Here is a 144,179-nt window from a genome sequence, read left to right on the forward strand (position 1 = left end):
CTGAAAACCACACTGAGTGTTTCCATCTCAAACTTACTAATAAATGGATCAGCAAACAGTCTACATATTGTCCTATGGGGAAGAATTGTAGAGACCAACCACTTTGGTCATCTTCTGTGGTGCGTAGTATCATCAAGACAGGAGAACACCGATCACAGACTGCATACCATGACAGGGCTAGCCACTCAGTGCCTTAAAATATAGCTCTAGGTGATTCAGTCGGGTTGATTAATGTCGCCAAATGGACATAGGTGTTTGCCAGTGATAAGTGGGTTGAGGACCTGTTCTACCCTAACCTATGCTAATGGTGGGAGGGGTGTATGTGCCCCTGTTGGCCAGTGCGTGCCTGCCAAAAAGCCTAGCAGCCCTGGGTCAATAAGCTACTGGCTGGCTGGTGTCCAGTTGCCCAGCCTGGGTAACCTGCGATAGCTCCGTTGAGCGAAAGCTGAATGCAAAACCTGTCAACCTGACAAACATGAACTAAGAATTGCTACACTCAGTTTAGGTTCACTGACAGGCCAGAGCTTGGAAATGGATGACATGATGATATGGAGGAGGCTGGACATCCTATGTATCCAAGGGACAAGGTGGAAGGGCAGAGCAGCAAAGCCACTTGGCTTGGGATCCAGAGTCTACTACTTGGGAGGAAGACAGGTTAGAAATGATGTCAGAATTGTGTTGAGAGAGGCTTCAGAAATCAGTAAGGTATGTTCTCAGAATTAGTGACAAGACTCATGACAATCAGATTCCCCTGTAATGATAGGGCAGTATTGATAATCTCAGTGTTAGTGAGGAAAAGAGTGCATTCATACAACATTTGCAGGACCTACTAGATAAAGCAGGACAACATGAATTGGTGTTGATCATGGGTGACTTGACTGTACATACCAGGACAGACAGAACAATATATGAAGACTGCCTGGATCCTCATGGGTGGGGCAACAGGAATAAAGAGGGAAAGGATATTCTAGACTTCTGTCAGATGGCTTGGTAGTAGCTCAGACATGGTTCAGAAAGAGAAATGGTCACAAGATCACATACAAGAGTGGCCAAGATGCAACTCAGGTGGACTTCCCCCGTAAGAAAAGGACACTGACATAGAATGTGATCGCAGAATAATCCCCAGTGAAACAGTTGGCCCACAGCATAAACCACTGGCTGTCACAATCGGCTGCAAGCAATGGTCAGAGAAGGCTCTAAGGTTAACAGAGACCAAGCTGAAGACCTGGAAGTTGACTGGAGAGAAAGTATAACAGTTTAAGGAATTACTCAGGGCTGTAGCACCCCAAGAAGAGGAGGAAATAGGTGGAGTTGAAAAAGAATGGCAGTGACTCAAAACAGCATGTGCGAGGACTACATAACAGATACATAGCCGAGCCAGGTATGGAAATAAAGCACGTAATGAAAGCTGGTGATGGAATGCAGAAGTCCAGGAAGTCATCACAAGAAAGAGTGCAGGAAAAAAAGTGGGAGATAGAAAAGACTGACCAGGCTAGGAAGGAATAGGATATCAAAGGTAGATGGAAGGAGTACTTCCAGCAGCTTCTGAATGAAGAAAACACCACAGAAGCTGTCCTGCCCCAGACACAGTCTTCAATGAAAGAGGAGGAGTCCACCCTAGAAGAAGTAAGAATAGCACTTAGGAAAATGAAGTTAGGGAAATCAGCAGCAGGCTCAGATGACGTCACAGCAGATATGATAAAGATGCTGGGTGAGATAGGGGAGAAATGGCTCCTGAGGGTACTGATAGCAGTGTGGAGTTAAAGGTGTATTCCAGATGACCAGAGAATAAGCATACTCATACCAGTGTACAAGAACAAAGGGGGCATCCACAACTGTTGGCAGTACAAAGGTATCAGACTTCTGTCACTTTGCATAAAAGTTGTGGAGAGGGTGATTGATAAACAGATATTCAGAGTAGCAGAGTAGTAGAAAGTAAAATGGGAAATGAGCAGTTCAGACTCTGATCAGGATTCAGCACAAATGACCCGATGTTTGCAGTGAGACAGATAGCTAAGAGAAAGCTAGAGATGATGAAAGAGTGCAGCTGGGCATTGCTAGACTTGGATAAAGCAGATGACAAGGTCCCAAGAAAGCCAATTTGGGCAGTCTGAGAAACAATGTTAGAATTACTGCAGGCTATGTACAAGGACCCAGTGACTCAAGTACGAACAGTGTTCGGTCTCACGGAGGGGTTCACAGTGGGAGTGGGTGTGCACCAGGGTTCATCTTTGATCCCACTGCTGTTCATACTGGTGATGGACTACATTAGCAAACTGGTTGGAGGGGACAGGTCAGTAACGTTGCTGTATGCAGATGATGTGGCAGTACAGGCAGACTCTGAGCTAGAACTTCAGCAAAGGATAGGAGAATGAAATGCAAAACTGAACACACATGGGATGAAACTAATTACAAATAAGACAGTGGTAATGGCAGCAAGTTGGAGAAATCAGAAGAAGCTGAGAATTGAGGTAGAAGGGAAGATAGTGGAACAGGTCAATAGTTTCAATTATCTGGGGGAGGGGTGGATGACAAGAAGGGATATCTGAATAAAAATGTCAATGGCAGAATCGGAGGAGCTGCAGCCAACTAGCATAGTGTCAGGTGTAGTGTATGACATAATGGAAGAATGTGGAACACGAGTGAATTTTTTGGATGTTACTTTACGTTTGGAATGATGAGTTAAAAGAATTTGAAAGTAGCATCCATAGGAAGAAGACATTTACAAACAGTAACTTACATCATAGAAGCAATCACCCACCATTTATAAAGAAGAATCTGCCTAGGGGACAATATATTAGAGCTAGCAGGATGACCAGTATTGATTTACAATTAAGGGAAGAGTTATTTTGTAGCAGATGTTATGATGAGGCTTATTAAAAATAAATATTCAATAAAAGAAGTACTTCATATCCACCTATATTGAAGCATCCGTTTGTTGGCCAGAAAAATGTTACAGCCATAAATGATGTAAAAAAAAAAAAGTAATTTGATGTGAAATTTGGATATTACTGACAGCCTAGGCATACGGTCCATTATGCAAAATAATTGGAAGATTTTGCAACGTAATAAAAATTTGTATAAAGTGGTGGGGGGCATGCCTTGGTTTATTTATAAAAATAATGTTAATTTAACAACTTTATTACAAAAAGATAGCATGAAAGTAATACCCCCTAGTTCTCTTACTGAGAATCCTAAGGGGATGTTTAAATGTGGGGAATGCAGTATGTATCATTATATTTTAGAAGGTCCATTTGTGCTTCTTGACAATTCTTCCTGTACTCTGACAGCTCCTGGCAGATTTAATTGTAAAACTAGTGGAGTAGTTTATATTAGTTTATGTTATGGGTGTCCTGGATTTTATATAGGTATGATCATGAGGGTACATCATTAGGGAACATTTGTATAGTATAAAAAAGAAAGATATTAAAAGTGCACTTTTTAATCACAATTTGGAGTGCAATAACACAAAGTTCATTTTTTCCATTATAGAACAAGGTCAGATTATAGGGGAGGTGACTTTAATAATTATTTGGATTAAAAAGAAGCCATATGGAAACTGAAGTTAGATGCAGATAAGATTCCTAGGCTTAATGACATGGAATTTATTTATTTTTTTTTTAAAGAGAGGAGGTTCTGAATAAACAAGAATCGGTTTTAAAAGGTTTAGATGCTTGTGTATATGTTTTGTATATATTTTATATAATGCATGTTAACTGAATGTTTTAATCAGTATTAGTTTATTCATTTGATTGGTTGACTATTTTTATCAAATGGGGTGAGTTTTTGAGTGACTTTATTCTGAAGAAGCCTTAACGATGAAAACGGTGAATAAAGATTGTTGTATGCTAATTTTTGTGGTGGTATTTCTTGCTGATTGGTTGAGTATGTGTTTTTTTCTTGGTGTATGACAGAAGAATTCCAAAGAAGCTGGAGACTAAGGTGTAGAAAACATTGGTGCGACCAGTACTACTGTATGATATGCAAACCTGGGCAGTTAAGACAGAGCAGATGAGAAAGTTAGAGGTGAAGGAAATGAAGTGCCTGAGAAGGGTGGTAGGATGCACTCTGTGGGACAGATGAAGAAATGAGGACAGAAGCCAAAGTAGCTCCACTTTCAGAAAAGATCAAAAAGAATACATCACAGTGGTCTGGGCACATGTGCAGGAAAGCAGAAGACAATCAGGTGAAGATTTAGGACAGACAGGAAGGAGGTAAGATGAAACGAGAGCGTTCAGCAAAGAGGTGGATGGATTGTGTGGGAGATTGTGACAGTCAGGCAGAAGTGTGGCATTCCATCGAGAGAGGTGGCAACATTTAACATGACATCCTGACCCCATGTAGAAAAATGGAGAAAAAGGGGAGTTGATGATGAAGCATTATATGGCATTTAACTGTGAACACATTTTAAATAAAATGACCTAAGAACATACCAATCCTATTTTTAAATACAGTTTGTGCATTAAATTGTAGAAAAAGTGGTTTTGAAGTGCAGAATGCAAAATCCAGTATTGCACGGGACAGGGATTGTAGTTTATTCATCTATTTTCTTGCATAGTCAGAATAGAGAATAAGGTTACAACCAAAGAGTAACAGTAAAATGTATTGGCAGGTAGTGCGGGGATTAAGGCACTTGGCTTTTAATGTGCTGCTTCCAGAAGTTCAAGGCTTGATTCCTTCAGCCTTCATTTGCCAACCAGTGACTCTGACAAGTATTAATTCACTACAAATGAAATCACAATTGCTCTGGGGCAATTGGGGAAACTATGCTAGGATTCCCAGTAGTGGTCTTGACCTCATGCCAAGTAACTAGCTACCTATGAACACACCCCTTGTTTCAGTTGTTAATAGTTTAAAACTTACACACCACTGCTTTTTGTTGTATAGCTAAACATAGCAGGTGTGCACAAATCAAACTTCAGTTTATGATCATATAACACTCTGATAGAAAGCACTACTTGTTCAGTCAATTTCAGTGACATCAAGATGCTGTGATTATTGGATGCCATAATGTACACATCACTTTGATTAGGTGTTTAATTTGCTGTAATCAGTATCCTAGAATAGGGATGGTACCTTGGAGAGATGCTATGAGCTGAGTGTGCCCACATAACTATGGTTTCCATAAAATGGTAAATTTCATAGAGTAGGCTTGAGTTTGTGCCTTTATGGGAAAGGCTAAACAAGGAAAGAGCCAATGGTGGAGCCTTAGAGAATTTAAGTGAGTGATCCTTTTGCATCTGTAGAACGTTTACTGTTGCACACTGTATTTTGAAAGACAAGATGGCTGTGGAACATTGTTTCCTGTTAGATTATTTTCGTGCATTGTTTTGAAGGGTTTGTTGTACTCATTGACAGTTAATAATCTAGTATACCTTTTCTCCAACTTGCCTCTGATATAGTCAATGTATTCTGTATGCAGCTGTGGTACTGTGACCCTGACAGTATTAATACATTTATCAATGGTCTGTTTCTATGCAGTTTTCTTTTTTAATTCTTTTTAGTCTTTCTCTCAACATGACCATGTTGGCCTATTCAGTCCATCTGACCGCTATCATCCTGAGACAGTGGAAAGGAAGGTGAGAGCTGGGGCGCACAAGCATCATTCATCAGGAGTTAGGGGATTTTTGTATGTTCCTGAGCCACCTGTTGGCTAGAAAGCACAGCTCAATACCAGCTATACTGGACCCGGTATGAGTGAATGCTTCTGCACACTTGTAATTCCAACTAGATGTATTGTGCTCCCAGCACCCAAAGTTGCAGATGTAGCCCTCAAAATGAGGAAAACTAACCCTCATAATGTGGAACAAATGGGCAAAATGTGGAAAACATACTAACAGCTTACTAACAACTTCAACTAAGAAGGACATAGGATGGTTAAAACATGCTGGTTTTATTTACAAAAAAGATCTTTTAATGAATTTATGATTCATTTCTATTTACCATGGTTATCAGTTTAAAAATTCTTAACACTGAATGTATGATGGACCCTTTCAATGAGGAACTTTGAGGAGCATGAACTTTTTAAGACACCAAATGAGGTACATTCCTCATAATGAGCTACACTTGAGTGGCATGGCACCAGAAGATGCAGTACCTTTCCTTCATTCAGGTGGCACTCTTGCAGTTGGACTGTGATAACACTCTCCATCAGAAAAGCAAACTGACACTGGCTGCTCACTGCTCTCCCTCAGTGTCTTGCTCCTTCAGCACATGGGTCAGTAAATGAGCTATGACATCTGGTAAACAGCCAGGGATCCATCATGCTGTATCAAGAATACAGGCTGTTTCTGTGCATATTGGTTTCTTTTGTTTTCCCACAGCTGAGCCCCTTGGTGCTCTGTTAGCATTTCATTTTCGAGCTTACCTGGCCTCGTACCCCACATGTCTGTATTTGTTGCTTTGTAAACAAATAACAAGGAAACTTCTTCATGTGGAAGATCTAAGATTCCCTAGAGTTCAGGCACCTAATAAAAGCCATACTGTGAATATCCCACCTAATAACAGGTGGTAGAAATACTTTCTTTAAAAACTTTCCAAAGTATAAACCCAGTAATGAAAGTAGGAAAGCACAAGCTAGTTCAAGTCGAATTTTCTTTATTAAAAAAAGCACACAAGCAACAGAGCCAAATAGTAGTCGAAAAAATGGAATGTGTAGAAATTTGCCATTCCATTTATATACCTGTTTAAAAGCATACTTAAAGCATGGAACTGGTTTACTAGGGTAGCTGTGTTTTAAAAGACAATTAGCATGTTTACTTGCTAAATCAGCGTTGTTGCCTCACAGCAAGAGGTTCTCCCATTCGATTCTCGACTTGGGTTGGGAGTGCCTTCTGTGTGGAGTCTGCATGTCCTCCCTGCGGTGGAGTGGGCGTTGAATTGGCGTGCCTTCGTTGAAGGCTGAGCGTCGGGCTGGCAACTTGACACCATAAAAACTAACTGCCAATCATTAGCGGACTGGAGTTCCGCTGTGGCGACCCCTAACCGTTAAAAGCCGAAAGACAACAACTTGCTAAATACCCCTTCCCCCATACACCAGTGTGATATTTGACACAGCGCTTTCCTATTTCAAGCTCTGTGATTCCAGGATATGCTATACTAAACTAAACGTTAAACTAAAAATTACACAATAATTGCTAAAACTTCCGAAAAGCATTTCATTGTAGTATCAAAAAAGAAAAAGTTAAAATTACACATTAATAATTGCTAAAACTTCCTGAAAGCATTTCATTGTAGTATCAAAAAAGAAAAAGTTAAAATAAGTCTTCAGAATTCCTTAGAAATCTTTTCTACCAACATTCAGAAACATTTTTAGCATAGATCGCTTTTGTCTATTAAAACATCTTCAGGTTTGTGTGTCAAGTGGGAAAAGCACTTGAGAACATATATGTGTACACAAGTCTATTTATCTCAATTGATAAATCAATTAAAGAATTTTAAAGTAAAATATACTCAAAAGCAGTGTCTTTTGGCTTCTCCCGTTAGGGGTTACCACAGTGGATAACCGGTCCGCAGATTGGTTGGCAGTGGAGTTTTAACGGTGTTGAGTTGCCAGCCCAGCACTTAACCTTCACAGAAGGCATATGCACGCACACACACACACACACACACACACACACACACACACACACACACATGCACCTACCTGCATGTCTTTAAAATCTCACTTGACCGCAGGGAGGACATGCATACTCCTTACAGAAGATGCTCCAGCCAAGAATCAAACCGGAGAACCTATTGCTTTGAGACGGCAACACTAAACGCTGCACCACCGTGGCCAAAGTAAAATATCCTCAGAAATGTATATATATATATATATATATATATATATATATATATATATATATATATATATATATATAATATGAAAAATATAGTGGAAAACCAGTTGCTCATCCTCACAACAGTAATATTTGCTTAAGTCTGCAAACCCTAGAAAAAAAATGTGTGAACAGGACCCCGTTTAAAATTTATGAATGTTATGCTACATGTTTATACTAGCTCCAGTACTATATCTGCTACTAATATCCAATATGTGTGTAGTTAAGCTCAAACACTGTGCATTAAATACTTACAGGCTAAACTGTCATGAAAATCATGCATGTGCTATACGGAATCTGGTATTGCTGTTTGTTAACAAAAAAATAAAAGTTAGTGTACCATTTAAAACAGGGCTAGTGTTAGTATTTTGGGGGTCCCAAGCAAATGTCAAGTTGGGAGCCTCCTAGGCACTTTCAGTCAAATCACCCTGTCTGCCACCCCTCCTAAGCAACCTTTTAGTGCATGCTGCAAACTTTTAGGAGTAGTGCACACAGACTAATCTGCAGCTACAATGCTCTTATATTACAACAGACCAAAGGGACATTCACATCTACTGGTAGATGTAAGAATAACCTATTACAACAACTCTATTAACAGGGCTTGACTTGGGTGAAATGGCACCCTAGGCACTGCCCACTGTTTCAGCCCCCCAGTGCTTCCTTCTGTTTCATTCTATTGTGGGCTCATACCATGCACATTATTTTCTTCTTTTTTTTCTCACATTTTGCCTTACTTTTCAGCTTCTTCAAGAAGCCATAATTTTCTGTATGCTCTGAGTTTTTTCCCTTTTTTACACAACCTTTTTATCCAGTGATGGTTTGAACATAAATTATAATTAAGGAAAGAAATTCAGTGTTGCTTTTCAGCTTTAGCTTTCCTTGCATCCTTTCAACACACCTTTCCTAACTAAGGAAGAACAGTAATAAACATTTAGAAAACAAATCAGTTAAGCTGATGCCCCCAGAAGCGATAAGGGTTATGGACACTCTGGGATGCATTTTAGAGCATTTCCACAAGCTTTTAATCCAATGGTGCCCTAAACAAAAATCATGATGATAAGTATGAAAATAATTCCAGTCTTATTTTTTTTTTCAAGGAAGACCTAAATTGTGCCCAAGGCTTAATGTACAAAGCTGACAGAATAGTAGCTCACGAAAAACTAAGACAATTTGTTGTGAGGATACACAGCTCCTATCTTGGAATACTGCTTACTCCACCCCCCCCCCCCACCCAAAGGAAAAAAGAGAGAGACGGTCACTGCCTATGCATCATTCTGGGATTAGGTTCGGATGAAAGCAGTTGAAATAATCATGTATTTCAAGTGACTGCTGCCGTACATAATACATAGCATGCCTCCTATCCCCTAACCCTCCTAGACAGTACACTGTCACTAACCTTCTTTGTACACCTCTGAGGTCTGTGAGAAAAGTTAAAGAAACAATGATCACACTGTACCCAACCCAAACACAATCTATAACGATCAACTGTGCACACCTCTAAGGTTTGACTGTGATAAAAATTAAAATAATAACTACACAATCTCCAGCCACCACCACACACAAATAGCTTGCAGCAACTATGTACTCACACATCTCAGCAGGGCTGGTTTTAGAATTGGTGTCTTTGAGAGAAGAGGCCATTATCCGCTTTATCCTAACAGGGTCATATCACAGCCCTGTTCAAGTTAAAGAGCGTAATCAGACAATTAATGTTTTTTCTCCTCATTTTTCTTCACCCATCAGCAGCTTTTCTGTGGGACCTACACAGTCAACGATGATTAATGGGGCCTCATTGTATTCATTTATACAATCTGGGGATGAGGGTCACCGCACTCCCACAAGATTTAAGTGTCTGAATGTCCTGTGATATATTTTACTTACTTTGGAAATGTAATTACTTGTTACCTGCGTTTTATTTATTTATTTTTTTACAGATACCCGGAAGAATAATGCACGTGTCCCAGCATTATTGGGTGTGTGCAAAGATAAAAAATCTGTGTTGTTTTTACACACACACACACACACACACACACACACACACACACACACACACACACACACACACACACACACACACAAAAGCATGAGCTATAGCAGTACTAGATTTATACTTATTTCAGTAAGTAACAACACCTTGTGCAACACAGGTACTGGCACATCAGTGACCGGCTTTGGATGGGAAAGTCCTGGACACTGTTTACATGCTGTAGATTACTGTGAAATACTAACCATATGGAACTGTTCTGGAATACAGTACAACACAGATCACATAACAGTGCAACTTTATGAACCAAGTATAACAGCTTGTAATAAAAACCTGGGTTATTCAGGCAGATTTGGCTATTTAAAAAGACGTTTTTTTTGACACATTGAGTTCTGTTAGCTATGGTAACTTATTGACCATATGGAAAAGTTAAAGCTCACTTTGAATTCCAGTTTAATATAGTATTACTGATATAACTGTACATACTATTAGACAATAGGAAAATACTACAGGTATTTGTATAAGATGTATGCGTTTATTGAAGAATTACGGAATATTATATAAAAAAATATATGTATTGTAATATAATAGGGCAAGGTTTAGTGTTCATGACTATTTTGAACTTTATATGCAAATGCTAATTTGTTTTTTTAGTACAAAAACAAGTTTTAATGTAGGTTTAAATAAAAGTAAGAGCGGTCTAGAATTATTAGGTTATGTAAGATATGGTGATTAGCACTCAAATGGAAATGTAAGGTTCATCTTCAATCATGATTTGTCAAAGTATTAAATATATGATACTGTATTTAAATTTAATGAAGGAGAATTTCATGAGTGCTTGGAAAAGATAATCTACTAAACTGTTTAATATCTGAAGAACATAGTGAGATATTTTCCATGCTGAAAAGGTAGAATTAAAGAAGAAAATCTCATGTTATGTACCACAAAGTTAAAATTTCCATTAAGATTTAACTATAGCATGTACATGTACATAATGTGAGATATTTGTAGAATATCAGGTGTGTTGTACATTTAAGAAGCATTTCCAAGATCTGTGTGTGCATATAAATACCGAGCATGTGTTCGCTTCAGTGCTATTTTGAAGGTGTAGTCAGAATGTTAACATCCATATGCATGGTAGTTAATCTGCTTATAAATTAAAGTTACTTGACTTCATTTATGATGTCAGCAAACAGAACAATACCGCCAAGCAAAGCACTCTTATAGAATCCAAGTGAACCAAGTGAAATAACAATAAAGAGTGCACCATGTAAGCCAAACCGAATAAAACTCCAAAATCTTCAGGTAAAACCAAAAGTCCATGCTTTATTGAACAACAGATAAACAAACTGCAGTGTGCTTCTCATTCATCAGATATAAATGCAGTATAAAACCCCTCCTTTATACAAAAACAGGTAGTGACATCACAACATTCAATAAAACAATTAAAAGCTTAATTAATGTTAATGCTTTAAAGACCTGGAAGTTAAGAAAGGCTTAATAGATAACTTCTCATTAAGCCCAAACCTATGGGCTTGTAACCTCATTATCCAGTGGCTCTCCCTTTCCTCAATCCTATTTTTTATGTTGCCTAGCCTCTTCCCTGTGTTAACCAGTTCTAACACTTGAAAACTGAAACTATGTGTATTGCCTAGCTCTGATATATGTTTCGCAAGTGCATTGACAATATTGCACTTGCTGATTGCATAAACGTGCTCTCTGATGCGCTCTCGTAATGACCTTGTGGTCATCCCCACATAAAACATCGTGCAAGCTTTAATGAGATACCTGTTTTTTGTATTAAGGGAGGGGAGTTTTATACTGCATTTATATCTGATGAAGCAATAAAAGCGCTTATACCACTGCAGTTTGTTTATCTGTTGTTCAATAAAGCATGGACTTTTGGTTTTACCTGAAGATTTTGGAGTTTTATTCGGTTTGGCTTACATGGTGCACTCTTTATTGTTATTTCACTTCATTTATGATGTGTTTGCATAGAATAAAGCTGCTTGAACAAGAACCCACAATGCTTGCTTGTTTTATCCTGACCTGGCGAGCGACAATATTGATTCTGAGCAAGAGTGAATTGCTTGGAATAAATTTAGTAAAGATGTAAGCAAATAGTATAGCAAATGTGCTTTCATAAATCCATGCAGTAAAGAGATAGTTTAGCAGTAATCACCGTATGCTAATTATGTTCAAGTGACACTTGGGAAGAAATAAAAATTTCTGATATGTGCATGAGAGTTTACACTGAGCTGCTTCAGCTGTATCTAAAATGTGATGGCTGAAAGACAGCTTTAGCTTAGCTAAGTGGCTATTAAAGTATGATATATTTGCTAACTGATTTTAATTATATAATGGTATGTTTCTCAGACATACAGGCTTGTACTAAAGATTGGTGTTCTGACTTGAGTAGGCCTTCATTTTCCTCTTTTTAGCTATAGGCTCATAATTCAAATTTGTTTAGGCTTGGTAGTCCCTTTGCGGTTTGTGCCTTCTGACATTGAGCGGAGTGTGGTACTCTGATTAAGTGAAAAATCTGTACTAATCATTCCAACTAGACTCTTAGCAATCTGTTATGGAATAAGTGTAATCAAAGGGATGAAAACTGACCTCCTTATCTTCTGCTGGTAACATCTGGATAAAGCAAGGGCAGGATTCAGACTAGTGAAGTGTGTTAATTTATAATGTGACATGGTTGTGTAGAAAGCTACTTGGTTTCTGTTCATTGTGACGTTGCACTCTACACTAAGTGATAAAGTACATCCAGAAAATGGATTTAGACACTGGATTAACCAGTGTAGATGCAGTTTCTGCATAGGCAGAGATTATCTTGCACAACAAAGGGAGAAGCAATCTGGGAGGGTTAGTAGAGATTTCAGCAATGCATTTGCTGAGTGTAATGTAATGTACGTAGTTACCTATTTGCCAGTTGAGGATTGCTTGGGAGACAGGCTATAGACTCCCATATTTATGAATAGGGACACAAGGTAAGCAGTAAAAGCAAGACACTTTGAGGAGAAGATTACAGATGACAGATGATAGTGTGTATCCGGGAGTGGTGTGGGACATACAGTATAAAAAGAATAGATACTGAGAAGCAGGGTAGTTTGAGAAATTTTAATAGACAATTAATATATTTGGCTTTTGCCCCAGTAGGACGTGCATATGAATTTAGAAGGCTGTATGTGAGAAGGATGAATGTACTCGTTTGAACACTGAGAGCAACACAGATGTGTGCCCATGAAATTACAGAATAAGTTTGCTAAATGTCAAGAAAACCATATTATTACCATATCATAATGCTAGAAATGGTTATATTGAGGAGGTAAAAATATTTGCAGAAAAAAATGGTAGTTCTGTCTTTTGTCAAATGTGTTATGTATGTAAGAACTGATTGGTAAATTTAATAACAAAAACAAAGAAGATTCTTAAAAAAAGTGAATGTAAGTGCAACTGTGAAGTCACTTGTACTATCCACAATTCTTTTTCTTACCAGCCATTGCTTTAACATAATGTCCCCACAGGCCTAATCATAAACACAGAATACAGCCAGTGAAGCCACTTCTCTGCAACTTCCTATGCAGTCTAAAACGATATGCTGCTATCAGATCTGGAGTTCTCCACAGTACCTTTTTATCTGATACCCCCTCCTCACAGGACAAAAATAACCCATTAAAAAACAGGCTTTCATGAAACGGTTGTTAAGACTGGTGAAAGCCACTATGAAAATTTACCACACTTTCCTTTTCTTTCTTTAATTAAATAACTCATCCATGTACTGCACAGAATAATAGTACCTCCACCTGATAAACATGTTTATTCTCCTCTTTGCAGCACTCTCATGTCCAACATAAACAAAACAGTAAAAGAACAGCTAGTTGTTCACACTTACTCCACCACTAATAATATGCCTCAACTTCTCAGGCGACAGACCAGAATGTTACTTGCTTACATTTTAAGGAATTTACAGAGGACTTTCTGAAAACTTTTTTTTTTTGTTCTTTTTGAATGGAAAAAGAAGACTCCAAAAACAAAACATAGAGATTAGGGTTTTAAAAAAATAAGATGCCCAAAATCATGCAAAAGTATACAGTTCAAGACAGACTGACACAACCAGAATGCTGGAAAAAACGTGCACTGTGTTAAATAGGACAGAAAATAAGAAAACAAAATAAAGTAACCAGAAAGATTCACTGATGCTGTGAAATAATCTAGCGGGCAATATCTACGTAAATGAGCAAGGAACAAGAAAGGGAAACTTAACAACTTGACTGATAAACTTAACTCTCTTGACAGATCTACTCATACCTCTCAAGCTAGAAACATCAAAAATCTGGACAAGGCCTATGAAAAATAGGTACAAATTTGTACTCTGATTAACATCTAATTTGCATACATACTTATGTAACCCCTCCCACTCCAGTAGAATTGTGGGATACCAACTTTCAAACGCAAACTGAAGAACAGACAACCAAAATATGGCACCAGAGTCCCCCTGCAGCCATTCCAATGTCCCATTACCTGGCTATTTCGCCCCATTTGCCATAAACACAAATGTGTGCATACTGCTTTACTTCTACAATGATTATTTGGATTTTAAATTTTACATTTTGCAGCACAACAATGCACAAACGCTAACAGACATCTGCTAAACAAAGCAATACTGTCTCACCATGAAAAATAGACTTGACATTAAAACTTCTCTGCCCTTGAAACTCACATTCATTGAAACACCATTGACACCCACACAACATCCAAAGAAAATGCATCTGGCCAGTGGTGGATAAAGATTACCTTTGGGCTCTTTTCAAATCATTGACCCCTTGCACACAAAACAAGAAACATACATGTGTTCTTTTCTTTGATACACCTTCCTGACTTTATTAAGTTATATTCCTTGTATAATACAGCACACTTGTTAGACAGAGCACATTTTTAAATGTATTGTTTGAACATTTTTCCAGTAGGCTGTAGTGTAGACTGTGTGAATCTGGACAAGAATCTAAAAATTCCAAGAACGGTGTTTAGTTCAGCTTTGTTTTTGGGTGCTTCCATTTACTTAATGACAACCTGATAGCTCAATAGCCTCAGTTTGCATATATTATTCTGGCGAACTTAGAACCAGCCATTTAGGTGTGATATCATTTTATATATCATTCAGTATTACCTGGAAATCTTACAATAAGCGAAACATTCAAGCATCACCATTTTTCTTACTTAGTTTTACATAAAATTGATTATATCAGGTCATATTTTATTCTCTCTCTCTATCTCTCTCCATCTCTCTTTATCTGTGTCAACACACATCTTTGCAGAAAAATTAAAATAAACATTGTTGAAGTACCATCTTTAGATAAAGGCTGGCTACAACATTGGCCTTTAACCATCTTCAGCTAAAAGGTGACTGAAGCTGTTTGTTGCTAAATGTGCATTTATTCAGTAGTTGAAAAACAACATGCAAAATTATACAAACACGAGCTCAGTCTGTTTCTTGGAAGTAGTCTCTTTCTTTCTCTTTCTCTCTCTCTCTCAATTTCCATGCTAAAGATTATTCTTGAAAATGTCCCCAGTTATTTCAGCCCTCTTGAAAACTCCAACAGCAAATAAAACAGAGGGATATCAATTAATGTAAGTCCTTAGTAAAATAATTCATATTACTTGCTGAAAATCCAGCTAGATATCAGAGTGCAGATATTCAACTAACACTTCCTTTTCTGATGAGCAACACCCTTTGTATATGGCTTAGTTGCCCTGAATTCTTCTTCTGCTAGGTCATTTCTCTCTGTGCCATAACTGGAGTGGGATGTGTGGCACAGGTAACACACACACACACACACACACACACACACACACACACACACACACACACACACACACACACACACACACACACTTTCTAACATAAATAATGATGTTTCAGCTTAAGCACAAACTTTTCAGTAGATGTTAAACTTTCAGCTTACTTGAGCGATCCAGCCAGATCGAGCCCTCTAAATAGAAATAAATCCTTGCAGTCCACTGTCCGAGCCTTCATACCTTCCACGCCTTCTAAATAAATCCTTGCAAGCCCTGAGCCATATGAATCCTTGCCAACCATTCTTTCTGGCTGATTCGTTCCCGCTCGCAAAGCATTTGAACCAGCCGGAAACCTGGAAATACGTTCGATGTGAGCTGAATTCCGACAAGCTGGTAGCCCTGCCGAGCTGACGTCAACACGCACTCTGACATCGGCAAAAGCACGAAAAATAAAAAAACAAATAAAAAATAAAGAAAAAAAATTGGAAATGAAGGGGTGCCACTCTGGAATTGTGGCACCCCATTATTTGGACCTCAAAACTCAGTAAAAACGGAGTAATTTGGGACAGTTGGGAGGTATTGATCTACTATGTTAGCTGCCATACACAACCGCATTATCAGGCAAGTTAAAAAAAAAAAAAAAAAAAGAAATTTGCTGTCGCACAGTGACATTACAAGCCAAGCGGATGTCCATTATGTGCTGAGCAACGGATCAATGAATGAAGGAGACAGAGAAACTCACAGCTGCTGTGTGGGGGCTCTCATTTATGGGGAGATAATCGGGGGCTTGCTGCGGGTTCGGCATTAGTCCAATGTTGGCTGTAGTTTAAAATATTCAGAAGTTAATGTGTCTGTGCCAACTAAGTAGCATTAAACCCCGCACTAATATGAGTGTAGCTATTACAGCTGTCCATGTTTGCAAGTGATAAATAAGAATGAATAAAATGTGATGACATCTGCGGCTGTAATGCCCTCTATGGTAATCAAAAGCCCTAGTTATAAAAAATGTGAGAAAGTGTCTTATGAATGTGCCTTGATTCTAATAACAGTACAAAATGAAGATATAATCAGAATAAACATTTACATATTTAAAAATGGTTATTCTGCTAAAACAAAATTAATAAGCCACTACCACACCATGGAGACTGTTTTCTTTTATTTGTTGCTTTCTGCTTTCTAAGGGATCACCACCTTTCAGCAACTGAAGTTAATGATGAAATAGTGGGAGGTGAGATTACATTTTCTGGCTGAAGTAATAGGTTCATAGGTTGTTACTAGGTTTGGAGTCCAGGGGACCATTGAGGAGTGTAGCCCGAATTCCCATTTGCCTCAAACATTGTCTGTTAATTGAACTGCTCAAAGTCGCAGAGTAGGCAAATGAGAGCTGAGGGAATCAAACCTTGTACCACAGAACTACAGCTCACTGAATTAAAATGTCTGCCAGTTGGCACAGAGGGTTATTTCCATCATGTAAAATGTGCAGTGCATTCAAATGATGTACCTATTGATGTATTTGTGTCATTCTTGCTGTCTTACAATTTATTGTCTTCCTGGAGGCTACACCAACATTGGTATGTCCTGGGGTTTAGTAGCCTTTTGAACTTCATCCCAGAATGTTCTTGCAGCAGAATATGCCATTCCTTCCCTCCAAGTTAGGACAGCTGAGCATTACTTGCTCATTTCTACCTGTTCTGGCTCAGTCTTCATGTCAGGACACTTACTTCTTAACATTGCATGTTTAACAGTAGAGCTGCCCCCCACCAACATACTACAACATATCACTGATTTTGAAAGCAGAGGTGAGGTTATAGCCAGGTGCAGGCATAATGAATACTTTTGCAGAAATTAGATGGATTATTGGATTATCACTGCCTTCTCCCCTCCACAATCCCTAGTCTTTCATGATCTTTTTTTTTTCGTATTATTTCATCAATCTATATTTTCTTTATGCTTAATCTTAAATTACTTCTGTCTTTATCCGCAGATGTTCATTTCAGTTGCCTCATAGGTTTGTACTAGGCTAACTGTCCTTATGGAACATTTTAAGCCTAGCCAATTACCCCATGTAAGAATCAAACCCTGCACATTGGGTTTGTAAGGTACAGACCTTAACCATTATGCCAGTCTCCCACCCCCAATTCCTCAGTGGCATTTTGAGTTATCTGCTAAGGTAACACAATAAGAAATGCAAAAATCTTCCAGTGGACCATAGACACCTATGTTCAACTGGAACCAAGTAAACTAACTGTGATGTCAGCAAAAAAACTTTTTTAATAGATTAAGAAAGATCTTGGTGCTTTCATCTTTCAATAACAAAACTTCATCAGCGATAATAAAAATAATGATCAACTCAACATTTTATGCACCACAACCACCAATCAAAACCATCAGTTAATTAAAATGTAAATTCAGTGTTCTATTAGTTAAGTAAAACATACCTACTTAACATAATTTAATATAACAAAAATAATTTATCTAATAATACAACAGTCTTAGCAAAATAATATTCTATTCAATGTAAAATTGCAGCCCTATTTTTTAAAATACTTTTTAAAGACAATCTCGTTCAACCCAGGTTTTACTGTGGCATTTAGATATATTTGCCACCTTAGCTCTTTTTGATCCAATAAAAGCACACTATTACCCCCGTTCAGTGTTATAAATTCTGTCTGTAATAAAAAGCAAAAATCTTTTAATGGAGCAACAATTAAGTCGGTGTTTGTAAAGTGCACTGGTCAATTTAAGTGTCTTGATACCGTATACATGTTCATAAATTCGCTCTTTGAGAGTCCTAGTAGTTGTACCTATATAAAATGCTGTGCATGCATTACAAGCAGGTCTGTCAAATACCTGGACATTTCAGGGTTTTGTCATATCCTTCTACAGTCACATAAGGGCCATCATTTATAACTTTACAGTACTTACAGCAGCCACATTTTTTTTTCATTTTAGAATGATTCAAATAATTACACCTAAGATTGATCCTTTCAATAATATTTTTAAGAATGTCCCCTTTTTTGTATGCATCTTTTGGGTGTAGATCCAGTACCTTTTTTCGGTTCAGTAAAAAACAACAGTATCTTGTGTACTGTAAAGAATATTCTTCATTTGGGACGTTTGACCATTATACTCTATAACCATTGCACCCATCATATCCTGCTCGATAGTGGTTTAAGTTATTTTAACACCACTATTGTTCACTGTAGTATTTTTTTGCACTTAGGATGGGAAAAAAGTATTTCCTCTACCCTTAACAACTTCCTCTTGAACTGCCAGAACTAGTGTTTGAAAGATAATTTCTTTCATAAAACATGCTAAATTCCTCTATTTCAGTACTGAAATTTCATCCATGGAAATAAGCCATGAAAGACAATTCTTCTGATGGGACAAATGACTACTGTCGTAGTATAACAAAGAATTACAGTATGTCTCCTTCCTATAAATATTGGGGACATATCTTTTTTGTTAACATAATCTTTTGAAATAGTTAAATCTACTAAGGTAAGCTAGTACTGGCCAACTTTCAAAACCTCAAAATCTCCGCCTCCGTTCTTCCTGTGACAGCTGATTGGCTGAGCATATCCAGAGAGGGAAGCCTTTAGCTTTCAAAGGAAATGAGTGATGTGAAGTTGTTCTATCTCGCCTTCATTCTCACTGATGGGTTAGATTCTTCAGCATTTATACATTATTTACTATATGTATGACTGCTGTGTGTGTTTTGCAACATTTGGTTGCTATTTTACTGTGAATGAAATTATTTGAAGGTACTGTGGAGATTTTACTCTCTCTGACAAGAAATATAGTTTAAGTTGCTATTAAATGTTATTTTATGGCAGTTTAAAATGGCTAAAATGTGTGGAATTAATTTTTAACACTGGTTTGACACATTGGTTGCTTGGTATTTGGACTTTGAGTACTGGAAATTCTTTAATTTATGTCACTTGTAAAAGAATTCTGAATACATTTCGCACTTTTTTTGTGATAATAGTACAGTTTGGCAGGATTTAGTGGGGCATGCTTATTACTAGAAATTTTAAGTGCTTATTGTGACTAGGTGTGTACAACTGCGGTGGTGGTGCTGCGGTAGCGTTGTCGCCTCACAGTAAGACGTCCTGTTCGATTCTTAGCGAAAGCGTCTTCTGTGTGGAGACATGCATGGGCGTACCTTCATCGAAGGTTGTGCATCAGGGCAGGCAACTTGGCACGTAAAAATCTACTGCCAATCAGTAGCGGACGGGAGTTCCGCTGTGGCGACCCCTAACCGGGAAAAGCCGAAAGACACAACAACATTGTGACTGGGTGTGACAAGGATGGACAGGCTTAGGAATAAGTATATTAGAGGGTCAGCCCAGTTTGGAAGGTTTGGAGACAAAGCTAGAGAGGCAAGATTACGTTTGTTTGGACATGTGCTGAGGAGGGATGCAGAGTATATTGTGAAAAAGATGCTAAGGATGAAGCTGCCAGGTAACAGGAAAAGAGGAAGGCCTAAGATAAGGTTTATGGATGTGGTGAGAGAGGACATGCAGGTGGTTGGTGTGACAGAGCAAGATGCAGAGGACAGGAAGAAATGGAAACAGTTGATCTGCTGTGGCGACCCCTAACGGGAGCAGCCGAAAGAAGAAGAATTGTGATAGATTGTCCAGTACTGTCAGTTTATTATTTTGGCTGGCTGGTGTTCTCTCTCTCTTGACCTGATGGATTATAACTCTGGTACCCTCTCCCATCAAATCTGGTTGCACCTAAAAAAAAAAAAAAAAATATATATATATATATATATATATATATATATATATATATATATATACATGCACACCTCACCCTGTAGCTAATGATTCTACTGCTCAGTCCACAAACTGATTACCTTTTGCCCCATCACTGTCTAGTGTAGCTTTGCTGGTCAATGTGGAATGGGGATTAGATACTTCCTGTGGGGCTGTTCCAGTATTTGAAGCAGGTATGAGAGAATGCAACCCTTTAGGTTCAGGAGTAGTCTGGGGTAAGAGACCCTTTGCCAGACATAATACTTTTGTTCCTGGATACCAATCTTGGAAGATTTTGTTTATAAGGTTGCTTGCAGGACACCAGTATCTATTCCAGCAGTCCCTAAAAAGATTCAGAGAAAATAGATTCTCCATGGCTATGACAGATCTCTTGCCTGATTTGGCTGCTGACCCTGCTTCTGTCTCCCTAGATTTCTGCTCAAATAAAAGTCCCCTCCCCCAATAAAGAGAGAAAATGGTTAGATCTTCTGGGCAAAAGGATGTCTCTTTCTAGTAGTATAGTCTTTAGAATATGAAATTATCAAGTGTATATGTGGAAGGTTATTTTACAGTCTGTGTACAGTTTGGATGATTTTGCTGCACCCTTATCTGTAGAACAAAAGTCTTACATGAAAGAAATTGTTTATAATTTGATTCTGGTTTCTAAGCATGCTTGGAGAGGTGTGCTTGAATGTGCACACAGTCTCGAGAAATGTATATTTGGTTATATAATCAGAGCTTCTCTGATTCAGAAGCTGAAATTTTGAATGCACCCTTAAGTTCTGAATTGGTGTTTGGGCCCTTTCAGATTCTCAAACAGTCAGATGATAGAAGCAAGTTAGTGCATAGGGTATCCAGGATGTTTCATGTACCCAAGTTTTCCCCGAACAAGTCTTCCTTCAAAGAACAGAACAAACAAACAAAAATACCAGCCAAACAAAAGTTAGGGACCCAAAAGGAAATGGTAGGAGGATAATTTTCAAAACCAAATGTGGGGTTCCTTTCTGTCAAAGGATTTACCCTCTGTAAAGAAATGAGCATCCCCTAACCCCCCATTTCTGTCCATCCTTCTCTTCCTGCTTCCCCTTTCCCCAGTCTGTCTGTCAATCCTGCAGCCTAGCCACGAATAGCCTCTGACAGGTGGGTTCCGAAAATAATTCAGAGAGGATACACTTGGTAGTGGATAGAAAATCCTTCCCCCAAACCAGACAGATCTGTTTCCTCTGCTGCTCCATGACATTCGAAGCAGGCACATAGAACCAGTACCTATTAATACAGAAAGGCAAAAGATTTTGCTCTAGAATATTTTTGTTACCAAAAAAGGAGCACTGCTGGAGACTCATCCTAGATTTCTTTTTTAAACAGGTTTGTAAATGTTTCAGAATTCCAAATGCTGTCCTTACAATTGATCCTAGCTTTGCATGCAGACCATTGTTTGTTTCATGGTGACTATTGATCTCAAAGACAATTGTATTCCTTTTGCTCCTAATTCCAGGAAATGAGATTTGTTGTGTCTGGCTTACAGTGTCAGTTTTCCCGCATTACCCATTGTGCTATCTACTGTACCTTGAGTATTTACAAAGTGCCTAGGCACTCACATTTTCCTTTATTGAGACAACTTGCTGATTTGTGCAAATTCTGTATCCAGGTGCTTGGAATCCTTGGTCAAGGTTGTATTCCTCCTTTCCTGCTTGAACTTCAAACTGAACCTTCAAAAGTCCTTCCTCACACACTCCTGGGGAACTGTTTTTTTCCAGAGGTGTTGAATAGACACACTAAAAAGAATGTCCTTCCTGTCAGAAGTCAAAGTTCTGACTTATAAGGGCATTTTCTTGGATTTCTCTCTTCTAGACTTGACCTTAGCAAGAGAGTTCATCAGAATTCTAGGCCTCATGACATTAATGATTCTTATGATACCACTAGCCAGACAAAACATGAGAAAAATTCAGTGGTACTTGAATTATTGGTCATAGCACCTTCATCCCTTGGATTTCCCGGCAATGGTACCTGGATTTGTGAAACAGGAATTGCAGTAGTGGAGGGATCGACTTTCTCTGAATCCATAACTGCCTTTAGACCTCTGTCCAGTCTGTCCTTCATATTTTGTATGGGGAGCAGTGCACATGGGAGTTCAAGTGCAAGTCTTGTGAGGTCCTCAGGATGCACCAAAGGATATAAACAGAGAAGAAGGGTTCAAATGGAGAGATAAGTCAGCAAGCAAAGGAAGATAGTATTGCCTAAATTGAATTCATTCTCCAGTCTTGGTGAGTACCTTCACGAGGTAGACCCTGTTTTTCACAAAATCTCACCAAGGGGACACTGATATATAGACTGTATTTATATAGCATTTATCTTGGACAGAAGTAGGCCAAACATTAAAAAAGATAGCTGGATGCGCAAGACCCAGGATAAAAAAGTGCCCAATCCTGGTAGGTGCACTGGTGCCAGGACTGGAAAAAAATGACAGTGTAGAATCCTCAAAATATGGAAACATTCTTACAATGGAGTTAGACCAGGCCCAGGGTGAGGATGCCCCCCCCCCAACCCAGTTGTAGAAGGAAGTGGTAGTCCAGAAAAATCACAAAAACTGATTGGCCAAAGAAGAGCCATAAAGATGACAGAGTGGACTATTGAGGATAAGAAAGAAATTATGTATTGGTACTATTATGCAAAAAGGCCAAAATTTCCAGACACAAGATATATAAAAAGATTAAGAGAGGCATTAGAGGAAAGAAAAATACTTCCACAAGAAAAACTGTCAGAAGCTTCAAATAAAAAATTGTGTTCATTAATACAACAGATTTGTGAAAAACAGTATAAAGACCAAGAAACTTTGATCTGTTTGGAAAAAGAAGCATCTGAGGAAATGTGAAAATATAAACAACAAAACCTAGAGATTTTTGAAAAGTATAAAAAGGAAATATGGACATGGAAAAGAGAGAGATTTCATATGGTGCAATATTTATGCAAAGGTGCAAGCCAAATTAATCAATATAAAGAAGACAGACCCAAAGATATTCAAAGAGAAATACAGGCAAAGGCATCCAGATATGGAAAATTTCACAATAAAAAAAAAATTACAGTGAGAAAAATAGAAGCTGAATTTATGGTGTTCCTGTAAAGTGAAGGAGTTGGTGTAGAAGGTCTAACAAAGATTACATCTCAGCATGGTAGAACAAGTCCCCAAAGTAAGGAGAAACAGGAAGATCAGGAGACATCTGAAGAAGAAATATGGACACGGAAAAGAAAAAGAGATTTAATATGGTGTAATATCTTTGCAAAGGAGAAAGCAAAACTAATCACTACAAAAAAAGCAGTGCCAAAGATATTTGAAGAAAAATACAGGCAAAGGAATCTGGACATGGAAAACTTTACAATACAAAAAAAGACGACAAAGAGGAAAAAAAGATAAGTAATGGAGAAGGTAATGAAATAGAAACGGAGGTTATGGAGTACCTGTGAAGTGATGGATTCAGTGCAGAAAATCTAATTCAGAAAGCACCACAACAGGACAGATCAGTGACATTTAAATTAAGGGGAAACCAGTGGAATGATAAGCATTTGGTCAGGTGCCATATGAAGATATTTTGGGGCCTTCCACAGGAAACCAGTATAAATGTCCACTTGAAGCTGGACACAAGGAAGGAAGAGTAAACTGGAAACTCTGACACAGTCAATGTTGTGGAGTGATAGGCTAGTGAGTTTCCGTATGACAGAACAACGGATGGCACAGGATGAAATTGAAGAGAGTGTGCCACAGGAAGATGCTATAGAGCTTTCTGTAGAATGCCCGCAGGAAGTGGAAAACAAAAATGTGCCCTCAGTTTAGAAGAAAATGAGCTAAGAGAAGAGTTGCTTGATTTTAATAGAGATAGACTTATTAAGATCAGTGAAAAGAAATGGACTACAGAAGGTCAATAAAACCCAAAAGGTCAGAAGTGTGATAAAACAAATGAACACAGTAATTAGGACTGTCCATAGAGAGCCATGCGATATAACAGAAGTAACAGGATATATTACTGTGCAGCCAAATTAATAACTGATAAAGTTCTATCACAAGAACACAGGGTAGTTGAGGAAAGGAAGGGGAGAAACCAAATACTATCATGGAAGTATCTTGTAGAGAAAACTATAAAGCAGTTAAGACAAGAAGTGTCACTGTTAGAGTATAGAAGAAGGAAAAAATCAACAAAAAATACCTGGAAAAATATATGTGATAAAAGCAATGCACAGTATTAGAACAGATCAGGATCTATCATGCACTATCCCAAATAAACTACAAATCTCAGCACAGGCAGAAAAACTTAGAAGATACGCAGATAAATATAAAGGAAAAGTACAAAATAAGCAATTTGATGAGCCAAAAAAGTTTTATAGAGAATTGAGAAACAAGGTAAAAGGAATTGAAAGAACACCAAAAAAAGAAAACATCGATATATTTTGGAGAACCTATTTATGAAGATTCTGTGGAACACAACACATATGTTAAATGGATAGAAAAAGTAAAAGAAAGAATAAGAAGTTTAAAGGTACAGGATATGAAATAAGGAAGTAACAGCAAGAGAGATTGAAACAAAGTTAAGAACAGCTTCTACTTGGAAAACCCCAGGCCCAGATGCAGTACCTAACTTATGGTTAAAATTATTAAATTCTTTGCATGAAGATTTAGCCATGAGTAAGAACTATTTCTATGTGCACCCCAAATAGAAACCAACCTGGCTAACAACAGGAAAACAGTGGTTTTACTTAAGAGTTAACCTGAAATCTACCCTAAAAATTATAGACCAGTAACTTGCCTTTCAACGACGTATTAACTATAGACTGTAAATGATGATGCCGATTTAGAGTTTATAGTCATTTAAAAGAAAACTCAATTATGGTAATAGAACGAAAGGTCAGTAAAAAAAAGTCATATGGAACAAAGGATCATTTGTTGTTAAACAAAGACATAGTGGAGAACTGTAAAAAGGGGAAGAATCTAAGTATGACATGGATTGACTGCAAAAAAGTATTTGATAGTATCCCACATTGAGTGCTTAAAAATGTATAAGATGCACCCTACACTGATGGACTACATTACAGTGACCATGAAATGGTAGCAGACCGTTTTGCAATTAAGCCATGACAAAGGACAAATTATTAACCCAGGGATAAAAATTCAAAGGGGGATAGTCCATGGTGACTCTGTCACATGTGCTATTCTGTCTTGCCCTTAACCCAGTAAGTTGTCTACAGCTTAGGCCATGGCTATAATTTGGCTCCTAGAAAACAACGAAGTGTAAAGACTTCTCATCTTCTCTTTGTCAATAATTAAAAACTGCATAGCTCATCAGATGAGGAACTGAAAGCACAACTGAAAGTTGTCAAAACTATTTCAGATGATATAAGAATGTCATTTGGTCTTGATAAATGTGCAAAAGCAACCTTTAAAGCAGGAAAACTGCAGCCCCAAGAAAACATCAGTTAGGGACAAAAATGTGATACAAAAGAACTTGAGCAAGAGGGATTGTATAAATATTTGGGAACTGACGATGGGTCAACAATAAAACATGAACAAATGTGGATAAAACATAGTAAGGAATACTTCAGAAGACTTAAATTAATCCTAAAAACAGTGTTGACATCTAGGAGAAAAATTCAAGCTATAAACCAATTTGCTCTTTCTGTCCTAACTTACAGTTTTGGAGTGATTGACTGTCCCCAAAACATCTTAGATAGATTAGACAGGAAAACAAGACGGATGCTCCATGCTCACCAAAGGATTTATAAAAATCAGAACATACCAAGATTATATATTCTCCGTTCTGAAGGCGGGATGTCCCTCCTTGAGATTGATTACATGTATAGATTTGCAGTCGTGGGATTGCACACACATCTGCTGACCTCACAAGACCCAAATGTAGTGAAAGTTTTGAAAAGAGGAGAATAAATCCAAGATGACTTTTCTGCGTAATCTAGCAGAAGCATATTGGTATCAAGCAGGAATGGAAATCAGACCAGAAGTAGATAAAAATTAGGCAGTAACTGAATGTGCCAAAAAAACAAAAGAAAGAATATGAGATGAAGGACCAGATGAGCAGGCAAAAAATGTGGAAAATGCATAAGTATAATTGCAAGTATAAACTTCTGGAAGAATCTCATGTTGATCAGGATCAAATGGAGGAATGGTTAAGGAGAGGCAAATTCAAACCAAGAGATGAAAGCTTAATATTGACGGCCCAAGATAGTGGGCTACATACATGTTGATTTACAAAGTCCATTGAACATGTGGGAGAAACGGACAAATGTAGGTTTTGTAAAATAGAATCGGAAATGGTTGCACATCTTGTTGCTGGTTGTGACATGCTAATGGCAGAAGGGCTGTGTACTGAAATGCATACTGATGTGGCAAGACTGTTGCACTAGGGATTGTGCAAACATTATGGTACTGAAGTGGCTGAAAAACACTGGAAACATGAGCAACAAAGCATCACAGAAAAAAATGGTCTACATCACATGGGATCACCCATTACCAACAGTTGAAAAGATAGATGCTAGAACACCAGATATAGTGGTCCATGAAAAGAAGATAAAAGTAGCATTGATCAGTGAAATCGCCACACCCAGTGACTACAGTGTCTTGCGTACAGAGAGACACAAATTCATAAAATATCAGACAGGAATGAGAACATTGTGGAAGAAATATACCCAGACCGTTCCAATAGTAGTAAGAACAATGGGTCTTATTAAAAAAAAAAAAAAAATCTACAGTCGTATTGAGATAAGTTACCAATACATGTAACCCCATACGAATTGCAGAAGGAGTAATTACTGAACACATTGTGGGTGTCCTACGAAGAGCACTTCTGGCTGACATCAAAGATTGAAACGATGCTAATTTCATAAACTTTAATCGTACTTTGACTTAGGAATGGGGTTCATTCCCATCATGGTATTAGAAACCCAAAAGACTTGGAGAAATTAAAAGCGAGAAAGAATTGTTGGCAGTGATTCATGCCTTAAAAGTTCTTCACCACTTATGGATTCTGGTTCCTCTTCTAGTGGTCACAGACAGCACTGTTGTAATGTGCTACCTGAACAAGCAAGGAGGTACAAGGTCCTGCAGTCTGTCAATTGGCAATGATGGCCTGGGAGCTGGCTCTACAGCATTCTCTGACTCTTCATACATTATGCCAAAGCAAAATGCAGTGGCAGACAGGCTAAGCAGATCTTTGACAAGCCCTCATGAGAGTGCTCTCCACATATAGGTCCTCCAGGGCTTGAGCCAAATGTGAAAAACACTTCAAGTAGATCTGTTAGCCTCCTTTCAAAACAGACAACTGAAAAAAGTTCTGTTCAAGACATCCTTACAGCCATGCTTGGAAGGCAGACCCTCCACCATTCTCATGGATGGAAATATTCCTGTATGTATTTCCACCCTTTCTAGTGATTCCCAACGTACTTCTAAAGATTCAGAAAGAATTTCCAAAGATCATTGTGGTAACCTTTTTGGGACAGATAAAACTGATTCTCCCAGTTAATGGAATTGGCCAAGGGCAATTCTCGCAAGCTTCCTCACAGATTGGATCTGCTCAAACAATATCTGGGGCAAATGATGCAGCCCAACTTTGAGCAATTGCATCTTACGGCCTGGCTGATTACATTTCTATACTTTTTAGGCACTTGTTCCATGAGGATGTGCAGCAGGTATTTAAGGAGGCAAGAAAACCTACAACTAGAAAATCTTATGTTTACAAGTGGAAGAGGTTTTCTAGGTCATACTTAGCCAATAACAGAGATCTTTAAAGAGTTTTGATCCTGTATGGTTTTTAAATATTTGTGTGAGCTACTTTAGAGATGGTTTGTTATATGCTTCTATCCAGCTACATCTTGTAGCCATCTTGCTTTGTTTGCCCATGGATCCCCCTCTTTGTCTCTCTTTGTGTTCAAACAGTTTATGTAAGGAGTGTTGCACATGAGACTCCCCTTAATATTTAATACTTCCTCTCTCTTTTTTCAGCTTTGTTCTTGAAAAAATTGACCTTACCTCCTTTTGAGCCTGCCTCCCAGACTGATTTACATGTCATTATTTGGAAAGCTGTTTTATTCATTGCTCTGACATCTGCAAGTTGAGTCTCTGAGGTGCACGCTGTCATTGTGGGCCAGTCTTATCTGATTTTTCACAAGGACAGAGTTGTGTTATGCACTAATCTTTCATTCATGCCTAAAGTTGTTTCTGGATTTAACTAGAATCAAGCCATCAATATCCCAATTTTCAATCCTGATCCACAAAATAAAGAGGGGGGGACTCTACATACCTTGGATGCACACAATTACAGAACAAAGCCATTTAGGAATACTGAGCAACTGTTTGCTTCCTGTCCAGGGGCTAATAATGGTCAGTCTGTCTCTAAGCAAACTATTGCATCATGGTTGTCCACTGTTGCTGTTTTCTGTTATTCTCACCATGGTAAATCTCTTCCAGGCAAGATTAAGGCTTACTCGACTAGGGCCTTATCCTCTTGTGATTGCATATTGGAAAGGGGTGGATTCTAGAAGCATTCTAGAGGCAGCAACAAGGTTCTCTGTTTATACAAACAAGATTCCTTTTTCAAGGTCCAGGGTAGGCTTTGCTTGGACAATTCCCCGGGGACTGTTTGTGCCTTAACCTTCTGCATTCCAGGTAGGGTAAGTTTTGGGAAACTATCCAAAATGCCACTGAGGCAGTGGGAATGATGATCATAGTACATTAGCATAAGTCCTACTTGCATGTAACAGTAGATGTTCAAATTACTCACTGCCTCATTGGCAATACCCACCCGCCATCCCCCAGGATGTGCAAAGCTAAGATAGGTGTCAACCTGTTTGATTCAGTTCTTGTTGGATTTGGTTTTTATATGGTATTGAGATTGGCTGCGAATTTACTTTTGTTAGATGATATTTGCTTCAGGTATTTTCCTCTCCTTTGTAGAAGCCCCCCAAAAAAGAAGAAACTGAACACTCGTTTTCTGTAAACAGCCAAAGGCTTCCCTCTCAGTATAAGCTCTGCCAATCAGCTGTCACAGGAAGGGAGAGAGAGGAGAGTCTGAGTTTTTGCAAGTTGGCCAGTACTGGGTTACCTTGGCAGATAACTCAAAATGCCACTGTAGCAGTAAGGAATTTGAACATCTGTTTTATTTTTAACGCCTTTATTACATTATCACTAAAGACATAGGCAAGCATACATTAACAGCAAATAAAAGAAAACGAACTATATTGACATTTGTTTCCATTTACATACATTTATACATCATAAATATATTTTTCTTTGAAAATATCATAATCCAAAATTTCATAAATCACTGAATTCCTGCCCTGCCTTAAGCCTAACTCCTTTTCCTTCTGAACATTATTCTGCATGCATTGTTCCCAGAATTTCCATTTATTTTTATGTGATTTTCTCATTCCCCGTTTTAAATATTCCTCTTCCAGTTCTTTTATAATATTCAGTATTTCAAATATAGTTGGTTTAGACTTTGATTTCCATTTTCTAGTAATTGTTTTTTGGCAGACAACAGAATTGAACTTAATAAGGCCTTAATTTGTACGGGCAATTCAGATCTTGTGCCCTAGCTCAAAATAATAATTTCCTTGGTTACAGCCATTTGCTCACCCAAAATTTCTGAGAGAGTACTATATAGGCCATTTTTAAAATCAGTCATCTCATTACACTGTCAGAATGTATGTCCCCATTTCCCTCTTTCTTCCTTGTTACACCTCCAACATTTGCTATCTACCTGAAGAAAATTTTTTGAAGTCTGCATGTGGTATAAAATGCCTATTCAAACACTATCAAGCAAAGATCCTGAAATTTCTAGACTTTGAGACATGCATATGTCCTCCCGTTATTCCCTTGTAAATTGCTTTTTCAGTCTCTCTTCCCAGTACTTTTCTAACCTCCCGTGATTCTTTATCATATAATAATTTGTATACCCTACTAATTATTATTTTATAACAGCAGCTTCTGTTCTAGATTCAGCTAAAAACTCCACCAGAACAGGTATTTCATTTACAATTCCCCTGATCCCTTTGTTTTTTTGTACTTTTGATATCAATCCCTGGTAAGCAAGGCAGTCTCTAGCCTGCAGTTCAAATGTCTTCTTGCCCTCATCACACTCTCTCTGGTTATATACTTCCAGTACCTTGGTTCCTTTTATCAGTTTTCTCCAGTAAATTCCATCCCCATATTGCCTGTTTTCTGTACCCCCTACTTGCAGTTATCCCTACTGGCAAAATCTCCTTTCTCCATTCCTGTGTTGGAATACTTTTTGCTACTTTATTAACATAATATTCTGTATGGTGATCGTTGTCCTCCTTAAAGATCTGCATCCAAAATCAAACTCTCTCATTATTTCTTGAATTTTCTGTTCTTCATCATTATCCCCTTCTATTTTGAATTATATCCCTCTGCTTGTGTTGTATGTATGAGCCTTAACTGTGTAGGTCTTAAATATCCCTTCAAATAAGATAATCCTGAACTACCTTTTTCTATTGGAATAATCAACTTAATCCCACTTAACTCTTCCCCCTCTTCTGCTCTCAGATGAGTTCCTTCAGCTCTCTATTAATTATTGTCCGTAACTACTACTCTTTTTTTTACAAAACAAATATGCCTGACCCATATATAAAACTAAAGAGACTAAAAATATTTTCACTACTTGTGTCTTACTATCTATATCCATAAACAAGAGCTTCCAGTTTCTCAGTTTTTGTATTCTCTCTTGTTTAGTCTCTTCCCACATATCCTTAGCTGCCATGATAGAAACCTTTTTAATCCATACTCCTAAATACTTCGCCTTATTTGGAACAGGCTCCCCATCCATGTAGAGCAGAGTTCCTCCCTAACCCAATTCAAGTGTAACTTGGACAGTTGGATGGAGAACAGGAAATTCATACCTGATTTGGCACCTGTGTCTCTAATGGACACAGGCAGCCTGTAAATGGTTCATCTAAAAGGCCCATGCTTGTAAATGTTTCACCTGCCAAGCCCCTGCTTAAACTTATCAAGGGTGTCAGAACTCATCAGAGATTTGGGATGCATGGCTAGACTTTAAAAGGCCCTTGTGCTAATTAGCTTAATATATACCTATGAACCTATTATTATCTCCTGATTAAATATGAGTATTGATGCTGAACCAGTTCATGTGTTGGTACATAATTTATGGCTGTAGCCTTTGTTTTATCTTCATTAATTTTATACCTTGAAAAGACTTGAAACTCACTAATAATGTTCCACAACACTGAGATGTCCTTTTCTGGATTTATCCGGTACAAAATAATATCATCTGCAAGTAAAGCCATCTTTTCTTGATTACCATACCAATTATATACCATAGCAATTTTACCCTTGCATTTCTGAGGCCCTTATTTTCTTTGTCAATGGTTCTAATTATAAGGCAAATAACAGAGGGGGAAGAGTACACCCCTGCCTGACTCCTCTGTTCAAATACAGCTTATCAGAGAGGAACCCCCCACTTTAATTCTTGTCTCCAGTCTCCTAATTTAACTTTATTACTGTATCAGGGAAAACAAATGCTTCTATTACCGTACTCCTAAAATCACCACTTACTCTGTTAAATGCTTCGGTCCATCAAGACCCACCAGTAACAGTGGTATTTTTCTTAATTTTGCTTTCACCTGGATCATCATTGTTGTATTAATTTATCAAATGTTTGCTTCCACTCCACAAAACCACAATACAGCAAACTCTCAGTTAACCAGCACCCATGGGATTTGGCAGATACCGGATAACTGTAATTTCTGGTTGCTTGAGAGTTACTGTTAAAAATAGGCCTGAGTAATAATACTGTACCCTATACTATTTATTTGGTTTGACTTGTTCTCAGATTGGAGAGAGAGGGAATTTATTCCTGTCTTCCTTTTTAAAACTCTAAAACTCTAAAAACTTAAGGTATGTTTCTGTGGGGGGAAAGCAGGAAGTACAACACATGAAAATTGTACTGTATTTCCTCAATTTCTTTTCCAGGCTGCTTGAGAGTGCTGGTTGCTTGAGTTCTTGCTGTAATCCATATCTATGAATTTCAGCAACAGTATTTTCCATTTTTTTAGCTAGGATACACACAAACACTATCTTCATGGTTTGAAATTGAGGTCTGATGGGTCTTTACTGTTCTTGGGTAATACTATCACCACCATTTTTTTCTAAGATGTTGATGCTTCCCCTCCTTTTATAGTAGAGGTAGATGAGGCTCGGCAACTAACTTTGACATAATCAAGTCTTCCATAAATATTTCCATTTGTGCTCTTTCTTAATTTCCACATTTCTGTACTTTATACAGATTTTTATAACATTTCCAAAACATCTCTAATACCGTTACATGATTTCTGATTATTTTTCTTGTTACAGGCTGCCCAAGTCTGATGACAGTCCTTTCTACTTTCTGTTACCTAAGTCATGCTACAAGTTTTTATTCTCTGGAATTATCAAAAAATAGTTGCTTAACAGCAGTCTTTCTAAGCTAATACATAGTCTTGATACTACCTTATTTTCTTTTCAGCACTCTGCATTTTTGCCTCTTATTCTACAATACTTCAGACTTTGTCAACTATTCTAAGTAATTCTAATTCCTGTCACTTTCTTTTTTGTTTTTACTCTAGTTTTAAACTTCATTTTCATTTTATTCCGCTCACTAGTTATGACTTCTGAAGATATTTCTATCTTCCCAATAACTCTCAAAAAAATTTCTACTACCCATTCCTTAAATTTATCTCTTTTTAACAGGTAGGTGGAAAAGCATCAATGTCTCATTTACTTTGTTACCCTGCATTTGTATCTTCATTTTTAGCAGTGTGTGATCTGAAATAGTTATTGGATGTGTGTCGAAGTTTTCATCTAAATGTACGTTTCTGTGAAATGCAATTTTTATCTAGTCTAGCCCCGTTATTGTACCTTGAGAAATATGTAAATTCTGTCCAAGTTTCCATTACTGAATTCGATCTTTCATACCAAATATTTTCACAAATGTCTTAAACAATCTGCCCTGTTCTATTTTCCCTTCTGTGTACCCCTGTTACTTCCTGATTATTGCAAATCAAGTTCTGTTCCCCACTTCTAAGTAATATTCCCTGCTGAAAGCTGATTATTTCTCTCAAAAATTTCTTAGGCTCCATAATACTTTTTGATGGAATATAAATACATGCCGGTGTAGTCCTGCTCCTTTCCCAATAGTTCCTTACTACCATAAAATCTACTACTGTTGTCTTTTTTCTTTTTCTATCACTATTGGGAGTCCCTCTAGCAAATAGTATAATTACTCCCCTTTTTCTTTGTACCTGATATGCTGCTGAATAGCCATCCTGAAATCTTTTCCTTGTTACATTCACATTCTTATTTCATTCCAAATGTGTCTCCTGCATAATTGCTATTTACACTCTGGATTTTTTAATATAATGTTCTCCTAATGCTTGTCCAATGCATGTCAATTTTTTTACTGTTTTCATTACACAGTCTCCCTTTATTTTCATGCAAAAAGGTATATTGATGTAAAATGTATTGTCACACATAAAAAATGTTTTTACTTTTATGTAATATATGTGTGATTTAACTCCGGAGCTTTTCTGCCCAGGCCTCCACTGAAAATGGAGATGTTATGTGATCCTATCTCGCCTACATTCTGACTGATGGGTTTGGCTCCGACTCGGCACGCTTATGCTATAGAGCGAGGCCTCTAATTGGCTGAGCTATCTTTATCCCAGGATGCACCACCACTAATCCCCCAGATCTCGTTTGCCGCTTACAGAGCTTGGACGTGGTCTCAACATTGGCTGGGCTAAGTGCTATATATTAGGCTTTTTTCCTGTCAGTATTTGCTTCATTTAAACCCAAAAGCTGTTTTAATGGCTATTTTTTGTGTACGAGTGTGTTTCTAACAGTTTGATTGAGATTTTCGTATATTTTCCTGTCAGAGAAGGCTCCGTTTAAGTTACAGGGGCCTTCCCCTGTGCTAACTACTACTTTAGTGGTTGTGTGTGGGTCAAGTACCCGTTTGAGTTATAGGGTCTTGACCCTCCTTGTTTCCCCTTTCTCTTTCTCTCATTCTTGTGTGAAAAAAAAAAAAAAAAAAAAAAAAAAGTTCTTTAGTTTAAATATTTTTTTCTGAGTTAGTGGCATACATATTTTGTTCCTGTGTGTCAAGCACTTAAGTTACTGTTGTTGTCTGTTTTTGTAGGATTATGTCTAAAGAACATAAACCCTCCGGGTTTAAAAAGTGCACGAGGTGTGGGTTCAAAATGTCCATAACGGACGACCACTCCTCGTGCGTCTATTGTCTTGGCGCTAAACATCTGCAGGAATCGTGCAGTGTATGCCATGCGTTTTCCTCCAGAGTCCTCCAGGAGAGGAAAAACAAATTAATCCTCAAAGGATTAATCAAGCCTTCTTCGAGGAGGCTTTATCTTCCTCTCCGCCTCCTTCTAAAGAGGAAAGCGCCGGCTCCGACCAGTCAGTCGGAACCGACGGCTAAGAAAACTAAGCAGACTTCTCCATCGGCTCCACGGACTTCGGAGCCGAGGTCGGAACGGTCTGCCTCGATGCCTCCAGCCTCGACCCCTCTGGTTTCGGAGCCGAGGTCTGGGGCATCGAGAGGCGGGTCACCCTCATCGGCTCCACTGATATTGGAGCCGATAAGGGTCATCGGCTCAGACACTTCCCCCTCGGAGCCGAAGTCCTTATCGGCACCGAGGGAAATTTCCTTGAAGGTTTCCTCGGAGCCGATAATTGTTGAGTCCTTTCGGAGCCGGTCCCCGAGCCCTTCAGAGCCGATGGAGAAATCGGTTCGGGCCCGATCGGTATCCTCGAGATCATCCAGGATGTCTGATTCGGACATCGACAGGGTGCTCCTTCGACTCTTCCAGTCTCCGGTGTTCCAAAAGATGGTTTCGGCTCCAGCCCATTTGGCTTCGGAGCCGATGGTCCACTCCCCTACTGTACTTCCTCCTCCAACAGCTTCGGCACCGTTGCAGCAGGTGTTGGTGGAACCAGTGGAGGTGTTAGGGTCAGGCCCGACCCTTGCTCCGACTCCGGCTCTTGGGTCGGAGTTCAGTGCACGGACTTCTTCCTTCGGCCCTGGGGGGGAGGCTTCGGGATTGATGCTTTCGGTCCCAAGTCTCCCTCTTGGTGCGTCGGCGGGAGTACCGTCCACTGTCGTGGCCACAGAGGGGGGACCTTCCCAGGATTCTGGTGGTCCCGCCTTCAGGGCTATGAGGAGTGCTCTAGCCAAATCTTCATTGGCTACCTCCACAGTTTCCCCAGCTCCTTCCCTACATTTGGAGACTGGGTCATTGGCAGTCCCCCTGTCCGCAGACAGCGGAGCCCCTGGACCTTAGGTTACCCCTGCTGGGGTTTCTCCCCCTCCTGGAGGTCCTTCTGAAGCCTCTTCAGAAGAACCTCCCAGGAAGAGAACGTGCAAGAGGAAGCACGTTGACTCCCCTGATGAGTCTTTGACATCTGACACCGATCTCGATGATGCAGAGGGGTCCCCCAAGTCGTCCTCGGATGATGTCTCCTTTGCAGACATCCTGGAAGCCCTAAAACAACGAGGCAGCTGGCAGTCCAAACCTCCCTCTGCTGATGAGTCGGTGTTCCTGAAGGCCTTCGGGGCTCAGCCCTCCGCCTCCTGGGTGTCTCCGCCCTTCGACGAGCTCTTGGATTTGATCTGTCGAAGGGCGTGGGAACACCCAGACTCTGTGGAACTGGTGCCCGCCGTCCAAACAAATTTCTTCGGCCCCAGATAGAGAGTTCCTTACGAAAGGTGTGGCTGTGGATGCTATGGTGGTGGCATCTGCTACCCAGCAAGATGTAGCAGAGGCTTCTATGTCTGTCCATCCTCCTAATAAGGAGTCTAGGAGCATGGATCGGTACGGTAAGCGCACCCTTAGTTCAGCGGCCTTTACTCTGAGGTCTTTGAACTACCTGACGCACTTTACGAGATTTCAGAGGGATCTGATTAAGGAGTTATCCGATACCCTCTTAGGTAACCTGCCTGAGGAGCTGGCCCAGATGGTTGGATCTCAGCTGGCTACAATGTCATCCATTTCAAACTCGTCCATGAGGCTCATTTTGTATGCGGCCGAAGGGGCGAGTAGAGCGGCGGGTACAGGCATTGCTCTACGGAGACAAGCCTGGCTCCGCCTGTGTCATTTCGCGGAGGCCTTCAAGTCTTCATTTGCTGACGCCCCCTTTGATGGGTCCTCCCTGTTTGGGCCCAAGGTAAAAGACACACTTACCCGCTGTGAACAGGAGGGTAAGACTCTGACTGCCGTAGGGGCATGATTTTCCACTCCCTTTCGGCCTTATCCCAAGGCTAAAAGAGGAGGGAAGATGTGGTTCCATAGATCTCAGAAGTCTTACCCCTCTCAGCAGGAAGGTTCCCCCTCCAGAGGCAGAGGAGGGGGAAATTCATCAGGAAGACGCCGTCCCAGAGGCGGCAGAGGCCCTCGCAACACTGGAGTCCTTTCGTGGCTCTTCATCTTTTCATAGTCCCTGAGGGATTGCCCGACTGTGCTGCTCCGGAGCCAGTCGGGGGTCGTTTTCGAAGCACCTGAAGGCCTGGGAAGGGATCACTCAGGACCGATGGGTGCTTCGAATTATCGCCGGAGGTTACTCCATCCCATTCTGTTGACCCCCCCTCAGTCCAAAAGAATCCCGGACCCGCCACCCAGTCAACGGGATACCGCAGCCTCAGAAATTTCAAAGTTGCTGCAAAAAGGAGTCATCCAACCGGTCCCCGCAGACCAGATCGGATTAGGGACTTACTCAAGATTCTTTTTGGTGCCAAAAAAGACCGGGGACTTGAGGCCCATTTTGGACCTAAGCAACCTAAACCATTCAGTCAAGAAGTCCAAGTTCTGAATGGTCACTTTACAAACCATTCTCCCATTGTTGGAGAAAGGTGTTTGGATGTGCTCCATAGACCTCAAGGACGCCAGATTACCATATCAAAATACATCAAACGTCCAGGAGACACTTGCGCTTCAGCCTAGGAGGCAGTCATTTTCAGTTCCGTGCGCTGCCCTTTGGTCTCACCACAGCCCCCAGGGTGTTCACCAAATGCTTGGCAGTAGTGACTGCTGACTTGAGAAGTCTAGGATTCTAGGTGTTTCCGCATTCTAGACGACTGGCTCCTAACTGCCACCTCCAAGCATCTACTTCTACGGAGCCTGCAAGCCACAGTATCACTGGGCAATTCCCTTGGAATCACCTTCAATTGGCCAAAGTCTGTGTTACGGCCATCTCAAAGAATAAGATTCATAGGGGTAGAGATAGATTCAAACCAGATGCAGGTCTATCTACCTGCAGACAGAATTCAGACCATTCAAAATCAGGTTCGAGCCTTACTCCCCAGGTCCAAAGCCCCAGCCAGAATGGTCCTACAGCTATTGAGATCGATGTCTGCCACAGTTCTGCTAGTTCCCTTGGCAAGGTTACACATGAGAATCCTCCAGTGGCTTCTTTCAACTCAGTGGTCCTTTCAGGAACTCCCTCAATCATCTAATATGGATCACAGAATCTTGCAAACGGGACCTTCGCTGGTGGCTAGTGTCCTCCAATTTGGATCAGGGATGACCCTTTGTTCTTCCTCCTCCGGCGGCCACTTTGACCACGGACGCCTCCCAGACGGGGTGGGGGGGGGGCATTCCCTGGGCAGGTCAGTCCAAGGCAAATGGCACCTGGAAGAGACCCCTCTCCACATCAACATCCTAGAAATGAGGGCAGTACTCCTGTCCCTTCAAGCCCTTCATGATTACCTCCCTCAGGGCGTAATTGCTGTTCACTCAGACAACATGTCAGTTGTCTGGTACCTGAACAAACAGGGAGGGACCAGATCCTATCCTCTTTGCAGAGAAGCGATGAGAGTTTGGGAATGGGCAGTCTCGACCAAACGCTTCCTAGTGGCTACTCACATATCGGGCAAGTCCAATGTCATAGCCGACAGGTTGAGCAGAACCATCCTCTCTCCTCACGAATGGTCTCTGAATATGACAATTACAAGGCAGATTTTCAGCGAATGGGGAGTTCCGTGTTGCGACCTCTTTGCGACTCCTCTGAATGCGAAGTGCAAAGAATTTTTCTCCCTAACCCGGCTCCGGGGAAGAGCCCTATGGACGCATTAGTCCATCCTTGGCCCACCGGCCTGCTTTATGCCTTCCCTCCAGTTCCTCTCCTCCCCAGGGTAATTCAAAAGGCATCTCTCTTAGGGAGCAAGATGATCTTAATTGCTCCTTACTGGCCTCGTCAAGTGTGGTTTCCCTATCTTCGGAAACATGCTCTGGAAGGTCCATGGTTCCTGGACCAGGTCCCAGACCTACTGATTCATCAGTCGGGACTACTACACCAGTCCCTACACACATTAAAATTGACGGCCTGGCTCCTCCTCTTCCGACTATAGTCAGGAGACATGCACTGGATCCAGATGTGGTGCACATATTATCTTCAGCCCACAAGTCTGCTACGAAGAAACTGTATTCTAGCAAATGGAAAAGGTTTGCTATCTGGGCTCAACTCCGGGGCCTGGACCCCATTTCTACTCCTGTGGCAGAAGTACTCAAATTCCTGACCTCTCTTTTCAATCAAGGCTCTTCTGTTTCTACCATCAAAGTACAACTGGCAGCGATTTCTAATTTTCATGAATCCATAGACCCACCTTTAATGAGCAACAGGTTGTGTAGACCTTCTTGAAAGGTGCTGCTCTATTAAGACCTCCGATTTCTCATCCTGCACCTCCATGGGATCTCGATATAGTATTACGTGCCTTGACTTCTTTTCCCTTTGAACCGGCAGCTACCTGTGATCTAAAGTTTCTATCATGGAAGACAGCCTTTCTAGTGGCGATTACTTCAGCCAGAAGGGTTTCAGAACTTCAAGCTTTGTCAGTGAAACCCCCGTACTTGGTTTTTCATACAGACAGGGTATCCCTCAGACCAAATCCTTCTTTTGTTCCTAAAGTCTGTTCTACTTTATGCTTGCAACAGTCGTTAGAGCTCCCAGTTTTTTTCCCAAAATACTCCAATAAAGCAGAGTTTATTTTCCACACACTAGATGTCCACAGGCAGTTACGTTTTTATTTAGATAGGACCAAACAATCAAGGAAAACAGATCAGTTGTTTGTATCCTTTGCAGAAAACAAATTGGGCAACACGGTCACAAAGGTCACTATTGCCAAATGGATCAGGGACTGTATTACTCAAGCTTATATTTATTCTAACAAAGAGCTTACCACCTCTGTCAAGGCTCATTCTACAAGGGCTATGGCTACTTCGGTAGCATTTCATTCTAAGCTTGCTATTGGTGACATTTGTGCTGTGGCTACATGGTCTTCCCGCACACCTTCATTTCTCACTACAAATTAGATGTGGCATCTAGAGGACGAGCTTCATTTGGTTCCACAGTGCTCAGGAGTGTTTTCCAATGAGCCACCCGGGATTTAGGTGCTAGGGACGCTGTCCCATCAGTCAGAATGTAGGCGAGATAGGATCACATAACATCTTTTAGTTATGTACTCACCATAACTTCAGATGTTTGGGATCCATCTCGCCACATTCCTAATAACCCACCCTCCTTCCCCTTCCTTGGAGATCAGAGGATATCAGAAGGTCCGAATCCTGTTGTTTCATCTTGAAACATCTAACAATGTTATATAAACAAGCTGTGCATGTGTGCATGAATGCGGACAAACAAGATCTGGGGGATTAGTGGTGGTGCATCCTGGGATAAAGATAGCTCAGCCAATTAGAGGCCTCGCTCTATAGCATAAGCGTGCCGAGTCGGAGCCGAGGGATCGGCTCCGAACCCATCAGTCAGAATGTAGGCGAGATGGATCCCAAACATCTGAAGTTATGGTGAGTACATAACTAAAAGTTTTGTCCAGTTGGACTCTTCTGGTCAACAAAGGCAAATAATTTTTGCTATTGATGATTGGAGCAAATGTGATTTCATAATGAATGACTATTTGATTTGGTCAGAATTCAAATTATGTACCTATTTATCTTCCTCCGTGTCTTTCTTAACAGTAACTGGCTTGGCTTGGGGTGTTTCGAGACAAATTTTGCTTTTGTGTTATGTGATTTCTGTAATTCTGTGCAGGTGAACTGTAGAATTTTTCAGGCTGTAAGCAAAAAATGTTGTCCGATATGGTGGGCTGCTAGTTACACAGATGGATGGCTTAACGTCAGTGCCATCAGGCCAGTTCATATTACACCTGTATTTACTGAGATAAAGAGGTTTAGAAATGTTGCTGTTGTAAGAAAATGTCATACCTGTGAAGTAGGACCTCCTCACCCCTGAAGTGTCTATTATTTCCCTGCAATACCCACCATGAAGGACATTATTGCACTTGGAAATGGACTGTTTATTTTGTATTTATTTTATTAGTATGCATATATTTTTATTGTAAATTAATTTTTCTCCCTAGTGTTTCAGAGTTGGTGTAGAATTTGTAATTATTGTTAGAAGTGTTTTGCATTCAAAAGATGTTATGTCAGTATTTGATAATGTCTATACACACAGATGCAGAGAGAGAGAGGGAGAGAGAGAGTCTTTTAGACGGCAACAAAATCCAGTGCAGTGTGCACATTTATACATAGATACACACATACACACAGGCATATACAAACAGGCTCATACACCACCAGATACAGAGACATGAACACACACACACACACACACACACACACACACACACACACACACACACACACACACACACACATACACACACGTACGTGTCCAGCAGTTGCATTCACTTTATTGACTTGTTACACCTCAAATATTTTATTCTGATCAAATGAATGAAGGAATGCATAAGTAATAGCAGCAGTAACATATTTTAGGTCATTCCAGTCACATGTACAATGCAAAGCATTACAACTTCCCCATACATATGTTGTCAGTTTGAATGTATTTTATACCTTAATAAATCACCTTAATTGTATTTCAGCTTATTGCTGTCAGACTCCCTCCAAGCCGTTTCAGGATATGAACAAATGAATAGACGCTCCCACACCTCTCACTTTTTTTTCTGTGCAAAGTGTAGCTGCAAAAGCTGTGACTAATGAAGTTAAAGGAATTGACAGATCCTTTAAACTGTTGCTTCTGCTGCTACAGTTACTAGTCTTAGTTCTGTTGTTTTTATTTTATTTTCCTGCTTGCTAACTGCTGTTGTTAAGATAACAGATTGAAGAGTGGAAAGTGAGATTTGAGTTTCATGTGGTGTTTTTCCTTTTTTTTTTCTTCTGTTTTTTTATGCTTCTACTCTGTAGGCTGGTCTTTCTTGGGAAATGTACATTGCATTCAGATGCTGTCCCTGTTGCTGTCTTACAACTTGTCTTCATGCAAGCTAAACCAACATTGATGTGCCTGGGGCTAGTAGCCTTCTAGTCTCCATCCGAAAATGGTATTGTAGCAGGGGACACCACTACTTTCCTCCAAGGTAGAACAGCTGAGCATTGTTGACTCATCATACCAGTCCTGACCATGTCCTCGTGTCAGGTTGTGACTCTACTCGAGGCCCCCCCCCCCCAATCCAACACCTCCTCCCATGCTTTCTAAATCATGGGTGCCGTGAAATTATAGTCAGGTGCAGGCATAATGAAATTATACTTTTAAAAGTAGTAGTGAGATAGATTATTGGGTTATTACTATTGCATCATTTCAGCAACTGTGATTTCATTTGTAGTGAATGATCACTTGTCAGTGATGATCAGATCGCACATTTGTCTTTGGTGCAGAAGGCTGTACGTTCTATTCCCACATCAGGCAGATGGATTGCTGACACTACAGTGCATCATAAGGGGTGTTGCACTCCTGATTGTGTTGTCCTTTGAGTTGGATGTTAAACTGAGGTCCCATCTGCTTGAGTTGGTGTTAGCTCAGGTGGATGTAAAAGATCCCATGGCACCTATCAAAAAGAATAGTGGAAGTTCTTCAATGTCCTGGGCAAATTTCCCCTAGCAGTATAAATACCACATTGAGTGTCCCCAAAAAGGAGGCCACTAGCATAGAAGGAGCAACTCTGCCTACAAAGCGTAAGTAAAATAAATAAATCCTCTTTTTTTAGCAGAATTCATATTATGTACCTATTTGTCTTCCATCCTTCATATTAAAAACAAGGCTTAGATATCATTGATATCATTCCCGATTTTCATTTATGCGATTTCTGTAACTCATAGTCCTGGTGAACTTTAGAACTTTGTAAGCTGTAATAAAGAATTATAATATACAAAACAGCTCCTCCAATGTTATTACAAGTGCAGAATGCATACAGCATTAAATATGATAGTATCTGCTAATTTTGCTTGATACTTCTGTTGACTGTTCTCTAATACCTGCTGGAAAGCACTAGGAAGCCTTAAACTCATACAAACACTGAACTCTCCTTGTTAACAAGGAGAAATTAATAGTAGGCACTAAACAGCCTATAATTGCAAAGTACCTTGCTAAGGAAACAGCTTCTATGCTTTACAAAGAAAAAAAAAAGCCCCAAACCAGGCATGTCCAAGGGTCAGCTTCCGGTGATTTCTCCTGTCCACCTGGTGAATCTGGGCATACTGGGGCAATGCAGCAATTGCCTCATGTACACAGACAACCCTCTCCTCCTACCACCCAACACTACAACCTGTGAGAGATGCACTTACATAGCCAAAATGGAAGCAAAGCACTCTCCACCCAAGATTGTGCTAAACAGTCAAGAGGAGAAGGTTAACACCCACACTACACCTCAAGCAACACATAACCCTTCTAAACCCGCACCACCAACACCCACATATAGCAACACTAAATCCACATATGCAGAGCCCCTTAACTGTAACCTGCCCAAGCAACAAAGACCTCTGAAGCTGAAATGCAAACAAACACCAATCACAACTAATGTGTCACATGGTTCACAACACCAGTGTGCCACCCAGCAACAGCCCCTAAGGCAAGACAATGTACCTAACAATTTAGTCATAGGTGACTGTATAGTCCGGCATACTGATGTCCCTCTCACCAGGTTGAATAAGGAGAAAATTACAGTCAGCTGCCTGTCGGGTGCCAGGATCCGCCACATAACACATGCAATCAAGTCACTCCACAACAAGTACAAATATGACTCTGTCATTGTCAATGTTGGAGTGAATGATTTGAGACGTACCTCCCTGGACTACATGAAAAGAGACATGGAAGAGCTCTTGGATCATGTGGCCCAGGCAGGTATGACCCTAGCCCTGAGTAGCATCCTGCCTTCGCCCAGAATGATACCACAATATAAGGATAAAATGATTGACTTCAACAATTGGCTAAGCTTATGGTGTCATTCAAAGGGGATCCAGTATCTGTTTGCCTGGGACGACATGATTGACAGACCACGATGCTTTGCCAGAGATGGTCTGCACCTGTCGCCCCTGGGATTCAGGTTACTGGCTAAGGCTCTTGCCACCCCTATAGTGCCTTTTTTAGGCAAACTTCAAAAGGACAAAACCACCACCGTAACGGGCACAAGCATGCAAAAATCTGAAGGTAATGCTACTCAATGCTAGAAGTCTAAACCTCAAAATGCACTCTCTTGAGGCACTCCTAAAAATGGAGAACATCGATATCTGTGCAGTAACTGAGACCTGGTTCAAGGCTCCAGAGAGCACCCCTGCAATACCAGGCTACAACTCTTACCACACGTTTCGGCCACCAAACCAGGACCAAAACACTAAAGGTGGAGGAGTGTCAATATTCACCAAGGATATTCACAGCACCAGGCTAGTTGGCCAACACAATGTGTCTGAAATTCTCCAAGTGCAACTAACACTAGGTAAGACTGCAATCCAAATTGTAGCTTGCTACAGATCCCCCACCATACCCCAAGATTCTCACTACACCTTTCTAAACATACTGGAAAATATTAAGATAGAACCAAACACCCTAATACTGGGTGATTTTAACTACCCTGCTATTAACCGGGAAAACTGCTCATGTCCCAACACCTTTGCGCAACGGTTCTTGGAATTCATAAATTCCAACGCCCTGGATCAACTAATCCATAGTCCCACCAGGGGCTCCAATATCCTAGACCTGGTCATTACCAACATGGGAAATCAATGCTCCATACCTATGGTCACCCCCTCGTTAGTCAGGTCCGACCATAAGCTAATCACCCTTAACATCCACATCCCACCCCCACCCCCCAGTAAAGAAACCACCATAAAAAACTTCTCCAATGCCAACTTCATGTTACTCAAGTCAGAAGTGACAAACTTCATGACACCCATGCAGACGGGAACTGAAAGTTCAACTGCTGAATCCTACACTAAAGCACTGTACGAGCACATCCACTCATGCATGAATCGTGCCATCCCAAATAGAACCAAAATGCTCTCATCCAAAAAATGGAAGCCAATCTGGTGGTCCCCTTCCATAAACAAACTTTACAACAAAAGGAAGAAACTTTTGCAGAGAAGAGGAAAATCCCAGGATGCAAAAAACTCCCTTACTAGCCTCAGTAAGAAACTGAGATGCCTCATAAAATCCTCCAAAGCTAGTTACGAAAATAAAATTGCCAAAGATTCCAAAGACAACCACAAAGCATTCTATAACTATGTCAAGAATCTAAATGGCAATGCTCAGATCTGCTCTGAGCTAAAACAGAATGGCATTAAATATACTGATCCGAAGGATATTGTCAATATCCTGGCAGATCGATTCAGTGCCAACTTCACCCCCCTCTCACCCCCTCAATGGCCCATCTCAATACCGGAAGATTGCCAAATTCCAGTAATAACGGCCACAGGTACAAAACGCACTCTCTAAAGCCAAGAATACAGCATCCATGGGACCAGATGACATCCCGGGCTGTGTACTACATGAACTACAATATGAACTGGCACCTCACCTAAGTGTCATGTTTAATCATAGCCTCACCTCAGGTTTCATGCCCACTGAGTGGCGCAGAGCTACAGTTATCCCAATCCACAAGGGGGGATCCACCTTGGATCCCGGAAACTACCGTCCCATCAGTCTGACAAGCCTTATCTGCAAGGCCATGGAGCGTATTATCATGGAACTTATAAACAATGACATTGGCAACCTTCAAACACTGGACCCCTCCCAGTTTGGGTTTGTGAAGGGCTGATCTTGTCTCCTGAACCTGATTGACTTCTTTGAATCAGTCTCCAGAGCCATGGACAAGGGTAGGGTGGTCCACACAGCCTATCTAGACCTTGCCAAGGCCTTTGACACCATCCCCCACTCTGGAATCATAGATAAACTTACTAAGTTGGGCATTAATCCCTATGTCACCCAATGGGTTGTTAAATGGCTTACTGATAGAACCCACACTGTAAAAGTAGCCGACTCCAAATCCAGCTCCAGACAAGTGACAAGTGGAGTACCTCAGTGTTCAGTCCTGGGGCCGCTCTTGTTTGGCATCTACTTCTCTGAAGTACAGGTCAACACTAAGGGACTCTGGCTAACCAAGTTTGCAGATGACTGCAAACTGGGAGCCATTATTGAATCCCCAAATGATGTGAATACTCTACAAAAGGGCCTTACAGAAACAGATGCTTGGTGCCAGAGCCATGGGCTCAAGCTCATTGCCAAGAAATGTATTGTTATCCCTTTGGGAAAAAACATGTATCCATGAATTACCATATAGGTGGCAGTACACTAAACACAGAAAGTGTGATAAGAGACTTAGGGACACAGGTGGACAGTGGTCTCACCTTCGATAACCACATCGCCACAACAGTCAGGAAATCCTTCTATGTGGCACACCTCATCACAAAGGACTTTTCATCCAGGGTCATTGTCCCACTGTACTCATCCCTCATTAGACCCATTATAGAATACAATGCCCCATTTGGTATGTACCTCTCAAGACATCTGCAACAACTGGAAAGGCCTCAGAAATACCTCACTAAAAGAATCACAGGCCTAAAGCAGATGCCCTACGCTGACCGCCTTAAAAACTCCAGCTATACTCTGTCGCATATCGTCTACTCAGAGGCGATCTCTGCTTTACATACAAGGCCATGTCAAACCCAGAGCTGTTGGACATGCTACACTTAAAGAAATCCCAATCCCTCAGAGCTACACGCTCCAGGGATCTAAACCTTGTCATCACAATAAACAAAACATGCTGGAGGGATAGGTTCCTGACCCAGAGACTCCCCAGACTCTGGAATAGATTGCCCATACATGTCAAGCAGAGTGCCTCTTTGGACCTCTTCAAGAGGAACCTTGACGATTGGATGGGAGAAAGGAAATTCATCCCAGGGATCACGTCAGTCGCCCTGCTAGACAGGGGTCCAGGAAAGTAAATAATGTGGGAAGAAATAGCCAGGGAATTGTTATGGCTAGGCTTGTATAGGCCCTAGGGCTGATAGCCTAGTACCAACCTATGAACCTATGAACCTGTTGATTGTTTTCAAATTATCAGAACACTGTCCTTTTATAAATGAGCACACAAGTTCAGAGATGCTTTTGATATATTTTGTTTGCTTATTATAAATTATTGCATAAGCATAAACATTTCTTTAGTGTACTCTCTTTAATTTTTCCAAATCTTTTGGGTTTCTAATACTGTGACAGGAATGGACCCCATTCCTAAGTTAAGGTGCAATTAAAGTTCATGAAATTAGTATTGTTTCACTCTCTGATGTCAGCCAGTAGTGCTCTTTGCAGCACTAGCAATGTGCCCAGCAATGACACCTGCAATTTGTATGGAGTTACATGGATTGGTAGCATATCTAAATACGACTGTAGACTCTTTTTTATAAGACCTGTTGCTCCTACTACTATTGGAACTGCCTGGGTATCTTTCTTCCACATTGCTCTCGTTTCCACTTGCAAATCTTGATCATGCAAGATACTGTAGTCACTGGGTGTGGCGATTTCAATGAGCTATGCTACTTTTGTCTTCTTTTCTTGGACTACTATATCCGGTTTTCTAGCATCTATCTTTTGAACTGTTGGTAGGTGATCCCATGTGATGTAGAATTCTTCGTTTTCTATGATGCTTTGTGGCTAATGTTTCCAGTGTTTTTCAGCCACTTCAATACTATAATGTTTGCACAATCCCCAGTGCAACAGTCTTGCCACATTATTATGCCTTTCAGTTTACAGTCCTTCTGCCAATAGTATGTCGCAACCAGCAACGAGGTGTGCGACTGTTTCCAATTCGGTTTTACAAAACTTACATTGGTCTGTTTCTCCCACATGTTCAATGGACTTTGTAAACCAGTGTGTACACAGCCCGCCAATATTAACATTTCATCTCTTGGTTTGAATTCACCTCTCCTCAACCATTCCTGCATTTGTTCCTGATCAACATGAGGTTCTTTCAGAAGTTTTCTATACTCGCAACTATATTTATGCTTTTTCCACATTTCTTGCCTTCTCATCTGATCCTTCTCTTTTTATATTCTTTCTTTTGTTTTTTGGCACATTCAGTTGCTGCCTGATTTTTATCTACTTCTGGTTTGATTTCAATTCCTGCTTGACGCTGATATGCTTCTGCTAGAGTAAGCAGAGAAGTCATCTTATATTTATTATCCTCATATTTCAAAGCTTTCACTACATTTGGGTCTTGTGAGGTCAGCAGATATGTGTGGAGTCCCAAAATTGCAGATCTATACATATAGTCAATTTCAAGGAGGCCCATCCCTCCTTCGGAATGGGGAATGTGTAATCTTCATATGTACTGATTTTTATAAATCATTTGGTGAGCATGAATCATCTTTCTTAGTGTAACAGTGTGGCTGTCAAAATGCACTGAAAGCTTTCTTTTCTTCCTTTACTGTTCCATTGTTTTCTGATTAGGAAAAGAAGTTAACAGGTACCACGTCCATCAGAGAAAATGTTAACATTTTAGATCTTTGTGCAGCTGCATGAGGAATGATGTTAAACATCCTTCAGTATTCACATTTGTTTGCTGCTTTCCTTTTCTGACCTTTTTGACATTTGCTGCATTAGTGAAGCTTGCTTCTTAAATATTATTTAGTACTGCATTTCCCAACTTGCTTTGTAAAGCATTACTTGATGGTTTCCTAGGTTGTCGTAAATGATAGGCTGAGGATGCAAGTTAATCATTGTGGCAATTATGGTTGACTAACACATAAGGCTACGGCATCATTGCAGTTTTGGCGCTTTATTCAGTCTGTATAAATAGTTGCCTGTGCACTGCTGGTGAGGGGGCAGTGGGGTGCTGGACATTACACTGTGTTTTTGTAACGTCAGTGGTATTAACAGACACTTGTGTTTTAAATATCCTTTTGCAGCAAAATGCTACAATCAGTTGGCCAGTATTTGTACAGGTTTTCCTCATTATTTTTGCTAGAGTGTCCCCCACAGTATTGTTAAGGGACCTATAACTGGGGCTTTAGTAATTTCTTGCAGCTGTATCCAGTATCCACAAACTTATTTTGTGAGTTCCTGATCTGTTTTGTAGTTCTGCTTTTTTACTTATTTTATACTAGTACATTTCAGATGACTATGCTGATTTCTGAAGATTGGACAATAGCTATAGAGTTTACAGAGGCACACCTCTATCCAGGAAGTCTGATTAGCTCAATTTGTGCATATAGTCTAGAAAAAAATGTTATCAAAACTTGTTTGAGTAGCACATTGAACATTGTGGGCTAAACCCATACCCATAAATAAAAATGTGCTGAATTTGGAAATCTGGAGAGAGAGCCTTTTGGACCTGTGTAATTTGAGCATACTGTTGATTTTGATTTGTCAAGTCTTTTAACTTGTCTTTTTTATCTCTATGAATTCATGTATTTGTATAAAAATGTCTAATTTGATTATCCGAATGCCTCAGTATTGTATGATGGTTACTAAAATAGCATGCAGTATATTTGTCTTGTTTTCTAATTCAGGAAGTAAAACTGCATGTGATTTTTTTTTCTACTCTTTAGGCTTCAAGAAGTTTGAAAGTCTGAAAACAGGTAGCAAAAGATGCCACCAAAGAAAAAAGGGAAGGGGAAGAAGAAAGGAAAAAAGAAAAAGTCATCAGATGGCAAGTTTCCTATGATGTTTGCAGTTTTAATAAAGAAACCGATTAGAACACATGGGGCTTAAGGAGTATCTCAAAGTCTCCTCTCTGTTTGTGCTGTTGTGACATTACTTGGGGGGTGGCTGAAAGGAGATGTGCCTTTCTATATGATCCAGACACAAGATATGGCATTCAAAGTTAGACTGAAACTACAGAAGTTAAGAATGGGTTTTGAACAAGGATCTAAACAGTACTCTCTTAAGTTCAGTAAAAGGAGATACATACATTTGGGTGATGTTGGCAAATGCAATAAATTGCAAATGGCAGTAGTTAATAATCAGTTTTACGCTGACATGTTTGATTTGCCTTTAGTGTTTTGGGATCCCTTAGAGTTTGGTGAGGTTAGGATTTAGAATCCCACCCGCCTTGCTCGGAAACTAAGGTAATACTTTGATGCAGTATTTCCTGATTATTTAAATGTGGACTTAAATTGGCCTGCTTTAATTTAGTTTTTAGCTAAAAATTATAAACTGTCAGTTGGCTTTAGTATTTATTTTAGGAAGAGTAATAAATTGTACACTTACGGTGGATATATTCTAGGTTTTTGCATTCTTATGTTAAATTATTGTCATGTTACATGTGTATTTAATTTTTTTTCTTTCTTCCCAGTCCTGTTGTTACTTCTGGATGCCCCATGGCTTCAGTGTTTACTCAAACCTGAACCCCCCCCCCGGCTTTTAATAGGGTTCCCCCAGAAATGACACATCATTGGATGGGCCTGCCAATTCCTCAGAAATCAAACTTGTAGTAGCTCAGTATTGGCTCTGGAGGGCAAGTGATCCATTGGGGGATTTCTGAAGATGATGCTAGGAGCTCCAGCTGTGAAAATAGTTAGTACAGTGGTGCTAGGACATTACTGATTCCCTCTATTTTACCCTGCGTTGAACTGCAAAGCTCCTTGTCTCCTCTAGAGGAGATCCACAGACATCTGGCTCACCCAAACCACCTTCTAAGGGTTGGAAATCTGGGCATTGGCCATTTTATACTATCCCTCCAGCCAGCCCTACCAGCAACTCAAGTCCATTCCCCAACTTGAGTTGCCGGCTGCACAGATGGATGAATATCCTACCTCTGTGCTATTAGGACATGTCATATTGTGTGTGTTTACTGAAGTAGTCTTTTTTTTTTTAAGAAGTGTCGCTAGAACAAAAAGATGTTATATCTGAAAGAATGTACTGATTTGTTGGATTTACTTTTTAAATTGCTGTTTTTCCACTTTGAAGTACCTCCTTATGAGATAAAGAGTTGAGACCTGAAGGAGATCATTGTAAATAAAAGCTGTTTATCAGTTCTAAATATATGTGTGTATGGCATTTGTGAATCTAAAGTTGGATGAGATCTTAAGTAGAGGTCTCATCTGTCTGAGCTTGTGGTAGCCTAGGTGGAGATGGAAAAACATCCTGTGGCACTTACCAATGACTAGGGGTGCTTAGTAACATGTTTATTTCTGAAACCATTTTCTGCTATATGCAACCTTGTTAATATTCACTGCACTCCTTCCTCATTATTGCAAATGTTATTGTACAAAACCTCCCCACATTTACCTTTCCAAAGTTCCCATACTACCGTAAGTACAAATTTATCTACGATCTCCATCTGACTTTTGTGTAACATTTCATAAAAAACTTAAATTATATTATGTGAAGTTGTTAAATCTCGCCGTTTATTCTCACTTATGGGTTCGGAGCAGATCCTCGACTCCGACACGGCCGATAGCAAAGCTCAAGGTTTGCCAGTAGCTCGAGACCAAGCCCCTTATCCCACAATGCACTGCTGGAATTACCCCAGATCTAGTCTGGCGCGGCAAGAGAGATCTCGGTGATCCAGCTAGATCAGACCATTTGTGGGAAAAATAACAGCAAGTTTATAAAAAAAACTTTTACTTTTCGTTACTAAAATAGTTGTGTGTTAATATCAGGTTGTTTATTAATATAATCAATAGTTTAGGTAGTTTTAAATACTTTAAATAGTTAGTGCCCTTTTGGCTTCTTGGTTTGTGTGGGCCTTTAGCCCTATTTACTCTTATTAGTCTTTCTAATAGTCAGGGCTCTTCTCTGTGGGCCTCTTAGCCCTATATTTATAATCTGTAATTATATTGTTATAGTTAGTGCCCGGTTTGGGCTTAGTAGTTTGTGGATCTTTACAAGTGAATAAAGACTTTTCTGTCTTACTCCTTTCAGTTTATTGTTTCTTATTAACATGTCGGATGAAAAGGAGAAATCTCATCCTAAATCGGGATTCAAAAAATGCCCAGATTGTGGGCAGAAAATGTCTGTCACTGATGGTCACATTTAATGTGTCTACTGTCTGGGGGCTAAACACCTCCAAGACACTTGCAGCATTTGCCATTCTTCTTCTTCAAGAGTCCTCTTGGAGAGAAGGAGGAAGCTAATAGACAGGGGATTGCTACAGCAATCTTTTTCTGAGGTTTTGAGTAGCCATGAGGGTACTAGCTCATCCTCCAAATCCAGATCTTCAGACAAAGTGACAAAAAAGGCAAAAAATTTCAGAAGGAGGGTCATCAGTTCCACAGACCTCAGAACCGAATGTACCTTTGATTCGGAGCCAGCTCTCGGTTTTGGAGCCGATCTCCGAAGTTCCTTCTTCCCCTCTGCTCTAGTCAGCACCTTCGGTGCATTCAGCTAAGTCCTCAGTCAGCCTTTCAGATTTGGACATGGATCGGCTAGTGCAGAAGCTTTTACAGGCACCAGGACTTGCCAAATTGTTGTCAGCCCTGACCAGCTCGTCGGTGCCGAAGACCATGGAACCGGATTTGTCTACTCCTCCTCCGAGCCGTGCTGGACTCTCAGAGCTGAAGGAAACTGAACCGATGGTTGTCGAACCCTTGGAGCCGATACCGGCACAGGTGTTATCGGCTCCATCTACTCGGATGTCCTCGGCGCGGACCGAAGACTCTAGGAGCCGATGCTCTCCTGTCAGTTCCGGGGAGGATAGTCAAACCGATTTGTCAGTGCCGACTCTTCCTCTCAGGGCTTCAGCTCGGATGAGCTCGGCCCCTACCTCGGGCTCGGAGCCCAGGGTTTCGGTGTGGGAGGATCGGACGGAGGAGAGTTTTGTCTCCAAAGACAACGTCAACATCGGTTCAGCCTTCCCTCTCCCCTCAAGCTCCTGTGTCTGCTTCTTCATCTACCAGTCCCTCTAAGCATAGAGACCCCGAGCCTCAAGTACCCCCACAGGGTGTCCCCTACTCTTCTGAGACCTCCCCAGATCCCCCCACTGAGGAGGTCCCCAGGAAGAGACTGTGCAAGAGGAGGCACTTAGACTCCCCACAGGAGTCTTTGACATCTGACACAGACTTAGATGAGTCAAAAGTTTCCCCTCGATCCCCCTCTGAGGATATCTCCTTCGCGGAGATACTAGAGATCCTTACTCAGAGGGGCGATTGGCAGTCCAAGACCCCTACTGAGGATGAGTCTATGCTCTAGAAGGCTTTTGGGTCTCAACCTTCCACTTCTTGGGTGTCTTCGCCTTACGACGAGCTCATGGAACTGATTTCTCGTAAGGCGTGGGAGTCACCAGAGGCCATGGAACCTGTTCCTCGTAAGCCTAATAAATTCATGTCTGCCCCAGTGGACAAGCCATTTTTGACAAAGGGAGTGCCTGTTGATGTCATGGTGGTAGCTGCAGCCACCAAAAGGAAGTATCTGAGACATCCACTTCTATCCATCCCCCTAACAGAGATTCTAGGGTCATGGATAGATATGGGAAGTGCATGTTTAGTTCAGCTACTTTTTCTCTGTGATCACTGAACTACTTAACCCACTTTACGAGACTACAGAGAGATCTCCTGAAAGAGCTAGGAGATGCTCTCCAGGGTACGGTAGCTGCAGGGGTGGCCGACAAAGTCAACGCCCAGCTCGCTACCCTAAACTCAGTAGTAAACTTGTCCATGCGTCTTATATCCTACGCAGCTGATGGTTTGAGTAGAGCCGCTAGTTCAGGCATTGCTCTTCGAAGACAAGCCTGGATGCATCTCTGTTCCTTTGCGGAACCCTTTAAGTCTTCCTTTATTAATACCCCATTCGATGGCTCATCACTGTTTGGGCCTAAAGTAAAGGAAACTTTAGCCAGATGTAAGCAGGAAGGCAAGACCTTATCTGCCGTTGGAGTCCATTTTTCAACCCCTACTCGGCCCTACCCCAGGGGCCCTAGGGGAGGGAAAATGTGGTTCCGAAAAGCACAGGGAGCCTTTCAGGACACACGTGGAGAAACCCCCTCTAGAGGCAGAGGATGGGGTTATAATGGAAGACGCTGCCCCGTGGCAGAGGGGGTCTGCAGCAACAGAGTGACAGGGGTCAGTTTTCCGGTCAACCCTACCAGCGCCCCTGAAAGGGGTCCTAACTGTTGGGCTCTGGAGGCAGTTGGGGGTCGCTTGTCTTTGTACCCAGAAGCCTGGCTAAACATAACATCAGATACTTGGGTACAAAACATAATTTCCAGAGGATATATCATACCGTTCTTTTTCCCTACCATTCCTGTAAAGAGAATCCCAGATGTTCCACCCAGTCTCAGTAAACAAGCAATCGTAGAGGTCCACAGATTGCTAGAAAAAGTCATCCAACCAGTCCCAGCAGACCAAGTTGGATTTGGAACTTACTCAAGATTCTTTTGGTACCAAAGAAAACAGGGGACTGGAGACCTATCTTGGACCTCAGCAGACTCAACCAGTTCGTAAAGAAAGAGAAGTTCCAAATGGTCACGCTTCAGTCCATTCTTCCCTTCCTAGGGAAAGGTGATTGGATGTGCTCCATAGATCTCAAGGACGCGTACTATCACATAAAGATGAACAGACTCTCCAGAGATCATCTGCGCTTCCGGCTGGGAGCCAATCATTACCAGTTTCGAGCCCTGCCCTTTGGTCACACTACAGCCCCCAGAGTGTTCACCAAATGCATGGCAGTGGTCACGGCTCATCTGAGATGTCTAGGATTCCAGGTATTTCCATACCTAGATGATTGGCTCCTCACCGCTGCCACCAGGCATCATTTGACTCAGGCAACACCATACACTCTGACACTCTGCCATCAATTAGGCATTACAATCAACTTTGAAAAGTCTGCCTTATCACCATCGCAGCATACCGTTTTTATAGGAGCAGAGTTATATACCTCAACTACCACTCTATGTCTCCCTGTCGAAAGAGTCTCTCTTCTCCGCCAAAATGTCAGCTCACTGGTGTCAAAGAACAAAGCTACAGCAGCAGAGGTATTGAAGGTGCTAGGTTTGATGGCGACAGCAATCCTGGCTATACCACTCGCAAGGATGCATATGCGAATTCTTCAATGGCTGCTCTTCGCTCAGTGGTCTTACCAGAAACTACCGATGCACCACATGATTCTCATCACGGATTCTTGCAGGAGAGACCTTCGGTGATGGTTGACGTCTCTTCATGTCACAATCGGAAGACCCTTTGTGCCCCCCCCCCCAGTAGCCACTGTGACCACGGATGCGTCCCTGATAGGGTGGGGGAGGGCATTTTCAGGGAATGACTGCCCAAGGCATATGGACAGATCAAGAATCACATCTGCACATCAATGTTCTAGAGTTGAGAGCGGTGCTTCGGGCATTGCAGTACTTTCAGTACTCTCTTCCTCTAGGAACTGTTGCAATTCAGACAGACAATATGTCAGTAGTCTGGTACTTGAACAAGCAGGGTGGAACCACATCTTACCCCATTTATCGAGAAGCCCTCAGGGTCTGGCAATGGACTGTGTCATCCCAGTATTTTCTGTTAGCAACGCACATCCTGGGGAAATCCAACGTGATAGTGGACAAGCTAAGCAGGACAATATTGCTCCCTCATGAGTGGTCTCTCAAACAACAGGTTGTGGAGTTGATTTTCTGCAAATGGGGCCAGCCTTGCTGCGACCTTTTTGCCAGCCACATCAATTCAAAATGCAGAAGCTACTTTGCCCTAATACCACCACCCGGTCATCCCCCGAGAGATGCACTTTTACATGATTGGCCCCCGGGTCTCCTTTATGCATTTCCACCCTTCCCATTAATACCCAGATTTTTACAGAAAGCAAAATCGCTGGGAAGAACTGTTATACTCATAGCCCCCTACTAGCCTCGACAGATTTGGTTTCCATTTCTCCAACATCATCTGTTGGAAGATCCATGGATCCTGGACCCAGTTCTGGACTTTCTGACGCACCCGTCAGGGGACCTTCATCCTTCACTGCAGTCCCTGAAACTGACTGCTTGGCTAATCCACTTCCCCTAATTGCCAGGCTTCATTTATTTTCAGAAGATACAAGACAAATTCTCTTGTCTTCTCACAAGCCATCTACCAGGAAATCATATGGCAATAAATGGAAAAGGTTCTCAGTTTGGGCCAATACGCAGAACATTGACCCTTTCCGAGCTCCGCTATCTTCTATTTTAGAATTTTTAACAAAATTTTAAGGAAGGGGCAGCAGCTGCTACAGTTCGAGTTCAGTTAGCTGCCATCTCAAATTTTCACCTTGGGTTTGGTGGCTCAAATGTTATGGGCCATAAATTATCTAAGACTTTTCTTAAAGGTGTTCTTCATATGAGACCTCCGATCAAAATTCCCTATTCTCCCTGGAATTTAAACCTTATGCTGTCTCAAATTATTCTTCCTCCTTTTGAACCAGCATCTTCTTGTGATCTCAAATTTTTATCCTGGAAAACAGTATTTCTTGTGGCCATTACTTCTGCCCGCAGAGTGTCAGAACTTCAAGCATTATCTATCAGACCTCCTTAAATGATTTTCCATGCTGATAGAGTATCTCTCAGAACAAACCCCTCATTTTTACCTAAAATCTGTTCTGAGTCAAATATCAATCAGGTCATTGAGCTGCCAGTCTTTTTTCCCAACCACTCTAGCAAATTGGAATACATGCTGCACAAACTTGATGTTCACAGACAGCTCAGATTTTATCTTGACAGAACTAAGGATATTAGAAAATCAGACCAACTTTTTGTATCCTTCTCTGAAGCAAGAAAAGGCAATCCAGTGGCTAAAACAACCTTATCTAAATGGTTATCCAATTGTATATCTTTTGTTTATGAAAATGCAAGCATGCCATTAACATACAAACCTAAGGCTCATTCTACCAGAGTCATCTGTATGTCTTCTGCTTTTCAAGCTAAATTGCCCCTTGACAATATTTGCGCTGCAGCCACTTGGTCTAAGCCTCATACCTTTATCACGCATTACAAAGTAGATAAGGCTTCAAGGGACAGGTCTTCCTTTGGTTCTACGGTACTGAAGAACATACTCCCATGAGCCACCCAGGGTTGAGGGTGCTAGGGACGCTACCCATCAGTGAGAATAAACGGCGAGATTTAACAACTTCACATAAAGAACTTATGTACTTACCATAACATTCCATGTGAGTTGCTTATCTCACCTTTATTCTCACGTCCCTCCCTCCTTCCCCCTCCTGGCTGACTCTTGACTTAGAGGCTAGTACCATCCTGGTTATTCAATATTTCTTCTTCCCCTTTTGGGAGGTGTTCTTGTTAAGAAATACTTAAAAGGGTATGCATATGTTTGTGTGTATAATATATATATATATATATATATATATATGTATATACTGTTACTCGCAGCAAACAAGATCTGAGGTAATTCCAGCAGTGCATTGTGTGATAAGGGGCTTGGTCTTGAGCTACTGGCAAACCTTGAGGTTTGCTATCGGCCGTGTCGGAGCTGAGGATCGGCTCCGAACCTATCAGTGAGAATAAAGGCGAGATAAACAACTCACATGGAACGTTGTGATAAGTACATAACTTCTATTTTTCTGATAATGGCTAAAGTTACTGAAATCACTTGTTCTCCTAACAAATCTCAGAATCACTTAAAGCTTTTACATTAAAAAAATGTGCCAGATTTTCTTCCTCTTTGGTAATTTGCAAGAGCATATGTGTTCCTTTCCAACTTTGTGTTTCATCTCATTTTTTTTGGAGTCTTCATATGAGACTGTCTCCTTATATTTTCCTAAATATTTGATTCATACTCTGCTCTTCTCTTTTTTTAGAACTTGATTGTTTATATCTGAGTTGACCCAACTTTGAATTGTATATAATGTACTAACAATATCATCATACCACACTTTCCTTTTAGTTTAGATTCAAGTTTACCCTATTCCACAATAACAATATATTATTGTTTAGTAATAATGTGAAGACCCTTTCTTATCTTCCTTCACTTTTCTTCAACCTAACACATCAACATATAAACACAAATTCTTCCTTAATAATGAATTATCCTTAAACATATATTGCACTATAATACTTAAATATAAAAAGCAAAAAAATATACACAGTATTCAAACCTGACTCTGTTTTGTATAAAGAATACCCTTTATAATTAGGTTCAGCCTAGATCCCCAGATATTTTTTTAATTCCCAATTTTATTTTAAATCACCAGTAATCGAATAAACTTACTCAAAATTACCGACTTGCATATTTTCTTCCCAAAAGACATAATGCAACCCTCACTGCACATTTACTATCTCTGTCACTTCTACAAGAGTGTCCTTCCAGTTTTGTAACATAGCTTCCTGTATCACAGAATGAATCCCTAAAATTTCTGTGTTTGTATGATTAAAATGAATCTCCTCTTATCTGACTGCACCCACAAGTCCCTTACATTTATTGTTGCTCATTTCCAATCCTTTGTGTTCTACCCCATTACCCAAATATGTACAGCATGTCTAATAAACCTTACATCCTTACTACATACACATATGGGTAAGAATAAATAAGCAGAGTAACATGTGCCTAAGAACTAGTAACTTGAACAGATTTTAGTGTAAAATGTGAACAGAACAAATGCTGTTCAGGTCTACATGTAATTAATGCTTCTACAACGGGTAGAATATTCAGTGCAAGAAGACTGGTTATAATTTGGATTAGAGAACTGGCCAAATGGTGGGAGTGGGAACAGCATACTGGAGGGAACAAGGAAGACCTGTCTAAGGATGGAACATGGAGCAGAGGAAGGGCACAACTATGTCAGATTGTAGAAGCAGAGTAGTAAGAAAGCAGTGATAAAGTGCAATGTAGGAATAGCATTTTAGTATGAAGAGTACAGCTTAGAAAAGACAAAGCCAGAACCAAGTCTAAAATCTGTATATACCTTGTATTGTACAGTGACAAGGCTTTACCTTGCAATGAAATTTCACAGTCTGTGAAGGAAAACCAGCTATTTTCTACTATGTTCCGTGACCACACTGTAACGGGACACTATTTTGTCAGTGCTAAGTGGCAAAACTAGCAACTTTTTTTTTCTTTAAAATACAGTAATCCTACCTAAAACTGATAATGTTATGTTGTCCCATCTCACCTTCGTTCTTGCTGGTTGGGGATCGGAGCCGATCATCTGCTCCGACTCTGCTGATTTACTATAGCTCAAGAGCTTATACTGGCTCGAGGCTAACCCCTATCTGAACATGCCTAGAGGTAGCTACCCAGATCTCGTTTGCCTCTTGCAGCGCCGAGATTGTGACTACTGACTCAGGCTAAGTATTTAGAGTTTTGTAATTTATATGGTCATCTTTTCCAGGATTTTGCTGTCTCAATTACCTTGTTAGAGTGTATATTTATCCCTTTAGTCTAGCAACCTTCTTCTGCTGTTGGTTGTTCTTGGCCGTTGTTTTTTTTTCCTCAGGCTTTGCTTTCCCCTTTGAGCCTATTTAAATTAGAGGGTGGTTCTTCTTCTTCACCACCCTTTCGGAGTAGCCGTTTAAGTTAGAGGCTCTCCTATTGGGGGAGTCGCCGTTTTACTTAGAGGCCCTCTCTCTTTTTTCTTTTTCCTTTATAAAAAAAATAAATAAATATATATATATATATATATATATATATATATATATATATATATATATATTTAGAGAGTTTGTTGCTAGCCGTTACAGCCTTGTTGGTAGTGTTAGTTGTTGTGTGAGCTGTTACAGCCTTGTTTTTTTTTTTTTGCTGCTTTGTTACTTACATTATCCAGCTATGTCCAAAGAGTCTAAACCTCTGGCTTCAAAAAATATGACTTGTGTTGCCAAAAAATGTCCCTTATGGACGGGCACATGAGTTGTGTATATGTTTAAGGGCTGTTCACCTGCAGGACTCTTGCTCTATCTGTCATGCTTTCAGTTCCAGAGTCCTGCAGGAGAGAAGAAAAAAGTTAATTTTGCATGACCTTCTGAAGAACCCTCAAGATCCTTCGTCTCAGGGTCCTCAGCCAGCAAAAATGTCTGAAAAATCCCCTAAGTCAATCTCATCGGTTCTGAGCTTGGAACAATCTAAATCCACGGTCAAACCCTCGGCTGTTCCCAGTGTTGACTCCAACAAAGCTAGGTCTCCGGCGGCTCCATCAGTGTCTTTGGAGCCAGTCCAGGCCCATAAAAGAACCAGGTCTCCTTTTTTGGAGATGGTGCGCTCCGCTCCACAATCTCCTTTGCTGCAATCTGGGACAGGCAGTCACCGGTCCTCTTCTCACTCCTCTTGGTCCTCCAGGCTTTTGGATCATGATGTGGAGAGAGTGGTCAATAGGCTTCTCAAGTCACAGGCACTTGCCAAATTACTATTGAGCCCATCCCATAAGGAATTGTCTCCTCTGGCCCATCCAGCTTCTCCATCGGTTCCTCCTCTGACTCTCTTGAGCTCAGAGCCAGAGTGCATGGAGGTCATGGTGGTGGAACTATCGGCTCCAGTTACTTCTCCTTTATCGGTTCCAACACCCGATCTGATCTCCTCGATGTCTGGGCACCGAAGCTCTCTCACTGGCTTCAAGGGGGGGAAGTGGCATCAGACCCTTGTCTGACCCCGCTCTCCCTCTCGGAGCTTCGGCGCAGGTGAGCTCGGCTCCCACATCTGCCTCGGAGCCGTCTCTCTTGGCTCACAGGAGATCTCTGGGCTCTTCGGAGCCAGAGGCTCCTTTCACTCGGAACCATGGCGCCATTGAGGGGATGAGGAGCGTGCTGTCTCCTGAGACCACTCCACCCTCAGCTCCATTGGCTCCCTCTCCCTCGGTGCCTGTGCCTGCCTTTGACCCTCCTCCTGCCTCCAAGCGCAGGGGACCTATGCCCCAGCATGCCCCATTGAGTGACCCCACTTCTCCCAAAACCTCCCCTGAACATTAAGAGGAGGTCTCTCGGAAGAAAAAATGTAAGAGGAAGCATCTGGACTCCCCTGAGTCTATCACTTTTTAGACACAGACTAGGATGAATAGATATGGTCCCCAAGGTCCCCCTCTGATGATGTCTCTGTTTCAGACAGCTTGGAAATCCTTAGACAGAGGGGTGGCTGGAAGTCCCTATCCCCTTCTGAGGATGAGTCTGTCTACTTGGATGCATTTGGTTCCCGACCCTGTACCTCTTGGGTGTCTCAGCCTTTTGACCCACTTTTGTCTGTAGTGAGTTGAAAGGCGTGGACCGTTCCAGAGATCATGGAACCAGTTCCACAGAGACTGAATAAATTTATCACTGCACCCGAGGACGAATTCTTCCTTTCCAAAGGGGTTCCTTTTGATGCTAATGCTGGTGGCAGCAGCCACTAAGAAGGAACTTGCGGAAACTTCATCTGTCCATCCGCCAAACAAGGAGTCCCGTACAATGGACAGGTATGGGAAACGTATGATGTTAAGTTGTCCATCTCGCCTTCATTCTTGCTGGATGGGTTCGGAGCCGACCTCGGCTCCGACTCGGCCACTCTAAAAGCTCGAGAGTTGGTTCCACCGGCTCGAAGCTCCCCTTATATCCCACAATGCTAGGCGGTATTACCTCAGATCTCGTTTGCCGCTACAGCGATCGAGGTGTTTGGTTTCTACCGGCTTCAGGTCACTTATTATAGAGTAATCTATAGTCTATTTAAACCCCTTTAATTTAATCTATTATAGTTATTTCCCTTAACTTAGTGGATTTAGACCCTTTTCCTCCCCTTTTTCCACAAAGAACTTATAAGTTCTTCCCTCAGGCCTTCGGGCCCTTCCATCCCCTTAGTGGAGTGTATGTGTTTTTTGTTAGGGATCTAAAAAACTTGTGTAAAGTGTAATTTTTTTAGTTAAACTTGTGTAAAGTGTAATTGGTGTGTTTGAGTGTGTGTGTGGTTACACTTTCCTTGACAATGTCTAAGGACTCAAAGGTCTCAGGCTTCAAGAAGTGTGACTCGTGCTGTCAGAAAATGTCTCTGACAGACGGTCACACTTCTTGTGTGTACTGCCTGGGACCTTTACACCTGCAGGACTTTTGTGCTGTATGCCATGGCTTCAGCCCTAGTGTCCTGCAGGAAAGAAAAACAAACTCATTTTAAGAGGTTTGCTTAAGCCTGAGGGTTCCCTACTGCTACGGGTAAACCCTCTAAGGCTTCTAGGTCCTTGACTCCAGCTTCTGAGTCGAGGCCTAAGGCTTCAACCTACTGCTACATCGGCTCCGGCTGGAGCCGATGAGTCTCTAACTACAGCTTCTGTGGTTCCTCGGCTCCGGCTGGAGCCGAGGTATTGAAATTCCTGGGTCGGCTCCGATCAGACCATCGGAGCCGACATCTAGAAAGAGGTCTAGGTCACCATCCCTTGGCTCCGTTCATTCGGCTCCAGCATCTCCCTTGCTGTCTGAACAGAGCCATAGATCTCACTCCTCTAGAGCATCGAGGCTTTCGGATCATGACCTTCAGAGGGTAGTGAGTCGACTTCTGAAGTCCGAGGCACTGGCCCAAATGCTTCAGAGCCCGACTCATCAGTCGATGCTTGAACCTATCCCTCAAAATATTCCTCCTCCGACTCCTTTGAGCTCGGAGCCGGGCTGAACCGAGACTGTGGTAGCGTCGGAACCGATACAATTGTCTTCGGTTCCGTCATCAGCTCCGATTTCTTCCTTTGAAGAATCTCGGCGCCAGACTTCCCTCGTCGGCTCCGAGGGGGTGAGTGGCTTCGGACCCTTGTCCGGCCCCTCTCCCTCTCGGTGCCGGCTGGTGAGTTCGGCTCCGACATCGGCCTCGAGCCATCACTGTCGGTGCCGAGGAGGTTCTCAGCTGGAGCGGGACCTCTGGCTCTGCCTGACAGGGGTGCTCGAGGTCATGCGGAGTGTGTTGGAACCTGGTTCAACTCCACAGTCGGCTCCGCCCCTCCCTCTTCGGTGCCTCAGGTTATGTCTCTCTCCCTCATCCCAGACCGCAGAGAGCCAGCTCCTCAAGAATCCCTGTGGGATCTCATCCTCTTCCGAGGCCTCTCCTGAATTGGCAGGGAAGCCCCTAGGAAGAGAAAGTGTAAGAGGAAACACATAGACTCACCTGAGTCTGTCACCTCTGACACAGATTTAGAGGATTCCGAGCGTTCCCCCCGTTCCCCTTCTGAAGATGTCTCCTTTGCAGACATTCTAGAGATCCTGAAACAGAGGGGAAATTGGCCAGCCCTTAACCCTTCGGAGGATGAATCTGTGTATCTTGAGGCGTTTGGCTCTCGCCCTTCCACCTCCTGGGTGTCCCCTTTGACCCCCTCATGCAGGTGGTAGCAAAAAAGGCTTGGACGGCTCCTGACTCAGTGGACCCCACCCCCAGGAGACCTTCAAAGTTTATAACAGCACCTACAGATAAGCAATTTCTGACCAAAGGAGTTTCTGTGGATGCTATGGTGGTAGCTGCTGCCACTAAGAAGGAACTAGCTGATCCTTCGGTGCCTGTCCATCCTCCTAACAAGGAGTCTAGGTCTATGGACAGGTACGGGAAGCGGATGTTTTCGTCAGCGACCTTTGCAATGTTCGCTGAACTACCTATGCCATTTCACTCGTCTTCAAAGAGACTTGATCAAGGAAGCGAGTGAGATGTTGAAGGATCCTACAGCTGCGGGGTTTCAGGACAAGATGAACGCTCAGCTGGCTACCCTAAATTCTATAGCTAACTCCTCCATGCCTCCTTTCATATGCGGCTGATGGAGCGAGCAGAGCCGCAGGGACAGGTGTCGCCTTACGCCGGCATGCCTGGATGCGGCTATGCAATTTTGCGGACCCCTTTAAAATGTCTTTCACTAATTCCTCGTTTGATGGATCATCTCGCTTTGGTCCTCAAGTGAAAGAAACCTTGACGAGGTGCGAGACGGATGGCAAAACTCTTTCTGCCGTCGGAGTCCGTTTTTCTACTCCTTCTAGACCTTACCCCAAAGGCCAGAAAAGTGGAAAAATGTGGTTCCGCAAACAATCTCAAGGGAATTTGCCTGACGCACAGAGTCGGTTCCCCTCCAGAGGCAGAGGGGGGAACAATAATGGTAGACGTCGCCCTAGAGGCAGGGGGGGTCCGCAGAACCAGGGCAATCGAGAAACCTTTTCCGATAAGCCCTTCCAGCATCCCTGAGGTGTTGCCCGACTGTCCACCTTCGGAGGCAGTCGGGGGAAGATTGTCACTGTACCCAGAAGCCTGGCGATCCCTAACTCAAGACAAGTGGGTACAGTCCATCATTTCCGAAGGCTATTCCATTCTGTTCTTTCGTATTCCAAATCAATCAAAAAAATCTCTTCCAGATGTTCCACCTGCTCAAAGGGATCAAGCAGCGTTGGAAATTTCAAAGTTGCTTGCAAAAAGAGCCATTCAGCCAGTACCAGCAGACCAGCAAGGATCCGGAATCTACTCCAAATTCTTTTTGGTTCCAAAGAAAACAGGGGACTGGAGACCCATTTTGGATCTCAGTATCTTGAACAAGTTGGTCAAGAAAACAAGATTTCGGATGGTCACGCTACAATCCATCCTACCCCTATTGGGAAAGGAAAACTGGATGTGCTCTATAGACCTCCAGGATGCGTACTATCATATAAAAATGAACAGACGCTCCAGGAGATTCCTCCACTTCCGGCTGGGAACCAGTCACTTTCAATTCAGAGCCCTGCCCTTTGGTCTCACCACTGCCCCGGTGTTTACCAAATGCATGGCAGTGGTAGCTTCTCACCTGAGACGTCAAGGATTCCAGGTGTTTCCATATTTGGACGACTGGCTCCTCACAGCTCCTACCAAGCATCTTCTTCTAATGGCCAGAGACTACACCTTTAGCATTTGTCAAAAGTTAGGCATATCAATAAATTGCGAAAAGTCTGTTTTGTCGCCTTGTCGTGCTATTACCTTCATAGGCAAATCTAGACACAGTCAACATGTCTGAGACTAACAGATCAAAGAATAGCAGACATACGCAAAATGGTCTCCTTCTCGTCCACAGCAACAGAGTCAAAGCCAGGTTAGTTCTGAAAGTACTGGGATTATGGCGGCTGCTATCCTCTACTTCTATTAGCCAGATTCCACATGAGAATCCTTCAATGGATGCTCTTCACACAATGGTCATACCAGCAACTTCCGATGTCCCACACCATTATGATTACGCAAGCATGCAAGAATCATCTTCTTTGGTGGATGTCTTCCCTCAGCTCTCCTGGGAAGACCCTTTGTTCCTTCCCCTCCGGTTGCTACTCTGACAACGGACGCCTCCCTGATCGGGTGGGGGGGCATTATCAGGGCAGAACTGTCCAGGGCATATGGCAACCAGACGAATGCCACTTGCATATAAATGTTCTAGAGATGAGAGCAGTGCTTTTAGCGTTGCAAGCCCTTCAAGACTCTCTTCCCTTGGGAACGATAGCAATCCAGACGGACAATATGTCTGTAGTGTGGTATATCAACAAACAAGGCGGAACCAGGTCCTATCCTCTATGTCGAGAAGCACTCAGACTGTGGCAATGGGCGATTTCTTCTCAGCGGTTTCTGATAGCAATGCACATCCCCGGGAAGTCCAATCAAATCGGACAAGTTGAGCAGAGCTATCCTCATGCCTCACGAGTGGTCTCTGAAAGATTCTATTGTGGAGAAAATTTTTCTCAAGTGGGGTCAGCCTTGCTGCGACCTTTTTGCTACTCCCCAAAACAGCAAGTGCAGAGATTATTTCACCCTATTCCCGTTACCAGGCCAGACCAGCAGAGGCGCTCTAGTCCAAGTTTGGCCCTGGGGACTTCTGTATGCATTTCCTCCCTTCCCACTAATCTCTCAAGTGATACAGAAAGCTATCGCTCAGAAGGCCTCTCTGATCCTCATTGCTCCTTACTGGCCTCGACAGGTTTGGTTCCCCTTTCTACATCAATTTCTGTTGGAGCAACCTTGGCATCTGGACCTAGTTCCAGATCTTTTGATCCATCAATCGGGTCAGTTACATCGCCCCTCCCTCTCTGAACCTCACTGCTTGGTTCCTCCAATTCCAACCTTAGCCAGGCTTGCTCAAATATCTCAATCTGTTCGAGATATTTTGATAGCTTCCCATAAATCTTCCACTCTGAAGATTTATCTTAGTAAGTGGAAGCGTTTAGCCTATTGGGCTCAAGGAAGGGACATAGATCCTTTCACTGCTTCCATCCAGATAGTCCTTGATTTTCTAGCTGAACTCTTCCATGCAGGTTCATCTCCTTCTACTCTTAAAGTTCAATTGGCAGCTATTTCTAACTTTCATGTGGGCATTTCAGATTCTGCCATCATGTCTCACAGGCTTTGCAAAGCTTTTTTGAAGGGAGTTTTTCTTCTCAGACCTCCTATAAGAAATCCTCCTCCTTCTTGGGACCTTAATTTAGTTCTCACATCTTTGATTCTTCCCCTTTCGAACCTGCAGCTTCCTGTTCATTGAAATTGCTATCTTGGAAGACTCTCTTTCTGGTAGCTATTACTTCAGCTAGAAGGGTCTCAGAACTTCATGCACTCAGCAGTCGACCTCCATATCTATTGTTTCATAAAGACAGAGTATCCTTACGAACCAATCCATCCTTTTTACCTAAAGTAGCCTGTGCGTCTAACCTAAATCAAACGATTGACCTCCTGTTTTTTCCTAACTTTTCTAACAGGTCTGAACAAAAATTGCATTGGTTAGATGTTCATCATCAGTTAAGGTATTATTTGGATAGAACCAAACAGATCAGGAAAACTGACCAATTGTTTGTCTCTTATGCAGAAAGCAGAAAGGGACTTTCAATTTCAAAGGTATCACTCTCCAGATGGCTAACATCTCTGATTTCCTTTGTTTACGAAATTAGACACCAAAAGCTGCCTAACAAACCTAAGGCCCACTCCACCAGAGCTTTGGCTACTTCTATAGCCTTCCAAGACAGACTGCCTATTGACACCATTTGTGCAGCGGCTACTTGGGCTACTCCTCACACTTTCATTTCTCATTATAAGTTGGATTTAGCTTCTAGACATAGAGCTAACTTTGGTTCCACTGTTCTCAAGAGTCTGTTCCGATAGGCCACCCGGGACAAGGTGCTAGGACGCTGTCCCATCCAGCAAGAATGAAGGCGAGATGGACAACTTAACATATAGAAGTTATGTTCTTACCATAACGTTCCATGTTAGTTGTCTTCTTCGCTTCTTCTTATCCCCACCCTCCTTCCCCCTAGCCTGGACAGACCTAGAGGAGTTTGATTGTGACCTCTTTTTCTACCACCTCTATTGTATATAGGTATATGCTATACTTTGCATATATTCCTTTCATCAGGTTTCAGGTCACCTTCTTCCCTTCTTTTTATAGAGGTGGGTTTTTCCCTTTTCCAGTGGTTCTGGAGTTACTTTTTGGCTGGGCCTAGCTTACAAACGAGATCTGAGGTAATACCGCCTAGCATTGTGGGATATAAGGGGAGCCTCGAGCCGGTGGAACCAACTCTCGAGCTTTTAGAGTGGCGAGCCGAGGTCGGCTCCGAACCCATCCAGCAAGAAAGAAGGCGAGAAGAAGACAACTAACATGGAACGTTATGGTAAGAACATAACTTCTATTTCTCTTCAGCAACCTTTACTCTCAGGTCACTGAATTACTTGTCACACTTCACACGACTTCAGAGCGATCTCCTAAAGGAGTTAGGAGATACCCTGCAGGATCCTACAGCTGAGAGAGTTGTGAACAGGGCGGCTTCCCAGCTTGTGACCTTGACTTCAGTGGTTAACTCCTCCATGAGGCTCATTTCTTATGCGGCAGATGGAGTGAGTAGGGCAGCAGGTACTGGAGTTGCTTTGCGAACACACTCCTGGATGCACCTTTGTCAGTTTGCGGAACCTTTCAAGTCTTCCTTTACCAATACCCCCTTTGATGGCTCATCCTTGTTTGGGCCTCAGATAAAAGAGACTCTCACCAGGTGTGAACAGAATGGCAAGACTCTCTCTGCCATAGGAGTCCATTTTCCCACTCCATCTAGACCCTATCCTAAAGGTCAGAAGAGTAGAAAGATGTGGTTTTAAAAATCCCAAGAAGCTTTGCCTGACACACGTGGAGATTTTTCCCCCAGGGGCAGAGGGGGAAACAACATCGGAAGATGACAGCCTCACGGCCGAGTGGGTCCACAACAGCAGGGCGACAGAGATACATTCTCTGCTAGGCCCTTCCAGCACTCCTGAAAGAAGGCCCGACTGTCCACCTCTGGAGGCATTGGGGGGCAAACTATCACGAAAGAAGCATGGGTACTGTCAATAATATCCAGGGGTTACAAAATTCCCTTTTCCAAGCTACCCCCGTCAAGAAAAAAACTTTCTATCCCAGATGTTCCACCCAGTCTTTGGGATCAAGCAATCCTAGAGGTACAAAGATTGCTAGAAAAAAGAGCCATCCAAGAAGTACCTGCAGACGAAATCAAATCCAGAACTTACTCAAGGTTCTTTTTAGTTCCAAAAAAGACAGGGGACTGGAGACTCATTTTGGATCTCAGCAAGCTAAACAAATCAGTAAAAATGATGAAGTTCCGTATGTTAACACTGCAGTCATTTCTTCCCTTCTTGGGTTAGGACAATTGGATGATCTCCATCGATCTCCAGGATGCATACTACCACATAAAAATGGACAGGCGATCCAGGAGATTCCTATGCTTCTGGCTGGGAGCAAGTCATTATCAGTTCAGAGCTCTGCCCTTTGGTCTCGCCACAGCCCCCCGAGTGTCCACCCAGTGTATAGCAATGGTCACGACTCACCTGAGGCGTCTAGGATTCCAGGTGTTTCCATATCTAGATAACTGGCTCCTCACTGCTACCACCAAGCATCAACTAATCAAAGCATGGGCCTACACAATTCAAACTTGTTCCCAGCTAAGCATCATCGTAAACTACGAAAAGTTTGCCTTGTTCCTTTGTCAGTCTGTTACCTATATAGGGGCAGACTTAGATACAAGACACATGATAGCAAAGCTGCCTCAAGACCAGGGTGTCAGTCATTAGTCAGTAAGTTTCGTTTCTCATAAAAAAGATGAGAGTTTAGGCAAGAGAAGTATTACAAGTTTTGGGCTCAATGGCTGCGGCTATTGCACTAGTTCCTATGGCTCGCTTCCACATGAGGATTCTGCAGTGGGTTCTTTTCACTCAGTGGCCTTTCCAGGATTTATCAATGCCGCACATGATCTTGATCATGGAATCTTGCAAAAAGGACTTAGTATGGTGGCTTGTCATCCCCCAGGTGACTCTGGGCAGACCCTTTGTAGACCACCATCTAGTAACCACAGTGACCAAGGACACCTGCCAGATAGGGTGGGGGGCATTATCTGGGACAGACTGTCCAAGGAATGTGGCAACCTCACAAGTACCATTTGCACATCAATGTTCTAGAGATGAGAGTGCTGGTTCTGGGGTTGCAAGCACTTCAAGACTCTCTACCTACCAGGACCATTGCAATTCAGACAGACAATATGTCAGTGGTATGGTACATCAACAAGCAGGGCAGGACCAGATCTTACCCCTTGTGTCAGGAGGCCCTTCGAGTGTGGCAATAGGCGATGCCTTCCCAACGTTTTCTGATTGCGATGCACATTCCTGGGAACTCCAACGTGATAGCGGGCAGGCTCAGCAGGGCTATCCTCATGCCTCACAAATGGTCCCTGAAGCAAAAAGTTGCGGACTTGATTTTTTGCAAATGGGGCCAGCCATGCTGTGATCTTTTTGCCACTCTCCTCAACAACAAATGCAGCAGCTACTTCTGCCTTGTCCCCCCACCGTGACAGTCACCTAGGGATACACTTGTTCACGATTGGCATCCGGGACTACTCTATGCCTTTCCATCTTTCCCTCTAATCCCAAAGGTACTTCAGAAAGCAAAGTCACTGACTTGCAAACTCATCCTCCTTGCTCTTTACTGGCCTTGTCAGATATGGTTTCCGTTTCTTCACTATCATCTTCAAGTGGAGCCTTGGATACTGGACCCAGTTCCGGACCTCCTGATGCATCAGTTGGGTGGGCTTCATCCTTCCCTACAAACTCTCAAGCTGACTGCTTGGTTTCTCCACTTCCAGTCTTAGCCAGGTTCGCCAACATTCCCCGGCAGTACAACACATCTTAGTGTCCTCTCACAAGCCCACTACCAGGAGGATTTACACTAGAGGCTTTACCAGAAAGGCTCATCCAGACTAAGGTTAGTTTGCTGTTACTTTTGTATTTCTGTATTGCCTTTCTATATTTTGAATACTGTAGTTTGTTTTCTTTATCTTGTGTTTTGCTTGCATTCTGTTTTAAACAGCATATTAAAACTTCAAAAGAGACCACAGCTCTCTCTGTTCTGAGTCAAGCAGAATTTTACCCATTTAAGTCGTCTTGTTAAATACCACTGTCTTTCTAGTTGCTTATGTTAATCTGACCATATATCTCATTTCTCTCTACTTTCACTGGCTTATGTGAGTAATCACAAAACCATCACTTTTGAAATCCCACCCTTCAATTATTTAAATTTATTGGCCATCCTACAGTATTTCATAGTACCAAAATAACCACCCTTTCAGTCCATCTTGCTGTTTTAAAAATAGTAACTCTCCACTAAACCTTAACTTTTAAACAGGTAAAACTCAAGTTACCTACTTTCATATCTAACTTTCTTTTCAATCTTACCTTTAAGCATCCCTGTTACTAGCACTTTCTCTAATACCTAAAAGATCATCTCTACTTGACTCCAAGTAGACTTTTCTCTATCTGTTAAACCTAGCACTTGCTCCTACAGTACTTATTACCTTGACACTCTTATAGATAGCACCCCAAAAGGCAAAACCCCATTTCACCAACATCCCCGGAATCTCTTTTAAAGTTTTTTTTTTTTTAGTCCTTCTAGCATTCTAGCATGTCGTGGATAGTGTCCTCTCCCTCTCAGCTGGTGAACCTAGAAATATTTGAGGCAATGTTACAATATTGCTCATGTACACAGACAACCCTCCTCCTCCCACAAAACACAAATACACAAACTGGAGGCTGAGCTCTCTCAACATAGGACTGGCAAGACCAGTCAGGAGGAGAAGGTTACCACACACACTATAGACCCAGTCTCACATAGTACCATCACAACCTCAAATCATACACATAAACACACAAAGACATACTCGTGGCTCTGATCAAAAATCTACCAAAACAGCAGAGGCCACCAAAGCAGACACCCAAACAACCACCACCTCAGAACACAACACCTGCAACACATAGACCTCACAGTCAGAGTGTCAAACAGTCACAGCCCTTAAGGCCAAACACAATGCCAGACACACTAGTCATTGGTGACTCCATAGTCAGACACCACCAGACTGAGTAAGGAGAAGGTCACAGTAAGCTGCCTGTCGGTGCTAGAATCCGCCACATAACGCAAGCACTCAGGTCTCTCCAGTCATTGTCCACGCTGGGTAAACGACGACCTGAGACGCACCTCCTTGGACTACATGAAAAGAGACATTGAGGAGCTCTCTGATTATGTAGCCCAGGCAGGTATGACCCTGACCTTGAGCAGTATCCTACCTTCACCAAGAATGATGCCACAATACAGAGATAAGATGATCAGCTTTAACAATTGGCTTAAACTCTGGTGTCATTCAAAGGGGATCCAATGTCTGTCTGCCTGGGATGACATGTGCACCTGTCACCCTGGGATTCGGATATTGGCAAAGGCTCTTGCCACCCCATAGTGCCTTTTTTAGGCAAGGCTCAAATTCTAAACCTACCACCCTAGAACACAAAAAGGAAAAACTAAGGGTAATGCTGCTCAATGCCAGAAGTCTAAATCTCAAAAGGCCCTTCTCAGTATGGAGAACATCGATGTCTGTGCAGTGACAGAAACCTGGTTCAAGGCTCCTGAGAGCACCCCAGCACTATCAGGTTTTACCTCTTATCAGTCCGGCCCCAAAATCCGGACAATACCAAGAAAGGAGGTATCCATATTCATCAAAGACACCCACACCTCAAGACTGGTGGCGGAGACCATCCAGGTGCAACCATAGGCAAGACTGCTCTGCAAATTGTAGCATGTTACAGGCCACCCTCACAAACTCAGGAACCTCACATGGCCTTCCTGAAAACACTAGAGGGATAAATGTATCACCAAACACCATCATACTAGGTGACTTCAATTACCCTAATATAGACTGGGAACACTACTCAAGCCCAAACACCCTAGCCCAAAAGTTCCTGGAATTCATAAACTCAAATGCCATGGAACAACTAGTCACCATCCCCACAAGAGGAGAAAACATACTTGATCTCATCATCACGAACATGGGAGCACAATGTTCAACACCGAAGTACCCCTCACTGGTGAGATCAGATCACAACTAATCTCGCTGGAGGTCCTCATCCCACCCCCACCTGAAATAAAAAGACCACAGTAAACACTTCTAAAGACTAGTGCAGTCTCTAAAGGCCCCCCCCCAGGCGGGAGAAACAGTACTCAAGCCGCTGAATCACTTACAAATGCCTTCTACCAGCACCTGCAGGACTGCATGGATAAGGCAATCCCAAGCAAAACAAAGACTCTTTGTACTAAAGTCTGGTGGACCCCAGCCATAAACAAACTCTACAACAAAAGGAGGCAGCTACTACAAGATAGAGCAAAATCCTTAAAAGGTAAGACACCCTTGATCACTATAAGTAAAAACTAAGAGCTCTCATAAAATCATCCAAAGCAAATTTTGAGAGAAAAATAGCTAAAGACTCAAAAGACAATCATAAGGCCTTCTTTAGCTATGTTAGAAACCTGGGAGGAACCTCCCAGATATGCTCAGAACTAGTTCAAAATGATGTGAAGATTACTGATCCTACAGACATTGCCAACATACTGGCTGACAGGTTCAGTGCAAACCTCTCCCCCCCCCCGCAAAAGGAGAGATATCTATACCAAGCGATTGCAGCCCCCCAAACATCTCCAACGCCCAAGTGAGAACTGCTCTCTCCAAAGCAAAAAAACACAGCATCCATGGGACCTGATGGTGTCCCCGGCTGCGTGCTCCAAACTCAACGAGGAATTAAACCCACAGCTAGGACAGCTGTTTAATCATAGTCTTACCTCTGGATACTGCAACTGTGGTCCCACTTCACAAAGGCGGTGCCTCCACCGACCCTGGAAATTACCGCCCATTAGCTTGACAAGCCTTATCTGCAAAGCCATGGAGAGGATCATAATGGACCTCATAAATAAAGACATAGGAATTTGCAGACTTTTGATCCATCTCACTTTGGCTTTGTCAAAGGCAGATCATGCCTTCTAAACTTGGTTGACTTTTTCAAACAGTCACCAAAGCCATTGATGAGGGAAAGGCAGTCCATACAGCCTACCTCGATCTGATACAATACCGGTATCATTGAAAAACTCATCAGCTTAAATGTTAACCCATACATCACAAGATGGGTTGCAAACTGGCTGAGTGACAGAACCCACAGGGTCAGAGTTGCTGGCGCCATGTCAGACTCAAAGCCTGTCACAAGTGGTGTACCACAGGGCTCAGTCCTGGGCCCACTCTTGTTTGGCATCTACTTTTCCAAGTACAAGCAAACACAGGAGGGTTATGGCTGACAAAGTTTGCAGATGACTGCAACCATAGTGGAAAACACATCTGACACAGATATCCTTCAGAAGGGTCTCACAGAAACGGATAACTGGTGCCAGAGCCATGGCCTAAAGTTAAATGCCAAAATGCATAGTCATACCAAAAACAAGTTACCCCTAGCTACCAAATAGGTGGCAATCCACTGAGCATAGAAGAAGTTATCAGGGACCTGGGGACCCAGGTTGATAGTAGTCTGTCATTCGACACCCATGTAGCTAAAGTAGTTAGGAAGACCTTCTACATTGCCCACCTTATCATGAAGGGATTCTCATCTAGATCAAGGGAGGTCATAGTCTCCCTATACTCATCACTCATCAGACCAATGATTGAGTACAATGCCCCATTCGAATGTATCTGACCCGACACTTGCAGCAGCTGGAGAGGCCACAAAGTTCCTCACCAAAAGGATAAAGGGTCTCAAACATCTGTCCTATGCTGCCCGACTGAAAGAACTCCAGCTCTATTCAGTCGCTCAGAGGTGACCTATGCCTAACATACAAGGCCATGTCAAACCCAGATTTGATGAATATGCTTCACCTCAAAAATCTAGATCCGTCAGAGCCACAAGGGCGGAGACTTAAACCTCGACACGGCTATTAATAGGACGCTGGAGGGATAGATTCATCACCCAAAGACTCCTATGCTGTGGAATAAAAGAGGCAGAGCACCTCGCTGGCCTTGTTCAAGAGAAATCTTGACCAATGGATGGGAGATCGCAGATATACCCCAGGGATTACCTCAGTGTCACTGCTCAACAGAGGCACAGCAAAATAATGGGTATAGTTCCCCATACTAAAGGGGTGGCGTAAGCCACAAAACTATGGGCTAGGCTTGTAAATGCCCTCGGGCAGATAGCCTAGTATGAACCTATGAACCTATGAACCTATGAGCAAATGGAAGAGGTTCTTTTATTGGGCAAAAAGTAATGACATTGATCCCTTCACTGCTCCTTTTCACAAGATTCTTGACTTTCTGGCCAAAACCTTCAAATGAGGGGCAGCTTCAGCTACTATTAGGGTCCAACTAGCTGCCATCTCTAATTTTCATGTAGGAGAGTTGGGCTCTAATGTCATGTCCCATAAGTTGTGCAGAGCATTCTTACAAGTTACAACTCTTTTACGGCCCCCGGTAAGAGAATCCCCCCGGGACCGAAGCTTGGATTTAGCTTCTCTGGTTCTTCCGCCTTTGAACCAGCAGCATCTTGACCCCTGAAATTTCTGTCTTGGAAAACTCTTTTCTTGGTTGCCATCACCGCAGCTAGACTAGTTTCTGAATTACAGACTTTATCTATTCGCCCGCCGTATCTCATTTTTCACAAAGATAGGGTCTCTCTTAGAACCAATCCACCCTTCTTGCCAAAGGTATGTTCAGAGTATAATTTAAATCAGTCCATTGAGCTTCCTCTATTCTTCCCTAATTATGGCAACAAGGCAGAGTATAGACTCCACCAATTGATGTTCATAGACAATTACGTTTTTATTTACAGAGGCCCAATGACCTTAGAAAATCAGATCAATTGTTTGTATCCTTTGCTGACAATAAACCATGTTCTCCAGTTTCAAGAGTGACCTTATCAAAGTGGCTGTCAGACACAATCAGTTTATTCTTATGATTTGCGTAAAAAGAAGCTTCAAGGGAGGACCAGAGGACACTCAACCAGGGCCTTAGTTACCTCTGTTGCCTTCCAACCCAAATTGCCTTTAGATTCAATCTGTGCAGCAGCAACATGGGCAAATCCGCATACCTTTATCACTCATTACAAAGTAGATGTGGTCTGCCAGAACAGGGCATCCTTTGGTTCCACGGTCCTGAAGAGTTTGTTCCAGTGAGCCACCCAAGAACCAGGTGCTGGGGACATGGTCCCAACCAGCAAGAATGAAGGCGAGATGGGACAACATAACATAAAGACGTTATGTACCTACCATAACGTTCCATGTTTGTTGTCCTTCATCTTGCCTTCCTTCTTGGGTCCCCCCCTCCTTCCCCCTTCCTGGTGGATCGAGAGGAATTCCTTCATTGGCTACACTGGCTGAGTTTCCCATAGACATACCAGGTTAGTTAACCATGCCTTGTTTTTCCTCTTTCCTTACTACCTTTAATGTGTAAGACCTTAGTAAAATTTGCATTTACTATGATTGTTTAGTGTGGGCTATTACAAACGAGATCTGGGTAGCTACCTCTAGGCATGTTGGGATAGGGGTTAGCCTCGAGCCAGTAGAAGCTCTCAAGCTATAGTAAATCGGCTGAGTCTGAGCCAAGGATCGGCTCCAAACCCCAACCAGCAAGAAGGATGGCGAGATGAAGGACAACAAACATGGAACGTTATGGTAGGTACATAACTTCTTTTTTTTAATCTATGTAGCCAGTTTGGCTTGTGTTAAAATGCATTTGTCCTTTGTGCAAAAAACACCCTCTGTTCTTCTTGATGCCATTATTACAGAGACAGTAAGTGCATCACATCATTCCTACTTGTTCAATTAACTGTGTAGCCATATGTGTTGGAGTGCACAGGTGTGGTACATCTTCAAACTGCACCCCCTACTTGTATCAGAGCAGTGAGATGGAATGGTAGTGGAGTTTGTTTGCAGTTACTGTAAAAAGGTAGCACTTTTTTTAAATAATGCAGTTGAATAGCATGAGTACACCATAGCATGGTTAGCTATATTTTTACCAGTACCTGTGTAGACATTTCAGCCTTCAGACTGTACACACTTTGTTCCAGAGGATTCCAGTTTTGCAAAAGTATGCACATACATTCTTTATAGCTACAACTGTGCAGAATTGGAGAAGAAACCAAAATGGAAAGGTGAAGTACAGAGGTCTAAAATGGTCATTTCTTGGTGTAGCATGAACTTTTAGAGCATTCTTGTATTGATATTGTACATTCAAAAATTAAAGAGGCTGCTAGATATCCGCATAGGGAGATCTCAAAAACAAAACTATTAACTATGATATGAAAGAGAAGATGCATGCCCATTTGGAAGGGTGGGGATATAGAAAAATAAGGAAAGGGAAGCTGTGTAGAAGAGTGGTGTGCATAAATTTAGTTGGGAAGGTGGTGTACAGGAAAGGGCACTGAGAAATCAATGATTCATAAAGTCTGTGGGGGGGGGGCACTTTTAGTCTGAGAGGTACTGTCAAGGCACATCTTAGAATAGACAAAATCATGAGCAGATCTAAAACCTAAGAGTACTTGGTGTAGCATAGCGCATGGCATGAGTGTTGGAGGGTGAAAGAATGTACCACTTGACTCACAGGTCCATAGTAAGTACTAGGCTAGCTGACCTTGCGGACCATTTTAAGCCTAACCAGTTTCCCTTTTTGTGCTTTAAATTAACCTGTCACATTTGGTTACAGATTGGCTTTACCCATCCCATGATTGATTTCATTATATATTACCCTTAATGAGAATAACTGGGATCATACTCTAGGTAATTTGAGGGGACCATTGCATGGTATAAAGCATTTAGGAGCTATCTCTCTCCATTAGTAGTTCAGGGAACTTTGTCAAGTAGTATTGAAGACAACTATGCCATCTTCTTCTTCTGGCTGCTCTCATTAGGGGTCGCCACAGTGGATCAACTGTTTCCATTTCTTCCTGTCCTTTGCATCTTGCTCTGTCACACCAACCATCTGCATGTCCTCTCTCGCCACATCCATAAACCTTATCTTAGGCCTTCCTCTTTTCCTGTTACCTGGCAGCTTCATCCTTAGCATCTTTTTCCCAATATACTCTGCATCCCTCCTCAGCACATGCCCAAACCAACGTAATCTTGCCTCTTTGGCATTGTCTCCAAACCTTCCAACCTGAGCTGACCCTCTAATATACTTATTCCTAATCCTGTCCATCCTCGTCACACCCAGTGCAAATCTTAACATCTTCAACTCTGCCACATCAAGCTCTGACTCCTGCCTTTTTGTCAATGCCACCGTTTCCAACCCATATAACATAGCTGGTCTCACTACCCTCTTGTAGACCTTCCCTTTCACTCTTACTGGTACTCATCTGTCATAAATCACTCCTGACACTCTTCTCCACCCACTCCATCCTGCCTGTACTCTCTTCTTCACCTCTCTTCCACACTCACCATTACTCTGAACTGTTGATCCCAAGTATTTAAACTCATCTACCTTCGCCACCTCTACTCCCTATGACATATTCAAATAATTTAAGGGTAATATTTATGATCTTGTATCAAGCAGGCATTTGGTGAATTATAGCCATAGACCTTCTCATTACGGCAGCTTACTTGGGGCACAGTTTTTAAGGGTAGTGTTTAAGCAGTCCAAAAAATTCAAGTGTTTATCAGGTTGCTGCAGCAGGAGAGAGACACAGTCACTTTATCACAGTTCTGTACCATGGTCCTATCTAGTGGTTTTGGAAGTGAGGGACAGGAAAGTTTGCTGGGTGCCAAATATCATGTAAATATTAGTTATACTGAAGGGCAGCTGGTTTGGGTATAGCCTGAGCTGCACTTGTCAGACGATGCTGCATTCATTAATCTTATTTATGCTTATTTTTTCTGTTAGGTTTTTAGCTTTATTTTGTTTATATTGCTTAATTATTTAGTATGTATTTTTTATTACTCATTCTGTATTATCAACATTTACTTCTCCTTTTGTTTATGCTTATTCTTAAACACATAAATTTAAAACTAAAGTTTGACATTGAAGCCTGAATATTGTATCAATCAAAGAGTTAGTAAAAGTAGGCATTGTCTCACCCTTTCCGCATCTGTGAATAGAAGAGGGTAAAGCAGCAAAAAAAAAAAAAAATAAAAAACCCTTGGACTAGTTGCTGTTTGTGACAGGAAGGATGGGAGATTATTAGAGTCTGAAAATCCTTAAAATATGAAGAGAGCTCCTGGGATTTGTAAAGCAGATTAGGATGGAAATGATTGGGACATTTTAGGTACAGATTAAATAAATTAGTGGCTTCATGGAAGAAAAAGGGTTGATATTAATTAGTACAAGTTGGAATTGATGATCCTAAAATTAGCATTATGCAACTATGCCCTTCCTGGAAGTTTATGTACCATAGCCATTCTTATTAGAATGAATTGCAACCTCATCACTATAAGTTGTGAAGGCACAATATTAAGCATTTCTGTTTAGGCAGATGACTAGGTTGTCTTATTAGCTGGGTCATATTAAAGGGTGTGCACTCATTTGCTAGGTGGAGTAGGAGAAAAACATCCTTCCACAATGTTGCTAATCTATGCAAAAAATGTGTAGTAATCCCCTTTGGAAAAAACAGAGTACCCGCAAACTACAACATAGGAGGTAATCCCCTGAAATCTGAAGAAGAAATAAGGGATCTAGGGACCCAAGTAGATAGTCAGCTTTCCTTTGATAACCATGTTGCCAAAGTGGTTAGAAAATCCTTCTATGTGACCCATCTGATCATGAAAGGGTTCGCATCAAGATCTAAGGATGTAATGGTGCCCCTCTACTCTTCCCTCATCAGACCCATTATTGAGTACAATGCACCAATTGGAATGTACCTGGCTAGACATCTCCAGCAGCTGGAGAGACCACAGAGGTACCTAACCAAGAGAATTACTGGCCTCAAACAGTTGCCCTATGCAGCACGATTGAAAAGCTAAGACTGTTCTCTGTTGCATACCGCTTTCTCAGAGGCAATCTCTGTCTAACTTACAGAGCCATGTCCAACCCAGAATTGTTGAACATGCTCCATTTTGGCAAAACCCAATCTACTCGAGCTACACCCTCTAGGGATATAAACCTCAACACAACAATGAATAGAACATGCTGGAGGGATAGATTCCCTTTGCAGAGACTTCCCTTACTATGGAACAGGGTCCCGATCTACATAAGACAGAGCCCCTCACTATCACTCTTCAAGAGGAACCTTGATGAGTGGATGGGTAACAGAAAGTTCACACCGGGGATCACACCAACAGCACTACTAGATAGGGGCAAGGGTACTAGCTGCTAGTACAAGGGTCTAGGGAACTACTAAAGGGGCGGTGAATACCGCACAACGTGACTGGGCTAATATATGCCTTCGGACAGATAGCTCAGTACCAACCTATGAACCTATGATTTGATTAGCATCTTAGGTTCTGGAATTGAGTTACTGACAAGGGAATTGATTGGCTGAGAGTGCAAGATCTGTCAACTCTCTACCATAAGGAAGTTCTAGGTAGACTGGTAGGAGGAGTCATGGTTGCATTCCCAGGATGGTTCATGAATCAGCTGTTATGGAATCCAGTAGTGGATTCATCACTAGTGTAAAAATCACATGTAAAGTGGTGTGCAAATAAGGATAACAGTTGGTTTTAAGACACTAACTTTGGGACTGCTAATTTGCAAGGGGAAATTTATAAATTACAAAGAGGGGTGTAGTGTACCATTAACCTTTGTGTTTTGGTGCTAGAAAAGGAGCAGGATGATTGCCATAAGAAGCACTGCTTCTGAGCTTTTTTGTTGCCATCCAAGGAGCATGGTATTGGGATTTTTTGTAGTGGCTACTTGTACTGCAGGACATATATTTAAGGATCGACTGTTGTGGCTCCAGCATTGGATTGCACATTAGTGTAGACATTGCACAGAAGATGCCAGGCAGATAAAACGAGCATCTGTATGTAGAAGCTACTAGCAAGACTGCACACTAGTAGAGGAATCGGAGACTGTTGAAGGAATTAGTTGTGGACATATTTTTTGTGAAATAGCATTAATAAAGAGCAGGGTTCATAATTTTCATATGGGTTCATATGCTGCACTGAGTCAACAGCTGAGAGTTTGAGGAAGTTAACAGCTCTAAACCTTTTGGAAAACTTTGAAGAACCAATATCTCTGAGCTCTTTTTGTAGTTTTTGCTTGGACATTCATGAATATGGGCACATTTAAGAATCAGATAGCCTCGGAAATCTTGCAAAGAAATTTTACAAACAGCACTGGCTAATCAGGAAGAGCAGCTGTTTGTAGAAACAAGGGCTACACAGTGGTGTGAGGATCATCAAAGGTTGCAAATTGTGTCTAGTATGGGGTTCGTATTTACATTTTAGCAGCAGTAACAAGTTGTCTATACTGTTTTGATTACCATTTAGACATTCTATTAGAAGTACATTTTTGTCGTCCTCTCCTGTTGTTTCCCTACTTATTTGGTTTATGGATTGAAGCTCCTTCCAGGTATTGGAACTACTAGAGGTAACAAAACTACTGAAGGAGAAACCAGGTTGAGTATGGAAAGGATACCAGCAAGTTATTACTGTATGTAGAAAGCACAGTTTATACTGCATGTTTGTGTTTACAAGACTTGCTGTTTTAAAGGATACAATATTAGTAAGTGGCTACAGCGTACTGATCTTGGTATATTTTACTGTTCTTAATAGAGTGTTTACTATGGTCTGGGTTTTAAAATGTTTACTGTAGTAGTAGGTAGTGCTAGTGGTTGACTTAACAACACAGCTACATTGTAAGCAATCATCTATGCTGGAGCATGAAGTGGAAACTTAAAATAGTCTGTAAATTGATAATTGTATTATTGAAAAAATATAAAAATCTAAAGGTTTCTACTGGAGTATACAGTGTCAGACGTCATTATTTGTTTGTTTAATTATTGATTAACCTGATAAGTGAAATGATCCAATGGATCATTTTCACTTGCAACCTGTGACATGGAATATTGGGAAAATAGAAGTATGCAAACAGAATGGAGTGGTATGTGAACAGTATGGCTAACTGTTCAGTCATAAAACACTTAAAATACAAATTTGCTGTAATTTCATACAGGGGGAATAAATTGGAACAAACTGAGTTCAGACCTGCACTTGCGGTATACGTCTAATGGCTAGTTATATTGCTTAGTGTAGAAGAAACTATAATATTAATAAACTATTTATGATGCTGATAGCTTTTTTTAAGAGACTTTGCTTTTTGGAAATGGTTAATAATTAGAGAAGTCTTTTAATTCTGTGATGTAGAATTCCAAGGATGGAAAATGCTCCAGAAGAAGGGAAGGATTACTGATACTGCTGAGGGAAAGTGGAGGATTCTAGTCAGATTAAGATGGGCATACAGACTGGGCAAGTGAAGAGAAGCATCACAGCATTTTGTATTTTAAACTGCAAGTAGCACATAAGGTTGAATGTTTGAGTTAGTAAAATACAGCAATATTCTTTGTTGGAATAAGGTTAATTTAAAAAGTCTTTACATCATTCCTAGCTGATAGATGTCCGAAGACTGACTTCTGGATATCTCGGTATACGAGGCATGTCCGCTGATGCCATCTTCAGTTCTTTCTAGCCATGTAGTCCAATGCACTTCATGTGTGTTAGTATGCTCATAGTCCATTGGTCAGCTCATGTTTTCAGAGAACCACTGTCTTCCAGTCATACAAGTACCCTGCTGGGGAAATTTCTCTACTAATGTAAAGTTCAAAAAGTCAGCAATTACTTGAAGTGTGAGAAGCAAATTCTGCATAAAGTTTTCTGCTTGAGATCTCAGCATGATGTCTCTAACTGTCTTGACCGTGCAAAATTCCATGTGAAAACTCTGAAATGAAGACCCAAGGTACTGACTGTCCATATGGAGTCCTCCTCTTAGGCTTCATTGGTGGAGTCTCAATCAACTGCTACTGCAGGGCCTCCACAGACTCCGCTGTCTTCTAGTCTCATTCCAAAAAACAAATGGATTGACAAAAAGACCAAGAGCCCTGATGCTACTGGAAAAAGCTCCAACTATAGATCTTAAGTCGACCAACGACACTTTGCAGCCATATGGTCTGGCAAGTCCTAGGTCTGAACCCTCTGGTGCGACCCCTCAGGAGTCCACCATAGTTTCCGGCCTATCTACTTATGCTAGCACAACTCGCATGTTGGTTGGGTCTGAGGTCACTCTGCAGTCTGCTTCATGGCTTTCAAGGGAAAATCCCGGTCTTTCCTTACTACCAAAGCTACAACCAAAGTTGTGGTGGGTACGACTGCATCTTCAGTCACTCCTTTAAAATGGACAACCAAACCAAAGTGAATCACTTCCTTTGCTTCGCCACTACTTCCAGTCACTTCTCAGCCCAAGGCCTCCTTAAAAATAGCAGAGGAGGTTTTGGCCTTAATGAAATCTAGAAAACCCTCTCACTCTTCAGTCTCTGAAACAACCTTATCTGAAAGGAACCGAGAAGTAGCTTTTCAGGAAAAGGACAATTCTTCTACCTCTGAGGATGAGGAGGAATTATCTTACTCTGGCAACTTACCACTTCAAACTTAGACTCGGATGACACCCCCTCCTCCATTCACCCCCCCAGGACCTTTCCTTCTGGGACAGCCTATATAAAATGAAGGAGGTTTTCAGCTGAAGAATTAAGCAGTTCTCCTGGGTCCAGACCCACTACAGGGAACTGCTAAGTGTACCTACACCTAGACCACTGGCTATTCCTTTGGTACATGTTGAACTAGATGATGTCTTTGAAGACATAACTCTACTCGCTGACTCTCTACCCCTTCTCCTAGGAAACCAGACAGGTTTTCCAGAGTGCTTGAACCTCATAAGCACCTCTCCAAAAATTCAAAGGCTGAGCCTTCTGTTGTCACCACTGAATCCAGCAAGGATGTACCCAAAGAACCAGCAAGACATCCCTTGCCTAATGACAGGGAAAGTAGATTACTAGACAGATTTGTGAAGAAAGCCTGTGCTTGTGCCACTCTGGTGATGAGAGACTTTGAATTGTCAATTCTGTATGTTAAAGTACCTTGAATCTCTTAAAGACAAAATGCTAGCTAAGGCAAAGTCCATTACAGATAGAATCCTATCAAAGGAAATCCAGCAGAAAGTCAGGAAAGCTTTACAAGTCTCCAGACACTCCCTAAGATGTGGCTATGATGCCTCAGATGCTTCTTGCAGAGCAGGTGTCACAGCTTCTGTCATCTGAGACATGCATGGCTTAGGGCTCAGCCCTGTCAGATCAGGTAAAGGCTGAAATACTGGGTGCCGCATTAGACAAGGAATTTCTTTTTAGTCCTCCAGCTGAAGAAGTGTTTGAAAAAACTGAACAAAAAAAGGAAAGCCTATTAAAACTGTGAAATAATTTTACCTGTCTCCAACGCCAAGGTACGGTAGGAGTTACACTTCAAAATCTTGACCTTTTCCGCATAGACAAAACAAGGGGAGACCTCCCCATGGCAAAGGTCAAAGACTATCTAGGAGATAACACACAGAATATTCACACAGGGTAGGGAACTCCAAAGAACCCACCCAGCAGAGAGAGCAATTGTGACTGTGTTCTACCCCCTTGCCTCTTTCTGTTCTTTCCAAACTTCTGGCAGAAAGACTCTCCTCCTTCCTAAAGTAGTGGAAATCCATCACCAGGGACCAATGGGTCCTCCACATCATAAATAAATGGTATTAGATTCAATTCATAGAAATGCCACCCTTCTTAGCCATTCCAAAACCACCACAAGAGCAAGAAAGCCTCTTACCACATATTTTTGGAGAGCTGCTCATCCTGTCCCTCCAGGACAAGAGGGAAAAAGTTTCTACTCAAGGATATTTCTAGTCTCAAGAAAAGGGGTCACTTGGAGGTCCATCTTAGTCCTCTCAGAGCTAAACAATTTTCTCAACATCCCAAAATTCAAAATGTTTGCATAGCATAAATCACTGCCCATGATTTTCCAAGATACCTCCATGGCCACTGTAGACCTAAAGGACCCTTACCTCCATGTCATTATAGCAGTCAGTCACAGAAAGTTCTACAGTTTGTAGCAACAGGCTCCCACTTCCAGTTGTGTGCTTTAACATTTGGGTATCTACTGCTCCAAGAGTTCTCACAAAATGGCTATCTCCTCTGATAGCACATTGAAGAACTTTAAGGGTTCATATTTACCCGTCCTTGTACAACTGTCTTATTCAGGGAAGATCCACTTCAGAAACCCTAGACACCTTACAGATCACCACATACTGTTTTCAGAAGGTAAATCTTCAAAAATTCCAAACTCTCCCTTAAACAAGGATCCACTTTCTGGGAGCCCCCATAGACTTTGTTCAGTAGAAAGCCTTCCTTCCACAAGACAAAATTGCTTTCTTTATTGGTTACCTGACCGAGCTGCTTCCAAAGCAGCTCATCACTGCAAGGGAATGAGGATACCGAGGTACATGCCATCCTGCATTCGCATGATCCCATTTGCAAAGCTACACACGAGGAAACTCCATTGGTTTCTGAAAAATGTTTGGGAACAGCATTCCCAAACTGTAGAAACCTTACCGCCCCTCCTTCCATGCCTGAAAAATGAACTTGTATGTTGGGAAGAATACCATACAAATGTATCCGGGGCAAATTTTCACTTTGCCAGAAGCAGACAAGAATATTACAACACACTGTTCGGTTATTGCTTGAAGGAGCCCACTTAGGTCTCCTGAAGGTACAGGACATTTGGTCACCACAACAGTGGAAGTTGCATATAAATCAAAAGTTACTAGCAATCTATCTGGCCATAAAAGCATTTCAACAAAACTTAAGCCCAGGGACACTGAAAAATCTGGACAGACAGCACCACAGTTATGTGGTACATAAGCAAACCAGGGGAACTTTGTCTTACCCTCTCTGCAGCTTTGCCAGAAAAATTTGGATGCTGGCTTAAGAGATACGGTTGACACTGAGAGCAATACCTTAGCAGATTCTTTAAGCAGGGACCTTCTAGACCCCAATGAATGGATGCCAAAAAGATAAGTCTTCCTGGATCTGACTATACAGTGGAGGATCCCCTTAATAAACCTGCCTCTCTTCACAACAAGCAACTACAGAATTCCTGCTCCAGAACACAACAGACAGGAGCTTGGAAAAGAGGTGCATTTTGCTTCACATGGACAAACTGGCTCCTGTGTGCATTCTTGCCCTTATCCCTGATCCCCATGGTACCAACAAAAATCAGGCAGACAGACCCAGCATGATTCTACTGGCCTCCCTTCTGGCCAAGATAACGCTGTTTTTTCCTCCTCCTGACTCTCTGTGAGGGGAGATTCTGCACCTTACAGCAGGAGGTAGATCTCTTCAGCCGTTCAGAGGCCTGTCTTCCACCCACAGCTAGCCATCCTCAAGTTAACTGCCTGGAGGTTTGGGTTTCAACACCTAGGACTGCATCCTGTCCCAAGTACATGCTCACCATTTTAAAGGAAGCAAGAAATTCCAATACCAGGAAATTGTACCTGGCAAAGTGGAAAATATTTTAGTAGTGACATTTACCCAGCTGAAGCAGACATTAGCTCAGTCTTGCAGTACCTATCAGGTCTCCTTAGATTAGCACTCTCCTATTCCAGCATTAAGGTACATGAATCTGCAATATCAGCTTGCCTGCACAGTGCTCCACCTATCTTCTCACAGCCCCACATGAAACTTTTTCTTAAAGGGTAATTCACTTGAGACCACCCAGAAGTAATCCCATTCCAGTATGAGATCTAAATTGTGTTAGAAAAATTTAACCTTGCCCCACTTTGGACTAGCTGCCACTGCCTAAGAGTGTTCACGTGGAAGACCACCTTTCTTATTGCTGTTACATCAGTTAGGAGAGTTTCTGACCTACACTCTCTCATGTGTAAAGAACCTTCCACTGTCTTCCACATGGATAAGTTACCCTCGGAACAAACCCATCCTTTATGCCTAAGGTAGTATCAGAACTCAATTTGAACCAGGTTATCCACTTGCCAGTTTTCTACCCAAATACATTGAACAGGGCAGAACATGTCCTCCACTCCCTGGATCTTTACAGACAGATTGGGTATTATCTAGACAAGACAAACTCCTAATAGAGCAGTGCAATTGCTGGTGGCTTTCCGAGAACATAAACCGGTCAAGCCGGTCACCAAACAAGCCATCTCAAAATGGATAGCTAACTGCATTAAGTTCTATTAAACCATGGAAAGGATTTACCTGGGCATATTAAAGCCCATGCCACCAAACGTGGGACAACTTCCACTGCTTTCCTTAAATGAGCTCTCACACAGGCCATGCTAGAGACAGACACATGGAACTCAGTGCACAACTTTACAAAACGCTATAACCTAGGCAATGTCTCTAGGACTTGAGCAAGCTTCACTTTTGGCATCCTGCAAAATCTTGTTTCTTATGGTCATACAGACAGTCTACCACTTGACTTTTAGCTTTGGGAATCCTCCTAAGAATCAGTACTGCAACACTGACTGACTATGATGAACATAGTACAGTTGTGTCCCACTTACAGTAACTGTAGATGTTCAAGAAGGTCAGTGTTGCAGTGCATACTCTCACCCTCCAGCCCCTATATCTGCTGACTACTAATCCCCCTTGCTGGATGCAGGGGGTAGAGAAGTTTTTTTTGCAGATGATCTGCTTATCTCCATTTCCTCCTCCTCACTTAAACTCGGACATCTGGAGAGGTTGTGCTATCCTTAGGCATAAAACTGCCTGTTCACTGCTTAGAAAATACCCGAAGATGGCACAGACAGGTGCTCTTACACCATGATGTCCAGGCATCTGTCTTTGGATGTCCGGCTAGGCATGATCTGGCTGGACGCAGGTTTCTGCATGGCAGGAAGACCCAAGAATCAGCATTGCAACATTGATCTACTGTAACATCTACAATTATTATAAGTTGGACACAACTGTACTTTCTTTGATGTAGTAACCCTCCCTATTATGCTGTCATGCATATATCTATCTGCAGAACTTTTACAAACACCTTCTAAATTGTTGCTCCTTGCTACATTTCTTTACAGACTGTCATTCAAACAGATGCAGGATCGCTGCTGCTAAAATAGTAAGTATGATGTTCTACTTTACTTAAGGGGATGATCAAGCTTAACCTTCCTCTGGACCCATGCAGCCAATGAGTGGCTGCAGCCTTACTGAAGGGAGAGCCAAGCTGTCTTAGCCTGTGCCCCCCTTACCAGGCCCTCCTCCAAATTTAGCATTACAAGATTGCTGTATAGTTGTGGCACATTTGCTTTCTCTCTCGCTTACTCTGTCTGTCTGTCTCTCTCTCTCTCTCTCCTCTCATACACTTGCTGTGGAAGGCAAAAGCCTAAGAAAACCCTTGGCAGGATTCATTTCTGTCCCTTAATGCAGTGGTAAAAACATGAAATTCCTTTTATGCTGTTAAGACCCTAGAATCCCTGATAAAAACTTCTTGCTTTTATGAAGAAGGGATTGTAGGTGGGGTTCTACAGTGATCTCCCTGATTTAACTGTTTTGTACTGAGCTTAACTGTAACTTTCCCACATAAACTACCCTGATTCCTCTATAAGTTAACCCCTATAATATTACTTCTTCCTTCCTTCTCCTTTGCAGCAACATTAACCCATCTCTTTCATCTTGTATCTCAATTAACACCCATTGTATCAAGAACAAAACAGACCAATTAAACAGCTTTTTCATCCTCCACTAACCTGACCTCACAGCTATAGCAGAATCTTGGGTCAAACTTGCTGATCCTTCCATCCACCACTTCTTCCTTGAGAATAATTGCTAACTTGAATGGAGATCTGTTTCTAGACCTGATGGTGGAATATTACAGCTTTGTAACTCTAGTTTAAATGTCCAACTTTTAGACAAAGCAGCACTACCTCAGCTCCATTCTTAACTAGCTCCTTCTCTTTGTGCCGTCCCCTAACAACTTTCCTATTCACCTTGTTGTCTCTTACCTCCCTCCTCCTGAATCTTTAGCCAAATTCAAAACCCTTCTATGTGAAATTACCTCTTCAATAAAAAAATCTCAAAAACCTCATCCTACGAGGGGACTTCAATATCAAGCTTTTTGGGCCTAATTGGACAATATATTAGAAATTCTTAATCACTTCAAACTTACAAAATTGGTCACTGAACCCACCAGACCAAACCCTAACTCTTCTCATCGCTCATTTCCTTTTCTTATTATTTCTAATAATCATAACATTATTTCCTCAAATTCTCATTCACTCCCCTTCCTTCAGTGACCATTGTCCAATCAGCTTCAAAATCTCTTATCACATAAACAAAATCTCTCCCTGATATTGTTCGGAACAAATCTCAATCCAACATTCTCAAACTAAAGACAATTCTAGCCTCATTAGACTGGTCTCCTGTTCTCTCTTCTACTGACCCTAACCACCGTAGCATTCACCTCACAAATTCTCACTAACCTCCAGGACTCACTCTTTCCTACAATCACATGGTTCTGTAAATCACCAAAAAACAACTGGCTCATGTACGAACTTGTATGCCTCCTTAGTCCCAGGGACTATGCCTGACATTCTTGGAAAAACAACCTATCCTCAAACTCCAGGCAACACTGTACTAAACTAAGAAGTCTAACTAAACAGGCAGTAAGGTGGCATAAAAGTCACATTATGAAAAACTTCAGTCATCCCTACTCAACTCACCCAGAAAATTTTGGACAGAAGTCAACCACCTGACTAATCCAGCTAACACCCACTCCTCCTCATTTCAATTTATAGCTGCTGATTTCAGCCTCCATTTCACTACACTTCCCATCCCTAATTCCATTAATAACCATTCCTCTCCCTTTAACCTTTCTCCTCTTCCTATATTCCCACTTTCCATTTCAAATGAATCAAAGCTAAATTAGTAACACTATTTGAGGAACTAAAAACTGACTCACCTGCTTGTTCTGACAATCTTTTCCCATAGTTCTTATTCACATGTAAGGACTTCATAGTCCCCCTTCACATTTATAATCTCTGCCTAAAGTAAAACATCATGCTTGATATCTAGAAAATGGCCATTGTTAAACCCCTCCCCAAAGAATGAACTCATCCCATGCCACTGACTTCTGTCCCATCTCCATTCTTCTAATACTTGGTAAAATCATTGAAAAAATTAGTTTAAAATCAACTTCATTGTATCTTCCAATATTATCTACTATACTGAAAACAATATGGGTTTTGGACTGGTAAGAGAATTTCTGCAGCACTCTAGACATTTACTAATAACATCCTCTGGGCTATGGATAAAGGCCTTCTTACCGGAACCATCTTTATTGGCTTCACCAGAGTTTCGATCTGGTTGACCATAACATTCTGTTAGATCACCAACTGAAGTTAGAATTAGCCCAGATGCAGCTCCCAGATTTGTTATCTTTACAATTGTTATTTCTCTGTTCAGTTTCAGAACATCTTCTCTGTGTCCATCCCTCTGCTTCATTTTTCCATTGTCATTAATAAACTAATACTTGACCTCCCTCACCTCTCTCTGTCTCCTAGTTTATGTTGATGACATAGTCTTATTTTACTCAAGTTTGACATCCCTGGCGGTAAAACAACTACAGAGTGACTTACTTTCTCTTATCAAATAACTTAATAACAAAAAGCTAATTGTGAACACTTCAAAAACTAAAACAGTGCTGTTTGGTACCTCCCCTAAATGGCAGAAACACTCAAGTCACTTCTTATCCATGACACTCTTGACAAACCCATTGATCAAGTCATGTCCTTCAAATACCTTGGTATGCTCATAGGTTCATAGGTTCATAGGTTGGTACTAGGCTATCAGCCCTAGGGCCTATACAAGCCTAGCCATAACAATTCCCTGGCTATTTCTTCCCACATTATTTACTTTCCTGGACCCCTGTCTAGCAGGGTGACTGACGTGATCCCTGGGGTGAATTTCCTTTCTCCCATCCAATCATCAAGGTTCCTCTTGAAGAGGTCCAAAGAGGCACTCTGCTTGACATGTATGGGCAATCTATTCCAGAGTCTGGGGAGTCTCTGGGTCAGGAACCTATCCCTCCAGCATGTTTTGTTTATTGTGATGACAAGGTTTAGATCCCTGGAGCGTGTAGCTCTGAGGGATTGGGATTTCTTTAAGTGTAGCATGTCCAACAGCTCTGGGTTTGACATGGCCTTGTATGTTAAGCAGAGATCGCCTCTGAGTAGACGATATGCGACAGAGTATAGCTGGAGTTCTTTAAGGAGGTCAGCGTAGGGCATCTGCTTTAGGCTTGTGATTCTTTTAGTGAGGCATTTCTGAGGCCTTTCCAGTTGTTGCAGATGTCTTGAGAGGTACATACCAAATGTGGCTTGATCAGGAACTGAACTTTCATCTTCACCTAGAAAATAAATTCCCTCCTATTTTTGGTCCTATAAAATTTCTTCCTTTTTCTCTCCAGACCAATCAAGAATGCCATAGACAAAGGCATTCTACTAGTACAGCTTGAATATGAGGTTCCACCATTTGCAGTAGCATCCAAGAAAAACTCCTGTATCCAAAGTATATGCCACTATATCTACCATTTCATTACCTTCTCCCATGGAAATGAGCATCATTTTATCTCTTAACACCAACTGGCTACGTGTCCAACAGTACACAATTGTGCTTCTTGGAGTCCAACTCCTCAAACTCGTCATACACCATTGCTGTCCTTCCCTTGACTCCAACCTTTTCAAGAAGTCTTAACCACTCAGCTCAGGTTAAGAAGTCTTAACCACTCAGGTCTACTTCAATGTCCCAGAACCAGACTTCTTTGCACTAACTGTGCCTTCTCCGTCCTAGGCCCCAAACTCTAGAAATCCCTCCCTACTAATCTTAAAGACCTCACTTTGTACTAATCATTTTGTGCTTAGCTTCAAGATCAAAAGTCCAAGTCAGTTTGCAAATGCTTTTTCCTCTGAACACATCACCAGTCAGGCACTTTTGTCTTCTTCACATTATGTCCGTATACTAATATGTAACATCGCTTAGATATTATATATTTTGTATATATTTAATTTGTGTGCCTTTACCTTACTTTTGCTTTCATACTGTTTTTTAATACGTTTATTAAATTATCACTTAAGACTTTGGCAAACATGCATAATAAAAAAATGCCATTTTCCATTTGCATATACATAGGTTATACATCACATTTTTTTTTCTTTATCTCTATCAGTCCAACATTACATAACTTTCTAAATTTCTGCCATCCCTTAAACCTCACTGGTCTTCCTGAACATTATTCTGCATATATTGTTCCCATAATTTCCATGTATTTTATGTAATTTGCTACTTTCCTTTTCTAAAATCTCTGTTCCCGTTCATGTGTCTATTTTACAATATTCAATACTTTGAAATGCAGTTGGTTTAAACTTTGATTTCAATTTTCTAGTAATTTCTGATGTTATGTTGTCCCATCTTGCCTTCATTCTTGACGGTTGGGTTCAGAACTGAGCATTGGTTCCAACTTGGCCTAATACTAAAGCTTGAGAGCTTCCACTGGCTCAAGGCTATACCCTATCCCATGATGCCCGGTGAGAGTTCCTCAGATCTTGTTTGCTGCTTTGCTGGATCGAGATTGCGTTTCACTGGCTCAGGCTAAGTTTTTTCAAATTTTTGACTTTTGGTCTAATTTTTCTCATTACTTAGAGGTGTAATCTGTTTAATACAGTCCTTATCTTAGTACAGCATGTTTTGGGTGTGTGTGAGATAATAGTTAGACTCTGTTACCCGTGTTTGTGATTTCTCTTGTTGTGTGGGCCATCGTTTCCCTCGCAGGTCCGGTTTTTCTATCCCTTCTCGTTAACTTTAAATGTATCCTCAATGAACCCATTTAAATTAGAGGGTTCATTTTTTTTGTCCTAGTTCTGTTGGCCTGTTCAATTTAGAGGGCTCCCCTTCCCCCTTTTTGCAGCCCCTTTTTTACTGAGAGTCATCATTTTAGTTAGAGACATCTCCTCTGGCTAGAGAAGATCGTTGTTTAAGTTAGAGACTTTCTTCTCTAGCTGTTAAAAAAAAAAAATAGTTAAACTTGTTGATAAAGTTAAGTTTCCTTTTGCTGTGTTTGTAGTGGTGTTAGGGTTGACAGTTTTTTGTTCTTACTGCTAAAATGTCTAAAGGTTCTAGTGAGAAAGTTAAAGAAGCCAAGCAATCTGGCTTCAAAAAGTGTTACCCGTGCACACACAATATGTCTCTGACTGGAACACTAGCTGTATTTACTGTTTAGGTGCCAATCATCTGCAGGTCTTCTGCTCGATCTGCCATGGATTTAGTTCCAGGGTCCTTCAGGAATACAAGAACAAACTCATTGTGAGGGGTCTGCTTAAAGGTCCCCTTGATGTGGCAGTAGAAGGGAATCAGCCATCAAAATCCTCTCAGTCTCCCTCTTTGGAAAAGTCTACCAAAATATCTTCTTCCTCGGCTCCAGTGTCTGAGCTGGCTAAGAAGTCTAAACATGCATCTTCGGATCCAAAGACTATCAGAACCAAAAAGACCACAGCTCCATCGGCTCAACCAGTTTTATCAGAGTCGACTTGGAGCCACAAAAGGAGCGGGTCCCCAACTTTGGAACTGGTCTATTCAGTGCCCCAGTCACCCCTGTTGCGATTGGTGGCTGGTAGCCATAAATCACCCACTATGTCCTCTCGATCATCCAGGAGCCTCTCAGATGATGATGTGGAGCAGGTGGTCAAGAAGTTGCTTCGTACACCGGCCTTAGCCAAAATTCTCATGGGCCCAACCCAGATGGTAGTGGAGCTGACTACTGTGCCTATCTTGTCTTCTGTTCCTCCTCCAACTCGGGCAAGCTTGGAGCCGGAGTGCTTGGAAGTCCTTGTGGTGGAGCTGTTAGGTCCAAAAACCACCACCGATATATTGACGCCAACTTCTGCTCTGACCTCATCGAGACTGTCTTCTGTCGAGGGGTCTGGGAGCCAATACTCCCTCATTGGGTCTGGGGAGGAGAGTCTGGTCGGGCCCTTGTCTGATCTGATTCCTTCTCTCATGGCCTCAGTGCAGGTGAGTTTGGTGCCCACATCAGCCTTGGAGCCATCCACCTTGGCACGGGTGGGATCTCCAGGTTCCTCGGAGCCAGAGGTTCTCTTGGACCTGGACCATGGTGCCTTCGAGGTAATGAGAAGTGTGCTGTCTCCACAGAATGCTCCACCCTCAGCTCCAGCTACTCTTCTCCCTAAGGAACCAGTGTTGTCCTCAGTATCATCCCTCCAGCCCAAGCATAGAGAACCAATGCCCCAGGAGGCCCCAATGGGCAACCCCCTCTCTTCTGAAACCTTCCCAGAGTACCTCTCCGAGGAGGTCTCTCGGAAGAGAACTTGTAAGAGAAAACATTTGGACTCCCCTGAGTCTGTCACACAGATATGGACTTAGAAGATTCAGAAGGGCCCCCATGATCACCCTCTGAGGATGCCTCCTTTTCAGACATCCTAGAAATCCTGAAACAGAGAGGTGGTTGGAAGACCCTTTCCCCTTCTGAAGATAAGTCCGTATACCTGGAATCATTTGGATCTTGACCCTCCAGCTCTTAGGTGTCTTCACCTTTCGACAAACTCCTGGGTATAGTCAGTCGAAAGGCGTGGGACTCTCCAGAATCCATGGAACCTGTTTTGAGGAGGCCCAACTAGTTTATTACAGCCCCTGATGATAAGGAGTTTTTATTCAGAGGTGTTCCAGTAGATGCTATGGAGGTGGTGGCAGCCACCAAGAAGGAATTAGCAGAGACTTCTTCATCTGTTCATCCACTGAATAAGGAATCCCGAACGATGGACAGATACAGAAAGCATATGTTTTCCTTGGTGGCCTTCACCCTCAGGTTGCTGAAATATTTAACCCATTTCACCCGTCTTCAGAGAGATCTTCTAATAGAGCTAGGATATTCCCTTCAAGGTGCTTCAGTTGAGGGAGTGCCGGACAAGGTAACTTCTCAGCTTGCGACTTTGAACTCCTCCATGCGTCTCATCTTGTATGCAGTAGATGGAGCAAGCAGGACAGCAGGCACAGGAATAGCTCTCAGAAGACATTCCTGGATGCGCCTCTGTGAGTTTGCTGAACCCTTTAAGTCTTCCTTTATAAATGCCCCTTTTGATGGACCAAGTGCGAGCAAGATGGCAAAACTCTGCCGTAGGAGTACATTTTTCCATCCCTACCAGGCCTTATCCCAAAGGCCAGAAGGGTGGAAAAATGTGGTTCTGGAAATCCCAAAGAGCTTCGCTGGATGGACGTGGTGAATTTTCCCCCGGGGCAGAGGGGGAAAAAATGGAAGACACCACCCTCATGGCAGAGGGGGTCCGCAGAAACAGGGCAACAGGGATAGCTTCTCTGGCAGGCCCTTTCAGTGCTTCTGAAAGAAGGCCTGCCTGCCCACCTCTGGAGGCAGTCAGGGGCAGACTATCTCTGTACCCAACAGGCTTGCTAAATATCACCCAAGACAAATGGGTACAGTCGATTATATCCAGGGGATACATCATACCCTTTTCTACTCCTCCCACACTAGCAAGATCAATCCCAGACATTCCACCCTGTCAGAGGGATCAAGCAACCCTAGAAATTCAAAAGTTGCTAGAAAGAGTCATCCAAAAAGTTCCCGCAGACCAAATCGGATCCGGAACTTACTCAAGGTTCTTTTTTGTTCTAAAGAAGACAGGGGACTGGATGCCCATTTTGGATCTCAGCAGACTGAACAAATCAGCCAAGAAAACAAAGTTCCGGATGGTGACACTGCAGTCCATACTCCCTTTTCTGGGAAAGGACAATTGAATGTGCTCCATTGATCTCCAGGATGCGTACTACCATATAAAGATGGACAGGCGATCCAGGAGATACCTACGCTTCACCTGGGAGCTGGTCCAATACCAATTCAGAGCTCTGGCCTTTGGACTCTCTACAGCCCACAGAGTGTTTACCAAATGCATGGCAGAAGTCACGGCTCATCTGAGACTGCTAGGATTCCGGGTGTTTCCATACTTAGAAGACTAGCTATTCACTGCTACCACCCAGCATCTACTGACCAAGGCAAGGGATACCACTATACATCTATGCTCAGAGCTGGGCATTGCCATAAATTATGAAAATTCTGCCTTGTTACCTTCACAGCATATTTCATTTATAGGAGCAGACTTGAACATAAAAGACATCGTAGCAAGACTGCCTCAAGTAAGGGTGCAAACACTGCGCTATCAGATATCAATCTTGCTGTGGAGAAGAAGGGTACAGCAAAGTTTGTTCTCAAGGTTCTGGGGTCGACGGCAGCTGTGATAACATTAGTCCCACTGGCACATTTACACATGAGAGTATTATAGTGGCTCCAATTTGCTCAGTGGTCCATGCAGGAGTTACCCATGTCACACAAGATCCTCATTACAGATTCCTGCAAGAAGGACCTATGTTGGTGACTTCAGTCCATGCAGGTGATGATAGGCAGACCATTTGTCCTCCCCCACCACAGACACTTCCCAGATAGGGTGGGGGGCATTATCTGGGACAGACAGTCCAAGGGATTTGGCAAGAATATGAATACCACTTGCACATCAGTGTCTTAGAGATGAATGCGGTGCTTCTGGCATTGCAAGCATTTCAGAGCTCTCTTCCAATAGGTATGATTGCAATACAGATGGACAATGTGTGTGATGTGGTACATCAACAAACAAGGCAGAACCAGATCCTACCCTCTCTGTCAAGAGGCTCAGAGAGCATGGCAATGGGCAATTGCTTCTCAACATTTTCTGACTGCAATGCATATCCCAGGGAAATCCAACATGATAGCGGACAAGTTAAGCCGTGCAATTCTTATGCCTCATGAGTGGTCCCTGAAAGAAGAAGTTGCAAACCAAATTTTTCACATGTGGGGCCACCCTTGCTGCAACCTCTTTGCCACTTCCATGAATACCAAATGCAGCAGCTACCTTGGCCTAATCCCCCCTCCCCAAGGCATGCACTTGTTCACGATTGGCCCCCAGGACTACTTTATGCCTTTCCCCCCATTTCCATTGATACCCAAAGTTTTTCAGAAAGCAAAGTCATTGAATTGCAAACTAATTCTCATCGCTCCATACTGACCTCAACAAATCTGGTTCCTTTTCCTCTGGCCCCATCTTCAAAAGGAGCCTTGGATCCTGGACCCAGTTCCAGATCTACTTACTCATCACTCAGGGATGCTTCACCCCTCTGTCCAGACACTCAAGCTGACAGCTTGGTTACTCCACTTCTCATCTTAGCCAGGCTTCCATATATTTACCCTGCATTGCAACACATTCTGGTCTCGTCGCACAAGATCACAACTAGAAAACTGTATGCTAGCAGATGGAAAAAGTTTTTCTTGCTGGGCTGCCAAAAATCCTATAGATCCCTTTACAGCCCCTATTTCTTCAATTCTTGAATTTTTAGCAGAAATGTTCAATCGAGGTGCAGCTGCAGCCACTGTACGAGTACAACTTGCTGCCATTTCAAACTTCCACATAGGAGACAAGGGATCTAATGATATGTCTCACAGATTATGCAAGGCTTTTCTGAGGGGTACATTCCTTTTAAGACCTCCAATAAGAGAGCTGCCACCTCCTTGGGATCTAAATTTGGTACTTGCTAAGTTAATTCTTCCTCCATTTGAACCAGCTTCGTCTTGCCTACTAAAATTTCTAACATGGAAGACAATTTTCTTAACAGCCATTACTTCCACCAGGAGGGTTTCAGAACTTCAAGCCCTGTCTATTCATCCTCCCTATTTGGTTTTTCACAAAGACAGAGTCTCTCTGATATCAAATCATTCCTTTCTGCCCAAAGTATGCTCCGAGTCAAACTGAAATCAGTCTTTTGATTTACCTGTTTTTTTCCCAACTATGGCAACAAGGCAGAGTATAAGCTCCATCAATTGAATGTCCATAGACAATTACGTTTCTGTTTACATAGGACAAGGGAGTTCAGAAAATCCGATCTATTATTTGTTTCTTTCTTGGATAACAAGAAAGGAGCTCCGGTGTCGATTCACTTTATCTAAATGGCTCACAGATACCATTTCTTATGTATATACCTCTCAACAAAAACAACTACCAGGAAGAATTCAAGGCCATTCGACTAGAGCTATGTCAGCATCCACTGCCTTTCAGGCCAGACTTCCGTTGGATTCAGTTTGTGCTGCAGCCACGTGGGTTAATCCTCATACCTTTTTCACTCATTACAAAGTAGATGTGGAGTCATTACAAAGTAGATATGGCCTCCTGGAGTAGGGCTTCCTTTGGTTCCACTGTTCTGAAGATTTTATTCCCTTGAGCCACTGAGAAAGAAGGTGCTGGGGACACTGTCCCGACCATCAAGAATGAAGGTGAGATGGGACAACATAACATAAAGAAGTTATGTACTCGCCATAACGTTCCATGTTTGTTCTCCTTAATCTCGCCTTCATTCTTGCATCCCACCAGCCTTCCCCCTACCTGGAGGATCAAGAGGAAAACTTATGGAATTGGTCATGAGTTGTCTGATTCCCTTCTCATTTCATGACACATAGGGTAGGGAATAGTTTGACCTCCTTATGTTTTGATAAATTATATTTTATACTATTTCCAAACAAGATCTGGGGAACTCTTCCAGGCATCATGAGCTAGGGTATAGCCTCGAGCCAGTGGAAGCTGTCGAGCTTTAGTATTAGGCCAAGTGGTTCCGAACCCAACATTCAAGAATGAAGGCGAGATTAAGGACAACAAACATGGGACATTATGGTGAGTACATATCTTCTTTTTTTGGCTGCCAACAGAATTAAACGTATCAAGGCCTTACTATGTCTAGACAATTTAGATCCTGTGTCCCAGCTCAAAAGAATTGTTTCCTTACTTAGTTCAACTATTTCCTCACCCAGTATTTCTGACATAATAGTCTGTAGAGAATTTTTTTAAATCTAACTCATTACACTCCCAAAACATATGTTCCCAGTTACTTCTCTCTTCCCCATCATAACCCCAACATTTGCTATCTACCAGAGGAAAAAAAATCTTTGAAGTCTGCTCGGGATGCAGAAATACCTACAAAAACCATTCCAAGCCTTTTAAACTTTGTTGCATACTTGATGGCTATAGATATGTTCTTCCATTGTTTCCTTGTAAATTGCTTTTCCATTCTCTCTTTCTAATGTTTTCTAACCTTGTACTGATTCTTATACAGGCAGTCCCCGGGTTAAGTCAAATTTGTATGCAAGTCAAAACACATACATATGGTTCTTATTAAATGTCACTTGGTCAAAGGTTTGCCTCAGTCTAGTGTTTATTTTACTTTTCTTAGCATATAAATCACTTTAGAAACACTTCCAATCAAAAAAAAAAAATCTTAAACATTATACTGTAGCCATGCTTCCTTACTTCCTATGAGCTATGCTTCCTTACTTCCTATCAACAAAGCTGCTTTAAGACAGCTTGTTATTAAATGCAGTTTTTATGAAGACTTTTTTACACACACACACACACACACACACACACACACACACACACACACACACACACACACAAATCTTACCTTTCAACTGTACAGATTTTCGCAGAATGTCCAGATTTTTGCCTAATATTTTTGGTTCATTTTTCATAAAATTATGGTTGTTTAGCAAAAGTAGTGGCAAATCATAGACTGAAGTTAGAAAATAATGACAGACAGACATTTGAGTTTCAGAATTCATACCCTTAAGAAAATTCATGGTAATGCAAAACCTATCAACTTTCTAAGTTTATAAGAGCAATATTTATTAAAATTGTCCTTATTTTTGGGCATTTGCCCCACTTTTATTTATGGCTTTGTCCAGATTTCTTGCTCTAAGAGGTTTAGAGGTATCTCTCTCTCTCACACACACACACACACACACCCACACAGACACACACACACACATTTGGGCAGCTTTAACAATTTTGTTTATTTATGTTATTTCCGACATTGCGGCAGCCCATTCGTATCTATGGGTTATCTGCATGTCGGATGTCTGTAACCCGCAGACTGCCTGTAGTTGTCATGCAATATTTTATATACTGTCTTAATTATTCCTTTTGTTAACAGCAGCTGTACTAGATTCAACTTAAAATGCTACCAGAGCAGGTCTTTCATCTGTGATTCCCCTATCCCTTTTTCTGTTTGCCTATACTCTGATATCAATCCTTGGTAGGGAAGGCAGTCTGTAGTCTGCAGTCCAAATGTCTTCATGCCCTCATCCACTATATTACTTTTCCCTCTCTGGTTATTTGCTCCCATTACATAACACAAGCACTCAGGTCACTCCAAAGCAAGTACAAATATGACTCCGTCATTGTCCATGCTGGTGTGAATGACCTGAGATGTACCTCCCTGGACTACATTTAAAGAGACATAGAGGAGCTCTCTGATCATGTAGCCCAGGCCGGTATGACCCTGACCTTGAGTAGCATCTTACCCTCACCAAGAATGATGCCACAGTATAAAGACAAAATGATCAATTTCAACAATTGGCTAAAGTATTGGTGTCATTCAAAGGGGATCCAGTGTCTGTCAGCCTGGGATGACATGCTCAACAAGCCACATTGCTTCTCTAGGGATGGCTTGCACCTGTCACCCCTGGGCTTTCGAATATTGGCTAAGGCTCTTACCACCCCCATAGTGCCTTTTTTAGGCAAGGCTCAAAAGACAAACCCACCTCCATAGACAACACAAGGAAGAAGAAACTAAGGGTAATGCTGCTCAACGCCAGACGTCTAAACCTCAAGATGCACGCACTCAAGGCTGTCCTCTGTATGGAGAATATCGATATCTGTGCAGTAACAGAAACCTGGTTCAAGGCTTCCGAGAGCACCCCAGCACTACCAGGTTATACCTCATACCATGCTTTGCGGCCCCAAAACTCAGAACGAACCACAAAAGGAGGGGGAGTATCCATATTCATGAAAGATACCCACACCTCCAGGTTAGTGGCACTGCACAAAGCATCGGAGACCATCCATGTGCAACTAACAGTGGGCAAAACTGTCTTTCAGTTTGTAAGCTGCTACAGACCACCCTCCCAAACTCAGGAACCCCACTCAGCTTTCCTGAGAACACTGGAGAATATGAAGGTCTCTCCAAACACCATCATATTGGGTGACTTCAACTACCCAAACATAGACTGGGAGCACTACTCAAGCCCCAGCACCCTCGCCTAACGGTTCCTAGAATTTATAAACTCAAATGCTATGGAACAACTGGTCACCACTCCCACAAGAGGGGAAAACATATTGGACCTGATCACCACCAACATGGGGACTCTATGTTCTATACCAGAGGTATACCCCTTATTGGTAAGATCTGACCATAAATTAATCTCACTGGACATCCATATCCCGTCCCCACCCTCAGCCAAGGAAACCACGGTGAAGAACTTCTCAAAAGCAAACTTCACACTTCTCAAAACCGAGGTGGAATCCTTCAAAGCCCCCGGGCCAGTGGAAAATACAGCCCAAACTGCAGAATCCTTTACAAGCGCATTCTATGGACACCTACAGAAATGCATGGATCGTGCTATCCCAAATAAAACCAAGACTCACTCCTCCAAAGGCAGGGGACCTGTCTGGTAGACCCCAGCCATAAATAAGCTATACAACAAAAGGAGGAAGCTACTACATGATAGACCAAAATCCCAAAAAGGGAAGGCATCTCTGATCAGTACTAGCAAGAAACTACGATCCCTCATAAAATCATCTAAGGACAGCTTTGAAAGAAAAATTGCACAAGACGCTAAAGATAATCACAAGGCCTTCTTTAGTTATGTCAGGAACCTGGGTGGCAACTGAGTTAGTGCAAAATGACAAAAAATACACTGAACCCACAGACATTGCCAACATCCTGGCAGACAGGTTCAGTGCAAACTTCTCCCCCCCTTCCCCCCCAAAAGTGCAAATGTCTATCCCAACAGAGTGTAGCCTCCCTGACATCACAGATGTACAGGTGAGAGCTGCCCTCTCCAAAGAAAAAAACACAGCATCAGTGGGACCAGACAGTGTCCCGGGCTGCATCTTACACGAGCTCCAAGAAGAACTGAACCATCACATAAAGTCACTGTTCAATCTTAGCCTTACTACAGGATATGTACCCAAGGAATGGCGTACAACAACAGTGGTTCCACTCCACAAAGGTGGTGCCACAACTGACCCCGGAAACTATCGCCCTATAAGCCTGACTAGCCTGGTCTGCAAAGCTATGGAGTGTATCATCATGGAACTCATAAACAAAGACATTGTGAACCTCCAAACACTGGATCCTACCCAATTCAGCTTTGTTAAGGGCAGATCTTGCCTCTTGAACCTGGTCGACTTCTTTGAAACAGTCACCAAGGCCATAGATGAGCCTTTGACACAATACCCCACTCGGGCATCATAAATAAGCTCACCAGCTTAAATGTCAACCCCTATGTCACAAGATGGGTTGCAAACTGGCTCAGGGATAGAACCCACATGGTCAGAATTGCAGGTGCCATGTCAGACTCTAAACCAGTTACAAGTGGCTTCCCACAAGGCTCAGTCCTGGGACCTCTCTTGTTTGGTATATATTTCTCTGAGGTACAGGCTAACACTGGAGGACTATAGCTGACCAAGTTCACAGATGACTGCAAACTGGGTGCCATAATCGACTCACCAACTGACACAAGCATCCTCCAAAAGGGTCTCACAGAGATGGATAACTGGTGCTAGAGCCATGCCCTAAAGCTAAATGCCAAAAAGTGCATAGTCATCCCCCTTTGGGAAAAACAAAGTGCCCACAAATTATCACATAGGTGGTAATCCATTAAGTACGGAAGAAGTAATTAGGGATTTGGGGACCCGAGTAGATAGCAATCTCTCCTTTGACAATCACGTTGCCAAAGTGGTTAGAAAGAACTTCTGTATAGCCCACCTTATCACAAAAGGGTTCACATCTAGATCGAGAGGTCATTGTGCCCCTCTACACATCACTCATCAGGCCCATAATTGAATACAATGCCCCATTTGGGATGTACCTTACCGACACCTGCAGCAACTGGAAAGACCCCAAAAGTACCTCACCAGTAGGATCAAGGGACTCAAACAGATGCCCTACGCAGTTAGGCTAAAGAAACTCCAGCTCTACTCAGTTGCTTACCGCCTACTCAGAGGCGATCTGTGCCTGATGTATAAAGCCATGTCCAAACCAGAATTAATGGACATGCTCCACCTCAAGAAATCCAAATCCCTTAGAGCTACATGCTCCACGGACTTAAACCTCAGCACAGAAATAAATAGGACATGCTGGAGGAACAGATTCATATCCCAGAGGCTCCCCTCACTCTGGAACAAAATCCTAATCCATGTTAGGTAGAGCCCCTCAATGACCCTGTTCAAGAGAAATCTTGACGAGTGGATGGAAGATCATAGGTTTACCCCTGGGATCTCTTCTGTGTCCCTACTAGACAAAGGCACAGTAAACTAACCTTAAAAGGGCTATCTTCTGTGACCTGCTACACAGAGGCACAGTCAACTAATCTAAAAGGGTGACGAAAGCTAAACACACTCTGGCTAGGCTTATAAATACCCTAGGGCAGATAGCCTAGTATCAACCTATGAACCTTGATTCCTTTGCCAGTTTTCTAGACCTTACTTCCTATTTTCTGTACCCTTACTTTCAGTCATCCCCACTGGCAAAATCTTTCTCCATTCTAATAGTGGCTCGATTCTCAGAATACTTTCTGCTACTTTATGAATGCAATATTCTGTACGGTTGTTATTCCCCTTCAAGATCTGCATACAGAATCTCACTGTCTCCTCATTTCTTGAACTACCTTACATCATTGTCCCTTTCTATTGTTTTTCAAACACCTTTTTAGAATTATCACTTGTGACATAGGGAAATTTACATTCATATAAAAATAATCAAACTATATTAACATAAATGCTGTACTTCACACATATTGCTACATATCATATAATCTAAGCAATATTACATATATTATTCAGTTCTTGCTTTGAATTATAACCTTCTGCTTGTGTTATGTATATGGCTGTTAACTGTGTAGCTGTAAAATATCCCTTCAAATCAGGTAATTCTAAATCAGCTTGTTCTATTGGAAAGATCAACTTATTCCACTTGACCCTTGTTCTCTTCCCTTCCTTGATAAATTCCTTCAACTCTTATTGTCCACAACTTCTCCTCCAGTTAATAAAAATATACCTGACCTATATATAACACTAAAGGGACTAAAAACATTTTTACTGCTTGTATCTTGCAATCCATATCCTTAAAAAAGAGCTCCCAGTTTCTCAGCTCTTGTATTATCTTTCATGTAGTCTCTTCTCACATATCCTTAGCTGCCTTAACAAAAGCCTTTTTAATTCATACATCTAATTACTTCATCTTATTGTGCCCCCATAAGCATGGGTATTGCTGAACCAATTTTTTTGTGGGTACATAACTGATGTCTGTAACCTTTGTTTTATCTTCAATTTTATATCACAAAAAGACTTGAAACTGTCTCAAAATGTTCCACAGCACTGATGTCCTTTTATGAATTTATCAGGTACAAAAGAATATCCTCTGCAAATAAAGCCAACTTTTTTGATTACCATACCAATAATATCCTTGAATTTCTGAGACTCCTGTTTTCTTTGTCAGTGGTTCTAAACATAAAGTAGATAACAAAGGGGAAAGTAGACTCCCATCACTGGTTCCTCCTTTCAGACACAATTTATTAGAGAGGAACCCTCCCACTTTAATTTTTTCCTCTGATCCCACTTATATCCTCCTAATCAGCCTTATAATTTTATTGGGATAATGCAAATGTTTCCATTACCCTACTCATACGAACCAAGCATACTCTGTCAAATGCTTTCTGTGCATCAAGACCCAACAATATCAGCAGCAGCATTTTCTTACATTCGGCTTCCCTCTTTATCATCATTCTTCTATTGATGTTGTCAAATGTTAGGCTGTCCTCCACAAAATCACATCGATCCATATCTATCAATTTTGGCAACACCTTTGCCATTATTTTAGCTAGTATAGACATAAACACTTTATAATCATGGTTTAAAATTGAAATGGATCTATATGAAACTGGATCTGATGGATATTTACCATCTTTAGGTAATAATACAGCCACCACAGCTTTCTTGCAAGATGTTAGTGATTCCCCTCCTTTTAAAATACTGTTAAATAAAATCCCCAAAATCGTCATCACTTTCTTCCCTCCTGACTTCCACAGGAATGACACCTGTTCCTGCAGACTTTCATGCAGATTGATTATAAATCACCATTTGTAGGTCATCTCCTCCTGTCTTAACTGATAGTTGTTGAGCCTCATCTACATCTAGCCTTGGCAGACTTAAGAATTCCATATATATTTACAATTGTGCTCTTTCTTCTTCTCCACATTTCTCTGTCTTCTACAAATATTCATAAAATTTCCAAAATATTTCTAATACTTCTACAGGATTTCTGTTTATTTCTGTTGTTATAGCTCCATAAGTTTGGAAACAATCATTTCTACTTTCTGTAGCGTACATTGTTGTGCTAAATACTTTGGTGCTCTGGAGTTATTAAAATAGATTTGTGACAAAGGAAAATACTGCCAGCCCAGTTAGCTAGAATTTTGTGATTGTGTGTCATTTATGAATGTCAACATGCTAGTGTAAGATGCTTGTGTTACAGATGTAGTAGAACTGTATATTATATTGTACAGACACGCGTGCTGAAGACATATTTTGTAAAGTACTGAGCAGAAATGTATATGCACTGTTGTAACTGTTAAGATATACATATTTTAACAGGGGAGACTGAAATACAGGAGATTAACTTGTAAAACTTCAGAAGAATGGTTGAGGTTGAGTCACTTTATGGCTGGGCCATAAACAAAGGAGAGGTTATCTTTCAGTTTCAATGCAAAAGGAGACATAATGTCTAGAACTAGAAGTTTTTTGTATTGTCTTTAAATGTGGAGGAATGTAAATTATTTTACGACTTCCACCATTTGCCAAAAGATCTGAGGTCTGTGTATTTTCACAGGTGGATGCTAAATGCTACCGGCATCAGTGGGGGTTTTCACCTGGGATAGTCAGATGATGAGAAGTGATGTCATGCTGCAAGCCATCTCAGCTGCAATATTTGACATATTAATTTAAGAACTCTCTAAAAGAGAGACTGGGCACTTTGTATTTTTGTCTTTGACTTGACAGCATCAGCTGGAAGACCCCCTCAACACATCTGTCTTGCCTTGCTCTGTAAGTTAACTAGGGTACAGTAATTTCTTTTAGATATAGTCAGGAATAGAGCCAAGCTTAATTTAGATGCTTTTCTTTATTTATTTGAGACTGTCCTGTGATTTTGAACTCTGATTGTTTACTGAGTATTTTCTTGTTCTTTTATTATTTATTATTAAATATATTTAAACTTTTCATTGTGGCTGATATTTGTAAGACATATTTAAGTTCTGAGAGTACTTGCATACTTATTTGGTGACACTATGCAGGCCACTCCCAATAGCCTTGCTCTTAGTCAAACTACCATTTGTACTGATAGTAACATTGCACAGTAAGATTGGACACCCTTTGCTAAGGGACTTAAATTAGCTGGCAGTAATAATTACCTTATAGTCTGGGCAGAAGGGGGCATAGCTAGTAAACCTGTGCCAGCCTTACCCAGGTGGATGTGTGTGTGTATATATCAAACCTCAGAGTGTATGTGTCAGCTACTTGGGCAGGGACATGAAGCACTGGTTGGACAGAGAGGGTGCTGGAGGCCTTGGCTTGGTCACTCAGCTGAGATCTCAACTCTGTAGCTGTGCCACTGGGGGGTCTTATTGTGGATCTGCAGAAGGAGAGAGAAACCAGTCCCAGACTGACTGTGGTTTCTCTGTGCTCTAAAGGGAAATTGCACTTGATGCACAGATCTACATCTGGAAATATTGTGTGTACCTGTCATCCTCTCAGTGTGCATGTCCCCCACTATTGCCACTGGTGAGGATTGAGGCTCCTTGATTACTGGTCTAGTGGTGGGGCATCACAAGATTATTAAGAGCAGTCTTTCTAAACTCATGCATATTATCCAAAAACTCTATATTCTGTGTAGCTCTCTGCATTTGTAACTCTTCTTGCTCTGTGAGGTTCCCCTTATTCTGCAATATTTTAATCTTTGCAAGCCCCTCTAAACAATTCCTGTCAATCATATTTCTTTCTGTTTTATTTCTATCCAATTTCTAAACTCCATTTTCATTTTATCCCATTCACTAGCTATAAGTTCTGAAAATATTTTTATCTTTTCTAATAACTATTGAATAATTTCCGCTACCAATTCCTTAAATTCCTCTCTTTTTCACATGTTAGTGGGAAAGGACCAGCATTTCAGTTTTTACTTCATCACCGTGCATATTATCTTAGTTGTTATTGGTGCATGATCTGAAATAGTTATTGGATAGTTGTCAAAGCTTTCGATTAAATGCACATCTTTGTGTGAAACAATTTTTGTCTAGTCTAGACCAGTTATTGTACCTTGGGGAATAATATGTAAATTCTGTTTGAGTTCTGACTATTGAATTCATGTCTTCCATAGCAAATATTTTCATAATTTTCTTCAGAAATCTACTCTTTTTTGTTATATTTCCATTCAAGATGCCCCTGATACATCCTCATTATTGCAAGTCAAGTTTCAAACCCATCTATAACTAATATTCCTTGCTGAAAACTGATTATGTCTCTCCAAATGTTCTTAGACTCCATTGTAGCAGTTTTGGTGGAATATAAATTCCATAATCCTCCCCCGTTGTCCATAGCCCTTACAATGATTGTCTATTTTTCCTATTGGAACCCTGTTTCAAGCAGTATTGTTATGCCCCTTTGCCTTTGTTCAGCCATTCTGCTGAATACCCATCCTGAAATCCTTTCTTTGTTAAATTCACTTGCTGATTTCTTTCCACGTGTGTCCTCTGCAGGGTTACTATTTGCACTCTGAATTTCTTTATATAATTCAATCATCTTTCCTATTTGTGTATAACAGAGTCTATTTGCATTCTGAGATCATATGGATAGCATAGCCATCATGATAAAAAGTTATTGTTCCCACCTATTATACACGACAGTCTTTCTTATGGATATTTCCACTCCTTACATGCTTACACTTTGGCAGGTTGATCTTTTTATACAGTTGTTTCTTTTCATCTTAAAAATTTGAAACCGTTACATTTTCAAGACTTTTTGTTGTAATAAAAACCCTCAAACAAAAAGATAAAGACATTTTCTGAACACCCCTATCTCCTGTTAACTTAAAGGAAGTACACAAAGCTGCATTAATCTTCAAAATATTAAGTCAAGTCTCCAGATAAGAACAATTGCTCTAAATTGAAAGCTGCACCCACATGCATTACCTAACCTGAAATTGATTACTCTTGCTAAAGTGTATGTTACCACCTGTGTCCCCACTTGCACTGATTGCTGTCTATTCTTTTCTTTCCTCATCTCCATTCCCATCCCAGATGTAAAAACAGCTTGCATGCTTTCAGAAAACATTAACTTTTTGTCCTAAGAAAAAGTGCTCTGGCTATCTTTTAATTTAATTTGTATAGTGTTCTATTAAATGCATTAAGCTATCAAGGCTTCTAGGATGGCTGCTTTCCCTTATTCATTTCTCATAATTTCAAACTTTTTTTTTTCACTGAATTGCTTGCCTTTAAAGTTTTCATTTTGCTCCACAGAGAATGCTCAGTACTCTCAAGATTAATTACTTGCATTTTCAGACAGCTGGTGTGTAGGAAGGAATTTTATTTTATTTTATTTGCTATTTGTTTAATGGGAAAGTTTGCCTAGGTGCCTGTTTTCAAGCAGAGGCCTGGGGAGAAAAGCTCCATAGGCAATTAGCATATTATATTAGCTTATTACAGAGCAACAATGAACATTTCACATACAAGAAAAACTATATAGTAATGGATAACATTTACATATATTAGATGATACATATTTAGATATTAATTACAGCCATTAGATATTACTAAGGAGACTATATACACGAGACAAGTGGTCTTTGCCATTATGATTCAGATCAGTATTACTCTGCTTGATAGTTTAAATAATTTTGTTTATTATAACGTACTTGGCATGCATATTTTATAGAAAGGGTTGATCGAAGAAGACAATTATAGGAAAGGGAAAGTAGGAGATAGAAACGTTGTTTATTAGTAAAATGTAGGGTATGGATAGGAAAGAAGCAAAAGGAAGAAAGAAAAGTTAGAGGACTGTATAGTGATAATGGTAGTGTAAGGTATAGTTAAAAGGGGAAAGAAATCATCAGTTGTATAAAATATAATAGCAAGATGGAGACTAATGCTGTAATGGTTACAAATTAATGAGCTATTTCATTAACTTGGTATAGAACGTAAGCACAGCCATGTATTTTTAGATATTTTTTAAGAGAGTGGGTGAAGCACTTGAGGGGGTGTGTCTGTCCTTGTAGATGTGGGTATAGTGTTTGATATTTTAGCTATGGAGTGAGAATACAGAGAATACCCTGCTGATTTAATTGGTCTATGAACAGTGAGTTGAACTTGGTTATTTGATCTCAGGGGCTATTTAGGGAAGTGTTTTTGTATTATTGAATTTAAGGCTGGGCAGGTGGCTGGGTAATGAATGCTTTTATGTGTGGTAATTAGCTGAATATGTTTTAAGTAGTTAGATAGTTCTAGCCAGTTATGTATTTTCATTGCAGTGGAGTGGTGGGTATGTCAGTGAGAATTTGATGCAAATTTGGATATTTTTATTGTAACATTGTTCAAGTTTTTGAGTTAGTGAGAGTTGAAGTTTAGTTTGGATTGGGGTTCCATAAAAAAGATAAGGCAGAAGATAACTGCTTGCAAGGGTTGTCTGGATACAGAGGTGAGGAAGTTCCTAGCTCTATAGAGTAACCTAGTTTTTGGTGTTTTTTATGGCATTTTGTAAGTTTAAATCATATTTAAGGCTGTTGTCTGTGGTCATGCCTAACAGTTTTGTATTGGTTACCACTTCTATAGTGGTATTATTGGGGAGTATATTGTAAAGTTGTGTTTTTCATGAGACAGAGAGTTAGGATAGACAAGTAATCTTTGTTTTTTGTGGGTTAAACAGGAGTTGGGAGTTTTCTAACCATTTTTCAGTGGCAGGAAGGGATTCTTGTGTAATTAATTTGTTTGAGGTTTTTATGATTGTTGGAAGTACAAGTGTTGAGTCGTCAACCCTACTGTATGAGAGAATTTGTAAGGCTAGAGTAGAGGACCAAGGACAGGTCCTTGTGGGATGCCAGTGTTGACAGGGAGAAAAGGTGAGACCACTGATTGGCATCTATCAGTGAGATAACTCTTTGAACCAATTTAAGGTGTATGACCTAAGGCTGACATTTGCTCTAGTAGTTTAGCATGGTTGACTGTATTAAGAGCCTTTGATAGTTCAAGGAATATGGCAGAGACAAATTGACCACTGTCCCTGGCTTTGTTCACTGTATCTGTGAAAGCTATAAGAGCTGTATTTGTGCTATAAGAGAGTCAAAAACCATGCTGGGTTTGAGTTGGAAGTTTTTCTTGGTTGCAGTATTGTAGGAGGTTGTGGATGCATTTTTCTAAGATTTTAGAGAGGGAGAGGGAGAGATAAGATAGCTGTTGGTCTGAAATTAGTGATGTCTGTAGAATTACTGCTTTTATGGAGTGCAAAAATTATGTGATTTTTTTCCAGATTTTGGGGACTTGATTTTCCTGTATGGATCTATTTATGAGTATGGATAATGGGGTAACATATGCTACTTGTCATTATTTTAAGGAATCCACTAGGTAGATTATCTGAAGAGGCAGAACAGATTTTTAGTTTACTTTTATTTGATAGAATATAAATTCATGCCAGCATAATCTTCCCTCAGAACAGATTGGACAAATACCTTCACCTGCAGTCTTCTTGACTCCACAGAGAATGTTTGCTAATGGAAAAATAACAAGCTAATATCTTTGGAAATAGAAGATACTTAGCATCTTTAATGGCTTTCACCTTTTTGTCTTATTTTTCAAGTCTACTTGCTTACAAAAACACTTGTTTATAGCTTAAGCCAGGGAAATTACTTTAAATACCCTCCCTTGTAAAAATAAGAGAAAATATTGTAATTTATACATATACTATAGTCATTGCACTTTTACACACCACCCTAACTAACAAGTACTTGTGTACTTCAATGTCTTTAACACATGCAACAGTCACCATGGACTTCCCAAATATCCCTGACCACACACTGTACAAAACTGCGTTACTATATCATATGCAGTTTATAGCATGATATGTTCTATACAAACACTAATAAGAACAAAAATACATTTACTTATTGTTATTCTTTTTTTCCTTTTAAGATCGGTGACATAAAGTGAGGTATATGCTTTACAGTTCACCCCCAAGTTTAACAAAATCAACAAAAGGCCAGTTTTTCTCAGCCACTTTTTCTTGCAAAAAACATATTTCACAAATTTGAGTGATGCTTTAAAATCTCACATTTCTACACTTATTTCAGTGTTGAGGATCATCTTCTCCCAATAACAGACTCCTGGTTCAGGTCCAAGGTACTCCCAATTATTTTAGTCAACACTTGCACTTTCTCTGTCTCAATCATTTTCGTTGGAACATTGGGAAAGGATTCATTGGCAAAGTGTCTGTATGAAGTTTGTTGTCAGAAGAGTGAGAAGCAGAACTCCCTTCTGTTTGATGGCTCAATTTTTGTTGGACAAACTTTTTTTGTGTTTCCTCCTTCGCCTGTTCTGCATCCAAAAATGTCTTTGATCCTCCAGGAAAATTACTCTAAAGACAGCTGGAAACAGTAGCTTGAATGTCATGTTTGCTTCTTGACATTCCCTGATGGCTGGGATATTTGTTCCTCTTCTGCTTAGTGTACAATGAATAATTATGCTCTATGAACATTCTGCTGTCTCCAACTTTTACACTTTGCCCTCTTGCCACAGTTTTGTCAGGATCAACTCTTTCTGCTGATATGATCGCATTCTTTCTAATACAAGTTTTGGCTGCTTTCTCAAGGCCAAGTTTGGAGAATACACTGGATGTGCCCTTTCAATTAACAAATCCTACTGTAGAATACCAGTCCAGTTGCTTATTTGTGCTTTCATAAAATAAATACAGTCTGTTCCTTCTATTTTCTCTGGAAAAGCAGAACATTTCAGTTTTCCTGTTCATGCTGTGTCTTCTAATGCCATCATTTTTTGAACTAGCTCTCTCTGTGAGAAGTCTCATACTCAGCCAGCCTTTCCTTCATTTCACCCTGAGTTTTGCGGTTTTATCAGTTCATCTGAATAGCTAATTAAAGCTCATTCTAGTTTTACAGCCTTTTGTTATTTGAGTTGATGTAGTCCTGCAATGTTTCATTTATTTTAATCGAATCTTTGATTAATTTATTCATCTAAATCACTGGAAGGCATCTCTTGTACCAAAGCTGAAGTTTGGACTGCTTTTTGCTGAGCAGCTGCAGGATTCTTCCCAGTCAGTGTTTTCTCTTTACCCTTTCTACCTTTTTTTTAATTTCATGTCGTCTAAATTCCTTTTTTGCTGGCTTCCAGGCAATGAAATTACCAGCCAGTAATTGAATTTTACCCAGGCTGACAGTTTCACTGGCTGTTTTTTTCTCAGTTTCTGTTTTTACAGTGGAAGTGCTTTAAATTAAGCTGTTAATCAGTGTGCAGTCATCTTGGAACTCACTATCTTTTACAGTTTGTGCTGTATCCCTTCTTTCCTATTCTTTTCTTTGATATTGTCCCCTGTATTCTGTATATTACTTCTGTTATTGATCCATTGCTATCTTCACACATTTGTTTGTATTTATAATAACTTATTGTCAACAGTCATTTATACTTGTCCAGGCTGAGACTGAAGTAAGTTTATTTAGATCAGTGCTCTATCCTGGTAACTAAATTGAATGAATGAATACAGGAATGAGATGCCTGTGTTGTTGCTGTCCAGGTTCAAAGCATCTAGACTGTTCTTCAAGACTGTCCTGAACTGATAAGTAAACAAAGGAGTGCCATCTGCATTACACAAGACATTTGCATCCCAGGTCAGTTTTATGTAAATAAAGGTCCCAATCCATTCATAGATGTTCCATTTTTTGTCTGCTGGGGCCTGTAATCTTTTCACATTCTTCTCCTCCACTGATTTGTTTTTCTCTCTTTGCAAAAGGCTTAATGTTATGTTGTCCATCCCAACTTTCTTCTTTCTGGTTGGGTTCGGAGTCGATCTCGGCTCCAACTCAGCCACTTCTAAAGCTCGAAGAATCTTTACTGGCTTGAGGCTAACCCCTTATCCCAGCATGCATGGCGGTAGCTACCCAGAGCTCATTTGTCACTTGCAGCGTTGAGATTGTCTTCTGCTGGCTCAGGCTAAGTAGATTATTTTTTCTGTCAAAATTGCTGTTTGTTCAGGGTTAACTTGCTTTATTAGTTAGAGTTTAACTGTCTTATCACCCCTATACTCATTACAGTTGTTTGTGTTTATAGGCCACCGTTTCTTCTCAGGCCTTTTTTCTGTGTGTTGTTGGCGGCCTGTTTTTCTTCAGGGTTATCTTCCCTTTTTCCCTCCTTGCTTCTTAGGGAGAAGCCATTTAAGTTAGAGGCTTTCTCCCTTTGGGAGCAGTAGCCGTTTAATTTAGAGGCTACCCCCCTTATCTTTTTTCCCTCCTTCTGTAAAAAAAAATATATATATATATATATATATATATATATATATATATATATACTTTATTGCGCTTCACTCTTTGTGTTTAATTATGTCTAAAGAATCTACAAAATGGTCAGGATTTAAAAAATGCGACTTGTTTTGCCAGAAAATGTCCCTTACGGATGGGCACACAAGTTGTGCTTATTGTTTAGGTGTGATCCACCTTCAAGACTCGTGCTCTGTGTGTCATGCCTTCAGTGTGCAGGTGTTGCAGGAGAGGCACAAAAAATTGATCTTGAGAGGGTTGTTAAAACCTCAGGTTGAGGTTGCATTGAATACTCAGCCTTCCAAAAAATCTAATGATAGAGAAGCATCTTCGTCGGCTCCACCTTCGGTGCTGACAAAGGCAAAATCTAAATCTTCGGATCCTTCGGAGCGGATTGTTGGCTCCAAGGATTGCTTTCCTCCGGTGGCTCCATCTGTGACTTGGGGGCCATCCTGGACTCAAGCGGTCGAGATCTCCTCCCTTGGACCCAGTAAGATCTGTGCCGCAGTCAACACTTTTACAATCAGCAGCAGGTAGTCACCGGTCCTTGGCCCACTCCTCTTGATCATCCAGGATTTTATCGGATGATGATGTGGAGAGAGTGGTGAAGAGGCTGCTCAAGACATGGGTATTTGCTCAATTGTTGTCATGGCCAGCCCAGAAGGAAGTGGATCCATTGTTCGGCCCAGCCCTTATCTTGGTTCCTCCGACTGCATCCAGTTTAGAGCCGGAGTGCATGGAGGTAATAGTGGTGGAACCGTCGGTTCCAATGACCCTTGTTCTGTCGGTTCTGACATTCGCTCCGACCTCCTCGACAGTCTGCTCCACTGAGGGGTCTGGGCACCAAGACTCCCTCGTTGGCTCTGAGGGGGGAAGTGGTATTGGACCCTTGTCCAACCCCGCTCTCCCTCTCGGAGCTTCGGCACAGGTGAGTTCAGCTCCCACATCTGCCTTGGAGCCATCGCCTTTGGTGCGGAGGAGGTCTCCAGGCTCGCTGGAGCCTACCTCCATTCCAGATCGCAGTGCCTTCGAGGTGATGAGTGTGCTGTCCACTGAGATGACCCCACCCTCGGCTCCATTGGCTCCATCCCTGTCGATATCTGTGTCTGCCTCGGATCCTTCTCTCTGTCCCAAGAGTAGGGAACCAATGCCCCAGGATGCCCCACAGCGCACCCCCTCTTCTTCTTCTGAGATCTTATGCATGCCTTAGAGGAGATTCCCAGGAAGAAAAAAATGTAAGGAGAAACATGTGGACTCCCCTGAGTTAGTCACCTCTGACACAGACTTGGATGACTCAGAGGAGGCCCCACGGTCCCCCTCTGAAGATGTCTCATTCTCAGACATTCTGGAGATCCTTAGGCAGAGGGGAAACTGGAAGTCCCTTGCCGCTTCTGAGGACGAGTCCGTGTACCTGGATGCATTTGATTCCTGACCTTCCACCTCCTCGGTGTCTCTGCCTTTTGACCCAAATTTGTCTGTCATGAGTCGAAAGGCGTGGAGTACTCCAGAGTCCATGGAGCCTGTTTTGAGAAGGCCAAACAAGTTCATGACTGCACCAGATGACAAGACCTTCCTCTCCAAAGGCATGCCAGTTGATGCTATGGTGGTGGCAGCAGCCACCAAGAAGGAACTTGCGGAAACTTCCTCTTCTATCCATCTGTCAAACAAGGGGTCTAGAGCTATGGATAGGTATGGGAAGCATGTTTTCTCTTCAGCGGCCTTTACTCTTCCGTCGCTGAACTACGTGATGCATTTTACAAGGCTTCAGAGGGATCTCCTTAAAGAGCTGGAAGATACCCTCTAGGATCCTTCAGCTCGGGGAGCAGCTTCCAAGTCGGCTAACCAGCTAGTGACCCTAACCCCCATTTCAACTCCTCCATGCTCTTGATTTCTTACGCAGCAGATGAAGCGAGTAGGGCTGCAGGCACAAGAGTGGCTCTTCCCAGACATTCCTGGATGCGCCTTTGTCAATTTGCAGAGCCCTTCAAGTCCTCCTTTACGAACGCCCCCTTTGACGGCTCGGCCTTGTTTGGGCCGCAAGTTCGAGAGACTCTTACCAGGAGTGAACGTGATGGCAAAACTCTCTCTGCTGTAGGAGTCTGTTTTTCCACTCCATCCTGGCCTTATCTCAAAGATCAAAAGAGTGGAAAAATGTGGTTCCATAAATCTCTGGGAGCTTCGCCGGACACTTGTGGAGAAAATTCCCCTAGAGGCAGAGTGGGAAATAGCAGGTGATGCTGACCTCATGGCAGGGGTGTTTGCAACAGGGTGACAGGGATACGTTATCTGCTAAACCCTTTCAGAATTCCTGAAGGATTGCCCAGCTGCTCACCTCTGGAGGCAGTCAGGGGCAGAATTTCACTGTACCCAAGAGCCTGGCAAGCTATAACAGAAGAATGGGTACGGTGCGTAATATTCAAGGGCTACAAAATTCCCTTCTCTGAAGCACCCCCAAGAAGTCAATCACCAATCCCAGATGTTCCACCCAATTTTCGGGATCAAGCAGCTGTAGAAGTAAAACCTTTGCTGCAAAAAAGAGCCATTCAGGAAGTCCCTGCAGACCAGATAGAATCCGGAACTTACTCAAGGTTCTTTTTAGTTCCAAAAAAGACAGGGGACTAGAGTCCTATCTTGGATCTCAGCAAGTTAAACAGGTCAATAAAGAAGACCATGTTCCGGATGGTGACACTGCACTCCATTCTACCCTTTTTGGGTCAGGATGATTGGATGTGCTGTATCGATCTCCAGGATGCGTTCCAGCATATAAAAATGGACAGGCGGTCCAGGAGACATTTTTGCTTCTGGCTGTGAGCCAGTCATTATCAGTTCAGAACTCTGCCCTTTGGTCCCACCACAGTCCCCAGGGTGTTCACAAAATGCATGGCAGTAGTCACGGCTCAAATGAGACATTTGGGATTCCGGGTGTTTCCTTATCTAGATGACTGGCTCCTCACTGCCACCGCCGAGCATCATCTCCTAAAGGCCAGGAACCACACGATTCACACTTGTGCATGCCTAGGAATTGCAATAAATTATGAAAAATCTGCCTTGTTGCCCTCTCAGTGTATTACTTTTATAGGCACTCAGCTAAATACAAGAGGCATGATAGCCAAGCTCCCACAATAAAGGGTGCTTGCTATTCGAGGTTAGGTATCTCTTCTTTTGTCACAATCAAAGGTTCAGGCTCTATTTGTCCTGAAAGTTTTGGGGTTAATGGTGGCTGCCATTACTCTAGTTCCGTAAGCTCATTATCACATGAGGATTCTGAAAATGGCTCCTCTTCACTCAGTGGTCGTATCAGGACTTGCCAATGTTGCACATTATCTTAATCACGGATACTTGCAAGAAAGATCTACAGTGGTGGCTCCACTCTCCCCTAGTCACTCTAGCCAGACCCTTTGTAGCCCCTCTTCCAATAGCCACAGTGACCACAGACACTTCCCAGATAGGGTGGGGGGGGGGCATGATCTGGGACAGACAGTCCAAGGAACGTGGCAACCTCATGAGTACCATTTGCACATCAATGTCCTGGAGATGCGAGTGGTGTTACTAGTGTTGCAAGCACTTCACAACTCTATCCCTTTGGGCCATATAGCAATTCAGATGGACAACATGTCAGTAGTGTGGTACATCAACAAACAGGGCAGAACCAAATCTTACCCCTTATGTCGGGAGGCCCTTTGAGTATGGCAAAGGGCGATCTCCTCTCAGCGTTTACTGGTTGCAATGCACATTCCGTGGAAGTCCAACAGGATAGTGGACAAGCTCAGAAGGGCAATTCTCATGCCTCACGAGTGGTCTCAGAAACAAGATGTGGCATATATAATCTTCTACAGATGGGGCCAGCCACGTTGCAGTCTCTTTGCCTCTCATCTAAACAACAAATGCAGCAGCTATTTTGCCCTAGTTCCCCCTCCGGGACAATCACCCAGAGATGCACTGGTCCATGATTGCCCCCCCCCCCCAGATGCTTTATGCTTTTCCCCCCTTTCCTTTAATTCCAAAAGTTCTTCAGAAAGCAAAGTTGCTGAGTTGCAAGCTGATCCTCATTGCTCCATACTGGCCTCATCAGATATGGTTCCCGTTCCTTTCACATTATCTAAAGGAGGAGCCTTGGATTCTGGACCCAGTTCCGGACCTTCTGACACATCAGTCAGGCGCTCTTCATCCTTCCATTCAAACTCTCAAGCTTACAGCTTGGTTTCTCCACTTCTGATCGTAGCCAGGCTCCCTGATATTTTACCTATGGTTCAACATATTTTAGTCTCTTCCCATAAGCCAACTACTAGGAAGCTTTATGCTAGTAAATGGAAGAGGTTCTCCTTCTGGGCCGAACAAAATGACATTGATCCCTTTACAGCTTCAGTTGCAAAAATATTTGACTTCCTGGCTGAAACCTTCGAAAAAGGAGCAGTGGCTGCTATGATTCGTGTTCAACTGGCTGCTATTTCTAATTTTCATGTGGGCCTTGCAGGTTCAAATGTCATGTGCCATAATTTATGCAAGGCATTTCTGAAAGGTGCTACACTATTAAGGCCTCCTTTCCGAGAACCTCTCCATCCTTGGGATTTAAACCTAGTACTAGCTGCTCTGATCCTTCCTCCCTTTGAAGCAGCCGCTTCTTGTCCTCTGAAGTTCTTATCATTGAAGACCCTCTTCCTGATTGCGGTTACATCAGCTAGATGGGTCTCCGAGTTACAGGCACTTTCCTTCCGCCCATCTTATATGATCTTTCACAAGGATAGAGAATCTCTTAGAACTAATCCTTCCTTTTTACCAAAAGTCTGCTCAGGCTGTAATTTGAATCATTCAGTCAAACTTCCTGTTTTCTTTCCAAATTATGGCAACAAGGCAGAGTACAAATTACATCAATTGGATGTCCACAGGCAGTTATGATTTTATTTCCAAAGGACCAAGGACATTAGAAAATCAGATCAGCTGTTTGTATCTTTTTCTCAGAGCAAACAAGGCTCATCAGTTCCAAAGTGACTCTTTCAAAATGGCTGTCTAATACTATTACTTATGTTTGAGTCTCAGAATGTGTCAGTCCCAGGAAAAGTGAGGGGGCACTCCAGTAAGTCTTTGGCTACCTCCAAAGCCTTTCAAGCTAAGCTTCCTTTAGATACTATTTGTGCGGCAGCAGCATGGGTTACTCCCCATACCTTCATTACTCATTACAAAGTGGACATGGCTTCTCGGAACAGGGCATCCTTTAGTTCCATGGTTCTGAAGTCTCTTTTTCCAGTGAGTCACCCAGAATTTAGGTGCTAAGGATGCTGTTCTAACCAGAAGAAGGAAGGCGAGATGGACAACATAACATGAAGTTATGTTTTTACCATAACATTCCATGTTTGTTGTCCTTTATCTCTCCTTCCTTCTTGCTTCCCTCCCTCCTTCCCCCATCCTGGATGATTGAGAGGAATTTACCTTTTGGCTGATCTGGCTGAGTTTCCTTTGCTTTTCAACCTTTGGTATTCTCCTTGTCACCATGTTTTCCTGTTGTTGTCAGTACAAGGAGTCTTATTGTTTAGTTACCTCTTTTATTGGGTAATTCATAATTTTCGTATCTAGTGGTTAGTTCTCACAAACGAGATCTGGATAGCTATCGCTATGCATGCTGGGATAAGGGGTTAGCTTTGAGCCAGTAAAGACTCTTCAGGCTTTAGAAGTGGCCGAGTCGGAGCCGAACCCAACCAGAAAGAAGGAAGGCAAGATAAAGGACAAAAACATGGAACGGTATGGTAAGAACATAACTTCTTTTTTTCTTTGCAGAGCATTTACATACCATCAAACACTTTACATGCATCTCCTTATGACGTTTATTAACTCATCTGGTAGATGATCCTGTTCATGTTAAGTACCTTGTCATAACATGACTACTTTTATACAGAGGACTTATCTCAATACCAGATATTTACACACTTATTCATGCTCCAAACTAAAACATTTTTGCTAATGACAGTGCTTAGGTTACTAAATGATTACAAATTCCCTTACCCTGTATTGGCATTATGGGTTACCTACTGCATTGTATCTTAAATCTCTTCTTCATGCCTTAATATATTGTGAGTTTTTCCCACATATGCCATTTTCTGCTGTGATACTTGCTACTCTTTTTCTCAGAACATCTTAATTTCATTCCTCCTAAGTTCCACTATTAATGCAAGTGCTTCTTGAATTTTAGGTTCTGCATTAATTTTCCATTTTTTTAGTGAAAACATTCTTGGTAATCAGCCAAAACAGTACCACCAAGTCCCTCCTACCCTTACTCCCTTTATTTGCCTAGTATGACCCAGGAGATGGTCTTCTTTTGAACCTTGTAAAGAAGCTGCTAAGATTTGACCTGCTACTTTAGTCACATCCCTGCAAAAAATGTGAAGTTTTTTACATGCATAGAACATGTCTCCATGAACCTTCCTCCCCTGATTGACATCTTTGGCATTTTATGTAACTTTATCTGAGTATAAAAATATATTTATGCAAGCATTTCCATACAAAAATCTGAAATGGCCTTGCCTTGGTAACCTTGAAAATGTTACTACATATCTCAACCCATCTATCACTAAGTCCTGAGGTTCTTGGAGATTTTTCCCATTTTGTAATTAATCACGTACTGCACCTTCCACTTTTAGCATCTAGGATTGCCTGGCATAACCAACTCACTAGCCTATCTGTCCTCCCTTCATGTGCTCTGGCTTTTATTAACATATGTATAAGCTGTGGTCTTTCTTTCTTGCCTTGCTTCATCACTCTGTCATACCTTTGTAGAATACCCATGAGACCCCTATATTTCATCTAGTCCTCTGATTAAGATCATACTTGCATCTTATCTCTTGCCACTGTAATCTTTCCTGTCCTCTCCATTCCTTAATTGTTCCCAGTGTAATATTTTCTCCTTCTCTTATGCCAGTTATGGAGTAGCCTATCATTAGGGTAAAAGGCGGGTCTAGTTAGCCATATGGAGTTTAGTTCAAAGTGCCATCATTTTCTAGGTTTGTTTGTAATTCCCTATTTAATACTTCTGCAAATATTGCCCAATGATAGTTGCCATTCTGTGTCATTTGTAATTTAGTCCAGTTGCTGTTACTTTTGCAAGGATAATAAGAGATCTTCCCAATTAGACTGATAATTTGGGTCCTGTAAATAATACAATATTTTCAGTTTTGCGGCTGTATTGTAATCTTTGAGATGTGACACATTTAGCCGACCTCCTTCTTTCAGTATAAATGTTGTACCACATCCTACCCTTGGGTTATGTCCTCCTCATATATATTTGGCTGTTTCTCTAGTCGTATCTCTCCACATGTTTTGGTCAGGGTTGTATACAAAAGCCTGTCCCAAATCTAAGATTAACAGCACCACAAATATTTTCACTGCATGAATCCCGTGGTCAGTGTCTACGTGGACTGTTCCCCACGTTCTGATCATGCTTTTTATTTTTGCCTTTTTTCCATAGTTCCATTACATAATCTTTTAATTTTTTTTTTTTATCCAGGTCCCCTAAATATTTTTTTCTGTAGTGGCCCCATATTGTAGGGAATCTTTTTACTGGGCGACTGGATGGATTATAATTAACAGAGATGGATTTGGTCTTATCTGTATTTGTTTTGTAGCCCAGTATCACTTTAAACTGTTCAAGTATGTCAAATAAAAATGTAAATGTCCTTACTAGGATTAGTTGTAGATATAATTGGATTGTCTGAAAAAAAGTGCTAACTTGAACTGATTATTGTTCTCACGCATTCCCAATATATCTGAAGTTGAAATCTTAATAGTCAGTGGCTCCAGGTATATAACAAATAGCAAGGGGAACAATGGACAGCCCTGTTTTGACCCTTTTCTAAAGACAACTTTTCAGTCACCCTACCATTTATTTTTACTCTGGCTCTCACATCTTTGTACTTCAAAAATTGTACCAAGTGTCATGGAAAGTCAGTTTCATTTAGTATTGTCCATTAAATAAGCCAGATATACTGTGTATATTATATTGGTCAACAAAATATTATCAAATGTCTCCTTTCCCTTTATAAAACTGCACTGATCTATATCTATTAGTTTGGACAGCAAATAGCTTATATTAACGATTCAAGACCCCAATTGATCTATATAACCCAGGATAGGAGGGATCATTTCCCTCTTTTGGGATTACAGATATTACTGCTTCAGACTTCCAGGATGGCTTCACACCGATTTACAGCTCCATTTCTGCTCTCCCAATGTGGAAAAGTAAAACTGTGAAACAAAGACTGTAATTCTTCCAGCTTTAGTAAAATTCAGTAACTGGCTAGTAAGTACACTGCCCGGATGCCAGAAAAGAATAAGCTTTGACAACCAGAAAGAAAATGAAGTTGAAAAAGGGGAAGAGAAATCACTGACTGGAAAGAATCCTGCAGCTATTCATCAAAAAGCATTTCCAGCTCCAACTTTGGTGCAAGAGATGGCTTTCAGTAATTTAGAGGAGAAAATAAATCAAACATTTTCAGAGCTGATTAAAATAAATGAAACGCACTGAAGGAGTATATTAACTTGGATAACAAAGGAATGGAAAAAATGGAAGAAGCTTTAAGTAGCTATTCAGGTGAACTGATAAAGCTACAAAAATCAGAGGTCAGAATAGAGAAAAGGGTGGCTGAGTATGAGACTTTTCAAGAAGACATTTTTCACAAAATGATAAAGTTAGAGGGAAGAGCACAGAGAAAAACCTGATTATTTTCTGCTTTACCAGAGAAAGTGGAAGGAACTGACTGTGTTAATTTTATGAAAACACAAATAAGCAACTAGTCAAGTTTTTCACAGGAAGCTTTAACTGAAAAGGCACATTGAGTGTATGCTCCAAACCTGGCCATGAGAAAGCAGCCAAGACCTGTATTAGTAAAGAAGCTATCATATGAGTTGAAAGAGTTGATCTTGACAAAACTGTGGCAGAAGTGTGAAGTATAAACATTGGACTCTGTAGAGTGTTTGTGGAAAATGATTATTCACTGTACACCAAGCAGAAGAGAAACATATTTATCTCTAATAATGTCAAGTGGCAGGTGTGAAATTGAAGCTATTTATCCAGCTGTCTTTAGACTATTTTTTTCCTGGAGGATCAAAGATAGTTTTTGATGCAGAGCAGGCTAAGGAAGAAATACAAAAGCTTGTCCAGCAAAGAGCGAGCCATCAAACAGAAGGCAGCTCTGTTTCTCATTCTTTTGATAATAAAGCTCCTAGACTTTGCCAGTGAAACATTTTCCAATGTTACAAAAGAAAATGCTTGAGAGACAAAAAAAAAAAAAAAAAAAAAACACAGGAGCTAACTAGAAGAGCTGGAAGTACTTTGGACTGGGAGATTGAGATGAACAGGAAGAAGACCAGCAACACTGAAATTAGTAAATAAATGTGAAACTATCACATTTGTGAAATATAGCTTTACAAGAAAAAGTGGCCGAGAAAGATCATATTTTTGTTGACTTGGTTAAACTTGTCGACTGAAAAGTATATTCCCTCTTCATCTCATTAATGTTTGAAAAGATATGGGAAAGAAAAAGTAAATAAGTAAAACTATTTTTGTTCTTAATAGTATTTATATAAATATTTTAATGATGCAGACTGCACATTGTACAGTAAAACGGATTTGTATAGTATGTACTCAGTGGTATCTAAAATGATGGGATGAGTGTGAGTCTTTTTCTGTGATTATTGTATGTGATAAAGATACTAAAGTAAGCAAGTCCCATTTTAGTTTTAAGAAATGTAGACTTTGCAGTGTAAAAAGCAAAGAAAGGCTGGACAAAAGTAAGTTTAAGTTATGCTGTAATCTTGTGTTGTTTTCATAGAGGGTGGGTTGGAAAAGTGCACTGATTGAGAATAAATGTAGAGTTGAAATGTTTTCTGTTATTTTTGCATAGGTAGATGTTTTGGATTTATGCCCTTGGATTTAATCTAAAACATTTTTTATGTAAGCAGGTGAGCTTGACAAATAGCAATTATATTGTGAATGCAATGAGAAGTGCTGTCTGTTGTCCATGTAATATTAGTCTGTTTCCCCCCTTTAGAATATAAATGTTCTTTGAGTTGAGATATCTGTAGCTGAAGGCAGTTGTACATTTTAATGTTTGCATGGAGACAAGCTGAGTACAGGGGCAGACTATTATTCTTGAGAGTTCTAGCATTGTTTTCTAAGGGAAATGTAAAACTGAAAGGTACAAGGGCAAGCAGCTCTGTAAAAAAACGTAAAGCCTGGAATTATTGGAAATGAATGAGAACCCTCCTAGCAACCCAAATGCATCAATGCATTTACTATAACTGTGTATAATTTAGTTTTATTTAAAGATAGCCAGTGTAGTTTATATTAAGGCTGAAAGTTTGTTTTCTGAAACTGTACATGCTGTTTTCCACATCTGGGAGGGGAATAGAGATAAGAACATAAAGCAATCAGTATTAATGGGAGCATAGGCTGCAACAGTCTGCTTTACCATGGATAACCTTAATTTTAAGTTAGGTAATGCCTATGGGTGCAATTCCTATCAGGAGTCAGAAAAGTAGAACTTTATTATTTGAAGATGTACCCAGTTTTCTATGTTTTAAGTTAATGGGTTATGGGTGGTGTTATAGGGTATTTTTTTTGAGGGTTTTCATTAAAATAAAAAGTCTTGAAAATGTGACATATGTTGAAATGAAGATGACAGGAAATAGCTGTATAAAAGATCAACATTCCAAACAGTTTGTGCATGTAACACAAATGTTACAAACAGACATTTTAAAAAAGCTGTCATGTATAATAGATGGGAATAATAACATCTTATTCTAATGGCTACACTATCCATATTATTTTGGAACATAAATGATCTTACAGATAACGACAAATATGTAAGAGTATTGAGTTATATTAAGAAATGTTGAGTGCAAATAACAATGGTCCAGGAGATTCATTTGGAAATAAGTTATGTGGATTTGAAACAGAAAGGATTTCAAGATGGATATTCAGCAAATTATCAGGGGACAAAGGAAAAGGGGTGAAATATTACTAATTGCTAGCAGAGCTCCAATAGTGATAGAAGAAGAAAAAAATATATAATGATAGATTTGTGGCAATAAGGAGCCACTGGTAATGGGTGGAGGATTATGTGGCATATATTTATATTCCACTTAAAACTGCTATTATGGAGTTGAAGAAATATTTGGTAGAAATCAACTTTCAGCAGGGAACATTACTTATAGATGAGTAATGGAACTTGATTGCAACAGTGAGTCTGTATCTGGGGGACCTAGAAGGGAAAATATAAAAAGAGGGTGGATTTCTGAAAAAAAGTATGAAAATGTTTGGTATGGAAGATGTAAATTCAGTCATAGGAACTAAATTTACATATTATATTCCAATGTGCAATAAGTGGACTACACTAGACAGAACGTATATGTCACAGGAACATATACCTTTAATTGAAAACTTTGACACACATCCAGCAACTCTTTCAGATAGTGCACCAATAAAAACTTAGATAAAAATGCATGGTAATGAAGTAAAATGAGATACTGGTGCTGTCACTCCTACCTGTTAAAAAGAGAGTAATTTAATGAATTGGTAGTGGAAATTATTCAAGAGTTATTAGGACAGATAGAAATTTCTTCAGAAGTTATAGTGAGTGAGATAAAATGAAAGTGGAGGTAAAAAAAAAGAAAAAGAGAGATGGTTAAGAAGTAACAGAAATTATTTAGCGGGGCTGACAAAAGGGTAAAGTATTGCAGAATAAGAGGAATCTCACAGAATAAAAAGCAGCAAAACTGCAGAGTGCTCTAGAGAAAATAAGGGGGTATCTGGATAATGTGCATGAGTTTAGAAATATTGCTAACTCCAGAGCACAAAATCATTTTAGCACACTGACTTGCACAACAGAAAGTAGAAAGGGTTGTTGCCAAACATTGATAGCCTATAACAAGAAAAATAACCAGAGATCTTGTTGAGGTATTAGAGATATTTTAGCAATTTTATTGAAAATTTTAATAAATGAGGCTGAACAATTAACAGTTAATATAGAAGGAGATGAGATAAAAATGATGAATAATTGATTTGCAAGAAAGTCTCCAGGAACAGATGGTACTCCTGTGAAGGTTTGGAAGCTAGGATGGAAGAAAGTGATGGTGATCTGGAAGGTTTTGTTTTAACAGTATTTTAACAGGAGGGAAAGCACCAACAACCTGGAAGAAAGCTGTGGTGGTTGTAATACCTAACGACTTTAAAGACACATCAGACCCAGCTTCATAGAGACCCATTTCAATTGTAAATCATGATTATAAAGTGTTTGTCTATAATAACTAAAAATGGCAAAGATGTTGTCAGAACTGATTAATATGTATCAATTTGGATTTGTGGAGGAGAGGCAGACATTTGACATGATTAATAGAACAATGATGATGTCGAGGGAAACAGAATGTAGAAAAATACTGCTGCTGCTGTTGGATCTTGATGCAGAGAAAGTGTACAACAGAGTAAGCTGGAATTTTATGAGTAGGGCAATGGAAGTATTTGCTTTCCATGATAAAATAATAAGGTTAATTAGGAGGATGTATGAGAGATCTGAAGCTAAAATTAAAGTGGGAGAATTCTTGTCTGATTAGTTGTCTGAAGAGAGGAACCAGGCGTGGGTGTCCTCTTTTCCCTTATTTTCTTTGCTAGTGGCTTTAAATATAAAGCAAATAACAAAGGGACTTACGGTAATCAAGAAAAGTTGGCTTTATTTGCAGTTTGATATTATTTTGTACCTGATAAAACCGGAAAAGGACATCTCAGTGTTGTGGAATATTTTGTGACATTTTCACATCTTTTTGAATATAAAATTAATGAAGATAAACAAAGGCTATAGCTATAAATTATGTAGCCACACATGAACTGGTTCAGCAGTATGCATATTTATGGGAAGTATATTAAAAAGGCTTCTGTTATGGTAGCTAAGGATATGTGGGAAGAGACTAAAAAGATAAAAAATGGAGAAACTGGAAGGTCTTGTTTCTTGTTATGGATATGGATAGCAAGATACAAGCAGTGAAAATGTTTTAGCTCCTTTAGTGTTATATACAGGTTAGGCATATTTTTATTGACCAGAGAAGTTGTAGACAATATTTAGTAAAGAGTTGAAGGAATTTATCTGGGAAGGGAAGATGTGATTTGAGCAGTCATATTCTCTCATCTTGGATTAATTGGCTTTTTTGCTGTATGCGCCTTCCCTGTACATCTTGGCCATCATGTGGTGGGCAGTTGCAATGTGTGGAATGTGGAGATATCCATCAATGAAGCAAGTACTTGCTCTTCAGTGGTGACTCTGCCCCTTTCAGAAGTTGACAGTTAATAGTGGGTTCCTTAATACTAGTAGGAAAATTATTTTAGTGTGGCATACACCCCGAGACATGTACATGAAACCTTCCCAATCCAGAGGGTGAAATGACTACACTTCAGTTTCTCGCCCCATGTGCCAGTTTTTCTAGCACCCAGATTACTAACTGAACCAAATCCATTTATGTCTTAGTAGGTGCTCTGTCTTTATATTCTATGGAGTCAGCCTCCTTTTAAAAAGAACATAAAAATACAAACAAAAAAGATCAGAAGTAAAGAAATACAAGAATTCTCAACAATAAGGTGTGTAACCTAAATGTTTTCCTTTGCTTGGGATAATGAAATTTATACAGTGACAGAAAATTAGTTCAAAGATTAGATTTTTCCTTACAAATGCCAGGTTTCACTTCCTTTCACTTCCTTTTTCATATGTGTCCAAAACAGCAGGTGGTGGTGTCTCTGTATTTATCAAAGATTTTTCAGTGCTAGACTTAAGGAAAACAGGCCTGGAATTAGAAGTTATGCATCTGAGGGTGTTAGTGAAAAAAAAACTGGGGTGGAATTAGAAAGTCAGTAAATTATACTGTGTACTACACAGATTTCATAAACAGTACACAGATTTCATAAACAGTCCAAACCCTTATAACAGATTCATACTAAATAGAATTCATAAGTCCTTGCCAAATGCATCATGACATTAAGATATAACTACAGAATGAATGTCTTGTATAAAGCAGACTACACCAACAAGGTCCTCTTTAAATGCATGTGTAAAGTGAAGGATGGGAATGGTGAATGTTGTAGACTGTTCATAAATAATCAAGTGATTCCTCACTTACAGTGTGACAAATGTATTGGCATACAGGTTCTGTGCTGATTGAAGAACTTTAGGGATATATCTATAATTCCCCTGTGGATAGGGATGTGAGGCATCTCACTACATAAATATGATACTGATGTCATGGCAGTAACAATCCAAGTAAAATAACACTGGCTTTATAGACCGAGAAAATATCCTAGACAGTTTCCTTCACGATGTCATGGATCACCTAGCTAGGCATTTATACCGTCTATTAAAAAAATTCAAATAAATTGATATGTCTCTGTTCTCTCACTGTTGCACTACACAAAGGAAGCAATGTTTGATCCAGATAGTTACAGATCCATTAGCCTAACCAGCATTTTCTGTAAAATTAAGGAACGGTATCCTGAATGGTACCAGTAATCTGCTAGCAGTTATTAAACAGTAGAGTTTAAAAAAAATCGTGCCTACTTGAGTCTTATGGCATGCTTCAAAGAAGTGACAACCACACTTAAAATGCCTCACTTGGTCTTTAGCAAGGCTTTCAGCACCATCACCTATGTGGTGTTATAGTTAAACTCATCTAGCTTAATGGGACAGTAAATGGTTGAATGTGAGAACACAGCAAACCAGAGTGGTAGGTTATTAAATGCTACTGAAATAACCAGATGAATTCTAAGTGGATATGTTCTAATGACTCTCCCCTATTTTGTCTTTTCTTCTTCTACGTAAAAGTGGGGAAAGTGTCATTTAACAATGTATGCATATAATTGCAAACCAAGAAATGTTTCCACCTCAGTGGAACATACGAAAAGTTCTGTATGATAGCTTGGCATTTAGCTGTAATGGCTTCAGTCTTTATACTTACAAATGTGGTTTTATTAAAGTTGGAAGAAAGATGGTCACGTTCTTAAGGCAGACTATGAAATTAAAGATCTGAGAGCAGTAGTAAACAATTAATTTATTTTTTGACCAATGTGTAGCAAATAAGGTCCCTCAGTAGCTCATTTGACATTAGAAGACCTGTTTAGCCATTCCCATGGAATTATTGTTGTCTTGTATTCTTCTTTCATCTATTTTTATTATTGAATATATTTTCATTTTCTTTTATCTTAACATGTTTATTGAAATGTAAGTAGAGTGTAATAAATACAACATCAGAAAAACTGTTTACAATTATGTGATCAAAGCTTAGAAGCTTAACCTGAAAATGGGGGAACTGTAGACACCGAAGGTCAGAATACTGAGTACTAGCAATATGACAGGCCCAACACTATGCCCGGGTTCCAGACCCATGTTCGCGTTTGTTCCTGAGTCTAGAGTGGTATGGTGTTTTTGGGATTTGAGGTTGAGGTAGACATGGTGTGTAGTTAGTATTCCATGTTTGGCAGTGCATTTTGGTGTTTCCAGTGGTCAAGCTTCCAAGCCTTGACCGCATAATAGTAAACCCAGAAAAAAGCTGAGTAATAAATTTAAAATATTATCATGCTCTAACAATCTAAACAGAAAAAACTATTAGTTCTATAATGGCTTCGAAAATATGTTTTCATAAAGAAATAAGATAAAGATAAATGTTTATAATTTAATTATATGCAGACAAGTCATGACTTTTATCAGGAAATAAATGTATCAGTACTGCACAGTTATAGCATGTTTGTATGTATGTTTATGTGGATTGAAAGTTTACAGCTGTGTCTTGATCTACCCAATGGCATAGTAGTTGAATGCAGTTGATTGAAATATGTCTATCTATTTAAGTTTAGAGATAATTTGTTGGTTCGTAAAGGAACGAGGTAGGTTTTTCTTTGTGAGATCACTGTACAGCAGGGATAGGGAAAATGCTATTTTCTCTGCTATAGTGCAAGCCAAGTTTGCATATTTAATTAGAAGGGGTTTAGGCAGCAAAACTGGGCTTGCCCCCCTTCAAAAGAAAAACATGTCATGGAGTTTTTGTGTGTTGGTTTGTAGGGATTTTGCTTCTTGTGTTTGTGTGTGGTGATTAGACATCTCTTTGAAGACGTCTTAGAAAACTGGAAACTATACATTAGTAGTTGTCCTTTTTTTTCCATAAGAGAATGTAAAAAATAAAACTATTGGCAAGAACTCTAAGTAAAAAAAAGATCAAGAGAAAAATAAAACAAAATATCTATACCAAATTGATTTATAGACATGCTTTTTGTCTGTCTTTCTTTAAATTATTTTTTGTCTGAGGAATTTGCATTTTATATCATAGCAGTAAGTATTGAATTGCTAACAACAACAATAGTAATAGTAGTAATAATAATAATAATAATAATAAAAAACTGAAATAGAAGAAATGGGACATATTCTGACATATTGGTAATGAATGTTACTGCTTACAGGCAGTTTCTGGGTTAAGGACTAGATCTATTTTTTTAGTCTGTCCTTAAGTCAGATTTGTATGCAAGTCGAAACACATACCTATAGTTCTTAAATGTCACTTAGTCAAATGTTTGCCTCAGTCTAGTATTTATTTTACTTTTCTTTGCATGTAAAACCCTTTAGAAGCACTTCCAAACAAACAAAATAAATCTTGACCATAATACTGTATACTGTAGCTATGCTTCCTTACTTCCTATCAACAAAGCTGGTTTAAGACATCTTATTATTAAATGCAGTGTTTATGAGGACTTTTTCACACACACACACAAACCATTCCTTTCAACTGTACAGATTTTCTCAATGTCCAGATTTTTGCCTCATATTTTTGGTCCATTTTTCATAAAATTGTGGCTGTTTAGCAAAGGTAGTGGCAGATCATAGACTGAAGTTAGAAAATAATGACATTTAAGTTTCAGAATTCATACCCTTGAGAAAATTCATGCTAATGCAAAACCTGTTATTCTATCAACTTTCTAAGTTTGTAAGAACAGCATTTATTACAATTGTCCCTATGTTTGGGCATTTGTTGCACTTTTATTTATGGTTTTGTACAGATTTTGTGGTCTAAGAGGTTTAGAGGTATGACACACACACACACACACACACACACACACACACACACACACACACACACACACACACACACACACACACACATTTGGGCAGCTTTAACAATTTTATTTATTTTTTTACGATATTTCCGACATTGTGGCAGCCCTTCCATATCTCTGGGTTATCCGCATGTCGGATGTTCATAACGTCGGGACTGCCTGTATAGTAAAGTTAAGCATGTCAAGTAACAGTATTCAAAAGGATCAGAAGGTATTTCCACTTGAATATCTCAATGGCCATTAGGTAATAAACTTGACACCAAACATATGTACCTATTACATTTAATTATTTTGTCTTTCTATGACTAAAGTTTTGGGTAAGCAGTTGATACAAACTTTAAAAATTTCAAAAATGTATTTTCTGAGAACTATTCAGAGTGAAATTGTTTTACTAACTGCTTTGATGTTATACTTGTCTGGAACGGTTTGTCTAGTCAATTTACAGAACAGATATTTTACCCATGACAGACTATGTTAATGCAACTGTGGTGGTGGTGCTGCGGTAGTGTTGTCACCTCACAGTAAGACGCTGTCCGGTTCGATTCTCAGCTAGAGCGTCTTCTGCGTGGAGACATGCGTGAATGGGCGTACCTTTGTTGAAGGTTGTGCGTCAGGGCTGGCAACTCGGCACCTAAAAATCTACTGCCAATCATTAGCGGACCGGAGTTCTGCTGCGGCGACCCCTAACCGGGAAAAGCCCAAAGACACAAGACTATGTTAATGCAAAGAGCTGAAAAAATGCATCTTGGGAATCTACAACAGAAACAGTAAATTGTTGTTGAATTTATGTAAAAGTTTCCAAAATCTTTATTTGCATTTAAATATTAGAAGTAAAGAGGCAAAGACATTTCACAGAAAGCAAGTTCTGAATCTGATAAGGTTTTTAAGTCAAAGGATTTAATGAGTATATCAAATAAAATCTCTAATTTGAATCATTGTGCTTTTAATTTTGATTACACTAATTTTTTGTATATATTAAATTAAATTTTGTTTTCCTACAGTTTGTTTACAGACCAGGTTCTAGAAAAATTCTGTACAGTTTCTGCTTTGCCTTTGCTTTCTTAATCCTGTGGAAACATTATGTAGCTAGTGATGACTGTGGTATAGAAATGGATGAGGACAGAGCTCCACCAGACCGCATTTATCTTTATTTTTTTTAATTATTCGTTTATTAAAGGCCACTATAATTATGTTAATCCAAGTTTGTCAAAAGTTGGATTGTAATTATCACAAAATAGTGGAATCAGAGCCGTCTGTGTTTTTAGTCTCATCTCCCCATTTCATAAATGTCTTTACATGAGATATTTTGTAAATAGCCTGAAGTTACCTGAAGTCTTAAGATAATATGGATAGATATACTAATGTGTCAAATGATGCTGGTTTCTGTTTAAAGGAAAACTCCACCTTCTCCTACAGTTTAACTCAGCCCTTGGGTTGTTTTTCTTGCAATAGTATAGCCCCAGTATTGTTTAGCTACTAGAAACCTGGTGGTATTTTATAAAATGTTCTTTTCCTTGACTTGGAATCAAAAGAACCGAAAACCAATATAAAACTTTCTTTTTCTTAACTTGGAAACAAAGGAAAGGAAAGCCAACCCACTTTTTTAAGCTTAACTTTTTGCATACTTGCCAGAGGAATTTGTCTCTGCCTGTATGACACCACAGACACAGAGAAATGTGTAGTTTCCCTGCCAGGTATTGCTGACAATCTTGTATATGGGCAGTTAGTCCTGTTGATGTCAGGAGCTCAGCAGCTTCTATTAAAAAAAAAAAAAAAAAAAAAGACAGAGAGGTGTGAAATTGTTTTCCACTGTCCTTATTGCAGACTGGAAGAGAACTTACACTAATTCACAGCAGCTTCCAATGTAGCTATACCTTTCATAGCAAAACAAAGCAATTGGATTAGTTAAGGGTTCCAAAGGCCAGCTCTTCTGACAAATTCACATAAGCAGCATCACAGTATTGAAATATTTAAATGTTGGTTGTTTATAGAAGAAAAGTCAGAAAATATTTTTTCTTGTAAAGCATCAACACATTTACCATTCTCATGCCCCCCCCCCCCCCCACCCCCAACAGGACAGAGCTGCCCAAATAAGGATTACTGTCCAGGAAGTGAGTCAGGTGAATACCTATCTAATAGGTGCACTGATGATTTTTATAAGGAGGTCTTTTATGATTTTTTTGTTATATCCTTCTAATATCCTTCCAGAGAAGGATGCATATCTGTTGCAGAGATCCATGAGAGGAGACATCCTCCACTGATGTTTGAGTCAGTCCTTATGCAGGTAAGTGCATGAGCATTTTATAGTATACAGAGGAAATGTAACCATTGATGGCACCCATGATATATAGCTGAATTTCCTCCAGCATGCATGTATTATGTACCTTTCATTAAATATATTAAGAAAAGGAAATTGGAAATCATTTATGTATTTTATATATATATATATATATATATATGTGTGTGTGTGTGTGTGTGTGTGTGTATAGTACATGTTAGCATGTGTTGCACACATCTTGCCTCTATTTGTAAAACGTGTGTATGTGTGTGTGTGTGTGTGTGTGTGTGTGTAATGGAGAAATAGATTTTGTGTGTGTGTGTGTGTGTGTGTGTGTGTGTGTGTGTGTGTGTGTGTGTGTGTGTGTGTGTGTGCGCATATACAACTAGTGACACTTCACTGCCCAAGCTGCAGTTGGGTAACTTTTGTCATGTAAAAAATTCCTTTTTATAAGTATCTGTATTGTACAGTGTAACCACCAAGCTGTCTTTCTATTAATTTGGTGTAAAAGACTCACTTTCATATCTGCATAGTGCAGTTAATTCACTGTTTATAAATCTTAAGATGCCTGTCTTATAAACTTTTAAATTCTTTTGCTTTAATATGTGTTTTCATAATAACTTTGTGTATGTAACCATGGGTTTTCTCCATGGGTATCTATTGAAAAGGAGTTTTACTTCCCAGTCAGACTTTCTGTGTAAAAATGTAAATAAGTAAGTAAATAAATAATGCGAATGATGAGGCTGAAGCTCCATGCTCACATGTATGAAATGGACCTGCTATTTCTATTTCACTTCAGTCTGAGATCCTGTGCTCTTGAAATACTAAACAGGCCACATAGAATTTTCAGCTCTATATGCACTAAACGCATAATCCAGCACTGAGTATAGGTGAAGCAGAGTATAGCTAAACTGCCAAGGAAAGAAAGAGTGAAATACTGACACAAAGAAACCAAACCCTGCATTTTTCATTAATCAGTTTATTAACCTTGGGGTCCTTGATTGTGGCATCCATGCATTACTTATGGAAATATGGTACGCAGTGCTGCATAAGGAAAACAGTTGACATATGAAATGAATGGGAAGACTACAAGTACAACACAAAGAGCAGATGAGATGTGGCTGAACTGTATGAAAGGCAGGGGCCAAGATTATGCAGCAGGTCCTGTGCACCACTGGAGGAATCAGTAGGAGAAATGGGCTGACAAAGGACACTACAGTCTTTCTTAAACATATCAACATGCCATGCTTCCTATGACTGTGCAGCTGGTGGAGAAAATAGATGGTGAGCAGATATTACTTGAATTTCTGCTGTGCCTTTTTTACCATTGTACAAATTAAAACGCAGACATGTGTGTAACGCATTGTGAATGGAGAATTATTATTTGACAGCCATTTGTGCTTGTCTCATTGGCGTTGCCTTTGTTCATTCTGTTCACCAAACCGTTGTTTTCTAGTCCAACAATTGTGGAGTTTACCAGGGGGAGAGAAACCTTTATTAGTGTGTGGTCAGAAGATTGCCCATCTTTAGTAGCAGTAAGCATATGTAAAGTAGGTATGCACATCATTTCACAAGAGATAATTACTAGGCAGGCAGTAAACTGGGGAACTGTGCACAAGGCAAAACATACACAGATGACAAACAAATGTAAAAGAGGACACGAGTGACAGAACATCATTGATAATGTAATTTCATGTAGTCAGCAGTGGGAAAGTGTGCTGAAAATGGAATGGAATGGAGCAGGAAAATACACCGCAGAAAGGGAATGTTTTCAATATTAAACACATCATGACTACAGTTATGTGTTATGAGTGGCGACATTTCAGTACAGTGCCAGTTCATACATTTTCTTAGGAAAACAGTGAGGAATTTAATTCCTTTTCTGTTCTGTTAAAATATGGATACCGCCAAGATTGTTGAATGTGTAACATGTAAACCATTGACTGAAGTAGTGATCAATGCAGTTAGCCGAGTAGTTTTAGACAAAACCAGAATTGTTAGGTATGTTTAGTTGAAAACTATTGATTGGCTAGAGTAATGTTATTTTACACTCAGGGAAAGGAAGTTTCCCTTTACTCTCAATATTGTTTGATCTCTGAGTCAGCATATGTAGAGATGCAAGGGTGCTTCACTCCCCTGTATAAATCCCAATATTTATTTTTTATGTTGAGGCTGACCATGTGTGACTTTGATTTTCTTTCAACATAAGAAGTAAATCGAAAGGCTATGGTCATGTTTAGCCATATACTCGCAAGTATTCTGTAGAAAATGGGTCATGTTAAGGCTGTGATCAACTTGATAATGTTTTTTTTTTTCCTCTAGTCCTCCTCTGACTGTCAAACTTGTTATCCTGGCTTCTTTGTTGACCAGTTTGTCCCCTCGCCTGTTCATTCCCTTAGCAGAGAGATGTCAAGTGTACTTTCACTGCGAATTCTTTAGCAAGAGTAATATAAATTCTATAGTTAAAACTGTGTGCTTGCATGAAAAGATGCAAAATATGTAAAATGACGACAACACCATCTTCACAATATCAAGCACTTTGCATGTGACAGCACTCTTGAGCTGCCAGTTAATACTGTAATCTTTTAAAGGGCAGACCAGCCAGTAATAAGTTTTTACAATAGTCAGAGTTTTACTTCCCCACAGGAAGGAGATTAAATTTAGTCTACTGTTTACCTTGACTTTCAAGCACAAGAACTGATTCATTCTGGTTTTATTCACCCACACAGTCAAATACTTAAAACTCCAGTTGGCACCAAGGTGCAGATGGACAGATATGCTGGGGTTGACTAGTAAACTTGCCATTAGAGGGGTCATCTTTGGAGAGTGTGAATGAGCAGCCAACTCCATCTCATGCATCATGGGGGAGGAAGGTGGTCTAGCCTAGTATAGTGCCAGCACCTACTGGAGAAAAGGGTACATGGTATGAAGTGTATGGTCTGGGAACATGTGCTTGGCTGTGCCAAGCTGCATCCAAAAGGTGGCCTTCACAGGTCATGTGTGGGAATGCACACATTACTGGTGAGTGCATAGTAAGCTCTTGTGTCTATGAGTAATCCTGTTGGCTGCCCGAGAAAGGGTGAGTACCAGAAAATGGAACAACAACCTCATGGCTGCCTGAATGTACACTGTGTTTAGCTCTCAGTCTGTTGATGGTGAAGGAATGAGTATGGCCTATAGAGGGACCAATGGTTGCAAGACATTGGCAGAAGAAAATTATGACTAATAAAAGTACTTAAATCCTGCATTAGTATTTTAAAATAGGTTATGGCATCAACAAGGATTTGTAAGGTAAAGAATAACTTGCTGCACCTTTGACCTTTTCAAGAGTGGAATAACAAGACAGAAACTTTCTCAGTTGTCATGTTATATCCTTTCAACGCAGGAATTGATTTAAACTGTACTTTATCCTGGCTTTCAAACACAAAACTGTATTTAGTCTGTTTTCATTGTCTCACTCAGTCACGCTCTTAAAATCCTTCTGTAATATCTCAAAAACAGATTTTATCAGGAAAGCAACTTACTTTTTAAATAAAACAATTAACACTACTACTCACTAGCTTAGCCTTTTTAAAGATTAGGACAACCAGTGAGGACCTTTCTCACTAGTTATGTAATTTAATTTCAACACTGGAAGTGACCTATACTACACTTTCTTCATTGTGATGTGTATTTTGTTTTATAGACACTCAGTATCCCTTTGACCTTTTTCATAGGTAAATACTAAGCTATTGATCCAGAGGACCATTTGTAGCTTGACTCCATGATCCCGGATTTGTAATTTCCCTAATCATGAACAAATGCCTAGTTTCAGACTATTACAATGAGGGCTTTAGGGGGACATAATTAATTTATACCTAGTTTTGACACCTTTACAATGAGGACCAGACCCAGGGAGGATTTGTTTGCAAGTCCGTTTGTCCACGTTCTACTTAAATGTCAGGGAGCTGCTTTGTTTTACATTTATTTATTTATAGGTAGGTACTAGGCTATCAGCCCAAGGGCCTACGTAAGCCTAGCCAACAAGGATCCCTGGCTTACACCACCCAAGAAAGTTATTTTCCTGTGCCCCTGTCGAGCAGAGCCACAGAAGTGATCCCCGGGATGTTTTTCCTATTTCCTATTCACTCATCAAAATTTTTCTTGAAGAGTGCTAATGAGAAACTTTGTTTGACATAGATGGGTAGCTTGTTCCAGCATATGGGAAGACTATGGGACAGGAATCTATCCCTCCAACATATCCTGTTTATTGTGGTGACAAGGTTTAGGTCTCTAGAGCATGTAGCTCGGAGGGATTGGGATTTGTTTAGGTGTAGCATGTCCAACAGCTCTGGGTTTGACATAGCTTTATATGTTAGCCAGAGATCACCTCGAAGTAGGCGATATGCTATGGAGTAAAGCTGGAGATTTTTGAGACGGTCAGTGTAGGGCATCTGTTTGAGGCCAGTAATCCTCTTTGTGAGGTAATTTTGTGGCCTTTCCAGCTGCTACAGCTGTCTTGTGAAGTACATTCCAAAAGGGGCGTTGTACTCTATAATGAGTCTAATGAGTGTCGAGTAGAGGGAACAATGACCTTTTTTTTCCTGGATGAGAACCCTTTTGTGATGAGGTGTGCCACGTAGAAGGATTTCCTGACTACTGTGGCGATGTGATTATCATAGGAGAGATTACTGTCCACTTAGGTCCCAAGGTCTCACACATTCGGCGTTAAGTAGACTGCCGCCTATGTGGTAGTTCATGGGTACAGAGTTTTTAACCAAAGGGGATGACAATGCACTTTTTGGCATTGAGCTTGAGGCCATGGCTCTGACACCAGGCATCTATCTCAGTGAGTCCCTGTGGTATTCCACTTGTCACTGGTTTGAAGTCAGATTTGGAGTCTGCAACTTTTACCGTGTGGGTGCTGGCATTGAGCCAGTTGGCAACCCATCTTGTGACGTAGGGATTTATACCTAGTTTAGTGAGTTTAGCTATAATTCCAGAATGGGGGATGGTGTCTAAAGCCTTGGCGAGGTCAAGATAGGCTGTGTGAACCACCTTACCCTCGTCTACGGCTTTGGTGACTGCCTCAAAGAAGTCGATCAGGTTCAGGAGGCATGACCTGGCTTTCACAAACCTGAACTGGGTGGGGTCCAGAGTTTGGAGGTTACCAGTGTCTTTGTTTATGAGTTCCATGATGATACATTCCATGGCCTTACAGACCAGGCTAATAGGGCGGTAGTTCCTGGGATCAGTGGTGGCTCCCCCTTTGTGGAGTGGGATTACTATTGCTGTGCGCCATTCATTGGGCACAAAGCCTGATGTGAGGCTATGATTGAACATGGTGCTTGGGTGGGGAGCCAGTTCGTTCTGAAGTTCTTGTAAAATGCAGCCTGTGATGTTGTCCGGTCCCATGGATGCTGTGTTTTTGGCTTTAGAAAGTGCAGCTTTTACTTGCATAGTTGTGATTACAGGGATTCTGCATTCTTCCTGTATAGATATGGGCCCTTTAGAGGGTGTGAGGGGGTAAAGTTAGCACTGAACCTATCTGCCAGGATGTTGGCAATATCAGTTGGTTCTGTAATTTTCGTGCCATTGTCCTGTAACTCAGAGCAGATCTGGGTGCTGCCATTAAGATTCTTGACATAGCTATAGAATGCTTTATGGTTGTCCCTAGAATCAGTGGCAATTTTGTTTTTAATAGCTAGCTTTGGAGGATCTTATAAGGGATCTCAGCTTCTTACTGAGGCTGACCAGGGAGCTCCTCCACTCATGGGATTTTACTCTCTCTTGCAACAGTTTCTTCCTTCTGTTGTAGAGTTTATTTATGTTTGTTTATGGCAAGAGGACCACCAGGTTGGCTTCCTTTTTTTTGGAGGATAGCATCTTGGTTCTGTTTGAGCACGATCCATGCACTCGTGTAAGTGCTTATAGAGTGCATCTGTGTAGGATTCAGCAGTCGTAACTATATTGTCCATCTGCATGGATGCCATGAAGTTCGCCATGCCTGTCTTAAGCATGAAGTTAGCTTTGGAGAAATTTTAATGGGGGGTGGGGGCGGGATGTGGATCTCTAGGGTGATTAGCTTATGGTCATATCTGACCAACGAGGAGTTGACTTCAGGTGTGGAACACCGGTCACTCATGTTGGTAATGACTAACGTCTAGGATATTGGTACCCCTGGTGGGGGTGTGGATAAGTTGATCCAGGGCATTGGAATTTATGAATTTCGGAAAGCGTTGAGTGAAGGAGTTGGTACATGAGTAGTTGAAATTGCCCATTATTAGGGTGTTTGGTTGAACCCTGATATTTTCCAGTATATCAAGAAAAAAGAAGTGGGAATCCTGGGGCATGGTGGGGGATCTGTAGCAAGCTACAGTGTGGATTGCAGTTGTGCCCAGAGTTAGTTGCACTTGTATAACCTCAGATGCATTATGCTGAGCAACAAGCCTGGAGGTGTGGATATCCTTAATGAATATGTTCACACCTCCGCCTTTGGTGTTTCGGTCCAGGTTAGATGGCCGAAAGGTGTGGTATGAGTTATACCCTGGTAATGCAGAGGTTCTCTCTGGAGTCTTGAACCAGGTCTCAGTCACTGCACAGATATTGATGTTCTCCATTTTAAGGAGTGCCTCGAGGGAGTTCATTTTGCGATTTAGGCTTCTAGCATTGAGTAGCATTACCCTCAGTTTTTGCTTGCCTGTTCCTGTTACGGTGGTGAATTTGTCATTTGAACCTTGCTTAAAAAAGGCACTATAGGGGCAGCAAGAGCCTTAGCCAGTATCCAGAATCCAAGGGGTGACAGGTGCAGGCCCTCTCTGGCAAAGCATTATGGTCTGTCGACCATGTCATCCCAGGCAGACAGATACTAGATCCCCTTAGAATGACACTAGAAGCTTAGCCAATTGCTGAAGTCAATCATTTTGTCCTTGTAGTGTGGTATCATTCTGGGCGATGGCAGGATGCTACTCAGGGCTATGGTCATACCTGCTTGGGCTACAAGATAGGAGGGCTCTTCCATGTCTCTTTTCATGTAGTCCAGGGAGGTGCATCTCAGGTCATTCACACCAACATGGACAATGACATAGTCATATTTCTACTTGTTGTGGAGTGACCTGAGTGTGTGGGTTATGTGGTGGATCCTGGCACATGACAGGCAGCTGACAGTAACCTTCTCCTTGTTTAGATTGGTGAGTGGGACATCAGTGTGCCTGACTATAGAGTCACCTATGACTAATGTGTTGGGTACGTTGTTTTGCCTTATGGGCTGTGGTTGATTGGCACACTGATTCTGTGGGCTGTGTGTCATTTGGGTTGTGTTGGGGGTGGAGGTTGCTTGCATTTCTGCTTTGGAGGTCTCTGTTACTTATGGAGATTATTATTGAGAGCCTCCGTGAATGTTTTTGTATTTTTATGTGTGGATTTTGGTGGTGTAGGTTTAGTGGGACTATGTGATCAGTGTGGTGTGGTGCAAGTGTTTACATTCTCCTCTTGACTGCCAAGTTCAGTCTTGGTTGAAGAGAGCTTTACCTCCAGTTTGGCTAGATCAGTGCATCTCTCACAGGTTGTAGTGTTGGGTGGTAGGAGGAGAGGTTTTATTGACATTTCATTACCGGGAAAGTCCTACTGAGTAGGAGCCCATTTTCAGCAGAGGCCCAGGGAGAAAATCTGCAAAGTATTACAAAACATTTTAAGAATAATAATTATACAGTCCTTAAAAAAATACTAAAAACAAATAACAGTTTAAATATACCAAATTAGACATAGTATGCAAACATTGGTTAAGAGTAGATGCAAGTTGCATAACAATGATTTAACAGAGAAATGTTAACCCATTCATAGAGAATTCAGAGGTATGGTAGTATAATGCAAAGAGGAATTGCAAGACAAAGTGAAATAAGAGTAGGCTTATGGTATATTTACAGAGAAAGCTAGGGTAGAGAATTTGACACAAGTAAGGAAGTGAGGGGAGGAGGAAGAATAAGGAGATGTAAGGTATGAATATGTACTTGTCCATATTTAGGGATATAGTTTATCCAAGGGAAGCCTAATCCAAAAGGGATTGTCTGCGATAGATATATGTCACACCATCAGGTCCTGTTTATGTTTCCATGGAAGTTTAGATATCTCTAGTGGGTGCTTTGAATGTCTGTTGTGTGTATTTTCAGGATATCACATAGGGACAGATTCTTTTTTTAATGCTGTCTAGGTTAGATGGAGGTCCTCTCTCAAAAGTCTGTACGAAGCAGAAAAAAGACAGAGAGCTTTGAAGTAGTCAAGGTTGCTCATGGTGGATATGCCATTGACTCTTCCTTGACACTGTGAAAAGCTTAGCCCATATAAGAAGAAGAGTCAAAACTAAACAGACACCCTGGTTACCTTATACTAGCAAAACTCCAGTGGAAAAAAAAAAAGAGAGAGTGTCACAAAAACAAAACGTTAGCACATTTACACAGTTACAAAATGTTTGAAAGCTCTTTCTAGCAGTTCTTTACCATCCCACTCCAGCCCAATACAGCATCCAAACTCCAATAGCCTTACTTTTCCTTTTTCTTATCCTGCTCCTCCCTCCAACACAAAACATCTGTTAAGCAAACACAAACATTTGCCCCATCTGTATCAGCCACTTGCATTCAGAGTACCCGAAGCTAGCTTTGTATGCAATTGCATACTGATTCCCTGTTCTAATCACTTGTTCCATTCAAGAATCACATGCTCCTTCCTTATGGAAATTATATATCATACCACTACATAAAGGAGATAACTCTACTAAAATAGACTTCAGACCTATTGCCTTAAGGCCAGGGATGATAATAAATTAGTCTCCTTCTTCTTTGTTGACCTCTCTAAAGCTTTCAGTACTGTCTCCCATCCAAAATTACTACTCTTAACTGGTTTACTATCTATTTATCTGTCTAATAATTCCCAGTCTGTTAAATGGCTCTCTGTTTTCTCAGATGACCAGATCTCTGTGATGACATTCTGTACAGAAATAATGTTTTAATATTAGAGGAGACTGAAGTCTCAGCAGCATTCTGTATACAGTCTTAGATCTAACAAGAAGAATCACTCACCCATCTTGCATTGCTCTATTCAGAAAGTAAGAACAGTAATTCTTTTAGTCAGGCAGGAATAGATAGTGAGACTAGCCAAATACTGTTTTTTCTATAACTGTGTGAAACTTTCCATTTGTGTTAATTTTAACATTCCCTGTGACTGAAACTCTGGTGTTTACTGTAAATAGATATTTAGTATTCTCATGTTCTTTTATTATTTATTATTAAATATATTTAAACTTTTCATTGTGACTGGTCCTTTTAGAGAATATTTAAGCTTTGAGAGTATTTGCATATATTTATTTGGTGATAACTCTGGCCACTCCTGAAAGCCTGGTTGTTTGGTCAACATTATCATTTGTATTAATATTAATTTCACTCAGTATAATTGGGTACCCTTGTAAGAGCCTTAGAGTAGCTAGCAAGGGTTCTGGTGGCAGTGATAACTACCTTATAGTGTTGGCAGAAGGGGGTACAGCAGGTGAATCTGTGCCAGCCTTTCCAAGGTGTGTGTGTGTGTCTGTGTGTGTGTGTGTGTGTGTGTGTGTGTGTGTGTGTGTGTGTGTGTGTGTGTGTGTGTGTGTGTGTGTCTATGTCTGTGTGTGCAAATCAAATTTTAGAGTGTGAGTGTCAGCTGCTTGGAGCAGGGATACAAAGCACTGCTTTCACAGACAGGGTGTGAGAACACGTAGCTTGGAACCCCAGCTAAGGACTCATCTCTAAGCTGTGCCAGTGAGGAGTCTTACTGGGGGCTGGACAGATGAGAGGAACCAGCCTGTAGCTGAGCGCGTTCCCTTGGTGCGGTTAAGGGACATTGTGCTTGATGCAGAGAGGTCTGCATCTGGAAATAGTGAGTGTATCTAGTTGTATTCCAAGTGAATGTCCCTCTGCAGTGTCAGTGGTTAAGATTGAGGTTCCTTGATTACTGGCCCAGCATGGGGGCATCATATATTGGTGAGCAGTGGTGCAGATATTGAACTTCTGTAGACTTTATCCAGTTGTCACTAAAGGTGTGCATTCTCTCAGCAGTCACACGGTGAACTTTCAGAGTTTCGTATCACAACAGTTTTTATTTATTTTTTGTTAGTTTACTTTAGTCAGGAAGAGCAGGCAAAAATGTCAGTAGAGGATTACGGCAAGATGGCAAAGAACTAGTTGGCCAAGGTGTGTAAGGCCAAATGACTGCTGTATACCAACCTGACTAAAGTGGAAATGATTTCAGCCTTAGTCACACCTCAGACCAGCAATAAAGCAGGGTAACCAGTTTGGTGATGGGGATTTGCCCTTAGAAACAGAACAGTTCACTATTTCCTTGGAGGACTTATAAATCCAGCTGGAGTTAGAGACTTGAACTGGAGGTCAAACATTTGGAATTAGAATCAGCATAGAGACTATGGTGTTTGGAGGTTGAAGAAAATGAGAAGCAGCATTAACATTAGAGGGAATTGCTGACTCTTTGTAAGAGTCATGGAGATAATGGAGAATGGAATAACCAAACCCCAAAAGCAAAAAAGGTCAGTACATTTCTTACACAATTTACAGAGAGTGATACTTTTGATAGTTATTTTCATGTATTTGAAAGAGTATGTAAACAGTATAATGTTGACCAAGGGCTCTGGGTAAAGTTATTGACCACCTTACTCTATTCTAAAGCTGTTACTGCTGTTTCTAAATTGTTTGATATTGATTAAACTATGAAAAAGTCAAATGTTTACTTGAATGCTTTAAGTTAACACCTGAAGCTTACAGAAAAAAAGATTTGTGAGCCATAGACACAAGGCAGATGAAAGTGTGTGTGATTATATTGCTGAGTTAAGCACTTGGTTTCATAGGTGAGTGAGTGGGTGTCAGATCACCACTTCTGAAGGGCTGGCAGACCTTTTGATGAGGGAACAAGCCCTTAGCACTTTGCCTGAGAACATGAGAATCTGGTTGGCAGACTGAGAGTGCAACTATTCATATGAGTTGGGGAAAATGGGGATCTCTACTTAGCAAGCAGAGCATCACTGCACAGGAAAGGGATACCCAGTGTTGCACATTGATATAAGGGAACTTGTGGGGCATCCTAAACCATCCCCAACAGAGTCCACCAGTACATGGGGAAACCACTAGTTCAGATGTATGGCCAGGATCAAGAGTTAAATGTAACCAGTGGGTCCATGTTGCATATAGATGTCCACAGAGGCAAGGTGAGAAACAAAATGTGGGGGAACCAGCAAGTGGTAATAACAGTATGCCAGTGGTAAGTTGTCTGGAGACAACAGGGTACCAGACTATCACAAGAGGTTATATCCTATCTTAGTGGATGGAAAACAGGTCACTGCTAAGAGAAAAACAGCCTCTGACACCACCATTGTGAAGCCTGCAGTGGTTAAAGAGGAACAGTACTTGCTTGGGCAGTCCACTCCAGTCAGAGCTTTAGGCGGGACCCCATTCCAAATGCCAGGGTTCACTTTGACTGGGAGGGTGGAAAAGGAAGCAAGCAAGTAGGTGTGTTTGAGGATATCCCTGCAGATGTCTTGATAAGGAATGATTTTGATAATGCAGTGCCTTGTGTGCATGCAGTTACATGCAGTCAGGCTTGAAGACAGGCATGTGGGTCTGGTAGTCTGTGGGAGACCCAGAAAGACCTCATACCTGAAGCCAGGGCTGGTTATGTGGCTATTTCGGGGTGAGCTACACTGTAGCAGTGAGCCTGAAGGTGAGCCACAGCTGCTGGTAGATACTGATGTTCCCTTGGGCAGAGTGACTGCAAGGGCAGAGGTGAGTGGTAGTACCCAGGCTGACCTAAACTAAGAGGCTTGAGGGAGGTAGCTGGGGAGGCACCTGATTCTGAAGGAAAAGTGGAGCCTGTGTACTGGAGCAAAGGTTTACTTTATAGAGACTGGACCTCTTAGTGAGGGCTAGAGGGTGAGGTAATACAGCAGTTGGTAGTGTGTAGAGCCTACTGTCTGGCACTTCTAGCCATTACCCATGACATTCCTTTTGCAGGTTATATGGGCATAAAGTATACCAAGAGACATATTATGCAGAACTTTTATTGGCCTGGGATTGAAAGGGATGTAACAGGGTACTGCAGGATCTGTGAGCAGTGCCAAAAAGTAGGCAAGGCAGGAGACCAGGTTAAAGCACCTTTGATGCCTTTG

Source organism: Protopterus annectens, chromosome 8.part0, assembly GCF_019279795.1.
Source record: "Protopterus annectens isolate FY-2018-M chromosome 8.part0, PAN1.0, whole genome shotgun sequence".
Taxonomy (NCBI): domain Eukaryota; kingdom Metazoa; phylum Chordata; order Ceratodontiformes; family Protopteridae; genus Protopterus; species Protopterus annectens.